Here is a 144,179-nt window from a genome sequence, read left to right as displayed (position 1 = left end):
TTGAAAAAATGTTTGGAAAGCCCTGCACTAGTTACAGCACTTTATTATTTGATAGTCTTTTTACGCAGGGCTGCCACAAGGTCAGGAAAAGTCAGGAATTAAGGAAAAGTCAGGAAAATCTGAAATACGAAAAAAGTCAGGAAAAGTAAAAAATTTAACAAAAAAAAAAGTTAGATATTGTCAGTTAAAATTTACAAAACTCCTTATTTTTCAAAGCCTTGAAATGGTAAAAATCAATTACAAATTCTTTTGTCAAGCCAAAATTGCAACTTTTTTTTTTACTTTACAAAATTACTTTATTTCTAATGCCTTCATCTAGTATAAATTAATAAAATGTCCTTTATAAAACTGCAAATTTTTCTAACAATATATTAAACATGAATAGGAACTTTTTGTATGCTTTTTAGTATTGATGATCTGTGGCAAAGACAATTTCATAGTGAAACTGTGATATATACACAAAAGTTTATCTTGCTGAAATTTAACATCAAAGCGTTTTTTGTTTAAGTAAACAATTAAGTTCTTTATAATTAAGCACTGAGTATAGTATTTTGTGTAACAAGTTTATGCGTATGCTATACCTCTTAATGTTTTTTAGGTTGTTTAAACTTGAATAATTACTTATAAGAGAAGTATATTCCATGATAAGTTAAATTATTTGTATTTTGTTATAGAATAACGTTTTTTTTCTAATTAATAAAAGAACATTTATTTGTTATAAACTTTACACTAAATGATAAGAGAATATATTTAATTTATCAAATATATAACTTACAGTTTTATGCATTTTTTTCACAGTTACTTATATATATTATTTTCTAATTGATTTTGAATTCAAGGTAGTGATCTACCGAGTCCAAAAATTTCGGATTTATCCGAATCCTAATCCAAGTCTTATTTTCAAATTAGGATTCAGCCGAGTCCGAATCCGAACCTAATTTTCAAATTAGAATTCGGCCGAGTCCGAATCTCATTTTTGAAATTTGGATTTGGCCGAATCCGAGTCCGAGTTCGAGTCCGAGTCCAAATACTTTTATAATTTTTTTCAAATTTTAATTGCTTTTGAATACTTAATGTGCCAGAGTTTCATAGACTTTTAATCATCAAGGCTAGTTTGCCTGAAAGCTTCAAGTTTTTTTTCTTATGAAGTTCGGGTGCAGTACAACTTCTATCTTTGTCTAAAGATTTACTTTGAGATTTTTTAACTGGCGCTGTGCTGAGTTTTCAAATGCTCGTGCTTGGAAGAGGTAGTGTAGAAATTAGACTTGCTACTTCCTCTTTTTATCTTAGATACGCAGATATTGCATACTGTGATGGAGTTATCTTCCTAACTTATAGGAAAATATTGCCAGACTATTGAAAATATTATTAATATTGTAAAAAAAAATTACTAAAAAATAATAATATTGTACTATTATAAAATTAAAATAAACTCAACCTTAATTCTAAGTAGTAATTTTATTTCTAAATTGTTTAAACTATACATTGATAAAGCTGTTAATATAGGTCGTAGAAGTCTTTTTCTTGAATTATGTTTTCATTTAAATAAAACATTTTATAGATACAAAAAACTGTATTTTAAACTACTATGCAAAACATGATACTATATAATACAAACTAACAAATTTTCAACTAATTATTAAGCTTATGCTATTAAAAAGTTCAAGCTTTATTTATACTGATCTAGTGAGTTAAACTTATTTTATGAAATTAACAACTGGATTCAACGTTAAATTTGATTACATTGTATTTTAGCATTTATATGTATTTATATTACAAATAGAAGAAAAATAGAAATAATTTAATATAAGCACAGTACTATAGAGCTAAAAATTTGCGAAAATATGCTTCAATATAACTTATTTTTTCTTATTTTAATAACTAAATTTATTTATTTTTCTTGGCATAAATGTTTGACATTAAGTAAAAAACTTTAAATATAAAACATTTCTAAAACCTACTAACAGAATCTCCAACATGTAAAAAATTAACAAAATAAGCTTTATAGAATTGTGAGAACATACAAAAAGCTTATTTATCATAACCAAACTACCAACAAAATTAACATCTTTTTGACATTAATAAAAATCAAGTTTTTAATAAAACTAGTTATTAAACAAAGTATTGTAAATAACTTAGCTAAATCTCATTCAATAGATATGAATACTAGCCAAAAATTTTGACAGTCTTAAAACTACCCTGATGTATTTATTAAAAATTAAAACTACCGTGAGTTTCCCAGAACCTCCAAGAGATTTTCTAAACTTTTAGAATACCCTATGTTTTCCTGTGTACCCTGAGTGTTTGGCAACCCTTAATTGTTATAATTAATAAAAGATAATAAACAAATTATTTAAAAATATATAGTTTTTGTAAACTATACTTCTCCACTAAAAACAGTACAAAATTAGCAAAATCATTTATTTGAAGCTGTTGTCTTTTAAGATATATAACAAATAAAGGTCTCCACTTGCTAAAGACAGGGTTGCTAAATATTTTTGGCAAATTTTTTCCAGGTTTTCAAAAATTCCTCCAGGTTCTCGAAAGTACACATTTTTGTGTCTACTTTTAGTTTAAAATTTATTTTAAGGTTAAAAACTGTGTTAAACTGTATGCAAACATTCAAAAGATACTGTAAAGCTCCTTTAAAACTTTTTGTTTTTATTAAAAAAAATTGTGATGATGCTAAAAAAATTATCTAAATGATAGAATTCATAGTGCTAAATCAAAATTTTATTACTTAATATCTAAATAATGTTAAAACTCCAAGTTTTTTAGTGTTTTTGTTCAAAATTCCAGGTTTTTTTTTTTTATTTTAAAAATTCAAGATTTTTCTAGGTTTTCGGTCTAGCTTGTCAAATTCTTCTAACTTCTAACCCTATCACTTCTAACCCGATCATTTCTAATCCGATCATTTCTAACCCGATCACTTCTAACCCGATCACTTCTAACCCGATCACTTCTAACCCGATCATTTCTAACCCGATCACTTCTAACCCGATCATTTCTAACCCGATCACTTCTAACCCGATCACTTTTAACCCGATCACTTCTAACCCGATCATTTCTAACCCGATCACTTCTAACCCGATCATTTCTAACCCGATCATTTCTAACAAGATCATTTCTAACCCAATCACTTCTAACCCAATTAAACCCGATCATTTCTAACCCGATCATTTCTAACCCGATCACTTCTAACCCGATCATTTCTAACCCGATCACTTCTAACCCGATCACTTCTAACCCGATCATTTCTAACCCGATCACTTCTAACCCGATCATTTCTAACCCGATCACTTCTAACCCGATCATTTCTAACCCGATCATTTCTAACAAGATCATTTCTAACCCAATCACTTCTAACCCAATTAAACCCGATCATTTCTAACCCGATCATTTCTAACCCGATCACTTCTAACCCGATCATTTCTAACCTGATCGTTTCTTACCCATTTTACTTATGTCACGTTTTAATTTTTTATCTGGATTTCATGCAAAAACAAACTAGTCTTAATGAAGTTATTAAAAAAATAAAAAACAATTAAATTTTTAATTACTTTGAAACATAATGATTTTAATGTGTTACGTAAATTTAGTATAAATTTTAACTTTAGTATTAACTTAACATAATCTTAATATATTTTTATTACCTCATTGTTTTTTTTTTACCTACACATAATTTTAGTTTTTTTCTATTATTTATTTTGTTTTTTCAATACACTTTAAGAGACCTTTTTTGTTAGTCATATACGATTTACTAAGTTGTTTACTTTAAGTATTTTGAACTCTTCTTTGTAGGATTTTTAAATAGGCAGTGATAATTATATTTTAATTGGATTTTATTGCAATTAAAGTGACTACAATAGTTTTAACATTTGCAAGTTTTAAAAAGTAAACTCTTACAATTGTAATAATATTCAGTTACATAAACTTTTATATTACGGTTTAAAAACTACATTGAAAGTCTGATGTATGTTTTATTATTGCTTACTAAAGTATTAACCTTTTATAGTTAGGTAATTTTAAGTTTCATCTTAATAACTTATACAAATTGTTATGCAACTTGCATAGGCCTATTAAGATAATGGAATTCAAACAAACATTAGGAAAAGTTAAAAACTTTTGTTATATAAAGTGGAAAAGCCTGGTTTTTAATAGAAACTAGATATTAAAACAGTTATGTCATATAATTAAACCGCAAAAGTTGCTATGTCGATTGACCGTCTAGATTTCACATCATTAATAAATTCCTACTTAGTTTTAGAACAAAAAAAAATTGTTTAACATTAATAGTTAAGAAGACAAGTATGTTTGTATAAAAAGTTCGAGGGTAATTAATTTCTCGCTTATGTTTTAATTGCGACTTAAATTAGTAGTTTAATTGACAAAAATTTCTTTAAAATTACTTTATTCAGGGTTCGTGCGCGAAATTTTTTTTCATTTAGCCTGACTGAGACTAATTTAGCCTGACAATTTTTCAAAATGAGGAAAATCCCCTTTATAAGTCATTTCAGGTATTGGGGGGTCTTGATTAGTACTATTGTAGTCTCCGACTTCAACCAGCTTTATCTCAAAAAAATTTTTAGCTTTAAAAACCTGCAAAAAGCAACTCATAGCTTAGTTACAACTCAATAAAATAAGACTAAATTGTGAAAAGGGTGATAACCCCCTATGCCCTTAACATAACAAATTCAGTGATAAGTTTTAAAATAAGTGTTATATCGAATAAATTTCTAGTTTAAAAATTTAAAATATATCACTAAACACAATTGTTCAATTTAATTACACTAAACAAAAACATTATAACCAGAAGATTTTTTTTTAAATACAAGCATTGTCGTGTTTTATTAAAACTCAAAATGAAACGCTTACACGAGTATTTAAATAAGTAAAAATTGTTTACTATCGTATTTTAATTTATACTTAAACTTGATACATAATTATAAATCCTAAACTCTAAATAAATACAGTGATTGTTGATGTTGTATCAGATTTAAAAAGCTGACACTTAAGTTTAAAAAAACCTTAAATATTTTGTTCTTGTAAAGAAAAATGAATTGTACCTGAAATTTGTACTCCCACAAAGTTTAGTACTTATATCTTAAAGCTAAGTTTAAGTGTTGTGAATATCTCTTATAACTTTAAACAAACAGTAAAATATATGAATAAACTGCTAAGAGTTTTAATCTAAAAAGTATTTGGTATAAAGCCTTTAAATTAGAAATTAAAACAGTTCAACCAAATAAGCTCTGAAAAACATAGCCGGTGTAAACAAATTCAAACAAACAGCCAAGTTGTTGAACTAAACTGTTTTTTTTTATGATTTGTCATAACTATGACGTACTTAATCTACTCAAAACATAATAGTGAAAATTCTCAAAATTTTTTTAGAGATTCAACAAAAGGTTTTAAGCATTTATTTTTACAAATACTGACTGATTTTGTCTTTAATAAGTTAATCTTTATTTAGAAATAAATTCACATCTCAATTTGATCTTAAAGAGATTTCTCAATTTTTTTTAATAAAAAATATTCAAGCATTGGAACTGAGAAAAACTGAGTTTCTCAAATTTTTAAATAAAAAAACTGATTTAGCCTGACGTTTTTCAACATTTTTCAAAAAAACTGATTTAGCCTGACTTAGCCTGATTTAGCCTGACGCGCACGAACCCTGTTTATTATAAGCAGTTGAAATAACGAAAGTAAAAACAAAATAAGTATTAAAATAAAACAATTTGAAATAGAATAATAAATTAATTATAGTTAAATTAAGTATAATTAGGAGCAGAATTATATAAAAACTCCATTAAGTTCTTTGTTTCTTTTAATCAAATTTTTTTCCAGACGATTATTACACAAAACATATTTATACTTTATTAATTACTTTAAAGCCAGCTTGCAGTCTATTGACTTTATTCTCGGTGGTTTTTTGCACCTCCAAATTTCTATAAATATGATAAGTTTTTTCTTTATTAAAAATTTAAACCTATATAATAGGTTTCACAATACAAAAAGCTTTTATTATTTTGTTATAAGTTTTTAAGTTATATAGTTTACTTTAATAATTTATACTAACATTTCATATCAATGATCGCTAAAATATCTAAAGTTTTTGTGTTTTTGAAAACCTGTAAAACAATAACTTTTAAGAGATATCGAGAAAATTATTTTAGAAATATTTACTATTAATCGTGAGAATAATCGTGTTTTTGCAATTTTAAATTTATAAAACTTTTAAATTTTTATGACAAATGTAAAATTATATGCTATACATAAATTTTATTTCAAAAGAAAAAGAAAAAATGCGTAATAATAAGTTTTCGAAACTAAACTTTCATAGTTAAGTTTTTTATAATTAATTATAACTTAATTACAGTTAATCTTTATATACAATTTACCAGTTGATTCAAGAATTAAAATTAAATCAAAGTTCGAGTAAATGACAATAAGTAAATTCTGAATATTTAAAAAACTTTCTACCTCTACTTTTGGCTTTGTATTAAACAGTATACACTTTCGTTTAAAGAACTTAGAATGATATTAATTTTAAATGAAACCACCATTATAATTACAATTACTAAATTTTATTAACTGTATTAATTAAAATTTCATAAACGCTGATAGAAATATTTTCAAAAAGTTTTATTTCATATAAATTCTCCTTGAATTTGGAGGCAAATTAGTAATCTGGTTTCTACACTTTAAAACATATATTAACCATATAGAATCATTTCAAAAGAAATTACAGAATAGACTTTAACCGCTGCGATACTCATTATGTTTCTTACATTGACGACTATCAAAACTTAATATTTAATCCTTAGAATACAAAAGACTTATACTTTCCTAATGCTTTTATAAAATAATTAACTGCACTTTATAAATAATCCAATTTTAAATCTTATTTTCAAAACAATAAATAAACCAATTAATATCAACAATTTAATTCTAAAAAAATCTATCTGAATATTAGGTTTTATTTTAAACAAAATAAACTAAACTTACAAAAAAACAAATTTGTTGAGATTAATTTGTTTTTAAAACAAATCAATATCTTAAAAAAAAAGTAATATATTAATACAGATCGGCTAAATAAACTTCGGGTTAGATATGATCGGGTTAGAAACGATCGGGTTAGATATGATCGGGTTAGAAATGATCGAGTTAGAAATGATCGGTATTAATTGGGTTAGAAGTGATTGGGTTAGAAATGATCTTGTTAGAAATGATCGGGTTAGAAGTGATCGGGTTAGAAATGATCGGGTTAGAAGTGATCGGGTTAGAATTGATCGGGTTAGAAATGATCGGGTTAGAAGTGATCGGGTTAGAAGTGATTAGGTTAGAAATGATCGGGTTAGAAATGATCGGGTTAGAAGTGATCGGGTTAGAAATGATCGGGTTAGAAGTGATCGGGTTAGAAGTGATCGAGTTAGAAGTGATCGGGTTAGAAGTGATCGGGTTAGAAATGATCGGGTTAGAAATGATCGGGTTAGAAATGATCGGGTTAGAAGTGATCAGGTTAGAAGTGATCGGGTTAGAAATGATCGGGTTAGAAATGATCGGGTTAGAAGTGATCGGGTTAGAAATAATCAGGTTAGAAATGATAGCGAGTTAGAAATGATAGTAAACCTAATAAGAATGAGGTTAGAAATGATAGTAAATTGGTGGACCAACATCCAAAGTCTCAGTTGGGTCTGGTTGAATGTCTGTGGGAAGATTGTCAACCTGACTTTTTTCCCATATTTTTCCTGTAAACGGGGAACTTTCTAACATATTTATGCTTAGGTCCCTCTGCGTGCAGTTTGGTATTTGTATTATTTAAATTAAATATAATAATAATAAAATGCTTTTATACTAACTTATTATAATGTATCATTGAATTTTATCTATTAATACTAAAGACTATTCTAGACTACTTTATATAAATTAGGCAATATAGTATGGGTGAAATATCTATTACGCGAAAAAAAATACACGCAAAAACTTTATAAAAATTCTTACTCAAAAAATATAAGCTGCTTTTAAAACTTTTATAAATCACTAGGCAAATATTTTTTAATGAAACGTTGCACCATAGATTTCAGCCTTATTTCTTATAACTGCATTAGCTTAAATATTCTCTTAATATTCAGAGTCAAAAATGAATAATGAAAGTAGTTGCAGCAGTTCATTGCGATTTAATTAAGATGTTGTTGTTAATACACTTTTTACTTTTAGAACATTGTTTTCAATATAAATATTAAAATGTTTGGAGTTATAACATATATATCATAAAGTAAAATTATAAGCTAAATAAGTAATAAAATATTAAGAAAAAAAATATAGATAAAAATGTTTAAGCATCTACTTAAATGTTACATATTTAAGTTGCATTTCTTTTTTTTTATTTAAATAATGCAGTAGTTTATAACAATGAGCAAACATAAAAATAACAAAACATATGATGAATAAGTAAAAGTAGTTATCAAAAAAGCTGAGATAAAACGCCTTAACTATTTATTTTAGACTCTAAAAAAATATATATCATAGTTTTTAAACTGTGTGCACAACTCCAAATCAAATTTAATAATGCTTTTATTAGTGAGAAAACCCATTTCTTTATTCACTCAAGCGTGAAATCATTAACTAGTTTTATATTTTACTTAACTTTCGACAAACAATTAAGTAAAATTATAAAAGTTTAAAGTTATCTACAGAGTCCAAAATTTCTGATTCAGCCGAGTCCGAATCTTGTTTTGAGATTAGGATTCGGCCGAATCCGAGTCTTATTTTGAAATTAGGACTCGGCCGAATTCGAATTAGAGTTCAAAAAGGCCGGATTCGTCCGAATCCTAGTCTGAATCTTGGATTCAGTAGACCACTAATTTAAGGATTATATATTAAATAGTTATGGTGCTATTTTAAACTAAGTAGACATTTTATATAAGTATTATATGTTTTAGATAAAAATATTTTATCGTAAGATATACATATATATTACCTTCTAAGTTATTTTACGACTTTTATGCTAATCTGACTATATTTTGCTGATAGAGCTGTTTATTGAAAATACATCAATCATACACAGATGGTTAAAGTGATGAAATGGAAGTTAGATGATTGAATTTAGCAAAAAAAAAAAATAATGTTATAACCTTTATAAAACTAAGATTGAAAGCTTTAGATAGTTTCAAGTGTTTGATTATGTATTTTAGAATAGTGATGTACCGGACTCACTATCCGGGTCCGGTTCCGGCCGGATTCTAATTAAAAAAAAAGTCCGGATCTGGGTCCGGCCGTATCCTAACAGAGATCCGGCCGATTCGGATCTAGTTTGTAAAAAAGAGCATACAGAAAAGTAATTTTTCAAAAACAAACCCTGTGTAAAGAGTCATTTTCGTCAGAAAATACTTTCGAAAATTAAACACTTACTGTGATTAGCTCATTTTGTACACGTGACTAATTAACATTTCTTTACATTAATTATGAAACAAACATTTCAGAAATGCAATTCTTTCCCTATGTTGTAAAATTAAAAACTTTACTACCAAATTGTCAACCTTATGGCAAGCCGGCCGGACCAGAAATTGTGGGTTTGGTACATCACTATTTTAGAATAAGTTTAAATTGAGAGAATGATTTATATAAGTCTGGAAAATTTTAAGAAAAACTCAAAGAAATTTTATCAGGTTGATCTGTGGCAACCCTGTTTACGAGATATTTTATGATTAAAGAAAAGTAACACTTGTATGTAAGAACAAAAATTATCCCTTTAAATTATTACAGGGTTGCTACAGAGCAAGCTGAGATTTAGATCAATTATTAGACTCTTAATTAAAACTCATTCTAAAACACATAATCAAAAACTTGAAACTATCTAAAGCTCTTAGTCTTACTTTTATACAGGTTAAAACAACAGTTTTTTTTTTTGCTGAATACAATCATCTAACTTCCATTTCATCACTTGGACCATCTGAGTATGGTTGATGTATTTTCAATAAACAGCTCTATCAGCAAAATATAGTCATACTACATAAATCATGTTATATAAAATCCTTGAACTAAAAACAGTTAAAAAATAATACACTTATGTAACTATAAAAGTTACATAAAAAAGTAAACTGTATATTTGTTATATAAAACATTTCGTCTTATTATCTAGTATAAAATTTAAAACAAATAAATTTACTCTTATTTATTTTTGCAAAAGTTATTCTACAAAAAATTACAAAAAAGTTAAACTACAATGAAATAAGCTTCTCTTATAACTTATTTTTCAAGTTTAAACAACTTGAAAAAACTATTAAGAGGTATATTATATTATACACATAAACTTGCTACATAAAATACTAAACTTGGTGCTTAACTATAAAGAACTTTATTGTTTACTGAAACGAAAACATTTTGATGTTAAATTTCTGCAAGAAAAACTATTCTGTATATATCACAGTTTCACTATGGAAGTGTCCTTGCCACAGACAGGGTCACCAAACATTTTTGTCAAATTTTCTCCAGGTTTCAAAATTTCTTCGAGGCTTTTAAAATTAGACATTTTAGGGTTTATTTTTAGTTCAAAGTTAAGTTCAAGGTAAAAAACTGTGTTAAGTAGTATAGCAATATGTAAAAGAAATCTTAAACATTCTTTAAATGTGTTTTTTAAAATTACTAGATGATGACAAAAACATTTATTAATATGATAGATTTTTGAGTCAAACCAAAGTTTTACTTCTTAACACGTGTTAAAATTGTTAAAAATTCCAGGTTTTTCCAGGTTTTAAAGTTTTTAGCAACCCTGCATAGATTAGCATTACTAAAAAGCATATAAAAACTGCTTATTCAAGTAGGTTAGTTGTTCAATATGTTAGTAGAAAAATTTTGCAGTTTTATAAAGTATATTTTATTAATTTATACCAGATGAATACATTGGAATTTAAGTAATTATTTAAATTTTAGGAAAATTTTACAATTTGAGTCTGACATAAGAGTTTTTAATTCACTTTTACCATTTGAAGGCTTTGACAAATAAGGAATTTTGTAAATTTAAACTGCCAATATGTAACTTTTTTCTTAAATTTCCTGACTTTCCCTGAATTTTTTTTTAAACTGCCCATTTTTCTGACTTATCCTGACTTTGGTAATTTATTTTAGTTTTTCCTGCTTTTTTTTGATTTCCTGACCATCTGGCAACTATTTTATTATGTCATTTTTTAATGCTCCATAGGTTTTTTTCGATAACACCTTTATATTTTGTTTTACAAAGTTAAGACTTTTATCAAAAATGTTTTTTAAACTGTACTTTAAGCACTGTTCCTGGTCAAATTAATTTATCTTTTCACTGTAAACTTTTTATTGTTTTAAAAATGACGGAAAATCTCATCAAGAGAAAACTTACTATAATATTAAGATAAAAACTTTTGGGGTAACAAACATAATACCTGAGCTATCTTCTCAACAAAATTTATTTATAAAATAACTTGTGTTAAAACTGTTAAAACCAGACAAGTACTTTCAAGAAATATTTCTTTAATTAAACATAAATACTACAAGATAAAATCAATTAAAATCTTAAACCAAAAAATTAACTTTATTTAATTTGGTTTGTCTATCACACTAAAACAAAACTTTACAGTATACAGTTAACAAAAAGTAAAAATAATCATAAGAGACATAATTCAATATACTATATAAAAAATTATAAAATAAACAATTTATTAAAGTTTAATTATTTATACCAAAACCATGGAGCATAAAACAATAATAATTTATTAGCTTAGTTACTGTTTCTTTTCACAGAAACTAGATCAGGAATAATGTTTTTATATTTATTTCATTATGTGTAAAATAAGCTGTTATTTTTTTTGTAGTTTTTTAATACATGGTAAAGTAGTTTTAGAATATGCTTATTTAAAAATAATATAAGTAAACTGAGCGACTTAAATAAGTTACGTAATCACCACTTCAAAATGTCCGAAGTTCATTATAGAAGAAATTATTATAATGTCTGGTTTCAGGTAAGATTTTAGATGGGTAACGTACGGTTTAGATCCAATCAAATTTCGGCCCGCTTAGTAATTTAAAAACTACTTGTGCGAAAGAAATAAAGTTTAGCTTTTTGATACTTAATACTTTTAAATACGCTTTAAGTTTGGTTCTCAGTTCACTACTAAATTTGTCCACAACTACCCTAAAGGTTTCATTAGTTTAATAACAATTTTATATTTAAACAAAATTGATTACAGAATACAAAAGGCTTTTTGATATTTAAGTATTCTAATAAACTTTACTAGGCTTATAAGAAAATAACTGTAAATTATTTTTACAAGTTCTGTAAATTATTTTGAACACAGCCCAAAAGTGCGCGCTTAAGAATATCCAGGCTAAATTACGTTTCGAATAAAACTTTTATGGCTCAAAATTGCGTACTCAAGAAGAAAAAAAAAACTTTGTAAAATCATTGGGGGCAATTTTTTTTATAGTTTCTGAAAAGGGGGCGACTTAGTAAATGAGTTTGGGAAACCTTGGTTTAATTTGTACTAGTAAATTATTATTTAGCCAACACTTGTGAGTCTAGTAGTACTCTAAATAATAGGCAATGTACTAGGCAGGATAAATGAACTTTTACTAGGAAATAAGTATGAGTTAACTACAAATTAAGAGGTCGCTACCAAGTAGATGTTAGTTACTTAAAGCAGGAGTTAGCTACTAAACGTGCGTTAGCTACTCTTTAGGAGTTTTGATACTTTTCAAAGATTAGTTTTTAAAAGTTCTGCCAGGATATACTTGAAAAAACAATACTAGCTTACTTAAAACTTCTTAAAATTTATTTAATAACGAATTAAAAAAATAGAAGCTTTATGTTTAAGTAAAATTTCTTAAAGTGGGCAAGAAACGGTAGGAAGGAAAAAAAGGTAACTTGGTATTAATACAGTACAGGGGCGATACTTATTAAAAAGGGCGGTTAACTATTTAACTTCTCGCAAGGGGGTCATTATAAGATTGTGTTTTTGAAACCTTTATCTTGTGTATACTAGTAAATATTTTTTGTACTAGTTTACTTTTTCGTAAGCATAGAAGTATTTTTAAATAAACTGTTTACAGTTTTGTAGTTAAGTAACCTAATTAATTTTTAAATCAGTGGTTAGTCATTAAAAACAAATTTTTATTTGTAGTTAACATTTTAAAGAAGTTCTAATACTAAAATGAAATTAAAAAACTATAGCAACTATGTGTGAAATTATATGTCTTTATCTTTTAATTTGAGAATTTTTTAACAAAATATTATAAAAGACAATATTATAATTTGAAATCAGACTTCTTTATTATATAAATATTTGTTTTATTTGTTTTTAAAAATATTTCGAGAACTTAAACAATAGTATCAGTATTTTTTTTAAACTTTAAGTAGCAAGGCCTTATATTTAAGCAAATGTAAATAAAATTTTGATTAAAAAAAATTTTGGATAGTAAGGGCAAATGCAAAGAAATCTGATTAAAATTTTGATTTATTCTCATATAATTGCTCATAGTTTGCATAAGACACTTTTATATTTTTTTTTAATATGCTATAATGGTAGTTATTTGTCTTATTCAAAACATAAGTTCTGCTAAATGATGTTTGAAAAAAAACTGTAAACTTGTTGGTGAAGTCAATACTAAAATCGATATAGACAAAAAACCTTACAATTCTTTTCAAATTATCTAACTAGTCTTTTTCTTAAAACGTGCGAGATTCAAACTTTATTCCATACAAAAAATTAAAACTGAGAAAAATTTTAAGCTTGTAAAAACTAGTGGTGTACCGGACTCACTATTCAGGTCCAGATCCGGCCGGATATTGCCATTTTTGTTTGATATCCGGATCCGGTTCCGGCCGGATCTTGATTTTAAAAAAAGGTTCGGATCCGGTTCCGGCCGGATCCTAAAAGAGATTCGGCCAATTCGGATCTGGTTAGTAAACAAGAACATACAAAAAAGTATTTTTTTCAAAAACAAACCCTGTGTAAAAAAAAAAAGTCATTTTCGTCAGTTAGAGTTAAAAACCTACCGTGATTGGCTCATTTTGTACACGTGACTAATTCACATTTATTTACATTTAACCTAGGAAATAAACATTTCAGAAAATGCAACTCTTTACCTATGTTGTAAAATTAAAAACTTTACTATCAAACTGTCAATCTTATGGCTAGCTGTTCTACTGATTAATAGATTAAAGTATTTTTTTCAGTTTTTAAAAACATCATTCTGACTCAGGCTAGTTTATACTCACTCTAGCTTTTTTTTTTTTTGACTTAAGTTTTGAAAAAGGTGGCAACCTTGCTAGTTTAATAATTTTTGGGAATTTTTGAAAATTTTAGGATGCCTCAGGCTAGTTTAGTTTTATATAAAAACTCAGGCTAGTTTTAAAATTTTTTGAAAAACTCATGCTAGTTTTCTTTTAGATTTCGAATGAGTTTGAGATGATTCAGTTTTCAATATTTTGTGACTTTCTAGTTAATTTTGTTCAAGAACTTGATTTCAGATTGTTAACTGTAAATATTACCTAAAATTGTCAACCTTGTGGCTTGCTGCTCTACTTATTTTTAGATTAAAGTATTTGTTTTCGGTTTTTAAAAATCTCATTCCGACTCAAGTTAGTTTGTACTCATTTACAGGGTTCCCTTATCCCTAGATTTCTCTAGATATCCCGAGATTTTTGCAATTTTTCCAAAAAAAAACCCTAAATTTCCCTAATTAAAATTAAAAAAGTCATGAATTTCCCTAAGATTCTCTAGATTTTACTTTTTTTTTAGTGCTGGACCAATTTTTATGATATATATATATATATAATATTTCATAATTTTTTTATAAAGTATATTTTTATTTTAGATCCCGTCCGGATCCGTCCAGATGTTGCCATTTTTGTCTGATATCCGGATCCGGCCGGATCTTGATATGATAAAAGATCCGGATTCGGTTCCGGTCGGATCCGTTTTAGATAAAAAAAGTCCGGATTCGGATCCGGTAAATCACTAGTAAAAACAACACTACAATTTAAATATCTAGCAACCAGTTTATTGCGCAATCGACTTATTAACAAAAAGAAAAGAGATTATTGCAACTTTCTCGAACCATTTCATCTTGGTCTGGATCGTGAGTAGCCCAAGGGGAATCATCTACAGTACTGCTGTTTCGGGAAGAACTACCTTGAACCTTGCTTCCAACAAGATATCTACGAGGTATCTGTGAAGGACCTAAAAATATAAGATATTGTTGTTATTTTTATATCATTCCAAAAGTAAAATTAATCTTTAATTTCAAAATTGTCCCTACCTGTAACATTATTGTTCTGCTGAAGATCAGTAGTTGATCTGCTTATAGGAACTCCAGTTATAAAGATTTTATTAAAGTTAATTTTTTTAAATAAACTTTTTTGGGAAGTTTTTATTACTTTATTTAGAGTTTATTATTTTTTTCTAAATCTGGCTGATTCCTAGTTATCTCTAAATAACTTATGTTGAACTATGTATTTTTAAACCTCCTTTAAAAGGTTATATAAAGCATTTTGTAATTTTCATTAATCCTTATATATAATGTACTTTAATTTTTAGTTGAAACTTCCCAAGTTACCTCCAAAGACTGGCTGATTCCTGGTCGGCTCGTAAGGCCTCCTCGTGTCGCGAAGCTCCATGAACATAAAGGATACACAAAGTTCCCAAAGTTCCTGCACTCTTTCATTGATCTCTCTTAACCTTGACCATACATCTGCTTCATTTCTTTCTCTCATCCATTCATTTCTTCTCTCAAGGCGCATTTGCTCGAAATCATGGTTGAGGAATTCTTCATTCCAGTTGGGATTATCTTCAGCAATCTCAACAGGATCGTCCCACTCGATAATGTTAGTGTTTTGGCTCATGACGAACTTTATTTACTTTATTTTGTCTTGTGAAAATAAATAAACTTAAAATTAGTGTTAAAACCTAAAAAAAAGGTATGTTATTAAAACTAAAAGTTAGGACAAAAATAAAAAAACATAACACTTTAGTTTAAAAAAGTTTAATGACTCAGAGTTACCAGAAGCTTTTGGTTTAGATATTTTTTTCTTATATTTTTAGGTCAAAGTATATGGACATCCTGTATATAGGGGAACGGGTCTAAATTGCACGAAGACGAAAATGCAAGAGGTTACTAAATTGCACGAGGAGACTAAACTGCACGAGGTTAAATTTCACGAGTGCACAAAACTGCACGAAGTAAAATTTGCACAAAGCAAAAGTTGTACGAGGTCACAAAATTGCACCAAGACGATTTTGCTCCAAGGGTCAATTTTGCACGAATTACATTTTTGCACGTGAGTAAAAAATAAAGAAAAAGTTAAAAATTAAATAAACAAAAATAAAAAACAATAAAATAAAACAATAAAAAAGAAAAAAAATATACTAACCAAGGGTAAGAGTTAGGGTAACAGTGATAGTAAAAAAATATTAATTAAAAAAAACCTAAAATAATTAATTAACCCATGCAAAATCCTTTGCTCGTGCAAAATAGTCTTCGCGCAAAAATAACCCTTCGTGCAAAAGTATCTTTGTGCAGTTTTATCTTTGTGCAATTTTATTCCCTCGTGCTATTTTGTAGCTCGAGCAATTTAGACAGCTACCCGTACTGTAGTGTTACATTAGCTAACTTACTTGAATCAAATTAACTTAATTTTTGTTAAAGCCATTTTAGTTGGTATACTTTCGTAGGTCCTTATTTAGGAAACCATTATTACCAATAGTCTTTTATATTTTAAAAGGTCAATTTTGAGCCATTTTGTTCACTTAAACATTCAACCATTAACTCACATTGTCTGCTCCATGGTAACTTGCCATCGAAACTTGTTTATAACTTCTTTAGTAATAAAAATGTTATTATGTAGCGCTAATTGTATAAAACATATTAAAAACAATTTTAAAATGTATGTAATATTATTGACTTATGGTTACTTATTGCTGGATCCAGATCTTAGCTAAACGTGGTTAAAAAAGCTGGATCAGGTAGATTACTACCAATGTATATAAAGAAAAACTATAATTTTTAAAATTCATTGTTAATAAGGATTTTCTTTTTATGGTATGCTACTGATACAACATTCTTTACATGAAGTTTATACAATTTTGAAGTAATGTACAAAATTGAGTTTTATTTAGTTTGTTAAAAACATTCATTACATATAGAACAAAAATTAGTTGTATTTTTAATTAAAAAACTTAAAAGCTTACAAAAATGTTTATTCTAAAAAAAAAAATCTTTTGATATTTAAAAGCTTTAAAAAAAGACTTAACTTTTTTTTAAATTAAGTTATTAGTGAACAGTTTAAAATGTTTGTTTTTAAATATCAGTTATTTGAAGTATAAATCCTTTTAAACTTCTAAACTCTAACTGTAATTTAACAGCTTATGAATTAACTTAAAGATTATTAAAAAAACATTGCATCTTTTAAAAACAGCTATTCTAATTAGAAATTGCATGAGTAGCTTTCCACATCCCCTTTAACATGCTTTAGTTTAAATTTGCAGATTGTGCAATTAAAAAAGTTATTACCGCCTACAAAAACACTTAAAAACCACATAGTTAAGTTTAGACGAGTCCTGGAAAAATACGTAAAAAGGTATCCAAGTGGTCTGCAACTTGATAACCAAAAAGTTCCTTCTTACATCAGGTCCTAGGATCAAATAATTTTAGCAATTTTTTTTTTGCCGTTCAATACAATAAGGACAATAAATGTTTTCCTAGTGGTATACAAACTCTAAAGAGTGACATACTGGAAACTTAAACACGAAAACAAACTTGATAAGAATATTTAGACTACTTTTTAGATAAATGATAGAAACTTAACAAGTAGTACACAATAATAAAATATTTAAAATATGAGCAGGGATAAACAAATATTCCTAAATCTGAACAAAACTCTACTACAGCTAAATAAAGCAAGTTTATGTTTTCTTAATGAGCTAACTAAGATATAAAAAAATAAAAACTAATTTTAGTAACTTGACATAGATTAGAGTTCCAAAATTTGTTTTTTATAAAGCCCCCCTTTGAAGAAAATATAAAAAATAATGACACCCTAATTTTTTTAGAAAACTGTTTTTTTGCTCTTCATAACTAATTCCAGAATTTTTGTTCGAAATTTTAAATGATGGTGTATGCCTTTTTTCTAGCTTATGACTCCCATAATTTTTAAAAATGCCAACTCTTGGAAGTCTAATAACAAATGAACAAAAAATTTAGGTAAAAAATAACATGTTAAAAAATTTAATTCGGTATCTATAAACATCAACGGTTGAATTTGTGATACTAACAGAGTTTACACAATAAAAAAAGAACTAACACTTATACTGAGTTTCTACCTAGTTAAACATAAAGTTCTTAGGCGTTAAAATGGTGGACAACAAAAGCAATATTATTTTTTTAACATGTTTATTTGATAAGACACTGTTTCACCGCTAAAAGCAGATCATTATCTACAAAAACTGATAACGGTCTGAGGTGTTTTAAAAACATAATATAATAGTTAATAGTTTTAAACAATTTTTAATATTAAATTTAAGCAAAATAGTCTGAAATATTTTTTGAAACATTAAGATTTCAAAAGTAATCATAAAAACAATTATATACTCTATTTCAAGTCTATTCACTAGCAAAGAAGTCTGGTGTAAGGTGTCACAGTAAACAAACCTGGTAATAAATGAAGTTTTTTGCTGATTTACCTTCATTTTCTTTTTGAATTCTTGTATTTTAAATATTAATATACAATTTGCAAAAAAAAAATTGGATTAAAATTGAAAAGATTAAATATACGTAAGCACTAAGTTTACAAATAACAGAAACAAAACATAATTAATTTCAAGTTTTAAGAACTTTGAAATAAAGTTTATATAGTATTAAGTTATATTATATTTAAAACATGACTCTTATAAGTTTATATTTAGCATAAGCATATAAATATTTCCAATAAAAAAAAACATATCTAATATTACTAACCTAATGTTTAAAAATATATCAATAAGCCTTCAAATAAACTTATAGAGTGAAAGTTGTTAAATTAAAATTAAAAATGTTTGTATGATTTTTTTTTCATCTTTACATTCTGTTTTACTAAAATGACTAGTTTTAGACAACTTAAGAACATAAGCCATTACAACAGCATACGAGTTCCAAGAAAAGCTTCTTATAGCAAGTTAGAGTTAAATTTGTCTAGTTAAATTCTCCCAAATCACTATCTTAGAGTTTTAGGACGACACCTAATGGTGTATACTTTTAGCCTTTTTAGAATTTTCTCAATACGATTAAACTATATAGATTAATTATAAACGCTTGCCTATGTCTGCTTAAAAACAAAAGACAATCGTAAAATAGAGCTACATACAAACGTTCTAAAGTATTACATTTAAAAAGTTTTGATACGCAGAATAAGATTATAATTGTTTTACTTATTAAACAATAATGAAAGTTGTTAAATTAAAGTTAAAAATGTTTGTTCAATTGTTTTTATCTTTACATTCTGTTTTACTAAAACGACTAGTTTTAGACAACATAAGAACATAAGCCATTAAAACAGCATACGAGTTCCAAGAAAAGCTTCTTATAGCAAGTTAGAGTTAAATTTTTCTACTTAAATTCTCCCAAATCACTATCTTAGAGTTTTAGGACGACACCTAATGGTGTGTACTTTTAGCCTTTTTAGAATTTTCTCAATACTAAAAAAACTATATAGATTAATTATAAACGCTTGTCTATGTATGCTCTAAAACAAAAGACAATCGTAAAATAGAGCCACATACAAACGTTATAAAGTATCACATTTAAAATGTTTTGAAACGCAGAATATGATTATTACTTTTTTCCTTATTAAACAATAATATCAACCTTTCCACTTGTACCAACTGTTATAATGCTCTTAAAGATTTCACAAGAAGACAGGAATGTATTGAATAAAAGCCTTAATTAAACAATTTTTATCAAAATTTTTTTTCTTCATTTTAACAGAACAATTTAGCTTTTAAGTTAAATTATAAACCACAAGTATTAATAATCAAAAGTAAAAACTAAAACAATGTTTGAGTTATGCACAAACAAGTTTTATTAATGAAGGTTTAATGCATGGCAGTAGGAGCCTAGAATAAAATAAAAGAATGATGATAACTTGTTCCTAATATTATAACAATTTTTAGCTTTTCTAATTACTTTGTTCATGCTTAAACGAACGTTTTTACTTTTATAATATTTAAACCAGGTTTGATTAATTTGTTCAAAAAACAGCTTGAAACAAAAGGATTGTTAAAGGTAGCTAAAATTTTATAAGTACTTTGTTTATATATTCTCTAGCTAGATATCTAGTAGCTTAAAACATAACATAACACTACTAATAGTAATAAACTAAAGTGTGTAAAATGTATACAATAAAAGTAACATAAAAGAGTCAACAAAAAGTAATGATCTAAGTAAGAACGCAAAGTCGCTCAAATAGAAATTAAAAAGATCTAGATTATAGAAAAAAATAAAAGTGGAAGAACTTCTAAAACTACTTAGCTTCATCTAGTTAACTCAGTTTGACTAAACTCTAGTTTTATACAAAAATCTCATATTAGCACCTTATTCAGACCATAGATTATATATACTGCAAAATCCTGCTGTACAGCAAACATACTATTAATTAATAATTTATATTTTTCAAGACTTAGATTCTAGAAAACTGTACTACATAATAGTATAAAAACACAGTTCATAAAACTTTTAAGTAACTCATAGAACAGAAAAAACTATTTGAGCTGTGAATAAATGAAAAATAAATGAACCACAACTTAAAACAAATAAGATTATAAAGAGGAGATTAAATGAAGCACTTTTTTCACTGAGTTTGTAGTTAATTATAAAATTACCAGCATCTGACCCTTGTAAAAGTACATTTGGAGTTAAATTGTAATCAAACTGCTTAATTTTTTGAACGTGTTTTGTTTACCTGATTTAGAAAATGAATCATATCAAATATTTTTCTTACTAAAATTTAATTTATATAAACTACTTTTAATTGAGTTTTTTCAAGTATCTGAAGAATTTAAAGCTTTTTTTTGATATAAAAACTTTTGAACGAGCTGAACGATTTAGGTTTGTTTTAACAATTAAAAAAGCTATATTTCAAAATATAATTTTTACAGTCTATTACTTGTTAAGTAACTTAAATTAAAATGATGTTCTTGTACAATAGGATCCTGATAGTACTTGATTGTGTTGCTAGAATACTAATGTGTTGCTCTGCTAACTTAAAATGAATGCTTTAAAAGTATTAGTTTATTTTTACTTAAAAAAAAGCCCGAGAGTATTTTGTAGGATTGACAAAAGGCTTACCTTATGCTCGGTACGAAAGACTAAAAGTCAAAAGTTAAGTCATATTTAAAAAGATAACTTAGAATATTTTGAATTTTTATACAGTAAAGTAAACGTGTTTAGACGCGACTTAAATCTTATAAAATATATTCCAATCAAATTACTGTTTAACAACTGATTGCTTTTAGCAATAATTAATGTTTACGTCATTTTGATATATATAGCCGCAATTGTACAATTTTATATTCCTTACTTTTTATAAAAACTGCTCGAGAAGTTGTTAGATTTTCTGCTTTATCACTAATTTTCAGTTTTATTGATAAATTATTACTGTTTAACTACTTTAAAGTTTTAGTTTTGTTCATCAAACTTGTTTAAGCTTTGTTATTCAGTTTTAGTTTTGGTGATCAAAAACTTACAGCTGCTAACTTTATAAGGTGAAAAATGTTTGCTTAAACTTCTATAAAACTTCAAATAATATTACCTGTTTAATTACTAACAGTTAAGCAAATATTTCAAAATAAGTAAACTAAAACAAACATTTAGAGTTAATTTTCAACTAACTCAATTTGAGTGTTTAGTTAAAAAAAAACAAATTTAATGTTTATACTACAGAAATGTCTTAGTTTTCAATATTTATTAAGCGATAGCAATTACTTTAGATGATAGTTTAAACTAATTTAAAAAAAAACCTTGTTTGTAAAAACAAACATTATCATTTGGTTAATTCATTTTATAAATAACATTCTTTTATACGAAACTTTTATAAGTTAGAAACAATTTTTTAAACATTGGTAAATATATTTTTTAATAAGAACTAAAGGCTTATTGTCTTTAAAGTCAAGAAATTCAATTGTTGTTTATTTACAAAGTAAGTTTTAGAATTTTCTAACACTAAATGACGTATACAAAAAAGTCTAAATTTCAAATAGCTTTATACCATTAATAATTTTAAATAATGTTTTATTTGATGAGCATAAAAAATAATATTTTACTGTATTAAAATGATGCACGACTCGATAACCGAAAGGTTCGTACACCCGGTACTTGGAAAAAATATTTTGAGCGTTGTCAACCAACAAACAATGCTATCAAAATATATACAACATAAGAGCATCTGTTATCCTATTTATACATACTATTACTAAATCAAATTACTTTTAAAACTATCGTAAAAATTTTAATTATATCAAAATAAATTATTTTGATTGTAATTTAAAAGCTAACCTACTACATTTACTGATTACAGGTAATAGATAGATAGTTTTTAAAGTTTTAATTAAAAAAACAAAAGTGATCCTTTCATAAGTTTAAATGTCTACGTACGTTTTATGATTTTTTCTCCTCATAAAAATATATAGTCTAAATAATTTTTAAATGGAAATTACTGTGGTGTATAAATTCTTACGAGTGTGAAGTTGGCTTGGTAACGTTTTTCAAGAATTTTTTTAAAATGTCCAAACTTTGGACCTAATTATTTTCCTTATCTTAATAGCTGATTTTTTTTTGTATATTGAAGAACAGTCATTTGCTTTTAATTAAACAAAATCATGATTTGACTTTTAGTCTGGGGCCCCTTATAAAAAAATGAGTTATGTTTTAAATTTTTACTTAGCTCGAATTGTAAAATAATATTTTTTTTAATTCATATTTATATGTGAATAAATACCAAACATATCTTTTTTCCAACTGTAATGCTTTGTACTATTTGGTCGTATTCTAGAATTCCTAACTCCGGAATAAGACCTAATAGTACGAAATATGAGTTTTGTAATAAGTTTTTACTTAGCTCCAATTACAAAAAAAAAATTTTTATTTTTATGTGAATAAATGCCATACAGAATTTTTCGATTTTTTCAACTGTTAATATTTTGTTTTATTTGGCATTATTCCGGAAAAATTATTTCTGGAATAAGGGAAAATAGTACAAAATATTAACAATTAAAAAAAAAATTGTATGGCATTTATTCACATATAAATTAAACATTGAAAAAAAATTAATTAAATTTCTTTATTAATTCAAGCTAAGTAGAAATTGATAACAAAACTCATTTTTTTCTGAGGGGTCCCACACTAAAAGTCCAACTAAATGGATTAATTTTTTCAAATTAAAAGCAAAGGACCGTTCTCTAGAATACAAAAAAATACTTAATTATCTATTAAAATAAGGAAAATAATTTTGTACAAAAATTGGAAATTTTTACAAAACTCTTGAAAAAAGTTACCAAACCAACTTCACTCTCGTTAAACTATTTTCATTAAATGATAAAATTTAATCATAGTTATTTTAATAAAAAAAATGTTTTTTGTGGAATAACAAGCAAAAGTAAATTGTATACTAGGTTTTACATCTTAGTGTTGTTGGTAGAGTTAAATATGCACGAAGGGATACTTTTGCACGAAGACTTTTTTACACGAAATACTTTTGCACGGGTTAAATTTTTTAATAATTCAAATATATATGTTTATTATTTTTTTACTCAGTTGATTTTTTTCTATCACTGTTACCCCCAGCCCTTACCCTCGGTTGGTAACTTACTGTTTCTTCTTTTTTTTTTTTTGATTATTTTTATTTACTAATCTATTTTCATTCTCGTGCAAAAATGACCTTTCGTGCAAAAGTGACCCTTCATGCATAATTGAACCTTTGTGCAAAGGTGTCTTCGTGAATAGTTGACCTGCTCTTTAATGTAGTTGTTAAATTAACTAATTATAGGAAATCAATAATCTAAAGCCTACTAACTACTTTTTAAATTTTTATACTGTAGTAAAGCAAAATTCTTAGAATCAATCAGCAAACAATCTGAAGCATCGCATTATGATTTTAAAACAAACAAAAGTATATTCGGTAATCGAACTGCTTAATTTTGAAATTCTGGCAATACTGCTAACAAGTCATACTACACTAGCTTTAAATTAAGTATTTAATAGTAGTCAATTTAACTAAGACTAAAGCGTAGAATCACAATTTAAAACATAACACAAATTTTTGCAAACTTTTAAAAATTTTAATAGGTTTTTAAATTTAATTTAGATATAAATTTCTAAGCAACAAGTAACTTAGGTATTTAATGATTTACCTAAAGCTAGTTATTTTCAGTTAAGATAATGAGTAACAAAAAAATATTTTCGTCATTTTGGTCTTAGAAATCTTACTATTCAAACTAAACTAAGAACAAAACAATAAATAAAACTTAAGTAATTTTTAGAAACTAAAATTAACGAGTTTAACAATTTAGTCTGTATTTGTATAAAATATTTTGAAAGTTATTATAAATATTGAGCCTAAAAGTAAAAGATTTTTGATGAATTAAGCAATAAAGTTTTATATATGGTGAAAACACATTACATATTTTCTATAATGAGTTTTAGTAGGTTTTGTTTGAGCTAAATTTATTTTGAATGTTATTAATAAACTTAAAAACAATTGATGGAGTAAATACTGCATTAAGATCAGCAATTTTATAGGTTAAACTAGTATTGTACATTGAATAACTAATGTTGTAGGATAATTAGACTATAGCTCATTTTAGTGTTTATGTTTATACTTGTTTTCGTTTCAGATTTTACATTGTTAATAAATTATTAAACTAAATTGACAAGGAGTTATTCTTCATGTAAAATCTTATCAACAATCTGAGAAAATTAAAAAGGTTGTAGTAAAGTGCCCAATCCGTGGATGCGAGTTCCAGACGCCAGATCTATCCGGTGATGTTGTGAGTAGCCTTCTCAACCTCCACAAAGTGGAGCATCAGCAAAATTCTGAGTTATCAAATAATGGAGTAATGCCAAATGCACCTCGATTGATTCAACCTAGGGTTGACCGGGGGAACAGCCAAGAGACATGGCTTGCTTTCATTCGGAGATGGGAGGCATTCAAGATTGGTTCGAATATAAGCAACCAAAATGCAAGCATACAGTTTTTTCAGTGTGCGCAGGACAAGCTTGGCGATCTTATGTTAGCAAGTGATCCTTGACTGATGGCCAAATCAGAAAGTTACGTTGCTAAACTGATGGAGTCGATTGCAGTCATAAAAGTTGCTATTGGTGTAAAGAGAGCAGAACTTATGAACCTACATCAGGACCATGATGAACCGTTTAGAACATTTACCACACGTGTACGAAGCAAAGCAGAAACCTGCAATTTCACTACAGTCAGTGAGTGTGACTGTGGGAAAAGCAATGTGACGAGCTACACAGAAGAAGCAATAAAAGACGTGATGCTCGCTGGCGTTAGGGATGATGACATAAGAAGAGAAGTTCTCAGTACTGAAGATATCTTATCCAGGTCATCATTTGATATAATTTCCTTTATTGAAAGTAAAGAAATGGGACACCATGCAACTGAGAATTCGCGGACCATATCTGCAGTCTCTTCCTTTCAACGTCAGAAGAAGGGACGTGTCCATATGAGAGATAAGTCCCAACATGTTCCGTACCAGAACTGTAAAAGGTTTTCTATCCTTTCAACGAAAAAGGTAACCAAAATAAAAAGCCTTTCAGATATTGTCTATCTTGTTGGCGTAGTCGATCAAAAAGGGTTAATGCTGTTCAAATCCAAGCTGATCGTTCTGATTTTATGCAACAAGATACCCAAATAATGTCACTACACGCAAGTGAAAGAATCATGTTGAATAACACCATATTCAGCAAGAAGTCCTTGCGTAAAGCCAAGGCAACGACTGATCATCCTCGTGCATAAGTCAAGATTGCTAGACATGGCACAAACAAGTTTGCATGGGTAAGTGCTTTAGCTGATACTGGAGCACAGTCGAACCTTTGGGGGTGGAAAAACTTTAAGGAGGCTGGTTTTTGTAAGAAGGATTTAATGCCTGTATCCATCACAATTCGGGCTGCCAATAAAATTCCTATTTACATTCTAGGGGCTTTTAAAGCGACTTTTAGCGGAATGTCTCCAAAGAAGGAGGTTATCAGATGTGATGGAATTGTTTATGTAAGCAATTCAGTGACCGGATTCTTTATCTCCAATTAAATCATGGTTGACCTTCTGATTATTAATAAGGATTTTCCCACCATTGGATCTCAACTGCCTTATCAGCATTCTGAAGTTGCTGTAAGTTCAAATGAAAATGATCCGAATAGACTGGACTAGCATAAAGATGTGAACTGTTATTGCCCACCAAGGAGTAGAGTGCCAGACCGACCGAACAAACTCCCGTTTGAGGCAACAAATACAAACGTGAGCAAAATGCGTGATTGGCTTTTAGAAAGGTACACAGCTTCAACGTTTAATGTATGTCCACATAAATTACTCCAGCAAATGAGTGGGCCTCCACTTGAGATACATTTGGAGAATGATGCTAAACCACATGCTTGTCAAAAACCAGCTCACGTGCCAATTCATTGGCCGAAGCAGGTTGAAGCAGATCTCATTCGAGATGTGAGGTTGGGTGTCTTGGAACGTGTCCCATTTGGTGAAACTGAAAGCTGGTGTCACCGCATGGTGGTCACAAGGAAACAGAATGGGTCACCTTGGAGAGCAGTAGATCTCTCACCACTTAACAAGTATTGCAAGAGGGAGACGTGCGCTACAGATACTTCTTTTAAACTAGCGCGCAGAATTCAAAAGGAAACGTTCAAGACTGTAACAGACGCATGGAACGGGTATCATGGAGTTCCACTGAGAGAAAGAGATAAACACCTCACTACATTTATCACTCCGTTTAACAGGTTCCGATATACTAGAGCACCTCAAGGCTTTGTATCATCTGGTGATGGTTACAATCGACGATTTGCAGCTATTTTATCTGATTTTGAAAGAAAGGAGAGGTGTGTTAATGACACCATGTTTTTTGATTTAGAATTAGAGTGTCACTGGTGGCGAACAATAGATTTTCTGTCAAAAGTTGGCAATGCAGGTATCATTCTAAATCCCAAAAAGTTCCAATTTTGTCAAAAGTCCGTTGACTTTGCTGGATTTAGAATTTCTGATGAACGTATAGTACCTTTGCCCAAATTTTTGGATTCCATTCGCAATTTCCCAACCCCAAAGTCTGCCACAGATATACGCAGCTGGTTTGGTCTGATAAATCAAGTCGCAAATTATGCCAAACTTCGTAAAGTTATGGCACCGTTTAGAGATTTTCTTAGTCCAAAATGTAATTTATGTGGACAGAAAAATTAAACCAATCATTTAATGAATCAAAAAAGATAATCATTGACGCAATAAAGAGCGGTGTTCAAATTTTTGATCTTGGGAAACTGACTTGTCTTAGACCAGACTGGTCAAAGCAAGGATTGGGCTACTTCCTTATGCAGAAATACTGCAAATGCAATAGCCGGTTACCAGATTGCTGTACCACCGGCTGGAAAGTGACGCTTGCAGGTTCAAGGTTTCTGAATGGGGCAGAAAAGAATTATGCTGCCATAGAAGGGGAGTCGCTTGCTATTGCTTGGTCATTAGAACAGACAAAGTATTTCACTAAGGGCTGCAAAGATCTTGTGGTTTTTACAGATCATAAACCACTGGTAAAGATTTTTGGTGATCGCACCTTAAACGAAATTCACAACACGCGCATTTTTAGGCTGAAACAACGTACTTTGCCATGGCTTTTTCAAGTGCATTACATGCCAGGTAAAACTAATCTAGCGGCAGATGCTGCATCGCGTTATCCAAGCTCGATTAATGAAGATAATTCACATGATAATGATTTGACTGACGAACCACTTCTAATTGCTTCATTGGGTAATGAAGTATGCCATTCAATGGCAATCACTTGGGAGGAAATTGTAGAAGAGACACTAAATGACAAAGTTCTTTCAAGAGTATCCAGGTGTATTGAGGAAGGTCGAAACTTGAAACATGATTAATCTTTTTCAGCGTATTTTAGATACGATGGTGCATTGTACTTAAGTGATGGGTCTATACTTTACAAGGACAGAGTAGTAATCCCCGTCAGTTTACGATATCGGGTCCTCAAGAAGTTACACTCGGCGCACCAAGGAGTCACATCAATGCTGAGTCGTGCCCAACAGATTGTCTTCTGGTCTGGTATTACACAAGACATTAAAGCAATTCGGGCCAATTGTCAAAGCTGCAACCGCAATTCACCTTCTCAACCATCATTGCCACAAGAAGCATCTGATCCTCCTACAAAACCTTTTGAAAAAATATTCGCGGATTTCTTCCAGTTTGCCGGAAACAATTTTTTGGTAGTCGGTGACAGGTTGTTGGGTTGGTCGGAAATACTTTCCTCAACCAGCGGAACCTCTCAGGCAGGTTCGCGTGGGTTGATTAAGTGCCTCCGAGATTTGTTTTTCAGGTTTGGAGTACCCGAGGAAATATCAAGTGATGGTGGACGTCCAGTGCAACAAAGGAATTCCTTAAAACCTGGGATGTTACGCATCAAATATCTTCAGCTTACTATCCAAGATCAAACGGTAAAGCGGAAGTAGCGGTCAAACAGGCAAAAAGGTTGCTAAGATCAAATGTTGACGCTTCAGGAAGTCTGGACAATGACAAGTTTTTAAGTGCGTTGCTCCATCTGAGAAATACTCCTGATAGCGATTGTCAAGCGTCTCCAGCCGAGATCATATATGGACGTCAGCTGCAAGATAGTTTCTCATTCTTGAACAAACTTGACAAATTCTCCAATCCTAATGTGCGACCCATGTGGAGAAAAGCATGGAAGCTTAAAGAAGAGGCGCTCCGTACAAGATTTGTTAAGAATTCTGAATTACTTAACCAAAGAGCCAGGGATTAGCGACCTCTCTATGTTGGCAATAGGTGTCTACTACAGAACCAGAGTGGCACTCATCCACGTAAATGGGACAGAAGCGGAGTGATAATGAAGGTGCTTCCACATGATCAGTATGTAGTCAGAGTTGATGGTTCACGGAGACTTACTCGGAGGAACAGAAAATTTTTAAGGATGTACAACCAAGCCTCAACAAGCATTGAAGCAAAAACTTCCCATGGTTGGAGCTGTAATCTACCAAGCTCACATGAGTGCAATGTTGGTCCTCAACGTCCTGATTCTTCTGTAAAGATTACAGAGGATTTCAATAGTGCCAATGGAATGGTTGAAACCTCATTGGAAAACCAATGAGGTTGAAGCGCATCATGAAGAAGTTGAGGAAGAGTACATTCCTACTCCTATAGTTCCCAAAGAAAATAAGGTGCCGCTTGCTTTGCGTAGGTTGAAAGACTTCAATGCGCCAGGGAGGCTTGAGAGTGGAGTACTCCAAAGTAGAAATCACCGTAAGTGAAGTCTGTTTGTTCCTGTTTATACAAAAGTTTGTGCTGAGTGTTCAATTGATGCTGATAGTGACGATTGCTAAGCCAGGAAGGATTCAGCGTGGAATTGCATGAATTTAATTTGTTTTGGATTTATTTAGTGCGTTTTATTGCAGTTTTGTTTTTCTTTAAATAAATCCCTTGTTTAAAGATTTTTTTTAAAGTCAATTGAGCTTTTTTTAATGCATAAAATTTAGTTTCATCTTAGTAAAAAATTTTTGTTACTTGTTTAAATCCCCTCTTGACGAGCAATGTCATTGCCTTAAACTTGTTATTATCTTTAATGAGCTGGAGGGGATGTAGGATAATTAGACTATAGCTCATTATAGTGTTTATGTTTATACTTGTTTTCGTTTCAGGTTTTACATTGTTAATAAATCAATAAACTAAATTGACAAGGAGTTATTCTTCAAATGTTACTTTTATTTAAGGTTTGAACTTATACATTTATAAATGCTTTGTAGTTAATTCATAATATAAACAAGGTTGCTACACACTTAGGCTTCTCATGATATTCTGAATTTTAGTGATCTCAGTTCAATTTAAACATGTTTAAAATTTTTAAAGTAAGGTAAATTACTAATGCTCACTCAGACAACTTATTCAAATTTCCTTAGAATTTTCAGTATTTTTTTTATAATTTAAAACTTCTGTTTTATGCATAACAATAAGTGATTAGCCAATTAGCAATGTGCTGATTATGATTGGCTGTAAGGCTTCATTTTGATATTCAAAACTTAATATCAGGGAATCATTACCAATGCATTACACCATCACAGTTGTGAAAAGTTTACAAGTATCACATCACAGTAGTGACGAGTTTACAACTACAACATTACAGTTGTGAGAAGTTTACAACTATCACATCACAGTAGTTAGGAGCTACAACTATCACATCACAGTAGTGAGAAGTTTACAGCTATCACATCACAGTAGCTGGTGTGGAGAAAGACCTTTCGGTCATCGAGCCTCACACCTCACATTTTATAAGTCTATTTGAGCAGTTTTAATTAAAACAATAAAAAAAACTTAAATCAATAAAAAATCAATATGAGTATTTATTAGTTTTATTTTAAAGTAATATTAATTCAATTAACTTAAACTGGATTAATTTTAATAGAAAAAATTGTTGTGCACTTTTTTCATACCCATTTCTGCCAATGGAAACCATAGTCTACTATGAGCACCACACAATCTCCTCCCCTTAGATTTCAATTTTTACGATCATATACGTTCACATTTTTCTCGTTGCTCTTTTTACAACAACAACCACGAAAAATGCAATATAAAGTTTCATAATAACATAAAAAGGGAAAAGTCGTAGAAATGCAGTGACAAAAAAATATACATCTCATCTTTGAATATAAGAATAAGTTAAGACATGAGTATAAAACAAAAACTGTACATTATACTATACTTTAATAATATATGTAAATTTTCTTAGTATGTGCTTTAATTTAAAATAAAATATATTTTGAAAAAAAAAATTATATAATAAACTTTTTATATATGTTATTGCTTAATTATGATTGCTAATTTTCACAAATATAATTGTAGTAAAAACTCAAGTATTTGTAAATACATACCTAAAAAGAATTCATACTTTTAATGTACAAATATATTCTTAAGAAAACAGATATCTAACAAACTGAAAAAAAAAGAAACCAAACCTATAACAAAACAACTAACAGGTCGGAATTTAGTTAAGTAAAAAAGAAACTAAGCAAACCTATTTATAGCCACCTAGTCAATGGAGACAAAGCAGTACAACTAAATCCCAAATTTAAAAAACAAAACTAAGCCATCTCTGCCCACACCCAGATACTTACGAATAACATTCAAAAGTTTGCTATGATATTTTTTAAGGTTAGGTCCGGCTAATATCATTTTAATTGTGATATTATTTATTTAATTTGAACTTTTTGTTTTTTGTTTTCGTTTTGCAAGTTATCTTTAAACCAGGGCTTCCCAAAATGGGCGATATCGTCCCCCTAGGGGTGATTTTAGCAAGTCGGGAGGCGAATTTTAGTAAAGGGGTGAATAGAGGGGGGAGGACAATAACTAGTAAGGGGGAAAATAGGGGGCTATTTTATTATTTTGAGCAGTCATAAAATTTTACTTTCTATCTTTTTATTTTACTAATTTTAGCTTACCATTAAATACTTGACCCTGAGGTGAAACTATAAGAAAAAAAGTCCATTTTGTTTACGTAAAGTATAGATTTCATTCCAAACAGGTAGATAAGAATAAAGAGTTTTTTAGAAAACGTTGAGACGGGAAAACTAAACAGTGTAAAATCACAAACATTTTCAAGAAATCAACACAAAGTATTGAATATGGACAATTAGCTTTTAATTATCTGTTTCTCATAATTTATTTTTAGTTTAAAGGCTAGTATTATTAATAAACATTATTTTTTAACTATAAAATGTAGCAACGTAAAAAAAATGACGTACTTATGTGAAATCATTTTTTTTGTCAATTTTTAAATAATCAGTATGTTATTTTAAAACAATCGATAAAAACATTCTGATTTTTATTTTTCTTTAATGTTCAAAAAAGTATTATTTTAGTATGCATTTATTTATTTTTGGTTTTTGTATTAATACTAATAATATTTAAGTGTTGTGAGAGTTATAACTGTTATAGATATTTAATAAGTTTCTTAATGTACTCGACTATGTTTATAAAAAACCTTTAAATTGTTATTATATGTAATATTTTCTTTTATAAAGTTTCTTAAAGATGCGTTTTCGAAGCACATACCATCTTTGCATATTCAGCATTAGCTAATACCAAAAGCAATTAATGTTTTTCGTTACTTTTTGGTAGCAATAAAAAAACAAAAAAAACTTGATAAAAGAAATAAATTGTTATTTAACTTTTACAAAATTTTCTCAAACTTTTTTCAGAACTTTTTTTTTTAATAACATAACATTGAAACTTACTGTTCGTTTTATCAAAAACAACTTTTCATGATAGTTTGTTTGTCAGTTAAAATAGGTTTAACGTTATATATTTTAAAAAAATCTTAAAAAGTAAAAATTGCTTGAAAAGTTTTAATATGAAACAAAATGTGTTTTAATTTGTATAATTGTAAGATATTTTTCTTATAAATCGTGCTTAACTTTTTAACGTTGAAAGTGTTAAGTTATATTACCTGATTTAAACTAAAAATTTTACGAACACCAATGACAAAGTAAATGTGTATGTTTAAATATTTTCAATTGTTAATTGAAAACTGTGCATAAAATCAATAAACATTTTTGTTATAACATTCTGTTGATAAAGTGAAAAAAACTTGTAATTATTTTTTAAGCATACTTACTATCGTTACGTATTATTAAAAAATAATTTTGAAGTTATTTTTTGTTACTCCTTTTCTTTACTTAAAATCTTTCACATAAATATTTCTTTTAAAGTTTTTAATCTATTTTTAAGACTAATGTTATAGTGTGCAATTCAAAAACTTATTTTTTATTATGAAAATATTTTAGAATAAAGCTAAAAGTATCCTAATTATAATTTTTTAATTGAATATTTTTCGCTTAAGCAAACTTGTTAGTTTAAAGGTTTTTCTTAACAAACATTAGCCTATAATATAATAAAACTAATGGAATTTTGCTTAATAACATTTTTGTAAAGCGTATTGAACAAACGTACGAAACTTTATTCATGTTATAATCGAATATAAATACACATTGTTTATAAAGTATTAACTATTAAATCAAATTTTTATCTACACACAATATATATATATATACTTATGCATGACAATTAAAGTTTAAAACCAGTAATTTAAATACAGTGCTGTATGTACTGAAAACATTAAATCAATTACAACGTATAAAGTAAGTTATATAAGTATCTTTTTATTGTTCTGGTTATTGATTTATTTTCTACTAAAAAAAGTAACAAATCGACTTTTATAAGTATTACAACTTTTTTAACTACTAAATAGTTCGAGTTATTTTTTATAATACTGATTAGTTTGATAAACAAAAGAACAACGATGTACTATCTTGTTTTACATTTTTTCGTGATATCTCTTTTAACCCATGAAATAGATAATAAGATGAAGAGATACAAAAAAAAAATTAAGTTAAAGTAACGAAAAAAATGAGAAGCATAAGCATATTTTTAACTCAGTTTATTAAATCCTTATATCAATATTTATAATTAATTAATTTAGAATTAATACATTTTGTTTTCAATACTTTATCGAAATCAATTATAAGTAGATGTTCAAAAAAAAATTAATGTTTTAAAACTAGTTTAATTTTTTTTATATGTACCATTTACAAGAAACTTTGTAGAGGTTGCTGATTTTATTTTTTATTTTTTGTTTTTTATTTTATCCAAAAATGTTTTCAAAACTATAGTTTTGAGTTTACTATAGTAACGAGTTTTTTTCATGTGATAAGTGTTCAATGAGTTTGAAAATACTCATTTAGAAAAACAGTTTAAAAATCGCTATAAATTATGAACTATGAATGAATTTAAATTTATAAAGACTTTAAAGCTTAGCAAGCAAAATATATGCAAAGATGCACTAATTAATAAATTACACCTTTTTAGTTGCACATGCTGTCAAAACCTTGACAAAGAACAAAACTATAAAGTTTCGAAACGATGTAAATAAAGCGAACTCTACAGCCTGGAATCAACATTGATTGAGGAAAATCGACCTAAGTTACATACGCAATTAACATTAAGTGGAAAAGCAAATTGTTAAGTATAAAAACTATAAGCAATTTATTAATCAACATATCTTTACTTAAGCTTTACTTGCTAAACTCTAAAACTAGTATTTACTTATATTAATTCATACGTCATGATTTTAACTTATTTTTTAACGTTTTTAATAACTAAATATCCAAACATTTAGAAATTCATTAAACACTTATCACTTGAAAATGATACTGAGTGTAGTTTCAAACGTCTACAATTCAAAAACTAATATATTTTAAAAATAAAGTGTTCTAATTAATGAAACTTTTACGGTAATAAATAAAAACATATGTCAGAAGCAACTAATTTCAAGCTTACTAAAAAATACTATATTCTAAAAATTTTTTAGCTATATCAAAAAATTTGAAATTTTGCAAAAAAAAAAAAGTTTTTGAGAATAGTAGTTTAATTTAAAAACACTTCTATAGTTTTTTCAAAGTATAAATTACCTTTAGAGTTGTGGACCCTAAAATTTTTCTAAAAAATTGGTATTGTTTGAATTAGTTCGAATTTGAATTGTCGTGAACTCGTTATACTTGTGTTTTAAAATCATTATTGACTAAAAAAAGTTGTTCTAAAGCGAATTAAGATTGTTCTATCTAAAGCTAAGTAAACATTTATTTAATGAAGTGGCTTGTAGTTTTTAAGGCTTCTTAGTTTTAATTGTTATAACTCATTTAAAGGTGTTTATAAGATGTTTGAAAGATTAAAAATTAATTTTATTACAAACACCATCGTCATGTTTCTAAGATATTTAAAAAATAAATCTTTTAAACTTAAATTTGTAGTCATAGTTGCAATTAATTTTAATTTGATACAAGTATAAACCTCGTTTTCAAATATTTAGTTTGTTGAACAAAAAATGATTAAAAACTATGTTAAAAGCTATAAAAGCGATTGAATTAGTCGAAAAGATTAAGATTAAAAGAAAAGATAAACTCAAAACTAGCCTATATCACAGGCTTTAGTTGTAAAAAATTTAAACTTATACCTTAATAATTATGTACTATATTATTATCTTTTTTTTTATAATTTAAGGCTACAGATTAAGAAAAGATTAATTATAATTAGTTAAAATTAATTAATTTTTATAACAATCTGATAAAACAAATTTAATTATAATTAAGACTTAATTGGATAAATTGCATCACTTTTTCTAACAGCTGCTGAGATAACATGTAGTTTTTAGACTATGTTTTTATAGTAAATACTATTTATACTTAAAAGAATAAAATTGCAATAAAACAGCTGAGTCAGCAATTAATCTAATATCATTCACCACTAAAGTCACAAAAGAGCTGTTAGAAAATTTTAATAAAATATTATAGTTTGTGATAGAAAGATTTTTAATTGAAAAGATTCCAATTGATACTGATTAAAATTAATTTTATTGTATTTTAGTGCAAGACAAGCATTTTTTATCATGGATTTTGTTTAGTACAGCATTTTTTTATGAATGTTTTTGTTTATCTATATGTAGTTTTTGTTATAAAAGTCTCATCTAAAGTAACTAATACTAGGATAGTAAAAACATTTGTTATTTAAAAAACATATATAATACTACGATCATGTGTTTTTGATATTGTTATATTTTCCAATAAATTGGAAGTTAGACAAACCTATAAAAAAAAATTTCATACATTTAGTGTTTTGCAACATAATTGTTTAGTTCATGTTTGGTACATGTTCAATGAATTTAAGTTCTAATTAATATTTGGTACGGATTTAATTATTTTAAATTGACTTAATTTTAAATTTTGCCTACACAGCAAAATCTATATTTCAAATGATTTTGTATCAATAATGAAGTTTAATATAGCCTATAAATACACATGATTTAAAAGTCAATAACAGTTTATGTAAAAATTAGTTGATTAAAGCATTGATATAACGCAAATATAAATTCGATGTACTTAAACTGTTTTGAACTATCGACTACTTAGTAGTTATTATATTTTTTAATAGATTACAGTGGTTGTAAACATAACTTCATATTGTTTTTATGTCAATTGTTCTTTTTATTAACTTAAGCATCTCAAAAGTAGTAATTAAAATATAATGTAGAGTTATTTCCTTTAACTAGTATGCTACTTATGATGTTTATATACCCCTTGATACCTCAAAACATGTTTTATATTTTATTTTATATTTCTGATTTCAAATGTTGACAAATCACAAAAATTTAAAGTAACAAAACAAGTATTGATCAAATGCAAAACCCCAAAAGTAATGAAAAGTTTCAAACTTTGATATGCCATTTTAAATTCAAAATAAGTAACCTTAATATATTTATTACAATGAAATCAAAGCAGTAGTTCATGGTACTTTAATTTTTTTTGCTTTTAGTTCTTATATTCAATAAAAAAGAAGTGAATTAAAAGCTTATGTTATAACAAAAAGTAGCTGATTTAAACCGTTAGAATAAACCGTTGTTATTAGCAACTTCCTTGTTTACTTAATCCAAAAAATTAATTAATTTTCACAGCTTTCTTTTTTCTGAAATTCGACTCTCACACCTTGAAATAAATTTTTTAGCTATTTTGAAATTTTGAGATTAATCTAACTGAAATTAATTTTAAGACTAAAAATTTCCTAAGAGTCGCAAATCCGAATTGCTACGTTTAGCTGTAATAAAGATTATAAGCTAAAATGTAAATACACGATTATTTTTTAAGGATAATAAAAGAAAGAAAAGACGTTATTTTTTCGTGACGTCAGTTTTTAAAGTGATTCATCTCTAAGCAACCTTCGTTAGATTTATCACAAAAATTTTAGACTTTAAAAAACGACTGACTTAACGATTTAAATATTTTTTTACCATTTATTGACAAATATAAATCGGTTAACAATTTTATCTCAAAAACAAGTGTTAGCATAAGTATAGTTTGGTTGTTCAGTAGAAAAAAATGTATCGTTAAATTTTTAGAGACAATTTCTTATAACTAAGCTCAAACTGATAAAATCTTTATAACAAATGTCCTGTATAAATAAACTTATAATTTAATTAATTTATAGCTCCTCATTCTAATAAGTGTGTACGGATTTAAGTTACGATTTACCTTTTTTGTTTCCGATCTTATGAACTTTTATAAAATTGTAATTTTTGTTGTATTTCATTACTTTTTGATATTTTTTAGATAATTATCGACGATTAAAATCAGAAAAAATTATTCTTACTAAAAATAATAATTTGAAGCATATTTAAGTTTATTTATTTCCTATTTCATTACAGGAAGTTTAAGTTAGTAACAAGTTCAAAATAACCAGTTATCTGATTTTAAGAAGATCCTTTTTATCTAGTTGAAAGAAGTAAAATTGTAAAAAAAAATTGCGTAACAGTTTATTTTAACTTTTAAAACGGAAATTAAAAATCCAATTAATTAATAAAACTACTACCGATGTATAGTTATCAATTAATTAAAAAAAATAAATTTAACAATCATTTCCAGAAAAAAGCTTTAACCATTATTAATTTTTCTTTGTTATTTTTTTGCTTTACTTAGGTTTTATTAAGTCACTTACTTAGATTTTACTAGGTCACGTAAGTTTAATTACTATCAATCATATAAATTAATACAAAAGACTAGTTTTTGAGCAGTTTGTGCCTTTTGTACCATTACAAGTGCATAAATAATAAACATGAAGTAGTATAACAAGAAGAAATAAAACATTCTTCAAGTTACTTTTTAACAAACTATAGATAATATGTCTTTCATTAACATGAAATATATAGCAGATATGATTTTTTTCGGTAATTATTGAAAAACATATTCCATAGTTTTACAAACATAATTATTGAAAATATGAAAAATATATGAGTTTTATTAATACTTAAAGAAGCAATTTACTTTGGAACAGAAAGTTATAGTAATTAGATTTAAATTATTTCGAACAACTAAGTTATCATTAAACCGACTTAATTTGAGTTGGTTTAGATAAAAATTTATGCAATATTTTTTACAAGTTTTTATTATTATTGAAAATTGTTTTTGGTTATTTTGCTATCACCAAATATTTATAACAATACTGCATGCTTTGCATATATCTTATAACTTTTGTCAAGAAAATACTTATCGGCCATATGAGTTTGTTTTTGATATGAATACGTAATTATCATTTTAATCACTAGTTCATGTATTTTGAAAATTACAAGTTTTACTTGTAATCAAAATTTTTTAACTACAAAGTTTGAGTTTTATTTGGATTTTTTTAGTTTAAATTTTTAAGTATTTTGTTACGGTAGTTTTTAAGGTTGTAAAGGAGATTGTATTGTGTATGTTTAGTAACTGGTTATATCGGCTTTTTAATAGTCTCTCCGGAACATAGCTTTTAACATTTCATACAAGTTTTGCTTATTTTTTGTTCTACTTAGTTCTAATTAAGTAACGTTGCTTTTTTGTATGCAAATAAGAAAAATATTCACCTAAACTAAACTTTAAAAACGTTACACGTTCAAGAACACAATAAAAATACATGTCTCAAGTTTTAAAAATAAATAGATGGTTTTAAATCTATATAAAAAATTTACTTTTATTTACTTTGTCTAACTCTGAAATTAAATATGATTCTAGTTGGATCTTAAAATTTTGCTTTTCATCGCGCAAGTTCAAAAAAACTCTTTGTATGAAAAGTGATTTGTATTACTTATTCTACAGAAAAAAGTATTTGCAGAATAAGATAGAAAAAATCTTTTGAAAAATGCCTTAACCGTTTTTCATTGCACATTAGAAGATTGATTTCTCTACACTGACTGTATACAATGTGAAAGAATTTACCAAGAAGCCAATTGATGTTTTCTAAGAAAGCTTCGATTAGAGTTGAACTTTACATCGCTTTCAATACAATTTGTATTTGTAAAAAAAATTCTATGGAAAGTTTTCATCTATAGAAAAATGAACTTTTCAGACTTCATAGATCAAAATAAACGGTGTATATGATATCACAATTTGTAAAACTTAAAAACTCGTGCTTTTCAATAGAAGAACTTGCTGTTTCTTACAAGCAAATTACCAACCACAATTTCGATAAGAGATTTAAAGTCGCAAAAATTTACAAAAAACTGCTTTTTATGGAACACAGTATTTTTACTTATGTGCGTTGTATCACCTTCTGAAACAGCTTCTTTTCAAAAACGAGCAAAAAAATCCATAGAAGCAACTAAAAACCCAACAAATTTCAACAAATTTGCGCGGACTTTAGCGAGGCAAGGCAAAGTTTCAATACAGCCACTGTGTGTATGAGAGAGAGAGGCTTTCTATAGCAGCTACTGTTTGAGAGCTTTCTATAGCGTTGCTGCTGCACGTTCGCATTACATCACTTCCTGTATTGTCACCATCTCAATACAGCACTCTGCTCTCCGCAGTTGAGAAGCTTGTTTGTGTGGAAAACTTTGAAAAAAAAAATTGAAAAAAAAAATCAAGTTTTTTGTTTAGTCTTGCTGATGGGTTTTTTCCACGCGCAGACGTGTTTTTCAGTTGCAGAAGCGGAAAGCGCCATTTTGTTTCGCGTGCTTTTTTCAGGATGTCAGGAAACTGTGCGCGCCACTACGGCTTTCCTGACGAGTTTCCTGAAAAATATTCAAGTCAGGATGTAACTGCGTCTTACTATAAGTTTCCTGAATTGTCTTGAACTTGTAGTTTTTGTTTGTTTATGTTTTTTATTGTTTGCTTTTTACTTTTTCTTTGTAACTAAGTAAAGCTTTTGTTTAATAAGTAATTTTTATTAGTTCTTAAACATACATTAGTTGATAAATACAAAGTTATAAATATTTTAAGCTGGTTTTTTTGTCTGGTTAAATTTGAGAAATTTTTAAGAACGGCCTAAGTAATGTTAAGAATTTTTCAAAGCTTGAAATTTTAGCAGACAAATTTAGGAAATTTCAAGGTTGTGTTAATAAATTACAACAGTCATGAGGCTTGTTTTTCATAAAATATGCATGAATTTATTAAAACACACTAGTTTTCATTTAAGTTTAGTGTGTTTAAAAAGGTTCAAGTTTGTTCTACATGCAACACTTTGAAAAATTAACGGCTTTAAACTTGCTTGCATTTACACAGGATGCAGTAAGTCTGATTTATTGTTCAGGATGCAACTAGCTGCTACGATCTTCCTCGATTTATTACAAATTTCCTGAACTATTTCGGCACTTGAACTTGCCGGCTTCTATTTCCTATACTTGTTTTTGTTAATTTTAAATATTTTTTTTCGGACATTTTAAACAAAAATATGTTACAGCCAAGGTTTTTAACAAATTTATGCCATTACTATTTTAAACTTAAAGTTTTTGCTTAAAAATTAAATTGTCATTAACTAATTATACAATCAAGTATAGTATATACAATTGATTTTAATTATCTTTCCTTACTCTAAACTGTTGTCGAGAAAAGTAATTTTTGTAGTCTTGTTTTATAAATAATTTTGGTATATAATAGTAGTTTTGCAGCTTTCAAACAGGTTGTATTTGACAGTTACAGTTTTAAACCCATCATGTTTTATTGTGTTTTTTATAGTTATTCGTTTTTTGTTAAGTTTAACTTAGTCCGCATAACTCTGTGGTTTAAGCCATATCGATAGTCTTTGTAGTTAGTAATAAAAAATTCAAATTAGTTAACTTTCAATTATTTAACGTAAGCTTTTCAAATCGAAACATCTAAAGTACTTTCGTTTGAAGTATGAGACTATAATACTATCAGCTCACAGAAAAGCGCTGGGAATTTTCTAATGCTTTGGTAAGTGAGCAACCTTGACACGTACCAGCTTTAAAAAAAAATTGCTTGTTGTATTATTCGTTTTAGTTTTGTTGCTTTCTTACGTATTTGTTTTAAAAATATAAAACTATTAAAACTTTCATTGTTTATAACTTACGATACGTTTACATATAAATAATTGTCAAAAATAAGAAGTCAACAATGTTCAAAGACGGTAACAAAATAAAAATATATACATACTATATATATTTCTAATACATTTAGATTGAAACTTATTAGTAATATATTTTGAATTGGAAAGTAGTTTGTAACAAAAAAATAAAAAAATGAACTATGAAATCTGAACGATTAAATCAGTAGGCTGTAAGGGTGGCCACGTCATAACTTTGAAGAAGTTTGATTTTAAGTTTAAGAAAACTTATTGTTTAGTTTCAAACAGCTTTTTGCTGTTGTATGGCGCAATAGCTGTAAAAGTTTTTTTAAAGCTGAATTTTTAAACTTTTAGTCTTTTTTGATGTTAATTTATGATGACTATTAAAAACTGTTTATTGAATGTTTTATTTTTAAGTTGACTATGAAAAAGTTTTGTAATAAGTTTACTATATTTGTATAAACTTTAACTTTAATTTTTTTTTTTGAGTTTTAAAGAGTTCATGGTTTCAATCAAAAGAATAATTGTAATAATAAAGTAAAAAGTTATTAGTTTTAAAATTTAGGTTATAACAAAATTTTTTTATCAACAGATAAGTAAATAGTATATAATGAGCTTGATAGACCATCACTTGCAAAACGGAGGAAGCCCCTCTATTTCAGGGGATTTCCCAGAAGTTAAACAATCGCCGACCTTCCTGTCCAACCAGGACTCGGGCATAAACTTTCCGGACATTCTGCAGACCCACCAGGACCACCAAAAGTTGATACACGGAGGACCCGCGATCAAACAGCAAAAAATGTCGCCCACCGATCTCAGCGGTAAGTTGATTTTTTTGTGTAACGAAAAGCTAAAAACTGCACGTTAACTGTTCGGGATCTTGTTTGTACAAAAAAACAAGTCTTCGTCTTCGAATTTTTTGCACTTTTTTCCACTCAGAGCTTTTTTTTTGTTTAGCATTACTTATACGGAAAAACGCTGGTGAGTGTTTCAACAAAAAATCAATAAACAACATTCAATTTCAATCAAACTTCTGCAAAAAACGGACATTTTTTCTGATACGCATCTGTCACAAACATGATTGAAAAATCATCACATTTCGCACAGGTACGTCCACCGGCGGGCGCAAGAGCGCCGACTACGACCCGACGTCCCCCGCCCTCTTCTCCTCGGCCGAGTTCGTGGTGACGTCGTCGCACCTGATGCCCCAGGACTACAGCCAGGCCAGCCAGGTGTTCTTCAAGGAGAAGGGCGAGCGGCAGAGGAACAACAACAACAGGTTCGATTCTGTTGCGATTAGTTTTTTATTTTTTTATTTTTTTTTAGAGCTAAGCTAAATTTTTTCAATTATTAACAATGAGAATTAAAAAATGAGTTTAAACGAGTCTCATTGTTAATTTTAATAAGTGATGGTGGCAAGATAACCATGACGCAAGCTGGAGCGGTTAAAGCTATGTTTCATTTTTAAACTTTAATTTCCAATAAAGTAAAGTGTGTATGGTAAAAATGGAGTGTGAATAGAGTGAATTTCATTTTATGTTCTACAAGTATGATATTTGTACTCAGGTTTAGTTATTTAATTTAAAACTTTACAGTTTAAAGTATTAAATCAAAAAAAAATTGTTATTTTTAAATGTCTAATTTACAATCGGTACATTTACTTTGTCTAAATTAAAACAAATTTCCTTATATCTCTAACATACAACAAACGATAAAGTTAAAATCTAAAAACGACAGTTACTTAAAGCGTTAGGAAAACGAATTCTAACAAACAAATTGTGTCATTTTAACTAGTTTTAGTTTTTAAAAATGTACTGTTTTACACATTGAATACACCAACATATTAACAATATGCTTGTGAAAACTTGAATTTGTTACAATTTTTTTTACAGAAACGCATCATCAGACCTTGACGACCTAATCATGAACAGAGATCTTCAGGTATTATGCTTGTTTTGGTTTTTGTAAGAACAAGCAAAAAAGTTAGTTTTTATGTAGTAAAGAAAAAATGTTTTAATCTACAATAAAAAACTTAAGATTGTTGTTTTTTTTAAAGCAAAATAAAGATTGTTATAAAATAAATTATAAAATACTTTTTAAAAAACAGTATTATCTAGTTGACCGTAACTATAATTTAACTAAACGTATGGATTAAAAAAATATAATGTTATTATAGTCACCTCTCGCAAATCTACGCACATTGTGTTTACAGAAAAAATGAGTAACTATACGAAAGAACGTAGCTAAACGAGAGATAGCAAATAACTTACTTTATTTACTGCTTTCTTATAATGCAGTTGATTAAATACAGTTTAGAAGCTTTTTCACTTGTTTAGCTTAAAAAAATATTTTTCATTCAAATTGCAAGTATATGCAAAAAGTCTTTTGGTAAAAAATAATTGTGTGTATTCAAAAATAATTTTTCTATATTAACTTTGCCCACCTAAGATTAAACTTGTCTTGCATGGTGTTAGAGACATATTTTCATTTTTTGTTACGCAAGATAAGTTCAATATAAGGTAGGCAAGGAACAAACAAGCTGAAAATAAAAGACTTATTGAGTTGAAATGAAGCCTTATTTCATAAATACTTTGAGGAGTTGAACATCGTACCTTGTTCGATTTAAAGGTGTAAAAGAGAGCTATTAGACGTGAAATATAAAAAGCAAGGCTTTACAATACTTTGGTCACTTATGGAAAGCACAAACTAAAAATGCAAAAATGTTAAATCGTTAGAAATCTATCTCTTCCTTTATTATTTAAAATTTTTACTTTAACTTTTCTTGACAGTATAAAACAAAATTAAATGATTTTTTATTAAATACATACATCAAGCGTGCAATATTAAAGATTTTTAAAATTTTTGAGAATTTTAAAATGCGTAACTAAACGAAAGTGTGTAATCAAACGAGTGCGTACATTCGCAAGAGGTGACTGTACAGTATTTAGTAATAAGTATAATATGATGATAGAACGTAAAATAAAATTGTAGTTTTCCATTAAGTATTGAAATAAGTATCAACTTTTACAACATTTTATATAATTACAAGCAGTTTACAAAATATCTGCATAATTTGAGCTAAACCTATATATTGATCACAAACCAACTAAAAACGACAAAACTTCGACAAAAGTTCACACTCAGCACTCACAAACTATGAGTGGAAATTAGAACAGTTGAAATTTACGTCACAAAATTTCGCAGAGCTACCAGCAGTCGGCGGTCGACCTCCAGTGCGCCACCGCGTTCCGTCCCACGCAGCAAATGGAAGGCTCCGATTGGTCCGCCATGTTCAACGCGACCGCCGGCTACGGCCAATCGCAGCAGCAGAGGAGCAGCGCGTCGAGTGGTTCCCCCCAGCCGCAGCAAGATTACTACCAGCAGCAGCAAATCATGTTAGTTTGTTTAATGTTGTAATGTTGGTGTGCAGTTTTTTTTCTAACAACTTTTGACACAAAACTCAAACCAACAATTCATGCCAGTTCGTTGTAGATTTTTTGGAGTTTTCGTTTATGATAAAGAAATACAAATATATAGCTTTCTTTTATATAAACAACAGTTTTAAAAAATATGTTCTGTTTTATTAATAATATTTTTAAAACCTTTCTATATAGTTTTTTTTTGTAATTTTTACTGAACAACAAAAAAGCGCTCAAAACAATTCGTCTTAGGACCTATTTAATGTAAACTTAGTACAAAACTTTATTTAGAACAACATCGATGAAATACTCCTCATTTTTAGTAAAATTTAAATAAAAAAAAACTTGTGTTATGTAATAAAATGTCACAGCAAAACAAAATTGCTACACCAAGCAACAATGAATGTTTCAAAAAATTCAACTTTTAACAAAACACATACTCTTCCCAGGAAAGATTCAGCTCTGGACATCATGATGTACCAGCAGCAGCAGCAGCAGGAGGCGGCCGAGAGAGATCAGCAAGATCACCAGCAGGAGCGGGACGCTCAGCAGGATCAGGGTGAGGAGGGAACGGGAGAGAGCAAGAGGGTGATCGTGCCTGCAGGTTTGTGAATATATGTATATATATATATATATATATAATGTTATGTTATTTGTTTTGGTTTGTGTTTACACACAGTATCAGTGATCAACAATTGATGTGAGTATGTAGTAAACTAATGTAAAGTAGTGTGTGTGTGGTACTAAAAAAATGTGGTTTGTGTTTAAACATAGAATAATGATATAATAAACAATATTATAGTTTAATAGTTATACATAGCAATAGTGATTAACAGTTAGTGTAAGTATGTAAAGTATGTAGTAAATTAATGTAAAAAGTGTGTACATGATACTAAAAGATAATTTGTAGTGTCAAAAACAGTATGCCGTGCTCTAAATTGTCATTGCTGCTTCGTAAGCTTTTTAATTTCGGTTACAGTCAAAGTTAACTTGATTGTTATCATTTAATTAATGTTTGTACCCATTTTTTTTGTGCTGTTTCGTATAAAATCAAATAAAGGGAGCCGGAAGGGAAAACTCAAGTTTAGTTGTTATATCCAGTTTGTAAATTAAGTATGTATAAAAACTATTATACATAGACAAAATTATGATAATAAAACAAACTTTATGTAAGTCATTATTTTTAATTGATTTTTGACTGTCTTTAAGTATACGCTAAATTTAATGGTTATATTCAATTATACCTTTTGTCTTCCTTAGGTATATCATAAATTTTATAGGGTATTACCCCTTTTTTATTTAAATGTAAAGTACAACTAATGATTTCAAATCTTCGTTAAATAATTTAGTTAGACTAAAAAATAAAACCAGCGTCACAAAAGCTACTTCGTGTAAAGATTAAACTTGTTTTGGATTAGTTAACCTCGATAAGCAAAACTGTGCCTCACAGTTTTAATTGGTCAATTAAAAAACCGCAAAAAAACTTGTATTTCTAAACAACTTTAAGTTTTTGAAAACTCTGTTTTCTCTTCTCAAAACTAGTTTTTGTATACAACTAAATAAGTCATATAAGCAAGATGAAAACATTAACTGCTTTAAAAATTACTCAAAAAACTTTAAATATTTTTACATACATATTTTTTGAATCAAAGTACATTATATTTTTACATCTGTAAAATCTTTATCTAAGCAATAAGTTTATATGAAAAGTTTCATATAATATATTAAATCTAGATAAAAACACTCGTTTTAAATAGCTTTTAGCAAATGTATTTCTTTTTTTGTTTGTGTGATTTCAATTCGAACAAAAGTTATAACTAAGTATACTTGTACCACAAGTTGCACAGTACCCGCAACTCCATTACAACAGCTACGTAGAGCCTCAGCAGTTGTGTGAAACCTGTATGCAAGCAAATAGTTTCAGCCAACAAGCACAAGACCATATGAGTGCTCAGAAAATGCAAGTGAACAGTGGCAGCCAACAAACACAAGACCATATTAGTACTCAGCAGATGCAAGTGAACAGTTTCAGCAGACAAGCACAAGACCATATGTGTACTCAGCAGATACAAATGAACAGTTGCAGCCGACAAGAACATTTGATTTTTCAGCAGATGCAAGTAAACAGTTGCGAACAACGAGACTGCGTAAACACTCAGCTGACGCCGGTAAACAACGGCGGCCAGCAATATCAAGGTTGCATGGATGATAAACAGTTTGGTGAGTTGATGCAGCTCAGTGAACACGATCTTGCGCAACTGATAGACCCAAAAGGTGTGTTTGCAAACGGTTCAGATGCTTTGGACTCCTCAAAATTGGACGTCAGAGGATTGGTTGGACAGGCGGACACTGGAGATAACGAAGTGCCAAAAGTAAGCTCCGTGCAATCAGAAAACAAACCGAAGTTGTGTACTTCCGTAAGAAAATGCGAACAAAGTCCTAAACCGAATGAGCAGGTAAAACAGGTATTTACTGGCGTACCACAAGTAAAATCAGTACAACTAGAAAAACAAAGTCCCGTAAAAAAATTCGAACAAAGTCCTACGTCAGAGGATCCGGTGAAAAACCAAGAATCGAGAGAAAGTATAAGCATCGAAATGAGTGACAAATACCACTTCTTAGGTTGAAAAAGTTTTCTTAATAATTTGTTTTTTTAGTTTACTTGATTGTTTTCTTTAATTTAATGATATTTTTTTAACTTGCTTTTTTTTAAAGTAAAAGTTTTCAGATTAAACTTTTAAAATATCTGAAAAAAAAATTAAATTTTAGAAAAAAACACTCAGCTAATTCGTAAATTTTTTTATTTGCAAATATTTTTATAAGGTTATTGTACTTCAAAAAAGGAGTTGTGTTTAAAAGGTTTAACTTGTCGCTTCACTTTAAGTATAAGTTAGACTTGTTCTTAATATACAATCGATTAACCCAGCTGTTTTTTTGTAAAAACACCCAGGCCCGTACCACGAAATGGTAAGATATTACTTTATACAGCACCACGAGCACCTTAGCAAGATGTTCGAGTTACGAGATGGCACCGGTTAGTTTCGTTGAATAAATTGCTTCTCAGCGAGGATGTTTTAAAGTGAGGACACGGGTTTGCGTTCTTAGTCTGTTGTGCTTGATAATGTAGAAGTAATATAAATTGTTAAGTGACTCAGCATGTTTCTATAGAACATATTTACTCAAATGAATACTTAATTAAGTTTTAATATGAAGCAGAATATAGTATTGTAAAGTCTTAGCATGTTTGTAAGTAAGTTTGTTTTCCATAAGGTTAACTGTCAACAGAACCTATTAGTCTCATCAGTCTATAGTGGTTTTAGTATATCTGCAAGATATAGCTTACTTAAAATAATCATGTGTTTTTTTAAGTAAATTTTTCAGCAGTATATTTTAAATTCTCTTTATGTAATTTCTAATTTTTTTGTCTCTAAAATTTTTCGTTGCATGATTGTTATTTAAGTAAATGTTATAAGATAGTTATAAATACAAAACAGTACCTTACGAACAACCTAAATTTTTTTGGTATTTATAAACATAGAGGTACTCGTGTTGTTTATTTTTTTATTTCACGTATGCAAACGTATTTGATTGATTTTCCGTCAGAATGGTTGAAGTGATTAACTTCAAAATTTTGTAGTCAACAACTAAATAACTTAAAAAATCAACTTTTAAAACAGATTTTCAGTAAATCAAAAAAGAAAAAAATCATGATAAATTTAACATTAATTCCTAATACTGTTGAAAAGGATAATAAAGTAAGTACTCAGTTATACAGCACTAGCAAAAAGAAGTACGTGATATTATAACTATTATTGTTACGTGAAATATAATGAGTCCTTATGCTAGTAGACTTTTTCATAGCACAACCATGTAAGCATTCAGAAGTTATGTAACTTTTAATTACACCCACTAGTAGTTAGAGTTCAAACGAGTACTTTAGTAATAACTCAGTAATGAATGTATAGTTTTAAACTTTTGGATGCAGTATTAAACTAATTGCGAAAGCAGTTATGTAAAGCTCAATACTAAATTAAACATAGATGGATAGAATTTTGAATTTTACAGATTAAAATTGATGCCATTTTTATGTGTATTACTTTTTTGAATTAAATTTATTTGTGTTGCTTTTATTTTAACTTTATAGAGCTACAATAGAACTATTTTGGTTTATCAAAAAAAAAAAACTTTACAATCATAACTTTAATTCACTAGGAATGTTTTAAATAAACAGTTTAACTGCTTTTTTGTACTTTAAATGTTATTAATGTTTGAAATTAAAGTTTTAATTGCGTAAATAATTAAAATTTCAAGCATTTCAAAAACAATCTTTACTAAAATTAAAAACGCATTATTCAGAATAAAAGGTTATTCAGATGAGCTTTTCATGGAATTTTTTTAAGTTATGAGAAATATATACTGAAAATAACAATCTAGTTTATGCAGTCGTACCATTCTAAAATTCATAGAAAACAGGCAATGTTTCCTCTTTTAATAAGCTCGATAATAAGCGTATTAAGGGGATAAAAGCTATTGGTGTATCTTATATTTTCAATTTATACTCATTTCTCTCAGAAAACACTATTAATTAGATAGTTTTTGATTTGAAAACTTAGGTACTTTTTAAATTCATAAAAGTAAGTAAGTTATAAGTTTGAAATTTAAAAACAATTTTAATTTATTTTAAACTCAGATATACATTTAAACGTTTTACATAGGTACCATCATTTTCAGTCTAAATTTAAAATATCGTTTAAAAAGATGTTGAAACAACTTTGAAAGCATGATCTTAAAGTTTAGTCTGTTGGATTATCATTTATTTTCACTACAAATTATTATTCCCCTAAAGACATCAAAATATTATTACCTTTAAATACATCAACATATTATTATCTCTAAACTACATTAATGAAACTTGTGAGAGATGTTTTCATACATTAATTAAACCCTTTGTAAACTTTTAAAAAATAAATTAATTTACTAAGTTAGTAACTATATTTAATAGACCATTAAGTGTAGAGTAAAACTTTTATGTCTACATGCAAAAATCAAATGACAGTATTTCACAAGATAAGTAAAAACAAATTCCTTAGAGAGGAAGTAAATTATTCAGCATGTTAATTTCATAACAAATTTCCAAAACTGTTTTATTAAACCAAAAATAAAACTATTTATTTTCTCTTGCACATAAAACTCCTAACTAAATAATTATCTCTCTATTACAGTACTACAATTTCAGAGCTTACTTATATTGAAATATTTCTAAGCCTGCTAGCTTTAACGCACGTAAATTTTCAATAAAACTTTCAAACTCGCAAACAAAATAAAATCCCCGCAAACAGAACCGCAGCTGTGGAGCGAGCAGCACGTGAAGGAGTGGGCCGAGTGGGTGATCGTGGAGTATCGGCTGTCCGGCGTGACGTCACAGTCGTTCGACAACCTGGACGGGGAGAAGCTGTGCAAGTTCACCCGCGACAACTTCCGTGACGTCACGATGTGCGAGAAGGCGGCGGGAACTTTCATGGAGCACCTGGATTATTTGAAGAGGGTGGAGAAGACAAGTTAGTTGGGTGTTTTAGATTTTTTTTTACTATTTAGTAACTTTCATGGTACATCTAGATTCTAGACCATTTAGAGAGAGTGGAAAAAACTAGTTTGTTGGGTTTTATTAGTATTCATTATTTTATTTTATTTAAGTTTATTTTTGTATGTTACTACATTACTTAGTAATCTTCGTTGGGTATCCGGATTACAAGGATAGGTTGTAGAAAACCAGTTAATGATAAAACCAAAGAATGTTAACTATTTATCTATTTTAATCAAGTATATGTTTATTTTTTCCAAGTATATGATAAACTCATGAGTAAACAACTTTTATGGTTTATTTAAAAGTAATTTACAGGATTTTGTTTTAAAACGTAGAAGTGAGACTTGCTATAGAAAACGTACCATTTTTATTTCAATGCTCTACATCAACCTATTTTTTTTTTGTTGTATGCTTGTGAGTGAATAGGTCGTAAGTTATATCTTAACTAGTTGAAGACATTTAAAAAATTTTTGGTTAAAAATGTGTTATATCAGCAGCCTTTTATAAATAAGGGACAAAATAATGACTTTTTAACTTTATAAAAGCTAAACTTTATTGCAGTGGTCATCAAAGTGTGCGCCGGTGCACACTAGTGTGCATAGAAATTATTTTACTGTGCACAGAAAATGTAATATAGTGAAAAAATATATTCTAGATGACATATTTTTTGTTTTATCTATGGAAAAAAACAAATTGTAGCACAAAATAACAGCTCTTAAGCCGTTATTTATATACTAAGGTGCTCAAAGCATAAAAAAAAGTGTTTTATTTAATAATATTTACATATTTCCAATAGTCAAGTGTGTACAGAATTTATTTTTTAGTAACGTGGTGTGCACACTTAAAAAGGTTGAAGACTACTGCTTTATTGTATTAACCAATAGTTTAACATTATTTCTTACTACCAATTTAATTATGTTTGTGTTTATCAAACAAAAATTTAACAAAAATTATAAGGGTGTAGTTGTTTTGTACTTGCCTCTTTTAAAACTAAAAAATAAATTGTGAGAGTTTTTTGGCATTTTCTGTTTAAAATACGATTCTAAAAAGAATAGAAACGATGTCGATCGACGTAACTAGATTTTTATAATTCTTTAATTAGTTACACATTCATAAGTAAAATTAAAACTAAAATGTTAATGACCCTGTTTATTGAAATCTCAAGTCTGCCGTAATTTTATAATTTTCGCTTTGACCTTTTCATGCAGTTAGTTTGTACATTACATCAATCCTAATAGTTTACTTGAAGAATTAAGATTTGTTTATTGAATTACTTAGATACAAAAGTCGAAAAGAACGCACTTACATAAGATTTAAATCTTAAAGCGATGAATAACAAGTTTTTTGTGAATAAATGCTTTCAAAATAGCGGAAATGATTTAATGATTTTTTAATTTTGTTTATATTCTTTGTAATTTTCTGCGTTTAAATGTTTCTTAAATGGATTTGATAAAGTTGAGTGGATTTAAAATATTAGAATGTGCTGATGAAAAATTGTTAAAATTCAGTTTAATAAGTAAAGCTCATGTAAACATTTTCTAAAGTTTATTTTTACACAACTGATTATATGAGTGTATATATACTTATTTTAAAGCTGAACTTTACAAGATTTTGATAAATTTCAAATTGTATTATAATACAAATGGTTATTATACTTTATAAAGCACAAGTTTATTTTGTTACACAACTTCCTGCAATGCTATGCAACCATTTAACCTAGAAAACTATCTAGTTTCATTTTTCTAAAACACTATTTCTCTTAACAACAACAAGCTTAAATGGAAACATTGAATCACAAAAGTTAAAAATAGTTAATGCGCAGTTGGTTTACTTTAGGAGTAATTGCTTGCTTCCTAACCTGTACAGTATCTTAAAAGCGTCAATAAATAACTAATTTTAAGTTCTATAAAATAAAAATAAAATTATAAATCTTAGTTTAACTTGAAAAACTCACGGTGTTTTAAAAAATTAAGAAATGAGAAAAAACAGTAACAGTTTTAAAAACTGCTAAAAACTCAGTTTCAACAAGCACATGAATGATCTGACCAACAATCTACCAGCCGATAGGGCATGAAGCATTAGAGTTTTTTTTTTAATATCAAACATTAAGATGATTTCTGAAATTTTTGTGAGTCTTTAAAAAAAACTACAAAAGTATTACTTAATTAGTTACACCAGATCTGCAAAATTAAATGAAATAAAGTCCCCTGAACAGACAACCCGGCAGCCGAACCTGTCAAAATTACCACCTTTCAACGTGCACAACCTAATATTCACTCGTACAACATGTTTTAATCAAACAAACTTGCATACTTTGATTAATAAATCAAAACTTTCGAAACAGACCAGACGACGCAGCAGCAGAACCTTCCCAACCTGTCGCCGGCCGACGTGGAGAAGCAGTTCCAGGACCAGGTGGAGCGGAGCGCCTTCCAGCCCACGTCTTCCAGGGTGAACTCCCTGAACGGATACCAGGAGGTGGGAGGGAGGAGCAGGGCCTACAACAGGAGTTTCGGTTGGTTTTGTTAGGGTATATCAATATAAAAAAAACAAATAGAGCTTATGAATTGAAATAATTTTTTAAAACTTTCCACTAACATATAATTTTTTGTAACATTAGTGTTATAACTTAAGAGGTATTTGCAATAAAAGTTTCGATCGATTGATTTATGGTAAGTGATGTTAGAATGTAGACAATGGGGGTAGAAATTTTAAATTTAGATATAAAAGTTAGATATTTTTATAGATTTAATGTGATTTATCTTTTGAAACATGACTAGGGTCACATTTTCAATAGAAAATTCAGTTGGTTTAAATCACATGCGTTTTACTATTATATTGAAGTGAAAATATGGTGTGAACATTTTTGTTTTGAATTTATGAAATTTTAAACAATATTTTTGTTACTCTTAAAACTATTGAGTTTTTTTTTTTTTGAAACTTAAAGTAAGTGTATTACAATAAATTGATCACTTTATATAAGATTTAATAAATAAGTTGAAAATTAACATGCAACATCAATTTTCTTTGTAAAACTAATAAGCAAAAAACGGTAAGTAAGTGAAATTTAAATTAATCACAAACTATTCTTAGTTCTTATGCTAAAATTGTCTTTGTTTATCTAATCACGATTTATTTAAAATTTTAGAACGACCATATAATAACTCACATAAACAAAAACGAAAGTAAAAGTAAATAGTTTCTTACCAAAAACTTTTATTTTACAAAATTTTCTATATTCACACTTAAAGTCCTTTGTTTAACACTAGTTTATATTTGTTATCAATACTTATATATGCATTTAATAAGAAACTTTATCCCAGTTTAACTTTTAAAAAAATCGAAAAAAATTTTAAAAACTTTCATATCAGTTTATTTAGTAGCCATAAAATTGTTTTATTTTTCTAAACTTTAAAACGGATTCTTATAATTATTAATTATTAAGAGATATTCACCTGTAATTTTACTTCTAACTTTAGTAGCGTAAAATGCAACGTAAAACTTAGTTATTGAGAAAAATAAGGAAATGCCATTTATAGAATTACTATGAAAGTTATTTGCTGGGAGAAGTAAATATATTCGTATTTTGCGTAAAATGAGTCAACACTTTATCTGATAAAGGTATTTTAAAGCGAGAAACTAAACGAACATTATAAAAGAATATTTAATACTGTAAATATATTTAAATACATCACATGCTTGAACATTAAAAAGAAAAATTTATTTTTTTCATTTAATTTATAAAACTAACAGCTAATATATTTTTTAGTTATTTAATCATGAAATTTAGTTTTTTCTTTATATAAAACTTAAAACATTTACAAATATTTCAATATTAGAATAATTTAAATTATTGTTTATAGAAATAGATTTTTTTTCATTTAGTAATTTCTACAAAACTATTGATCTTAACAATCATGTGTTCCTAAGCAATACATTAGTTCAACAACTTTGTTTATTTCTTAACTGCGGTAACAATTTAGTTTTCACCAAATTTTAATTATACCTTGATTGCCCGTGTACACGATTTAATTGCCTTAACAAACAGGTCATATTTAAAAATAGAAGTTAAATCAGCTCTATACAAACATAGTTTTACAAAAAAAAATTATTTTTTTTTCTTAACTTTTATTTAATTTTGTAATACTTACAATAATATAGTGATACATGAAAAAGCTATACAAATTTCGTTCAAATATTTTTCTACTAAATTCAAAGAAAAAATTTATTATCAAACTTATAATAACTGAAATTTTTTTAACTTTTTGTAGAATTGACTTATGTAAATATAAAAAGTAAACAATTTTATCAGTAGGTCAGAGTTTACAGTAGAAGTTTACTTCATTACGTAACACAATAAAAAAATGGATAACTTGAAATTTTCACAGCAATTTTCACATAAGTACTAAAAGACTAAATTTAAAAAAAAATTCCAGTACACATAACTTACTTCTTTTTGGAACGTTTTTTCTAGAAGATATGTATGTTTTATTTATTTTAAAAATGGTTTTGTTCAGCACTCATATTTCAATTAATTCAAGAATGTTTTGGTCCAGCACACATTTTTAACTTAATTAAAGAATGTTTATCTTAGCACAAATATTTCTCTTACTTTAGGAACTTATCAAAACTTTTTGAACTCGAACAAATGCAGCAAACAACTGTTAATAATGAAACTGTTCAAAACACGAACAATATTATGACGTCACTCATGTTGGCGCCAAACTGGATTTCCTCGGCAGACCGGAAGCGAGTGTGTGACGTCGTCAATATCATGATTGTCGTGGGTTGACTGCGAAGAAATAAATTTGTCCGTAAAAGTAATACATAGAAAGCACTGAAAGTAATTTTTTAATTGCATCTAACCTGCATAACCGAAGTTAAAATGGGATAATACCAAAACTTTTAAAGTTTATAGTCCACCGTAAGATTTGAGGTAAAAGTGTATAATCTTTATAAATGCTGTCATTGTTTAAGACTGTGTAATACTTCTTTATATATATTTGTTTTAATGTAAGTTAATTAGTTAAAAAAGACTTAAACTTTGGCAGATGGTAGCAACCAGCAGTTGAGGGGCGCGTCAGGAAGCCTCCTTGGTAACCAGTTGCCAGGTAACCAACTATCCGGGAACCAGGGACCGGCAATGGACCCCTACGCAATATTCGGACCCACAAGTCTGTTGAAAAGTTAATTTTAATTATTTTATAATTTGTGCGGTGCAGAGTATTGAAAAAGTTTGAAATACTTATTAAATTACCCAATACGAACCGTGTTTCAATCTATTTCTTAGTAAAGTAACCAACAAAAAGTATAATTATTTAGAGCAGTTAAGTACTCTTATATTTTCAAAAGTTTATAATAAAATATTTACTTGCAATTCAGGTGATAAATTAAATTGTTTTAACTAAGTGTTTATGTAAATGTTCTAGGCAACAAAAATATACTTGGTTAAAAATTCACTATGTATAAAGTAAACTCAAAAACAAAGCTATACTTCCAATGCTACTTATAATTGAATTAATCTTTCAGTATAATTAAGTAGACGGGTGTAAAATGTTTACAAAACCTTACAAGCTTACATCTCACGCAGGTGCAAGGTTGAGTAACCCAGGCAGCGGTCAGATACAATTGTGGCAATTTTTACTGGAACTTTTGAGCGATGCATCCAATTCGTCTTCTATTACTTGGGAAGGTAACACTTTGTTTTATAACAATAACTCTTTACTCCAGGTTTTTTTATTATAGCTGTTATGTAGAATATTTAAAAAATATAACTATCTCTAGAAAACAATCAGGAAAAGGTATTAAGACTTGCTAATTTTTATTTTTGCCAATTTAATAAACTAAATTCATGTGTTTGTACTCTCTTTAGCTACAAACTACCTTATAAAAAATCACTTTCCTTGTCAATGAGTTTTATCAAGGAAGACAAAAGCACAGTCTTGCATAGTCAAGGCAAACACTTGGTAAACTAATCGTTCAATTGACAGGAGTCAACGGCGAGTTCAAGATGGTCGACCCGGACGACGTGGCACGAAGGTGGGGAATGAGGAAGAGCAAACCGAACATGAACTACGACAAGTTAAGTAGGGCCTTGAGGTGAGTTGAAGTTTAGTACTTATGTTATGCGTTATAAGTTTTTTTTCTTGGTTTTTACTTAGAGCAGATCTAATATGAACTGTAATATTACTCGACAGGGCTCTTTAGTGAAGGGTTGTAGTATTTTTCTGAACGAGTTGTTTTGCTTTAGAATTGGTTTTAATTAAGTTTATTAATCAACAAAATTATGAATAAAAAGCATGAATTAAAAAAAGTTTGCAATTCATTAACTTAGCAAGGTGCTTAGGGGTTTAAATTGTATGAACATTTTTCAAAATTAAATATATTGCTCATCGAACGATAAAAGAAAAGCGCTCACAAAGTTTAGTCTAAAGATCTAATGTACAAAAAAGATCTTTCGCTTATCAAGTCCGCATAAAATGACCATACTTTTAAGTCAGAACAATACATAAACGAAAATACAATAAGTATATACTTGTCTGTTTATGAAGTGTATGACATTATTATTTATAGTAGTATCTAATTTCTTACTAAACCTATTATTAGTCTGTGTCTTTTGTAATAAGTTTACACACCTTTTCTATGGGTAATTTATTCACTGGAAAATAAATAGTCTAAATGTACGTTTTGAAAGAGTTATTGTAATTGAAAGTAATAATGACTTTAAAAGTATTGCTTGTAATTTATATTTTTGACTAATCTAAGAAATACATGATTTAAATATGTTGAATGCATTTTTACTGTAAAGTAATAAATTTACAAACATGCAACGCTTTTTTGAACTAAAGAATAGTAGCCAACAGTGGCGTAGCGTGGTATTTTGGTCAGGGGGTGCGCAATTTTTTTTCTCAAAAAAGCCTCTAAATTAAAACTTTTGTAATTAGCTATAAAAAAACTTTCTATAATAATATAATTAAAACAAATTTATTAAGTAAAATAAGTTCGTTAACTGTTTTAAAAAATATTTATATATTACAAAATTAAACAATTTAAAAAAAGTATAAATTTCGTTAGAATTACTTATACTTGCAAAAATGTAAACTTACTAAATAAAAATTGTTTTTATTACTTAGAGTAAACTTAATATCTTTAAAAATTAATTTATTCAATAAAACGAAAGTATCTGTTTTATTTACGAAAAAAATATCAATCTCTTTAATATACAATACAACAGTGATAACAACACCTCATTGCTTATAACTTTAATAAAGTTACACAGAAGTTAAAATAGACCAACTTTATAACTGTTATTACAGTTTATTACAACTTTGTAAAATAATTAAAAGTATACTTTTTAAATTTAATTCATTTGATTGTATTTGTTTAAAATAAAAATCACAAACAAAGTTTATTTCTCATAGGCCGACACAGTTATCTTGTATGTTTAGAAAAATAAAGTTCAGAAAACTAGCAGTAGTCTTAACAATGTAGCATAAAAAAATTGTAAAATTGTTTAATTTTTCTTTAAGCGTGAATATTTTTGTAAACTTTTTGTAGAAAAATAATCTGCCATAAGGTTATACTACAGCGGTGCGCTATATTAATTGCGTGCTTTTTGAGTATAAATTCTTATGAAGTTAATGAACTTATAAATTTTTTCCTTATGGAGTTTTTCATCAACATCGGTGCGCATTTGCAATTACGCACCGAATCAGTATATTGAGTAATAACATGTACTTTTCTAACTGGTCACTAATTGGTATTCAAAATTACGTTTAACTTTTTGAATACTAGACAAACATAGTTGAAAAAAGGCAAATTAAGCAGAAAAAATAAACTATAAAGGATAAAGATATTACATTCTTTTTTTTACATTTTTATTTTTTTGGGTGGCACGCATGCGCCAGTGTCCCTCCCCACGCTACGCCCCTGGTAGCCAAGCAAATAAATTTTTAAATTTTTCTCGAACTAACATAAATTGCTTTTAAATTTAAATAAATGATCATATTTATTTTATCGGAACTTATAAATAGTTAAAAAATATTTTTTGTTTATTGTCAACATTTTCATAAAAACTTTTAGAAATTCAACTATCCTTCTAAAACCAACATATCAGTTAAAAATATGTTTTAGTAAAATCTTACGTAAATGTTTCATGTTACTAACACGTACTTAGTGTCTTCAAGTTACCTAACTCTATTTATAATTTTATCAGAAAGTTCGTGATCAAAGGACTTTGTTTGACAGCTGACTTTGGTCATGACTGAAGTCATATAATTGAAAACCAAGTAGTTTTTGAAGTTATTTAAACGATGCATCTAAAAATTGATTATGTTAGTAGCAAATTTATCACTAAGTTTTATAAAAAACGGCCCTTTAGAATAAATTTATTATTGCGCTTTTTATCAAAATTTTTCAAACAGATGTTTTCAAAGCACGAATGTTGTAGTAGGGACACAATATATTTTTTTACATAAAAAAAAGCCCCTTGAAGTTACCTTTATTCATCTTTTGTAATTCCAATAACATCTTAAGATTGTGTTAAAACAAACTGTTTGACAGCTGACTTTATTTGACCATGATCAAAGTCTGCGCTAAGATCATATAAAACTTTCTCGCACAAATATACTCTAAACGCACTATGCAACAACAGGTTTAATCAATGAAAATAATGTTTTATTTTGTGCTCTTTGTTGATTGTGATGTAGCAAGATGACTAGCTATACAAAGCATAGACAAGCCGGCATCAAACTATTGCCACAACGTAGACGATTTTATAGAAAGAAAAACCTTTGAATTCAAGAGAACACTTGGTAACATAAAAGTTTTGTAAGTATCGATTACAAAAATAGAGCCTAAATTGTATTCTTGATTATTTTGTTTTAAGCAACAGAGGAGTTGTACAATAGAAACATTGCTAAGGCTCCCACTTCGAACACATACGTACCTTGAACTCAAGCGAAAATACATATTTTTTAAAGAACAAGCGTACCCTTATGGTTTTAAAAATAATGTTTCCATTTTCACTACTATAAATGACAGAAGTCCACAAGGAAAACGGTACCGATCTGTAGAATTTTTTTAAATTTATTAAAGAATTTTTCTGTCTAGCACACATTTTTAAATTAATTAAAGTATGTTGTTGCCTTGTTTTTAAAAGTTTTATTATTTTAATCAGATACTACTTAAAAAGATGCTATTTTTTTAAACTGTTTTCATTATTTCAATAGGCTCCAACCGATACTCATGGTTACTAATCAAAAACAAAAAAAGTCTTGTATTGTTTTTTTATATTTTTTCACATGCTTCAACACTAAACTCATAATTTCAAAAAGTCGGTTTTCGTTCTCTACAGTTTATTATAAAACTTCAATATCATACAGATATTGTTACGACACTAGCTACTAACAATAATGGAAGCTAATTGTTATTCTTTAGTAAGTTGTTTAAGGTTTTATGTATCTACTCCACAGATATTACTACGAAAAAATTATGATTAATAGCAATCATTTTTTTTAACTTAATTATTCTATTAAATACATTATCCACAAAAACTACTACAAAAAGATCATAATTACTCTTCATCATTTTTTATTAAATTATTCCTATAAATTATATTATCCACAGATACTACTACGACAAGAACATAATGTCGAAGGTGCACGGAAAGCGGTACGCTTACAAGTTCGACTTCAACGGTCTCGCCGCCTCCTTGCAACCCGCTCCCAGCGACGGGGGTTACCCTTACCACTTCAGGGGAAACCCCTGCTACCCCCAGGACTTCCCCCCGCACCACCACGTTGCCAGGCAACAGGGCAATGGGGGCATCGAAGGTTATCACCCCAGGAACGTGTCCAGAGGTGGGAATTTTTTTTTTAAAGCTTAAAAAAATAGTTCCATTACTTTATTTTTAATATAAAATTATACCTTATATAATGCAGTAAAGTTTTTTAAGATACGTCAAAGTATATATCAAATAAAAAATCATAGGTTTATATTAAATTTATGGCAGTTAAAAAATTGTAGTGTCATTTGTTTTTGAAATTTTAAAAGGCAAGTACAAATACAAGATGCAGCTTCACTTCACTGTTGTTTTGACTGTAAATTTTTATAACAGTACAAAAGTATCTATAAGGTTCTTTTTTTTGGATTAAAAAAATTTATACGTGCACGCACAACATCAACGCAATAAATTTTGAACATGAAGTTTAACTTTTAAATGAGTTTTGTTCACCAAAATACTTCTTATACTTTTTCAAGAACGAAATCCTTTCGACTTAGTTTTCTGTATTATAACATTAGCCAACATATTTAGTTAGAAAGTAGTAATAAAACGGTACTAAAGTATTCAAATAAGTTAAAAGATATTAAAATAGTGTTTGATAGGATTGAATTACTCATGACTTTTCATTTCTATAGTGTGACTAATAGTGTATCATAGACATAAGTTTATTCTCTTTGTTCGGAAACTTAGCACAAAAAAAATTTAACGAGTGTGATTAAATTCGTATCCTATTTTTAAGTTTAAAATCTACAAGTAAATTAGTTTGTTACAGTTGTAAATAAAAAGATAAACATGTTTAACCGTCTAATTTTGGAAAAAATATTAAATAAACTATCAGCCAAGACTATTTTAAAACTTTTTGGAATAACTTGTCTAGGACACTGTTTTTTTTCTAAATTTAGTTGTAAAATATATAAAAAACTTTAATAAAATTGCAACTGTTATTACCACCACACAGGATACCAACCCAACGTGACGTCAATGCAGAGTTTTTCAGGGGGATACCCTTCCAACTTCACCGCGGTCGGTTCACATGGCAACCAGGGACAACAGGTCCAGTCGTTACCCGCAACTTCGTTCTACAACTGAAAAATTTGGAATCCTGAAATTTTTTTTAGGAATCTTGTTTAGCTTTTCTAGTAATATGTTTTAGATGAGCATTCCTTATTAGTCTAATTCGACTGTTTGTTGTTATACATAGTAGATTTAAAAGTTTTTTAAAACTTTAATGTTTACTGCTAGACTAAAAATATGTTTGTTTTTTATTGACTTGACCAAATGTTTATCATAATTAGATTTTAAAAATAGTTTATTTATCGAATCTGTTATAAGTTTTAATAAGACATTTAAAAAGCTTACTGATCTCTTTTCTTAAAGAAGTTTTCAAAAGCTGTCCGTGTAACTACGGTTTACAGTTTTTTGATGTTAAAGCTACATTTTTAGGTTGATTTTGTTTATTTGCACTTGAGTACCAATGAACTTTGTTGTTATAACTGCTTTTTTGTTTACAAAAATTGGAATGAAGTTAATTTTTAAAACACGTTATTTCTATAAGTAAGATATTAAATCTATATTTTTGTTGTTTTAGCAAATCTAAGTTTGTTTAGTAAAGCGGTTCACGTGGTTTCTGACTTCCTTTTATGCATACCATTTTATTTTACATTGTTTTCAACTTCTCGTTTTTTTGAACCATAATATATTCACGGGTGTTTTGACGTTTTAATTTTAAGTCGACTGTTCGCGACTTCATCGCTTGACAATGGCTAGGGTGCTACAAAAAACAACATTCTGGCGAAACAACAAAGAGTTTTTTGCATCTTTTTATTAGTAGAGTCAAGGTGCTTGGTAGTTAAACAATGCTAACATTTATTAAACATCTGTTAAAAGACTTTTAAAAGATTTGTTAACGAGTGTATTTTTCACATTTCTATAAATCTTAGTGTTTAAAATATGTTTTTGTTTCTAAAGAATCAACAAGAAAAATGGAATCTTGTAGTTTGAAAAACTGTTTTATGTACTAAGTAAAAATTTTGCTAATTAAATATTCTGCTATTTCCGGTTTGAACTACTTATGTTAACCTGTTTTTCTTTTTCGTATTTACAATAAAAGTATATAGACATTCTGTTGTAAAATAGTTAATCTAAATTTTAAGTTTATAAAAGTGAACAAAATACAGTCTAAAATATGTTATTAGTATTTTATAGCACAAATGTTAGTACACTGTGCACAAACTTTTTTTAAAGATAGTTTTAAAACATATATAAAAGCTTGAGAAAATTTCCATACTTTAAACTAATTTATTTTGTATGCCATTAGAAATACGCAAGTCTTAATTATTCAATTTTTAAGTTATTCAAAACTATTTACTTATTGCATTATTTTTACTTTCTCAAGTACCTGGTAAAAATCAAAGTACTTGTTAGACAACGCGTGATAAATCAATAGAGCGTATGGAGCAACATAAACTTATTTGACTACAATGATCATTTAACTCGAGATTAAAAAAAAAAAATTATCACAAAATTCACACCATAAAGAAAAAACCAGCAGTTTTTTAATTTTTCCATCCTCAACTTCATGACGTCATCAAGCATCGCCCCCGTTTTTTGAAAAAAAAAACTTTTTAATGTTGCAGAATGTTTTGCTAAGGAAGATGATATGTTACCAGTTCTTATAAATAACATGAGTAAAAGAAAAAAAATAAATATCTAGGATATTGTTTGTAATTATTTATACTTTTACAAAGGGTGATATAAGATATTAACCTAATATAAATTCTAACAACTACAGATGAAAAAAGCTCATTAAACTATTTAAAATACTGCTTTTTTCCAAGTACAAATGCCGAAAACTGGTTCCTTTTAAAATTAATACTTACTTTTATATAGGAAATTTGTACAAGCCACAATACCTGTGGCCTGACTACATGGCTTGTATACTAAAATGATTTCATACCAGACTCGTCTGTACAATTTTATAGCCTTTGTAACATTGTGAAAAATTTAACACGTTTTGTACATGTAAAACTTAACTAAACTGAACAGCTGGACTTTATAAGCAAGAGATAGTACAAAATATGATACTATTTCAAAGAAACTTACAATACATTGCTCCTGTCACTTTCAAGCGGTAAACCAACTTTGCTTAAAAACAGCATCATTTCTTTATGAACATGTTTACACCAGTGTTTCCCATACTAGTTTTCATAAATACCACCTGGGCAGAAACTTAAAAAAACTGAAAACAGACCTGATAAGAACCTAATACCATCGGGCTTGTACGATTTGTTCTCCTGATTTGATTCATTTTAAAACAGAAAAGATTGAGGAAATTCTAGTAGGAAATGGTTATCCATTAGAGCTGATAAACAAAAATCATAAAACCACACGATGACAACCGTAAGAAGCCTAAGTAGTTTGGATCGGAGAAATTTCCTGCGCAGCCTAAACTACCATATTTGGGTAACGTATCACGTTTATTTGGGAAGAAAGTGCAAGAACTAACACAGTCGACTTATAACCAAGTAAAGCCTAGAGTAGTTTATGTTTTAAAGCTAGTTCTCAGATTGGAACTCGCAGACCCAATATTCTACCTTGAAAAGAGTTGTATTATTCACAAAATCAACTGCTTCTGCGAAAGAAGTTACATCAAGGCTCCTAAAATGAGAGTGATATGACAACTACGTAAATGTATATTGAACTTTTTAACAAAAAAAAAAAAACAATTATAAAACGAAAGCTGTTATAAATGCGACAAAAAGATCTTCGATAGCAGAACATCTGATTACTAACGTCGAATGTGGAAAGAACTATGATTAATCGAGATTTAAGGAACTTACAATTGTACAAATTCAATTGATTTGGTATGTGGTATTTTGAACAAAAACGAAAAACTGCTCAAAACTTTTTGGTTCAAAGACCTGAATAGACAAAAAGAATTTTCGGTCATCGAGTTGCATACCAAACTTAATCAAATTTATAATGAGATAAAAAGAAAATAAGAACTTTACAGTCAAAATTTAAACGTTAAAACAAAAAACTTTATGAAAAATGAGACTAAAAAACTTCACAACATTTAATATTTTTCGAAAAAATTAAAATATCGAAAAAAAAAAATCTATAATAGTATCTAACATTATACACACATAAAATATACATGAACTCTACGTTAAATAGTAAAGTTTTAATCTAATTGTTTTTTAATTTTAAAGTTTATCAACAATTTTAGCAAATAACTTAAGCTTTTATAAGATTTTAAAAAATGAGAAAAAAATTAATATTTAAATTTTAAGTTTTTTTTACAAGTATAATAAAAGGAACTAAAGTTTTTCTATCATTTTATTTCAACTTATTTAAAAACAAGTAATAGATTAAAGATGTAAATAAAAAAAATATAATGATAAATGATAAATAAAATAAAGCTGAAAAATTCAAAAAAAAAGTAAAATAAAGCTGTATCCGATAAAAATAAATACTTAAACTAAATAAAAAGGATAAAATAAATTTATCCTTTTAGTCAAAACTTTCAGTTTTTACAAAATTGAATAAATGTCTAACTATAGGAGTATAACTTAATCAAAATAATAATGTAAACAACCAAGAAAAGTAAAAACACTTAAAATAATAAATAGTTTTTTATTGAAAAAATATAAATAAATAAAATTAAAAAAACAATAACAATCAAAAAACAAGTCAACCTATTATTAGTCCCAAATTTTATCAGTAGTTTCTAACATGATTTAAATGTTTAATTTTTTTTTTTTTTTTGCCAAAAATATATTAAGTGGTTAATAATTTTAATTAAACAGATAAAATGTAGACTATAAATGAGTTTTTTTACTAATAAACTAACAAACTACAAACAGGAAAAAAAGATTACAACTTTCTACAAACTAGACTGGACCAATGCTATTGAAACCCAATTAATATACTCAATAAAATAACTACTCAGATAAAAATGAATACTAATTTTATAAATAAAGTATAAAAAAGTTCCTCTTCATCTTATGTAAACTCTATTGAATTAGTTGATCATTTAATAAATTATACTTTAGTTCAACCTGGAACTTTTAAAGATAAATTTGGTCCTTAACTTAATAGGTAGGTCTGCCCAGAGCTTACTACTTCGATAAGCTAGTAATTTATGACCATTACTGGTAATAATTATTGGTGAGAAAAAAATGTTTTTAAGAACCTTGTTGAATAACAATGTATTTTAGTTATACTTTTAAAGTAACACTTAAAATTTACTGTTAAAAAGTTATGTACAAATTTGAACTTAAAAACTCCCTACTCATATTTGAATAAGTTTTCAACATTTAATATTTTTTTGTTATTTTCAAGTTTCTTACACTCTTGTTGTACTTTTTATAGCGAATGCACCTGAGTGCTTAATTTAAGAGTACATTAATTTGGTTAACTTTTCTTTTGTTAAGTATAAAGATTTTTCATCTGAAAAGTACTTGGTTTTATTAAGAACACCAATTGCCTTTAATAATTTAGTTTTTACCAGTTCAATATGTTCCGCCCAACTTTAAATTATTATATACTATTATTCCTAGATACTTGTAACTTTTTACCATTTTTATTATTTGTTTACCTATTTTGACTTCAAACTTTATATTTTTCCCAAAAAATGTTTTAACTAGATGAAATAAAATACTTTTAGTTTTATCTATATTTAATTCAAGTCTATTTTCTTCAAGCCAATTTGAGACTTTTTGAAGTTCAAAATTAAGGTTGTCACTGTTTTGTAAATATGTGTTTTTATTAAATGCTCTACACAGTAAAGTATTGTCTGCAAAATTTAATAGTTTTAAGATAGTATTATTTTGTAGGACATTAATTTGTAGAAGAAATAAAAGAGGTCCTAGGATTAATTCTTGTGGTTCTCCTACGTTAATTTTTTCACATTTTGATTCATACTCACAAAAATCATTATAATGTTCCCTTTCAGTCAAGAAAGATTTAATTAACAACTGCATTTTCACTCTTACACCACAATATAGTAACTTGTTTAGCAAAATCCATCTATAAACACTGTGAAATGCTTTACTTAAACAAGCAACACAGCACATACTGCTTCTCCCTTATCAAAGCTGTTCAGAACACCTACAAATTCAAACAAAGCCATGGTAGTATAAAGGTTCTCTCGAAAACCAAATTGTGAATCGTTTAAAATATTACTTATAGTAAAAAAACCATACAAACGATTGTACATTAGTTTTTAAATTATTTTAATTGATTTAGATACAATTGAGATTGGTCTATAGTTGCCTGGTAACTTTTAGAAGCAGTTTCAATATTCTTGAAACATTATGCAAACAGAAAAAGTTTAACAATAAGTTTTCTTAATTTATTTAAAAGTGTCTTTGGATATTTTAAACATTTTGTATTATTTTGTAATTTAAAATGTTTAGTTTCGCAATAATTACTGTTTTGAATTAATTTAAAAAACTTAAAAATTGGTTTTTGTTGATTGTTTTTCTCTTACAGCAATCTACTTAATCCCTTAAATAGTTTCTAAGTTTGTTGTTTTTTGATAAAAGAAACTATTGTTTTATTTCGAATGTCCGAAGTAAGTGTTAACATATTAAAACTTTTATGACAAACATTGGATTGTTAATTATATATATAGAAAAAACTATAGTAGGCTTATGTTCGTGATATTATTAAAATTATAGTTATAAAATTATTATCATTTATTATGTTTGATTTTACCGATTTTTATGTGGTTCAACTTATAAGCTTTTTTTTTTTGTCACTTGAGTCAAAGTTTTTTTTAATGATAGATTTAATAAATTAAAATTTGTATCAAAGTGTACAAATAACGACAAATAATGTTTAAAATTATACCTTTTGCACAAACATTGTTTTACTATACAAAGAAACTAATCAAATAAAGTAAACTGAATATATCTTTACTTAATAAAAACAAATTATACAGTACTTATTTAATTATATCGACGTATGTTTCTGTGTGTCAACGGATTACTAATTTTGTAAATATACTGGTTAATTTGAATGATCTAAACCAGTGGTGGCTTTTAAAGAAGCTGTAAAAATTGAAATATGTCTAAAAACTTTCCTTTAAATTTTTATTTTAATTTAGTTTACAACCTTTTATAATACTGCAATGACAGTAAACGATTAAAAATTAAAAGAAATAAAAGAAAGAAGCTTTTGTACAAAGTTTTATAAGCTTTTGAAAAAAAAAAAACATCTAAGTTGAATATATTTTTTTTTTGTATGCAAAATCATCAAGTTTTTATTTATCCGCACCAACTTTACACTTACCATCTTCTTTCTTTATATTAACTGTAGTTTTATTGAACAACATTAACAATAAATGATTTCCAAAATTATTTAACTTAAAAAAATACACATGTTCAAAGGTTAAATAAGCTTTCTGTAAATAAAATAAACTAAAGATTAAAACCATTTGAACTGCATTCTTGATTAAATTGCCTGACTTTTTTAGCTCAAAATTTTTATCCTATAATAACTAAGCTCGAAAAATTTCTAATTGTCTTGAATTGTAAATTTACTTTAATTACTAATATATAAAGAAGTATGCATCATCTATACTTAATCATTGCCTATCTTTAATAACACAAAGCTAAGAAAACAATTAATATTTCAAACGAAGTAAATTTGATATAGTAAGTTCACCAACTTTGTTTTTGTAACCATAATTGATTTTATATATAGCTTTAAGTCTGGCAACGTTTGTATTAATTTAAAAAAAACAAAAAAAAACAAATTAATTTTAGTGAATCTTGTTTATAGCTTTTACAGCTACTTTTAAAAATAATTGTTAAATTAAAAAAACAAAAAAAAAACTTTAAACGCATAAAATAAACTCCATATGTGTTCTTGTATTTTAAATGAAAATAATATGCTATAAAAGTCTGTAAACAAAGGTTGCACTTTATCATCCAGTATAAATACAAAAAAATTATAATTACAAGCCTGGTTTGCCGAATAGAAAGCCTAATACTTATTTTTACAAACGCTGTTTTTTTGTATCAATCGGTGTGACCAAAAAAAATATTCAGCGGTTTGGTTTTTATCCTGAAATTTAAAAAAAGCACAAAAAAAACCAGAAATACTCTACTTTTACCAGTTTACAAGGCAAAGAACTTATGGTTTTAAAAAAATGGATTAAGAGATAATCGGCAATACCTTTTTACGTGGTTAAAAATACATTTAAATATTCTAAAGCGAGGAAATTTATTTAAGAAGAGAGTTTGTCGTTCAAAGTCTCATAAAAATTTCAAAGCAGTATTTTACAGGGTTGCCACTCGTTTTTTCAAAAAATTTTTCTAAATTTCTTCCAGGTTTTTAAAAGTACACATGTTTGGGTCTATTTTAGTTTAAAGTTAAGTAATAAACTGTGTTAAAAAGTATAAAAACATTGAAAAGATACTGTAAAGCTACTTGAAATTTGTTTTTTAATAATAAAAAAAATTTATGATGATAAAAGATATTTATTTATATAATAGAATTTTTGGGTTAAATCGAGATTCTACTACTGAACATGTGAAAATTGTTAAAAATTCCAGGTTTTTTCAAAATTTCCCAAAATCCAGGTTTTTCGATTAAATTGTCAAATTCCAGGTAAAGTGGCAACCCTGATTTGACTAAAGACAATTTTAGGTGATTCTGCTGTTTCTTTTTTTCAATAACTTTTATTTATATATATTGATCTGTGTTCAACACTTTAAAGACCTTAGACGAATTTGTATATTTCTTCACAAATAGGATGAACTAGAAAAGTAAACTTCAATGGTTTTTGTTTAAAATTGATATTTTTTTCAAAAATGTACAAAATACCAGGAATTTTTTATTTTATAATTCCTAATTTTCACCCGCTATACTCAGTATATATACTTATATATTCTATTATTTTTATTTAAAACTTTGTTTAATACTTTTCAAAACGGTTTTTAGCCCCTATTTTTAAAACTTTCAGACAAACGAATTGAAAGTTAGGCATTTTTTGGCCAATACAACGTTTAGCCTGAATGATTTTAAACAATTCGTTTATAAATAGGTTAAGATAAACGTTTATGCGTGTTTAATACTTATTTATGTAAATTTGTCAAAATTTTGTATTAACTAAATGTTTAGCCAAGATCATGATTAATTCCTTTAAATTTTCTTAAAATACCTTGTAATAATATAGGATTGTCCTGATGTTAAAGACAAAAATAAATAAAAAAACATAATTTTTATGCGTGTTTATTAGACAAACATTTTCACGTAATGAACAACATAAAACACGAATGACGACGTCACAGGACATATAAAAACACTGACGTCACAAAACATTGAGAAACTGGCATTTCAAGTTGCCTTTTGAGTTTTTTTGGAAGTTTTAATAAATAAATACATGTATAAAAAACATTTCCGTATAAAAATAACCGTTGATCTGAAATAAAACAGTCAACTTTCACATTAAGTTCAAAAAATCAACATAAAGTTTTATAAAACTTAAAATAATAATTTAAAAAATTTTTGCAATTAAAAAAGGTATCTACTGTAATATTTATATTTATTTATAAGTAAAAATTATAAGGAAAACCCAAGCTTATCATAAAAAAAAAGAAAAAGTTAAAAAATGGGCGGAATTTACCATTTCTTTTTAAAACACATAGAAAATTTTAATCAATGAAAAAGACACCTCAATTAAAATGTATCAAAAACTTTTACTTTACTTATAAAAATGCTGGAGTTTTTTGTGTAAGAATTTTGCAAATAAAAACGACCATCAAGCATTCTGTATTGAATCCTGTAAAATAAATATTTGTTTAATATTTACAAAAGTTTAATTGAAGTAAAACGTTAGGCTAGTGCTTAATTTATTACTTAGTTAAAAAAAATATTGAAAAACATTGTCTAAAATTTATTATAATATTTCAAACTAACCATCAAGATAGAAAGATTCAAGCAATAATCTCATCTAGGTAACTGAAAATAAATTTAAATTAAATAAATTAGGAAGTGAGTATTTCAGAATTTTTAGAGGAAGTAAGTTATAAAAAAATTCTTTAGACAAAGATATCAATACGTTTTAACTTATTTTTATCAAATTAACAAGTTGCTCAATAAGTTATAAAATAAGAATTATACTTTTATGGATAAATAACCTTGCAAACAAAAACGTTAAGTTGCACCTTTAAGGCCTCAATATAGGGCGTGGGGAGTTAGCCAGGTTTTTTACAAGTTGATCTTATTTTAAAGAGTTTATTTTCAGCTTCAAGATGCTTTTTATCGTTTTAAAAAATTAGAATTATTTTTTGAGATATGACCAGTCAAAGTCGAGCCGCATAGTAGGTTTCCTATGGGAAGGGAAAACTAAAACAGCAAAAAAAGACTATTTATTTAAAACCTATCTCCTCCTACATTATTTAAGCAATCTTCTAAAAACTTTAACTGTCTAATCTTTATATAATTACTTAAAACGTTATTTTTGAATTTAAAAAAAAATAAGTAAAATTATTTTTTAACAAAAAAAACTATTTCATTTAAAACCTATCTCCTCCTACATTTTTTAAGCAATCTTCTAAAAACTTTCACTGTCTAATCTTTATACAATTACAAAAAACGTTACTTTTGAATTAAATAAAAATTAAGTAAATTTTTTTTTTTTTTGGAAAAAAAAATATTCATAAAATTTCTATATTTTTTAAATTCATAAGTAACGTTTTTTCTTTTAATATAAAGAACATTTCCTGAAAATTTGAAAAAGATTGCTTTAAAAATAAAGGAGGAGATAGATTTTTAGTGATTTTAAAATTTCTGAGAAAACTGACCTCGAAAATTTTGCAGTCCATACGTTTGTATCGGAAACTTTTTACAAAAAATGAAATATCTCAAAAATTGAATGATATTTTTGAATTCTATAAAAACTAGCTTGTAGTTTGTACTTGAAGCTTTCATATAAAAGCCAAAGTTTATTTTTGAAAAAAAAAAGTGTTTTTGATATTGATATCCCCCCCGCTTTGGCCTTATAAAAATTCCTATATAAAATATTTTAAAACAAACAAAAAAGTTACAAACAAGTTGATAAAAAAATAAAAACAAACGTGGTATCATGTGGTGATCTCTTCGATCTGATCGTCGTCGCCGCACTCTTCGTTGTTGAGGAAGTCCCACACGAGTATGGAGTCGTCGTGCGAGGAGGATATTATCTGGAACTCGTCGAACTGGAGGCGGAACACTCTGCCGGTGTGTTTCTGTTGATATTATTTATTATTTATTTATTATTATTATCATCGGAAATTTGTCGGACTGAAGTCTGAAGACTCTACTAGTGTGTTTCTATCTATTTATAACAATAATTATTATTTAATTATTATTTATATATTATAATTATTATCGGAAATTTGTCGCACTGAAGTCTGAAGACTCTACTAGTGTGTTTCTATCTATTTATAACAATAATTATTATTTAATTATTATTTATATATTATAATTATTATCGGAAATTTGTCGCACTGAAGTCTGAAGACTCTACTAGTGTGTTTCTATCTATTTATAACAATAATTATTATTTAATTATTATTTATATATTATAATTATTATCGGAAATTTGTCGCACTGAAGTCTGAAGACTCTACTAGTGTGTTTCTATCTATTTATAACAATAATTATTATTTAATTATTATTTATATATTATAATTATTATCGGAAATTTGTCGCACTGAAGTCTGAAGACTCTACTAGTGTGTTTCTATCTATTTATAACAATAATTATTATTTAATTATTATTTATATATTATAATTATTATCGGAAATTTGTCGCACTGAAGTCTGAAGACTCTACTAGTGTGTTTCTATCTATTTATAACAATAATTATTATTTAATTATTATTTATATATTATAATTATTATCGGAAATTTGTCGCACTGAAGTCTGAAGACTCTACTAGTGTGTTTCTATCTATTTATAACAATAATTATTATTTAATTATTATTTATATATTATAATTATTATCGGAAATTTGTCGCACTGAAGTCTGAAGACTCTACTAGTGTGTTTCTATCTATTTATAACAATAATTATTATTTAATTATTATTTATATATTATAATTATTATCGGAAATTTGTCGCACTGAAGTCTGAAGACTCTACTAGTGTGTTTCTATTTATTTATAACAATAATTATTATTTACTTATTTGTTTATTTAACTGGAATTCGTTGAATTGAAATTGTATTGCTGTATTAGGGGAAAATTATTATTTTTTCAGTGTTTTTTATTACCTTTTTGTTAAATATTAAAGAATCAATGTAATCTGCGTATTAGACCTGAATCCTGAAATTTATAAGACTAAATTATTTTGAATTACCGTTTTATACAAGTGATATTAGTGTATTAAAATAAGTTTTAATGTAGTTACTTATTTTCTATATTTAAAAAGGTACATCCAAACCTTGGTTGAAGTTTGTGCGGATATAAAAATGCATTTGCGTTATACCTAATTGCATTAAGCTGTTTATTTTTGTGAGCAAGTTGTAAAGACGTTGTGTTATGGATAGAAATTATTATCTATGGTTCAATGTTAAAGAGGAAAAAAGTTATAAATTATGACGAAACGCACGAAATAAAGAAGTATCACATGTATACTATTTATATTAAATTAGCTCGCATAAAAATAAAACGACCAGCATTTAGTGCTTGTAGGCAGGGAAATTCAATGACAAAAGAATATAATTTAATCAACTACAATGTGATAAACTAATATGTAAAATTTGTATATAGAGATTCTGATAGTGTGAAAACATAAATATAATAACAAGATAAACAAACTAACGTTTAATGTTTGTATGCAAAGATTTTGGTAGTTTGAAAATATAACTTATATAATTTAATAAACTAACGTTTAATGTTTGTATGCAAAGGTTTTGGTAGTCAGAAAACATAAGTAATATAACTTAATAAACTAACGTTTAATGTTTGTATGCAAAGGTTTTGGTAGTTTGAAAATATAACTAATATAATTTAATAAACTAACGTTTATTGTTTGTATGCAAAGATTTTGGTAGTTTGAAAATATAACTTATATAATTTAATAAACTAACGTTTAATGTTTGTATGCAAAGGTTTTGGTGGTGTGATGATGGGTCCAAAGCAGCTTTCAAATCCCATACTTTTATTTTGCTGTTTAGAAAATTAAATATTTTAGCTAAATACATAACAATTGATTAGTAATAACATTTAGTTGCTAATTTACAAATATATATAATAATAATAATGTTTACAAATGTTGATTTTTAACTCCATGTATTCACTTTCATTGACTTTTTCAGTTTTTTTTTTTTTCTTAAATATATACTAATAGCTTTGAAATTTATGTTTAATAATTATTCAAAGTGGATTAAGTATCATGTCGTAAAAGATTTGACTATGATTTGTCATAAAAGCAGTATTTAATAACCAGATAAATGACAAGCCATAAAAATAATTCAAACAACTATTTTAGCAAAATTTATACAAGATGTTATTTTTGTGTTTAAAATTCAAAATCAGGGTTGCCACTCTTTGAGCCAAAAAATCTTCCCTGAGTGACCAAAAATTTCCCTGAGTAACCTTAAATTTCCCTGAGTTTCCCTGAGTATTTTTCAAATCTTAAAAAAAAAATTTTTTCTTCTAACACAAATTATTAATACCTCATTCTCATTTTTCTTCTTTAATAATAAAAGGAAGGTTGTATGTGTATGCTTCTGCATTAAATTTATGAAAAAAACTGTTTTCAAAAACTCAATCTTAAAAGGTTTAAACCAATTAAAAATTAAAGACTAAATTTTTGCACAACTTTGTGTAAACTTGTTAGTTAACTTTCTACATAAAAGAATAAAGTTTAATTTGTTTGACATTTTAATTGACAAAATTTAATTATACTATAAAAATAATTTCACATGAAGAACTCACTTAGATGCATACATAATAACTTCATTATGACTTGTATGTCTTTCCTAGCAACTGTTCTGAATGCAGTAAATAAAACTTAAAAGCTTAACATTATTGTAAAAAAACCTGCAAAAAGAAAGTTTAAAAAAATAGCTAAAGAAATATCTCATATCAAAGTACAACTTAATACCTAACAACTGATACAAAATAATCTAAAATTAAATTTTTTTTTATGTCTTTTAGATGTTCATACACAATCTATTTTAAATAACTGAAAACATAATTTTGATTTTAAAACAATTTCACATTACCTAATAAAAAAATCTTAATACTGTTTTTTTAAGTATGCAATTTCTAAATCAATAGTTTTAATTTTATTTTCAAGTTTATTTGCGTTGTCCTTAGCAGCTATTCCTCTTGCTAATAATTCTTTCATTGCTTCTAAATCAGACTGTTTGTTGGCATCTGCAGTATATTTGTCATAGTCTTCATTCAAACATTTGATTTGCTTTTTACTTTATTGTTCTCCTAACTTGCTCAAAGCATCACCTTTATTTGGAACATTTTTAGCAAAGCGCTTTTGCTCAAGATATGCCAAATATTGGGCCCTAGAAGTTTGACAAATTTTAACAATTCAGAACTTAGTTCAACTGTGCTTGGTTCTAGACTGTTTGCATATAGAAGATCTTTGATCATTCTTCGGGACCTTATTGTCATCTCTTCCATATTAGTTGATATTACTTCCTTATTTAAGCTAAAGCCCTGTTCAACACTTGCCTGGCCATTGTGAAGCACAAAAACAGCCTCAAGGACTCTTGTTAAATCTTTATACTTGCTTGGGATATCGAGTGTGTCAAAATAAAAGGTGTCTAAACTGTGACTTTTTTCAAGAAAATTTTCAAAAAGTATTTGAGTGTTAGAAGAACTTAACAAATCAATGTATTGATTAATGCTGTCATCACCCTCTTTTGCTTTTAGTATCTTCATGCTGACAAGTTGTTGGACCGACCTTGTAAAGTTTCTGACACAACGGTCTTTACCCATTCCCATTAGACATGCCGGATTTAAAACAGCAGCCCTTCTTAAAAAGTTCAAACCAACAGTCATTCTTTTTAATTTTTTTTTTATTAGCAAATATAAAAAGTTTACATTCATTGTAAAATGACTTGAACGAAATGTTAGAAACTTTACCTTGATTTAGCAAATCTTGAATTAAAGTAGAAGCAGCACATCCTAACTCTACATCTTTTTTGTGAAAACTTTTATTTTGAAAATGCTCATTATTTAGTTCAAGTAGCTTTTTTCCATTTGAATGGGCTTCCATGAAAGAAGTAGTAAAAACAATATTCATTAACTTGTATACTAACTTCTCAATTTAATCATACTAAGAATATTGAAGAACTAGCCGCAAGGCTAAAAATTTCTAAATAACCACTTAAATAATAAAAATTACTACTTTTGAACAAAATATTGAAACTGGATTAACTAAACCTCATTCTAGATCTAGAAAAAAAATTCCCTGAGATTTTCAAAAACTTCCCTGAAATTTAGAGAAAAAATCAAAACTTCCCTGAGTTTCCCTGAGTTAAAAGAAAAATGCCAAAATTCCCTGAGTTTCCCTGAGATTTTCTACAGTTTGAAAATTCCCTGAGATTCCCTGAGTTCCCTGAGTTCCCTGAGTGTGTGGCAACCCTGCAAAATGTAAAAAAAAATATTTGCTAAAATTTTTTTTACGCCAGCTTAAAGCTTAACCTAAGCTATACTATCAAAATAAATCTTTACATATACAGTTTTTATTAGTCATTCATAACCTATTAATAAATATCAACCTATCAAACAAGTTCCTTTTACAATTATCTTATCATTGAATCTGAAAAACTAATTAGAAAATGATAACAAATACTTACCCATCATAAGCTCCAGATACAATTCTCTTATTATCGAATCTGATACATCTGACTAATTCTTCGTGACCTTCCAGTATTCTGACACATGCACCATTTTCAATATTCCATAATCTGGTTAAAAATATTTATTTATTTATACATTTTATAATATATATTTATTTCAAAATAAAAGGTATACAGGGAGAATGGATAATTGAATCATAATCTGTAGGTAAAAACATATTTTAAAAACACTTGTTAAAATTAAAGTAATACTAGCTGATACATTTTATTAAGGCTGCTGTAAAAAAAAATGTTATAGTTTTTTTTTTGTTAAATTTAACTAGTTTTTACAGATTTGTAATACACTTACTTAGTATTTCAATTTTATAGATTGTAGTTACTATTTGTTATACGCCCAAGTATTTTGATGTTAAAATTTGTTTTTTTTAATTGAAAATTTAAATGATGAATATACTTCCTAAACTTTAATTACATCGAAAATCCAAGAGTTGTCTTGAAATTTGCTTACATATCAAACAAAACTACTGAAACGTGGAAAACATCTAAATACAATCAACCAAGTGTACCTGATAGTGTTGTCTGAACTACCACTGACGACCAGATTGTCTCTGTACTGAAGACAGGCGATTCCTCGCTTGTGACCGTTGAGTGTTCGCACGAACTCACATGTTGAAGTCACCCACACCTATAAAATATATTGTTTATTATTAAACTTATTCAATTAATGTTGAGTGTTCGCACGAATTCACATGTTGAAGTCACCCATACCTATAAAATATATTGTTTATTATTTAACTTATTCAATTAATGTTGAGTGTTCTCACGAATTCACATGTTGAAGTCACCCACACCTATAAAATATATTGTTTATTATTTAACTTATTTGTTTACATTATTTAATTAATGTTGAGTGTTCGTACAAAATCACATGTACTTGTCACGTATATGATGTTATTTGTTCTGTTTATTCTTAGTACTTATTTAGTAAATCAATGTTTTCTACGTTGATTAATGTCGAGTGTAAGTACAGATTAACATGTTGATGTTACCCAAACCTACGGAATATACTATTTGTTATCATAATTATTTGATTTATTGAATTAATACTAATGTACGTACAAATTCACATGTTGATACAACTCCTACTATGTATTATCGAAACAAATTATTTCAAAAGTGTATTTTGTTTTTTTAAGCAGTTTATCCAGTAAGCTTTTTACTTTATTATTTAATTCTGTCTTTTAATATAGTATTTTTCTCTTAAACTATCCAAGTGAAATGTGTATTTTTTTAGTATGAAACGCATCAAATTAAAGTTTAGACGTTTAAACTCAATCTAAAAAACAGTGTACTTATGATATGTATCAGCAAAAGTGTTCATTAAAAAACATATATATAAATACATATCAGTATAACTGTTATGAGGTAAAATTTGAACATAATTTTTTGTAAAAAACTGTGAAAAATTTGATAACAACTAATTTACATTTTACTAATATTTAAACCCAGAAGACTTGTTTAACATTGTGGTTATGTCTAAAGTGCTCACAAAGTGCAGGGTACCACAAAATATAATGTTTTATTTCATCATAAATGAAAACAATTGGATGTGAACATGTGTGAGACCACATACTTAAATTTTAACACCGGAATTTACAGACTGAATATTATGTATTAGGGTGTTTTAAATAAAAACAATATTCTAGTATAATTTACTTTCTTTGTTCTAATAAAACTAAGTGAGGTATACATATCATCAAATTCCTATATTTTATTTTATTTTCTTAGGTAAAACTATATTTTAAATTATAACATTTAGAATTTAAGTATTACTTTTTTAATTCCATTCAAACTGTGTAATGCATAGAACAAGGTAAAAAAGAAATTGAATTTAAAAAAACTATTTTTTATTGCATCATAGTTTGTATTCATAAAACATGTAACATTAAATTTAAATTACTACATCTACGTAATACAGTTGAAAATTACCATATGCATGGCTCAAAGTCATGACAGTTTTGGCAACTGATTTGACATTTTCATATTAACTATGGTACAACTGTATTTCAATTTGTTGGTATAGGTACCATAGGAACTTACAAAAGGCCACATAAATGAGTTTATATATAAACGCTTTATTTCGCTCAAAACAGTTTATAGAAATAAATACATGTATTATTTTTTTTTTTAATTATTAAAGTCTTCATTCAGACCGCATAGTGCACAGTAGTATCAAAACAAGCATAAGTATATAAACAATAGTTTCTACCGCATGACAAACGTATACACATGACATTTTAAAAACACTTCAAACAACAGTGTATTGCATTTACGTTAATACATTCAAAAATTACCATAAGTTTATTGAGTGGTTTCAACGAAATTTTAGTAACTAATTTGACACCCTTAAACTTTTGACAATACTAGTATTTAAACACTCCAGTATTCAAAAATTGACCACAATATACACACTGTAACATTAATAATAACATCATTCTTTAGTTGACTTAATGATAAAAAGTACTCAAAAAGTTTAAAATCAGTTGGAAACTACTATGGTAATCTACTTTATAGTAAATGTGGATTAAATGTAAGTATTTCAATTGACAAAATTACCACAAAATATGAACTTTAACATAACAAAAACAAATTGTTACATTAAGTTGTGTATTGCACTCAAAATAGTTTATAAATAAAACATAACTACTCTAAGTGGTTTAAAAGTACACCATAGTAATAAAAACTAATAAAAATTACTCCTTATAGTACTGTTAAAAATGTTTCATACAGACCGCATAGTGCACAGCAGTATTAAAACATGAGTATCAAAACAACAGTTTCTACCGCATGACAAACGTATAAACATGACATTTTAAGAACACTTAAAACAACAGTGTATTGCATTTACGTTAATACATTCAAAAATTACCATAAGTTTATTTAGTGGCTTCAACGAAATTTTAGTAACTAGTTCGACACTCATAAACATTTGAGTGTACTAGGTATCAAAATAATCAAGAATGCAATTTAAAAAATTAACTGCAACATATAGTATACGCTGTAGCATTATTGTTATAATAGCTCTTTAATTGACTTAATAATAAAAAGTACTCAAAAAGTTTAAAATTAGTTGAAAATTGGCTATCTACTATACAACAAGTGTGGATTTAATGCAGTATTTCAATTGACAAAATTACCACAAAATATGAAGTTTAATAAACGAGAATATATTATGCATTGCACTCAAAAATTTTTACATAAATGAATACAATTACTCTAATCGGTTTAAAACTATACTATAGTACTAAAAGTTGTTAAACACTGCAACATAACTATCTACACCGTAGTACAATGTGGTTTCAATTCATGACAATAATCCGACATCTTTATATACACGATGACAGCATATATTATATATATTAGTTATAGACATAATGAGCTTTAAACTATTCAAAAATAAGTTGTTTTTGACAACTTAATAGGCAAACATGTATGCTAAGTTGAAAAACAAAATATATTAAAATATCAATTACTTTAATACAATTAATATTATAACAGGGTTGTCACTCGTTTTTTAAAGATTTTTTTTAGGTTTTCCAAATTTCTTCCAGGTTTTTAAAAGTGGACATTTTTGGGTCTATTTTTAGTTTCAAGTCAAGTTTAAGGTAAGAAACTGTGTTAAATAGTATAAAAACATTGAAAAGATACTGTAAAGCTACTTTAAATATGTTTTTTAATAAAAAATATTATTGATGATGACAAATTTTTTTTATTTATACAGGGTTGCCACTCTTTGAGTCAAAAAATATTCCCTGAGTAACCTTAAACTTTCCTGAATTTCCAAGTTTTTTTTCAAATGCTTAAATGTTTATTATTTATTAAAAATTACAATGTTAATTCTTAGAATATTGAACAACTAGCCACAAGGCTAAAAAAAATTCTAAACAAGCACTTAAAAATAAATTAAATTAACTTTTTGAACAAAATATTGAAACTGGATTAACTAAATCTCATTCTAGATCTAGAAAAAATTTCCCTTAGATCTTTTAAAAAATCTTGAAATTTCCCTGAAAATTATAAAAAAACCAAAACTACCCTGAGTTAAAAAAAAAGAATCAAAGTTTCTTGAGTTTCCCTGAGATTTTCTATAACTTTAAAATTCCCTGAATTCGCTGAGTGTGTGGTAACCCTGTTGATATGATAAATGTTTTGAGTCAAATCGAAATTTTACTACTGAACATGTAAAAATTGTAAAATTTGCAGGTTTTTCCAGATTTTTTAGTGATTTTTGTTCAAAATTCCAGGTAAAGTGGCAACCCTGAATATATGCTCGTGTACGTTAAAACTGATTGTTTGTTCTATCATTAATCATATCATAATGTTGTATCATGTTCTATGTTTTTAACATTAGCACCTTTAATCAAAATACATACCTTTTAAATTCTACTAACGTTACCAAAACCTTATATGAACAACAATAAATTTACCTTAAAAATAATATCCCCGGATGCGGAAACTATATAAGAATGATAGAAAAATATTTACATTTACTTGATTTTAAAAAATATTGTACAAACCTTGATAGTTCTGTCACCGGAGGCGGAAACGATGTACTTTTCATCGAAATCAACCACGTTAACGGCAGCCCTGTGACCGACCAGCACTCTTCTCATGTTGATTTCGCGCGCAGACACCATGTCCCATACCGCTATGCTGCGGTCCTGGTGTTACATAATATGAAATGAAAAATAACTGTAAGATATTTAAAGAAACGATTTGTTTAAAAAGTAATCTGCTATACAAAGACTTTTAGAAATTTAAAGTACGAAGCAAGGATTTAAATGTTATCTACTGCGGCGCCTACATTGAGAAACACACTTTTATGAAGTATGAAACCTGTGCGACCCCACACTTGACGTTTCAAGTTTCGAAAATTTTACAAAATCAATAAGTTTATACAAACTATAAGTTGAAAATGAATTAAAAAAGTATGAATACTAACTTTGGAACAAGTGACCATCAGTCCATTATCGAACCTGAGATGTAACACCGCTTCACAATGGTGGTGTAACGTGTTGATCAGTTCTCCAGTGCGAACACACCATACTCTGTATATCAATAAAAAATATTTTAAATATATTCGAAATAAGTTTTGATTTATTATACATGTTTTAACGTTTAACTCTTAACTCTGTATTCGGAATTTAAATAAACTTATTGTAACAAATAATTAAGTCTAGCACTTTTCTATGATTCCATATACTTTACGAACTAAATTAAAAACCAAACATTTTTTTACAAACTAAAATTATAGCTAAGCTTTGAATACTTAACTGAAAATTTTTGATGATTAAAATGTTTTTATATTATCTAAATACAACTTCAAGTGTTTAATTTCTAAGAATATGTTTAATTTAACATTTCTTTTCTCTTACGGACACCATTGATGTACATAATATATATTTCAATTATTTCAGTTTAGCACAGCTTTTAAATATAATTTTATTTCACTGTAAACAATTTTTTATACGACCTTGACTAAAAAACAGACTTTATTCAATCTGATTATATGTAAGTTTACTTATTTAAATAGTGTCACACATTTCTTAAATTATACATTGCGTACAAACACTGTACATTACTTCTATTGCAGGAAATTAAATTCACAAGTAAAAAGATACTCAGAAATTTAAAACTGTTTGTATGTAAATCTAATTATTTTTTACTATTTTTACCATGCCACGCATCTTTTAATTTGTGCATAAATGTTTTGCAAATTTTGTTTATTTACAGCTAATAAGTTTGCAATTAAAACTACTTCCATTAAACATAGTTTTTACTAACATTATTAATCCACGGACAAACAGCATATGCTAAATGTAATAAATAACAAGTATCTTATTATTTCAACATTATTAGATAACATTATTACTTTAACTTCCGATTTATAATAAAATTAAAAATTAACACCATATGTGCCTTGAAAACATAATATGTTGACCAACACTTTACTTAAAACTTTTTTTTTTAATTAAACTTTACTAGACAATTAAGAACAAAAATTTAACTCATTGTTAGAAATAGAAAATTTTTATTTTCTTAAATTACTTTTAATAGTCACAAAAGGTAATAAAAAACTAGTAAAATTTTTATTTAAGTACAATTTAAGGTAAACCTAAAGACAAACTAAGTTGTAATATTATGTTTTTATATACTTTATTGAACGAAAAAGTATTATACTTATAGAGGCTTTAATTTTTTTACGTCGTAACGTTTCTATACTTGTTAAAACATTGTATTTAGAAAAATTAAATAGAGAAAAAAGTTTCATATTATTAATAGAATAATTTAAATCAGGTAAACGTAGGATAAACTATATTCAAGTATTGAGTAACTTTACAGGTTTTTCTTAAATATGTAAATTAACTTTTTAAATTTGGTTTAAAAATATTTTTACTGCAGAAATTAGTTACATTTTTCCAAATACTTAATTCTAGTAATATTAAAAAACGTGTTGAAATAAAGTTTTTAGTGGAAAAAAAGTAAAACATAATATTTGCATATAAAATTAAAGTAGTTAAACTTTACTACCACTACTTACACAAGTGTATTTTACATAAGGTTTTTGGAAAAATAGAAAAAATATTTTTTAAATTTATTAACTTTTATTATAAAGAATTTTAAAATGCTACTAAATAAAAACAGTTATAAATTAAAAGGATGTTACTAGTTTGAATATTTCAAATAGTTTGTAAACTAAATTATCGATAACTATCTTGAAACAATATTTTTAAACTTACTACATAGCATTATTCTTAAAGATTTTCAGTACAAAAAAATCGCAAGAACAGGAAAATACTGAAAATAATAGTAAATATTTGCTTCCACAATTTGCACTGAAAGTTAAGAGAGACAAAACATAAACAAAATATTTTCGCAACTACGTGATGTGTGGCTTGTGTAAACACCATCTCACATGTTTCGAAATGTTTATTTTTGTCACACTTTCTTAAGGGAATAATTTTTAACTCAACAGCTTAAGATTTAACAATAGTAAGTAGGTCTTGAATTAAATTTTTTAATCTTACACATTTAAGCTGAATATTTGTACTTATAATAACATATTCATGTACAATTAAAAAATCTATTAATAATAAAGACAATTAAAACTTACACCTCGCATCAGAATCTAAATTAAACTTTTTATTTGTCATGCGGCATTGAGACATGCTACTTAAAATACAAAACAATTAAAAATCAGATTATTAAGTGTTAAATTATAAAAAAAAACTACATCAGATTAACAACAGACCTGACAGTGGAATCGGAACTGCCGGTGATGATCACGTTTTCGTCGTATTGAAGACACAGCACCGATCCCGTGTGACCTTGCAGTACCTGTGTTGAAATATTTAAATTAACATACGATTAAAATTAATTAGTACACATGTCCATTTAAACAATATCAACCATTATTACCGATGATTAAAACATAATAATCAAAAAAAAAACAAAAAAAGCACAATGCAAAAGTTCTACTTGGTAAAAAAGACACCACTTTGACATTTTAAGATACATAAAAAAAGGCAAACACTAGTGCTGACCAAGTGGTACCTGCAGTTGAAAATATTAAATCTAAAAACTAAGTGTTACTAACAACAAAATGCTTAGTTTGTTTAAAAAATGATTAGTTTCAGTTATAAAAGCTGTAAATGCAACAAACTATCAGAATCTAACATAAAAAATATATTTAAGTATTTGCACACAGAGAATACATGGAGTCAAAACTAATGTTTTTACATTGACAACGTTGAAAACTTTTCACAAAGTTCAAAAGCAGTGTGTGACATTTATATTTTTTACCTCAAAATAGAAAAAAAAAAAAAACTGCAGCTTTTAGGTATTAAAAATTCTACAACTATAACATGACTTTAAACAGAGTGGATCTTATACAAAAATTTAATTAAACTAAGAAGATATACTTGACTTATGTTAAAAACTAGTAACAACATTGCAAGTTTTTGGTGAAACTGTTTGGATTTGTTTAAGAGTGTTTGTTTAAAAACTTACGGCTATATATAAACAAAAAGGTTTTGATTTTTTAATTAGTTTCGCAACTATATAAAATTTCAAAATTTGAGTTGTGAAAAATAACAACTTATTGCAATCTCATAAAATTTTCAATTTGGCAATTCTTTAAGCAAGAGAAAACTATAGTTTCAAGTTTATTTAAACTAAATAAGCTAAATACATTTTACAGTTTTAAAACCATTTAGTAAAAATAAAACAAAACCTAAATAAAGTAAGGTATATAAAAGCTGAAGTGGGTATGTAAGACAATTTCAAAAACACAATACACTTCAGCAAAGTCAAAAAATATATATATAATATATACTATTTAAAATCATCTGACAAAAGTTAATTGAATAAAAACAATATCAGCTTATATCAGCATTACCAATAATTTTGAAACACTTAGATGTAAAAATTCGAAATAATTATTTTGTAGATAATTACAAAAACTCTGATATCAATAAATATTGTGTAAATAATTACGAGCTTTAAGTTACCAGTTCAAAGTACACATTCAGTTATACAATACTGATAAAATAGATAAGACAAAAACAAAATTTTATTATTGTTTTCGTTAAAAACTAACAAAAACTGTGGCTTAAGTTACGAGATCTAAATTTAAACACAGTACAAACATACAGAAGTATTTCTTTTTTTTTAATGTTTTTTTTTGTATATTTTTACAACTAGCTTCTGATAATCTCTAGGTTTGACGTAACTTAATTCTTTATATTTTTAATAGAGAAACACCAAAAATAATATATCCTTTTATTTTATGATAATATTTTAAAAACTACTTGGTGTTATTATACATGATTAGACAACTAAAGTATTCAATCACAATACAACTTCATACACATTTCTAAGTCTAACAAATGCAGTTTTTCTTAGAGCACATGAACCCTCGAAGTGCAAATATAAACTTAATGCAAAATAATTCATTGCAAGCAGACAAAACGTTGGTGGTGAGCCACAAAATTAAATTTTACTTCTAATGAAAAATTAACATCAAGTATTGACATTGTTCTGGCATTGTGTTATGAGTTTAAACGAGGCGATATAAATTATTTTTTTCTCGCCACTTATTTTGCGTAAAAAGTTAAAAAAATCAAGCAGCGAATAATGTATTTATGTGTAGAATAACTCTAGGATGGTAAATTTAAATTAAAAAAATAATTATAACTCAAATTTAGCTTAAAACATACTTGATATTTTTGTTGGAAATGACATAACTAAAAAACATTAAACTTTTGATATGCAATTTAATATTGTTTCACTTATTTTAAATAAAATTACTTAAAGCTGGTTGCTAGACTTAATTAAACTTCATACTTCAATTACACCAAGTTAAATTTTCGAGTATAATGCTAACTGCGAAATGTTTTTTAACAGTTTTTACGTTTAAACCTTTAAAAAACCGTCAAAAATATTATACGAAAATTGAATTAATTAGTTTACTTTATGACAATTAAATAGTTAAAAAACAAAGTTTTTAAATCGCATCTTTTATAAATTTAAATAAGCATTTTAGTTTTCAATAAAACAAATAATTAGTTAATAAAACAAAATACAGATAGACAGTTAAGTTAGTATTGAAATGTGAGTTTAAAAAACCAAAAAAAAATCAAAGCTCCAATTATTGGCTAAGCACCAGACAATAATCAGAACTTAAGTTTTTTATTCATAAACCGGAGCTTTTTAACCACGGATTATTTTTTGCATTGTTTGTTTCAGTCAAGTTGAAAGCAAAAAAGACTTGAGTTTTTGAATACAACAGCTAGTATGTTACATTGAAAATTCCATAACAAACAGTAACTTATAAATGAAATGGTTATTTGTAAAACATTTTTTAACTTAAATGATTTTATTGAAATCTAAATAGTTGCTTACAAATTTAAAACTAGTCAATTAGACAGAGTGATCAAATAAATATCAGAACGTTGAACTTTAAAAGCAGTAAACAGCAGAAAAAACTCATAATGTTTAACTAACAAGAGCAAACAAGACTTACTTGATCTTTGCAAATAAAATTTAAACAAACGATAAAGTTCACCATCAAAGTAAACTTCAATCGTGTGAGGTTGAGTGTTTGAATTTTTTATTGAAACTAATAAAACTTTAGACAATATACAAAGCAGTAAAAGAAAAGTAATGATAATACTATTTAGAGTATTTTATACATTAAACATATATTTACTTATAAAAATTTTATTTAAAACACAACTATTAGAAAATAATCTATTAAACTCAATAAGACTTTTAAGGTTACAAAAAAATTACTTAACATTTATTCTAAGTTAAAACTTTGTATACCAATAATAAAAAACAAAATAAACTGAAAACTAAGTTTTCACATATAAATTGAATGAAACCCGTATAAATTTTAAAGCTTTTTAACGAGACAAAGATTGAAAACTTGTATAAAAATATAAAATAAGATGGAAATTGTGAGAATACATAAGTATTATTTCATTAAGAAATTACAAACGCATTGTTATCAGTTTCCAATAACAGTGTGTTATCTACAGATGTTATCTTTGCTTTGATTAAAAAACCAGATATATGCGTAAGCTTGTTATAATTTTTTTTTTTATTTATTGTGTAAACAATTTGTTATATATTTTTTTAAATATATCAGCAGTTTCAAAAAGCTAAAATAAACTTTAATACGATTACAAGTAAATCAATTATCACAGATAATGTTCACTTACTTTTTAAGTTAATCATTCTATAAAATTTACCTATGAAAAATATCATAAATTTTAAATTTGCTAACTTGAGTTTAATTTAAAAAAAAAACATAAACAACGAAAAATTCTTAAACTTAATATATTATTTATTTCAAGTTCAAACGAAAAAGTTAAACTTTTAAATGTTTGAGAAAGTTTTACAACATATTGTTTTAGTGTAGTATATGTGTTTTCAAGTCCCTGGAAACCATAAAAAACTTCAGTAGTTTCAAGTTCAAAAGTAGCAATAAAAGTTTAATTGTGAACTTTAGCGTTTGAAAATTCTCGTAAATACATCAACTTCTTTATTTACTTTGCAAATAATTACTGAACTTTGTTTAGTTTTATCACTAAGAAGGGTAAAACCGTTTTGGTTTTGATGCAAAATTATAATTTTGAAAATGATTAAACTTGACTGTGTATATAGATAAATTAATTATTTAAACTAAATTTTTAAGCTTGCTTTTCATGCACAAAAAAAACAACAACTTTAAATGTACTTATTTTTTAAATACAATATTTTAAAACAATTTCTTTTAGAAGTAGTTAAACGACATGATCATAACTATTACTATCAATGATATGCAACAAAACAAGTTGCAAATACAAGTTTTAAAACACAACCAATAACAATTAGTTCAGTACTTAAAGTTTAAAACTTATAAAAACAACTTAAGGTATTTATCATCAAACTTTTATTTTTCAGTCAAACTACAACTTTTCACATAGACACAACAATGAAACTTTTATACAAATTTTCTGTGCCAAATTTTATCTGTTTATTTGGTTATTATAAGATTAAAATACCTGTGTTTTGGCTACCAAGCGAGCTTTTATTTCCGAAAATAGCTTGAACAATTGACAAAAGCACGCAATCAGATAAATTTAAATACATTTGCCAAAAAAATCTATTTTTTAAGTGTCAATCAGCATTGTCTATACGTGGATTGTATTGATTATTCAAATATAGTAATAGTGGAAATATAAATATTTAAATTAAATTGAAAAGCTTTAAACACAAAGTTTTAAAGAAAATAATTCAAAATGTTTCCAAAAATTATTTTTGCTCAATGCTTAATACAATTATTTTGTTGATAAATTAACCAAAAAAAATATCATGATTTTATACACAAAAATAATAAACATAATTTTTTTAAGTAAAATTAAATGTTTTAATTAATAATTTTAGTTCCATAATTCACTTAAAAATAGCGTGAACCGCAAATAAAAGATTTAAAAAAACTTACTTTTTTAAATTATACTAGTTTATAATCTTAATAGTCGAAATATCAAAAAATAAGGTAAATACATTAAAAACTAAAACTAGTCTAAGTTTATAATTCAACATTAAACATTTGACTAATGTTAAGAGAAAAATTATATTTGTATTGGAAGAATTCAAAGAAAAACGTCTAATAAGACTTAAACATGATCTTTACATCGAACTAATATCTTAGTACACTTGACTAATTTAACAAAAAACAATTACAGCTAAACATGTACATACAAAACAAAACATTTACAAAAACATGTTACAAGACACCAATACGGCAAAAAAAATCAAACTAGACACAACAACGTTCAAAAAAGCTTGTTATCGATTGTTTTCGTGTAAATAGTTTTTTACTTATAAGTTTTATCGCGTCTTTAAAAGCTATTAAACTTGTTTGAAGTCTCGAGGAAGAACCTTGAACCAAGGTTGCCTGACAATTTAAATAAAAACTCAAGTAAGATAAGTCGTTAAGCTTGAAAGAACATGATTTTAAGGCAGCAGACTTCAAGCTTAAGATTGTTTTAGTCTCACTTCACAGCTTTATTCATTCCACTTTATTTGACTATTAGAACGTTATAATTCCATTTTCCTAACAATTCCATGACCAAGGTTTTGTTGAAACTACAAACAAAACTGGGTGAATATGGCAATAATTTTGCGGGCTGGCGACAATCAGCCAGCAACCAGCAATGTGGTGTTAAGCGTAGATTAATTATTTATGAGCTGCGTGTTTAGCTGCGTGCGAGGGGAAACAACAAATTTTCACTGCTAGGAAAACAGCTTTCAAAAGCGAGAGTTTTGCGGTATAGAAATTTTTGGTGAAAAGTTGGTTTTGAAATGGTTTAATCCGTTTTTGGTTCGGTAAAAGGAGTTTTTGAATGCTTTATTTCCTAAAATACGCTTTTAATTGTTTAACAGTTTTTGTTTATAAAATTTTGACTTCACAAATTTTGGTAGCTTGAATTTAATTTCATACATAAAGAAAAAAAAAGTGAGAATTTTGTAGTTTTCAGATTTTTCCTAAAAAAGTCGTTTTGAAATGGTTTTAATCCATTTTTGGTAAAAGGAGTTTTTGAATGCTTAATTTCCTAAAATATGTTTTAACTTTTTAACAGTTTCTTTTTTAATGTTCACTTTACAAATTCTTTACAAACTTACTTTTTTAAATTATACTAGTTTATAATCTTAATAGTCGAAATATCAAAAAATAAGGTAAATACATTAAAAACTAAAACTAGTCTAAGTTTATAATTCAACATTAAACATTTGACTAATGTTAAGAGAAAAATTATATTTGTATTGGAAGAATTCAAAGAAAAACGTCTAATAAGACTTAAACATGATCTTTACATCGAACTAATATCTTAGTACACTTGACTAATTTAACAAAAAACAATTACAGCTAAACATGTACATACAAAACAAAACATTTACAAAAACATGTTACAAGACACCAATACGGCAAAAAAAATCAAACTAGACACAACAACGTTCAAAAAAGCTTGTTATCGATTGTTTTCGTGTAAATAGTTTTTTACTTATAAGTTTTATCGCGTCTTTAAAAGCTATTAAACTTGTTTGAAGTCTCGAGGAAGAACCTTGAACCAAGGTTGCCTGACAATTTAAATAAAAACTCAAGTAAGATAAGTCGTTAAGCTTGAAAGAACATGATTTTAAGGCAGCAGACTTCAAGCTTAAGATTGTTTTAGTCTCACTTCACAGCTTTATTCATTCCACTTTATTTGACTATTAGAACGTTATAATTCCATTTTCCTAACAATTCCATGACCAAGGTTTTGTTGAAACTACAAACAAAACTGGGTGAATATGGCAATAATTTTGCGGGCTGGCGACAATCAGCCAGCAACCAGCAATGTGGTGTTAAGCGTAGATTAATTATTTATGAGCTGCGTGTTTAGCTGCGTGCGAGGGGAAACAACAAATTTTCACTGCTAGGAAAACAGCTTTCAAAAGCGAGAGTTTTGCGGTATAGAAATTTTTGGTGAAAAGTTGGTTTTGAAATGGTTTAATCCGTTTTTGGTTCGGTAAAAGGAGTTTTTGAATGCTTTATTTCCTAAAATACGCTTTTAATTGTTTAATAGTTTTTGTTTATAAAATTTTGACTTCACAAATTTTGGTAGCTTGAATTTAATTTCATACATAAAGAAAAAAAAAGTGAGAATTTTGTAGTTTTCAGATTTTTCCTAAAAAAGTCGTTTTGAAATGGTTTTAATCCATTTTTGGTAAAAGGAGTTTTTGAATGCTTAATTTCCTAAAATATGTTTTAACTTTTTAACAGTTTCTTTTTTAATGTTCACTTTACAAATTCTGGTAGCTCTAATTCAATTCTTATACATAAAGGAAAATAAAGTGAGAATTTTCTAGTTTTCAGATTTTCTTTAAAAAAGTCACTTTTAAAATGGTTTAAACTATTTTTGGCTAAAAGGATTTTTTGAATGCTTAAATTATCAAAATGTGTTTTTTATTGTATTTCAAAAAGCTGCTTCTTATAACTGTAAACATTTTGGTGACTAAAACTCAACTGTTATACACGTTTAAAAAATATTACATTATTGCAGAATGGAAGTTAAACAGCTTAAACTAACAGGGTTGCCAAATATATTTGAAAAACTTTCTCCAGTTTTTAAAAGTACATTGGGTCTTTTCCTAGTTTAAAGTAAATTTTAAGGTATGAAACTAATATAAAAACATTAAAAAGGTACTCTAAAGCTAATTTAAATTTGTTTTTTAATAAAAAAATTTTGATGATGACAAAATAAATTATCTTTATGATAGATATTTTGAGCCAAATCGAAATTTTACTACTTGAAATGTTAAAAATTCCAAGGTTTTTTAGTAATTTTCGTTGAAAATTCCAGGTTTCCAGGTTTCAAAGTTTTTTGGCAACCCTTTTAATAAATTATTATTAATTAGTAAATACGATTTTTACACATACTTGAAAGTAAGAGATAACTTAAACTACTTATTTTTTTGCTGTTTAGTAGCTCAAAGTTCATAGCTACTGAAGAATTTACATAAAGTTTAAACAGGAACAATAATGATTTATTACAAATATTTTTTCTCTTTGGTTTCTGAGCTAGAAAAAATACAACCTTGTTAGCGCTTTCAGTATGAATTATTAGATAACAATGTATTTTCAGCTTCTATGTTTTTATATTTACAGTAAATTATAACTTTTTAACTTGGTTTTTGGTCCAATAATTTCATTAATACTATTAATAATTTCAAAAAAAAAAGTTCCTAGTTAAGTTGAATACTTGTTGTATTGTAATAACATGTACTAAAAGTACTATTAATATTTAATGAAAATATTTGTTGAAGTGAAAAAAAACACTTAAAATATTTTTTTTTACCATGTGCACAAAAAACCTAGAACAAGACTTTTAAATTGGAAAGTTTGCAATTTAAATTTTTGTAACAAAATACTTTTAAACTTAAAAATTATCTAAAACCATTTGGTAAGTTTTTAACTTTATTACCATTTTTTCAATTTCCGTAAAGTTTTAGAAAAAAAATAATTCTAAAAACTGTTACTGTGGATTGAAATAAATAAAAACCGATGTTTTCAACAACTTAACAAACATGAATATCAAAACATATCAACAAACATGAACATTTTAATTTAAAAGTATACTAAACTTAATAAAATATTAAAACATTTAGGTCAAACTAGTTGATCAAATATACTTAGGAAGTAATTGTAAAAACTGAAACACTTAAAAACAATGTGATTTGAGTGCTTTATGCAACTAAACACATATTAAATAACATTCACTTAACTTGATGTAGTGGAAAATAACAAAAAAAAACATTAAAAATTACATTAAGGATCAATTTTTAGCAGCTAATTGTTTTAAGTAATCAAAACAAAAAAAAACTAAAATATCGGTAAATAAACAACATTTTAAAAACAAAATTATAAATCTTTAATTTAATTATGGTACATAAACTTTTTATGCAAAAAACATTTATAATTTTTTCTGTTTTAGTAAATGTAAGGAAAAGTTTTTTGCAAAATTTATCATAAAAATGCAAATGAAACCACCTAAAACAAACTAATTATATGAGAAAATTTTAATCAAACAAAGTATTTTGTAAAGTAAGAAACAATGATTCATTTAATTAAATAAAACTTTTTGTTCAAAAAATAATAATCACGATTATGTACAAAATCACATTTATATAATTTAAACAATTTTTTTTTGAACTTACACTTGTTTGGTCACTATATTAAGCATAGTTTCATAATGTAATATTTTTGAATTTTATTTAAACAAATACTATATTACTATGCGTAACTAAGTTGAATAGACACAAATCTTATTTTTTAAAACTAAAATATTAAAAAAAACGGAATACTTAAAAGAAAAGTAGTTAGTTAAGAGTGTTCTAACTTAGTGGCCAAACATCATTTATTAAGTAGTAATTTTATATTGAGTTATATAATTAGTGTAACATTTTATTATTCATACATGTTGGTTAAACAAGTTCATTACTAAAAATTGGGTGAAATTTTAGTTATCAATAAAAGTGTACAAGTTAATCAAGGTATCAGATAACTACACTGGTTTAAATCATACAAAAATTGTTATTTTAGATATACTATTATCCCTGTTATAGATACACAACTATACTTATTTTTGAACTTTTTTGAAGTGAATAAATTTTAATGTGTTTTTTTCTTTAATAGTAGAAATTTGTCTGTAATAAAATAAAACACAACAGTTACAAGTATATTTAATTTTATCACAACTAAATTGTTTACCTTCAAAGTCAAGTATATAAAACTGTAAAATTTAATTTGGTATTTTTATGTGAAACATGTATTACCTCGTAAGTGTCAAAATGTTGCACAACTTTAAAAGCACGCGTTAAAATGTTTCATCAAAACATTTAAACTTCACGTTTTTTGAGCACTAAAAACTTTAACAAGGAAAAATTAACTTTAATGAGAAACTTTCATTGTTTTAAAATGTTTTCACTGTTTTAATTAAACAATAGTGACCACTTCGAGTAATAAATAGAACGAATTTTATTGAAACTATACCAAAATTCCATTTCAATCACATGTTTGCGAAAACAATATAAATCAAAATAAAATCGTATGGAGAGAGATATCATAAAAAGCTAACATTAAACACACTCCTTCGAATTAAAACTTTCAAAACGACTTGTCTGAAAACATTATTATTCTAACCTACAATTTAAACCATTTTCTCATTAAAGCGCTCACCGTAAAAACAATTTCGTTTGGATTTACGACTTTCAGTGAAATAATTGAGTCACAGAGACGTAATATAAACAATTTAGACCGAAGTAAATTTTATATGGGTTAATTTATAATGATGGATTATATATAATAGTTTAACTTATATCAAGGTTAGTGATGTAAAAATAAAAAGGTTTAAAACGTCATAATGACGATGCAAACGTTTTAATGCTTTTTTTATATATATTATAGACGTAATATAAACAATTCAGACCGAAATAAATTCTATATGGATTAAATTAAAATTATTTAATTTATATCAAGGTAAGTGGTGTAAAAATTCAAAGCCTTAATGAGTCATGATAACGATGCAAGCGTTTGAATATTTTTTTTTTTGATAGAACTTATATTTATTCAAAAGCTTAATAACATTTCTATTTTAATCAGGTGAACATTATACTACTTTAAAAGGCTAGTCGTTTTAGATCGCAGCTAAAGATTTTTTCACTCACACAAATTTTATTAATAAAAAGGTTATCTTAAACTTTTATTTTAGAAGGTTAAAAAGAATAATGTATGGCTTTGTACGCAGTACAACAAATGAATTAAATATGTCTATCATAACTTTATATATCTATTTTAGATTACCTTAAAATACATTTTTATTAAAAATCTATAAAATATATTATTCATAAGAAAACTTAATTAAGATGACCTTGTAAATTACAGAACAAAACATAAAAATTTAATTTGGTCATAAATCAATATTTCACGAAAAAATTAGACCACCTTACTGAAAAAATAATAATAAATTTATTTAAACTAAAAATATATATCAAAATTAGGTCAAAACAACAAACGCTAATAAAAATTAGGTGAAAAGTCAGCGTGGACCGCAAATAAATTAATTAATCCACAAAAAACTAGATTAACACAATAGATTTGCAGTTGATTGCAGCAGAGAAAGTCTGCAACTATTTGTGGTGATTGGGAAGATAAAAAAACTAAACACCAAAAAGTTAAAGTATTTGCATGCGTGTGCTTTGAAAATTAGTTGAAACAACTATTGACTATTGGTTTAATCTTTTAAATAATATGTAAAAATATTAGTATTTGTGTAATTAAATAAAGATAAAAAAAAATATTATAACTATTTAAAATATAGTTGCAAATGGTAGAACAACCCATTTAAATATCCATCCAATTAGTTGGTTACAATATACTGGACTCACGATATACTAAATTAATACATTTTCAAATAGAACAAAAAACTATATCATATTAAATACAAATATCAAATAACAAAATAATATAAATAGAGATACCAAAATGTTTACCAAAATCACGAGTTAGAGTGCTCAATATCAAGTAGGTGCTTAAAAATTGTGAAAATAAAACAGATACTAAATATAATTTCATCTTTATTTACCGAACCATTCTAAAATTATATTTATTTATAACAAAAAAAGTTCTATTATATCAATTATATTTTTAGAGATTTAAAAATTTTATAAAAAGCATTTTTCAATTTTTAAACTTTTCAGCTACAAATGTTTAACTTATACTGTTGTTATCTCAGGGCACTTTAATATTTAATTTAACTTTTGAGTAACTTTTCATATGCACTTTAAAACGATTGTTCAGTAGGACAGTTAAAACAAATTTTTTAAAACGCAAATATATTTAAAACTGCAAGGATGCAGCACAACAAGTTTATATATTTTCTTGAGCGTTTAAAAACAGCGTTTTTGTTTATGCGAACCACATCAAGGAGTAGTTTACGGAAGACACGTGTTAATCAGATTATAAAAACCCGAACATGAATTTGCCTGTTTGTATGTTGCTACTTTTCAAGTGTTTTTCATTTTAAAAGTTTTATAGTTTATATGCACGTTAAAAGCTGTTTATTTGCATTGATTTTAATAAACTAGTTTGGTTGGATTTATGAAAACTTACAGAATATTATTTTACCATGAAAAAAGTAAAATACAAATCTAAATTCAAATTTCAGGTTCTAAAAAAAAATAAATGACTTATTTTTTAACAACGATTTAACTTCAAATAACTTCTGTAAACGCTTTCTGAAAGCAGGAACTTTTATTTTGTTGTTTAAAAATATACTTGCTTAAAATATTTTGAAACCCTACTCATAACAAAAACTGAAACTGTTTCAAAAATTGTTTTGCTTTTAAACTTAGTAAATCAATAAAAATCAATAAAACTTAAAAAACATGCTTAAGTTGTATTAAAGAAAATGCTTAGGAGAAAGTATAAGTTAATCCGAAAATAATGGGTATATTTACCTAATAATCTTTTGTAATCATTTTTGAATGGACAATTGTTTTTTTAAAAATATGCTTTTTGAACCGCGCATGTACAGATAAAAGTTTTAAAGAATTAAGTCATTCAGTCTTATTAAAAAAATCTAAGTTTAAGCAATTATGGTACCTTTTAAGTACAAAAAAGGAAGTATGTATTTAGAAGATAACCAAGCTCTCTATATCATAATTGCATCATTAGCTGATAAAAATAGAAGGCTTTTAGGAACAAACATTGTTTCTTTACATCAAAATAGCTTAAGAAAACATATAAAGATATTTATAAACGTAATAAATAAACTTGTATTATTTTGTTCATAACATGTTAGAAATATATCAAGAAGGAATGATCACAAACTGTACTTTATTTAAAACTTAACAACATTTGTGCTGAAATTCTAACAATGGGGACGGGTCAAATATGCACAAAGACATTTTTGCACAGAGGGTTATTTTTGCATGAGAGTAAAAAAATATATATAAAATAAAAATAAAACAAAAACAGTAAAAAAATAAATTAAAAAAAAAACGATATGGAAGAAAAAAAGTTATGGATAGAGGTTAAGGGTTAAGGGTAACAGTGATAATAAAAAAAAGAAAAAAATCAAAAAGAAAAGATTTTGAATAAAAAAAATGTATATATAAATAAATAAAAATTCAAAACAAAAGAAAAAAAGTTACCGACCGAGGGTAAGGAGTAACACTGATTATAAAAAAACTAAACAGAATAACTCATAAAAAATAAATATCATAAAAAATATTCAACCCGTGCAAAAAGTCTTCGTGCCTAAGGTTAGAAATAAATACAATAGTTAATAAAAATTCTCTAGATATTCAAATTTTAAAATATAAGAACAAAAGCAAATTAATTTATTTCTTTAAAACCAATAATCCGTAAAACCAGCTAATTAATTGCAAATACTGAATAAAACCAATAAATTTCAACACTCAAAATTTTGGTTAACCATTACAATACTTAAAGTACAATCCTTTACAACATAAAGCTATATGTATGTGTTCACCACAATGACAAATGTTCAAACTAAAACTCCTAACAACGTTAAATAACCAAGTACGAACAAAAGAAACGACACAAAGAATTTAAACATATTGCAAAATGAAAATTTAACTGACTCAAACTACAACATCTTACATTCACTGAATTACAAAAAAAAATATTATAACATTAAGCAAACAATTTAATATTGGTGCTTAAAACGTCACACCAATTTAAGTTCAAGCAAACTCAAATGTGCATATACAATCATGAATCACTTTTAAATACCAATATGCAAATGTATTAAAATGGGGTTGACCTCAGCGCTCTCAATCAATGTTGAAAACAACCTTAAAAATATCCCACTTTGTTTCCAAAAATTTTTCACTCTAAAATTAATTTAATCTATGTTTTCGACACAAAAAATAGTTTACAAGAAAAATTTAACTGACTCAAACCACAACACCTTACATTCACTGTATTTCAAAAAATTTGAAAAAAATAATTATGTAACAGAAGCAAACAATTTAATACTGGTGGTTAATTCGTCACACCAATGTAAGTTCAAGCAAACTCAAATGTGCAGACATAATCATGAATCACTTAGCTTAACTTTTAAATACCAATATACAAATGTATTAAAATGGGGCGCTCCCCATCAATGTTAAGCGCAATCCTCAAAAGTATCTCACTTTGATTTCAAAAGAGTTTTCAAATTATACTAATTCGAGATAAGTTATTGTATACAAATTTGTTCAAGCATCGAGTCAATTTTCAACATATTTATTTCAATTTCAACAACATTAAACCCATTTGATTTTATTCATCAACACAAACATCAATTTTTCTTCATCAAAAAAGATTTTAAACCAATACAAAGCCGCGTTCATGCACAAACCAAGATAATTTCAATTATTTCACAACTCTCACCTTGGTGCACTCGAGCGTTTTCTTGTCCCACAACTTGATGGTGTTGTCCCTCAATCCGCTCACTATCTTCTCGTCGTCGTACTGCAGGCAGTACACCCCCTTGCTGTTCTGGCTCCTGCACTGGATGCGCGACAGCTTGAACCTGCCACCCCGCCAGTCCGACTCTATCACCTGTGGTTGTTAAATCATGTAAATGTATTGTTTTGATTGTCTATCTTAGTTTGTTTTTTTTTTATCATGTGTGGCAATTTAAATCCTGCCAGTCTGTTTTTTTATTTATTGTTTATATAGATTGTTGTGTTAATATACATAATTAAATGATGTCAGTGTATTGTTTTGATTTTCTATCTTAGTTTAATAGTTTTATTAAAGGTGGCAATTTTAACTTCCAATTCTGCCAGTCTGTTTCTATCACCGGATTATTACTTTACCAAATGCTAAACGACGATCTTGAGTTTGGCTTAGACTTAAAGGCTGTTTTTTCGCACAAAACATAATGAATTTTCTAATTTTATTCCAGAGGGGTTTTGATAGTATGTCTAGTCACATACAACATAGCTGAGAAAGTTGAAGGTCTATCTATTTTTTAGTACTTAAATTGGTTAATTTTTACCTTTTATATCATTTTATTGAAAAATCTATTTTGTTATTTTTATGAGTATTAACAGTGTTCTCAGATTTAGGTAAATGCTTTCAAAAATATTTTTAGCCAGAAAAGCACTCCAATTATGTTAGAAAAAATTTCTATAAAATTTACAAAACAACCCGTGTAACCGTAAAAAGTTCAGATGTGTACAACGTGTGGATTATATTTCTAAATATGTTGCAATTAAAATGGAAAAAAACTAAACCTAATTAAAATATTAAAAACTTTTTTACCAATTATACCACATATCTTACCTAATTCTAATTTTTCATAGGAACCCAAGCATAAGATACTATTATATATAATTCAAGCATTTCACTTATGTACACATGTGTAAAATGAACATATATGTGTTTATCATTAATTTTTACCTTGGAAGTTTGCATGTATCAGAAAAACATCAAGACTTTTCTAATTTATAACTCCATATGATTTATATTTATATATCTGGTGTATCAGTTGACTAACAGTTACTAGTAGTGATTAAAAAACCTTGTAAAACTTACAAATATATAATTAAGTATAATTGTAATTCAAACATATTTTTTACAAAGTTTCTCTGATACTAAGAATAAAAACTGTATCTATAACTTTTGTATTTCAGATTAACAAAAAACATAAGTACAACGCATTTGATTATTCAACTATAAAACACAGTTAAACTTGAACTTGAGCATCAACTTGTGTATTTATTTAATTTAAATGTTTAAATCTTCGACTAATATTATGTTAAGTGTTCTATAAAAACTCAATAATGCTTTTAAAGTATTAGACACTCAGGGGGTGTTTAGCTTATACTTACTCATTTTAAATTTATTAAGTAAACACAGTTTTAAAGATTATAACTTTAAATTTACTAAAGCAAACGTTAAACTGTAAACTCTATTTTACAAATATTGTATAAAATAAACATTTTAGTAAACTGTATTTTTAGTAAACGCGTTCTTACTGTTTTTAAAGTGTATTTGCACAATTTAAAAAAAAAGTAAATTTAAACAACTTTAAAGGCTAAAACAATTTCAAATGTTTATAAATGGGTTTAGTTAAAGTTTTTAAGTAAGAATAAATAAGTTGGTAAGATTTTACAAACTATATTAGGTAACAGCACACGTCAAAGATATATGTAAAATGTGTATTAAAAAAAAAATAAACACCAGTATACATACTAAAGTAAAAATAATTATAGATATCATAAAGTTAGCAGTACAATATATTTATGAACTTTACTTTTATAGTGTGAAAAGTACATAAAAATTTAAGTTTATTGCATAAAATGTATGAATTTAGTGGCTTCTAAAAACATAAATAATAGATTGAGTTTCCTTTAGGTAATAAATTTATTTTCTTAATGCAATTATTTATGAGTGTTTATTTTATCAAAAACAAACCTGAATATCTAAAATGAACTTAAAACCAAATAAACAACATTAATTGTAAGTATTATTGTTATTTATGTTTAATTCAATCATCTATATTTGAAGTTTCAACAGGCCGCTTGTAAAAAATTCATAACAACCGTATATTAAATTTGTTAAAAAAAACTATTATCAATTCAACGGAAATCCCAACAAAAAACTTGAAACACGGAAGCAAAAATGTTGTAAATTCAAAAACAATTTTTAAAGAAAGAGAAGAAGTAGAAGATTTTTTGCAAAGAGAAGTATTTTATTTACAAACAAAAGACGAGACTATTTTTGTACGAAAGTTTGAAAGCACTGAAGTTTTTGGGATGGGAGAATTTCGAGCATTGATATTTTTGTTCATCAAAACTTTAAGTGTTCCAATCACGTTTGATGAAGTATTTAATTGAGAAAGTGTATTCATAAGTACACGAAATACGTTTTGATGGTTTGAATGTAAACAAAAATAACTTTTTGTACTTGAAACTTGATTTAATTTAAACAATATAATATGTTAAGCATAAAATGTTTCAACAAAGCTAGTGAATAAAAGATAAACACTGATGTATTAATTCTTAAACAAAAACTGTTTTTATAAATAAAAAGTTCGTTTACTCAAAACATAATGTTAAAGAATGAAGTTATGAACAAGGCAAAATATTTTTAATTATTGGATAGTATATTTTAAACATAAACTTATTCTAATATTTAATTAAAAGTGAGAAGATTTTTTTATGAAATAAGTAGAAAAACTTCTTAAATAAACAATAAAAAAGCTTTGAAGTTACTTTAGATTTAAAGAAAATTCATACTTATAATATATGAACTTTCGTCATACTTTTTTAAATTTTCATTAAAGAATATCGTTTATATAATATTATTACTTTTTTTTCCAAAGTTTATATTTAGAAAAAATAAAACCGCTAAGATGGCACTATCTAATCTTTTCGTGATTTGAAAATACTTCAGGTCATTTTATTTCATTAAATTTCACTACTTATAATATACTTTTTAAGTCAACAGTACAATTTTTTCATTATGTAAAAATAACTTAAAACGAAAATCTTAAGTTTATATATCTAGTTGCGTAATCAGCAAAAATATAACATGTGAAATGTTTTGGACATTAAAAATCAATAACTATACATTTATGTTTAAATACATAAAAAAAAAACCGTACTATATATAAACTGTTTAATATAAAACATGATAAGCTTGCAATAAATCAATATTTAGGATAATTAAAAACAAATTGACACCTACCCTTGACTAATATGAAGGTTGTGTAAGGGTGTGCAAAAATTTAATAATTCACCATAGAGAAAATTGATTGGTGTAGCAACAAACATTAACAAACTAATTAATTTTGCACACTAGTCTAAAAATAAAGTAGTAAAACTAAATTCAATAAACCCATTTAGTTTAAAAACATATGTGTCTTTTAAAAGTAAAATCAAAATTACGCTGAATTAAATAAAATTTAAAGTTGAACAATTTTGTTAACAGTCTACCTCTATTTACACTAAACAATACTAAAATAAGTACAATTTGAAACAAGTTTTCAAACAAAAATATTTCTCAACTCTAATATTAGAAATTATAATCCAAAAAAAAACCATTTACTTCAAGAATAAATAAAGCAAACTGATCATTTAAAAATATACTATGTAAAATATAGAAAGTTTGAAAATTTTAATAAAATCTACTTTTAAAAGTTTTACTAGTAAGTTAATATAACATTAATAAGCTACAAATAATTAAGAACCAATAATGTACTATTCAACTCGGACAGAAAAATAAACGTTTCTAATAGATTAACTTCACAAAATTACATAACAGTCCACTTTAAAAAGAAAAGATATGTAATCTTGAACTTAATCTTTTTAGGGTCAGTCTGAACTCAGAGATAAGCTACGAAGAGATAATTAAAAAACACGTTAAAAGTGACACATTTGGATAGTTTCCAAGTGACAACTTATGTAATTTTCCTAATTGACCTTACAACTTTTCATCTTTAAACTTTTTTTTGTTGGTTTCAGTGTATACGCGAGTATAACATTGTCTTTAAAGTTTATGGCGTTAACGTGAAAATTCAATAAAAATATGTTTTCAATTAACTCTTTCAAAACATTGTAAGGATGATAACTTTAAATGAAAACTCTAAAGTTTTAACACTGTTAACTTATACTACAAAATTGTTTTATATAACTGCTAAATGCCTTATTTACTTTTTCTTTTTTCTGATGATCGTTTCTTTCGGTAATAGTATGAGTAAGGTTTAATAAGTAATAGTAAGGGTAGTTGAATGTTTACAAGTTTTTAACACACAAAAATAATGAATAAATTAAGTGTTGTAATGTTAAGTATTTAACCTGTTTGAAACATAAGTTCCTTTAAAACGCATGATAATTAGATGAGATTACTTGTTTTTTTATAATATTAATGACATTTTTTTTTAATAAATAAATAAATAGTTATAAGAGTTTGTAGTTTATAGAAAAAGTATAATTATTATATAAAACTTAAAATATAAAATATTATTAAGCTTTTTATGAATACAAATAATGCTCAATTTTTTAATTACTTTTAATAATTTTACTCACAAATACAACTGAATTAAAAAATTGATTAATCGAGTTGGAAACTTTCAAACTAGTTCTTTTTTGTTTACACAGAAAAATAAAATGGTATAGTTTTGGAAACGAGAAACCTTGAATAAAACGTTAATACTGAACTAAATAATTATTATCAATAGTCAGCAACAAACCTCAATTTCTTTGATAATTTGCGGATACAATTCCCTGTAAAAATCGTCATTTTTCTCTGGAATGCCTCTTTTTGTTAGGTAGTAGCCCCTGTTTGTAATATTAACAGAGTTAGTTTTACGAACAAAATAACATTTTGCCTCTTAATGATAACACTAAACAGGACCTTTAATAAAATTATAGTTTTCATGCTGTAAGAATACAAGGTTAAAAACTGTTGTCAACTCTTTTATTTAACTAATTTTAGATCACACATATAAATAATTCATTGCATACATATTTTAAACTATTTTGAATAATATTTAATGTGTATAAAAAAAATTTAATTTTTTCAAAGAAGTGAAACCATCAAGTTAATTAAAAACAAATTAAATAGGCAAAGTATGATGTAGCCACTCAGTTGTATTTTGTCTGGTAAAGAATACTAAATATTTTCATCCTTTACGTGTTATCTTAAAAACATAAGATAATAAAAATTGCTTTAAAGAAATAATTTACAACCCACCACCCTATCAAAATAAAAAAAACATTAGTTATTTAAGATTATTTAACAATATAATTTTTCTAATATTATCATTATCAACAGGTTAACTACTAGCTATTCTTAAATTTAACAAACAAATTATCAGAAAAAACAATTTGGACAATTTAATAATATAATACAAAATTGAACATATTATAATTTTCCAACTACATTATTAGTTTTATTATAATAAAAAAAATGAAACATAAGATTTACCCTCACCTAACACAACTAAATACAATTAAAACAGTTTACGACTCACCATCCCCTCCTTGTGGCCAGTCCCTTCCACAGCGAATCGGTTCTGACGTTCCTCTCGATCAGCCGCCGCCACAGGTGACCGTCCCTGACGACGCGGTACCACTCCTTGCTGACAAGCTCGCAGTTGCACAACGACTTCGAGTTGACGTATGACAATATCTTCTCACTTATGTGCTGGAGGCCCATCGCTGTTTGGAGAAGATTGAAATAGAAAATTTTTAAAAGCATTACAAAGTGTTGCTGTATAAATGTGGGATGAGAGAGATTAATTAACTTTGTTGATGTTTTTTAACAATATTAGTTTTTTAGTGGTAGTGCTATGTACTGATGTTTGCTGTTAAGTAAACTAAAAAATCTTAAAGTTAAAAGCTTACTAGCAATTTAAACTCATGCTTTATTTCTACCTTAACTTTACCTCTGATTTGTTTAACTAAAAAAACTTAAATCCTTTTGCAAAAACCACACAATTAACTTTCATATATTGACTTAATTTTGTATCTTAAATGAAAAGATTAACTGATACTGCTATAATTTTCTACTAATACATCTTATATAACAAACCAGGTAAGGCGGTAATGAAGTCTCTCTGCAGCATTGGTTTGAGGTAATTGTTTATTTTTCCGTGCTGAAAATGACACATCTGGTCCAACAACTTTTGTACAAAATCGACCTGAACAATAATAGATTTTAATTAATTTTTGGTAAGTAATAAATTATGCTTAAAAGTGATTTTAAAAAAAAATAACAAGTAAATCACTTAACCTGAACACTTCAGTACAGATTTATAACGAAAACAGTATAAAATCAAAACTAAAAGTAAATATATTTATATATTCTATCATTTAAATACTTACTTTTATGTAATATTTAAACATATAAAGAAATACATTACACTTGGATTTGTATTACTTAAGTGGCACATCTAACCAATTTATATATTGTACATAACCAGATCAACCTAAAATAAAACTCTGATTATTGAATTTTTTTTAGTTAAAGTATTGAACATCATTAAAATACTTACATACTTTTCGGTTATAATAAGAAAACTAATGTTAAAACTAGAGTTTCCTAAAGTGAGCCTCAAAGGGTCCATAAGCAGCAAAGAGGCTAAAGGGGGCATGATTAGTAAAGGGGCCATGACGTCATAATTTGAAACTTACATTAGATACTCTAAACTTGATGGTGAGAGCAAAAAAAGGTCTTAGGTGTTTATAATGGTAATTAAGGAACTTCTAATAGATATTATTGGAAAATTTCAGAAGTTTAGGGGCCATAAGGCCATAATATGAAACTAACACTTGATATTCTGGAGTTGAAGGTAAGGTGGAGAACGAAAAAAAATGTTTATTTATGTACATATTTAAGTATATTTCAAAAATTTTGATAAATCTTGTCGGAGGGATCATAGTTTTTTTATTTCTTAAAGGGGGGGCTTATGAAAAAAAATTGGGAAATCATTGTTTAAAAACTCGGGAGTTTCTACCAAAATTTTACGATTTTGTTTTGTTCTGTACATTTTCGTTTTACCTTTCACATAACTTTTTACAGCTTTAAGCTGTCGAAAAATTGACACATAAGACAAACTATTTTTAGAAAATTGTAATCATTAAAACTTATACTCCAAAAATTATACGTTTTTAAACTATTCAAGAATGATTTTTTAAATGACAGCTCTTAAGCTAAAACAATTTAGCAAATGATAGATTTATAATAAATTGTCAGCTATAAATAAAAATATTTTGAGTTTAAATCTCCATAAATTAATTAATAATGGTAATAATTTAATTTGAATAGTATTTCGTTATCTATTTATGTAGTAAATTACATAAAACACAAAGCAATAGTTCAGATTCATCACGAGTACAAGAAAAAACTATGGGTCCCTAACCTTTTGGACGTTACTAAACTCTCAGTGTACTGATAAATAGATTTTAGTTTTTTATTTGTTGAAAAACATAATTATTAACTGTCCCTGAGTTAAGGAACTTCATAATTTTTAATTTCACTTTATATTAACACTTAAGTTTACAGATTAAATCGAGAAGAACAAAGTATTTACTCTAAAACATTAAAAAGGGTAGATGGCAATTTGTTTGACAAACACTCACAAGGTTAAAATCTGAACATTAAAAACCACAAGATGCGGGAAAATTTCTAAATCAGGCATATCTTAAAACTTTACTTACTGAAACTTTAAATTTTACTAAGAAAGAAAGATCAAGAACTATTTACAACTGAAGCGATTGATTTAGATAAGAATGAGAGGGCAATGTGAGATATTTTCAAGTGTTTTACACGATTCATTTATGACTACGAGAATCAAGTTTATTGTCGACAAAAGTTGTTGTCACTCAAGACATTCAAATCATTGAAATCGCCGCCGACTTTCGTGGGGCAAGAAGGTTTACCTCTATATTAACAGTACTACATGTTTTATTTTATGAAAAAAAAAATGATGCTGAAGATCTGCTTCTTGTATTGTTCATCTAAAATCTAATGATCAACACAACTGATAAATTTGATGTCACACTAATGGTGACATTTTGTGAGCTAATACACGCTCACGAAACGCTTCGATCTGTAATTCAATCTCAAGATATACGTATAACCAAAAAAAAAAAAACATCACATAGAAATTAATTAGTTAAAATTACTTATTGGCAGCTTTACTTATAAACTGTAGTGATTTTCAATCTTTATTTTTGTTATTTATGTTAAAAAACTTTTTATATTTTACTCCAAGGACTTTCTGAAAACATTGCTTAAATTATGCGTTTTTTATAAGTGCTAGTGTCTATTTTCAAAATGATTTCAACTTTGGAATTAAACATCTAAATAATAATAACATAAACAATTTTAAATTGAAGATTTTGAAAAACTAATAAGTTTTTTGAAAATAGGTATTTATATTTATTTAATAATTAATACCTAGAATTTTAATGTAGAGTATTAATTCAAACTCAATATTTTTGTGAGGCTTTTATTAACTGAAAGTTTTAATATTTCAAATAACTTAAAACAAGTAGACCTATAAAAAGTAAAATTGAATTAAACAAACAAACTGTTCTTCAAAAACGAATGCCTAAATTGTTTTAGCTTGATGACTGCAAAAAACAAAATTTTCATTCAAACTTACAAGTTGAATACTAGAATTATAAGTTTTATTTTAACAAAATTAGTAGCTTAGTTTATACCATCATTAAAATAGATGATTGATTCAGAAGTTTTCATGTGTCTGAAGTACTTGAAATCAGAATATCTGATTACTAATTAATGTCAGGAGCATATTGCAATTTTTAAGGAATGTGCTTTTTAAATATACAAAAAGCTTTTTGCTGTTCATAATGGATGCATGACAATTCAAATTCATGTTATTTAAAGACCTGTAATGTTATTTAAAGACCATACCGCAATAAATTATTTATTTTTGAAAAAATTTTAAAATATGTTCGTAGGTGTTATTAATATCTACTGGCCATTTTTTCTTTTTTGCAATATTTCAAGATTTTTGACTATTTATTGTTTGAATCATTCATAGTTGTAACTAATATAATCTAGTAATAATCCGCTTAAGTTTTTAGTTCACATGGTTCTTATTTATCTTTAAAATATTTTTCGTGTATCTGCTTATATTATTAATGGTTTTAATCGTTATGTTTATTTAGTTGATTAATTGGACATACAACGTTTAGGTTAGATTTTAGACTGACTATTAAATTTTATTATTTTGAAATAAAAAGTACTTTTGTAAATCAGTTGAAAAATTTAAGTTAAATATTGACAGTAAATTGTACACGACCAAAAAAAAATTTTAATAGTTGTCCTTTTAACAATTTCGAACAAAAATGGTACATGTTTGGTTAGTTTTTATCCAGTTTTCAGATATTAGTAGTATAAGTTACATTTTTTCAGACATTTGTCAAATGTTATCACCAAAACAAAAGTAAATAAATAATCAACAACAAAGTTTCTGGTTAGTAATAATTCTAGTTTTATTAAAAGCAATTAAAATACTAATAACAACAACATAAACTATAAAAAAATACATGAAAAAATAAACAAGCCATATTAACTTAAAAAACATCAAAAACAAATAAATAAATAAATATTAAAAAACAAATTAGTTAAGTTTAAAAATTATACTAAAAAAGTTTTTAACAAAAATTATTATGCAAATTATACAAGTTTAAAGATGTTTCCAAAGCTATTGTTTCTTTAAGTCTTTCTGTAGGAATTAAATTAGAAACATGTACAAATAACATAGATAAAAAAGCAACTTACAGTAATGATTCAGTCGTCATTTAATTATTAGAAGAGGATGAGTTTTTTATTTTTGATGTAGAAATTTGGCACATTGAAAGTGAATCGTCGTCATGGATTGTCATGGAATAAACAAGAAGTACAAAAGTTTTAGTGGTTAGTTTATACGTCAATTTTAAGTCTTACTTTAAAACGTAAGTCAACAACAATTGCTGAAGTTAATACTACTTACAAATATTTACTGTTATAAACAGAAGAGCATGCAAAGCAAAAATATTTTTTAAATAAACTTAAAGTATAAAATCTAAGAACAATATTTTTTTCAAAACTTGAAGAAAAACTAGATTGTATTTGTACATTTGGCTTGAAGTAGATTTTGTAACATTTTTTTTGTATAATAATATGAAAATTTGCTTAAGCATTGTATTCATCATAAATCAAAATGTAAGCATAAAATTTTAACTTTATTTCAATCACACACAAACATAAACAATTATTAATAAAATTAATTACAAAAATTTTCAGCAACCTTAAAAAACAACTAGATATCATTAAGACAAAAATGTTTTCCGAATATTAAATTTTTACTGCATAAGCAAAATTAAATTATTATTATATTATTATTATATTATTATTATTATTATATAATAATTATCTAATATATTTTCTATTTACATAACAGGATCTATCTGAAAATTTAAGATTGTTTTAAGAATTTGTCAGTAAAAAACAAATGAAATCATCATTTTACAAGTGTAAATAAAATCAAAAAGACAAAATTAAACTTCTTTGAAACAATGAAGAATTAAGTTTTGTATTTTTATTAAGAAATGTTGTTGATGACAATATTTGAGTTAAGTGAATTAAGCTATCCTTAACCAAACTTAAATGAAATTATCAATCATATAATGTAGCAACTAAAAACTAATTTTATTGATTTATATATTATTTTAAGAATATAATTGTGTTATAAATAAGTATATTATAAGTTTATAAATAAAATGTTAAACAAAAAGGTATAAAAGAGTTAAAACCAAAAAAGTCTACTCGCATGTTTTTTTACTGAAGAACATTACTAAATATATACAATTTGAAATACATTCAAAATAGCCAAGTAAACAAAACTAAAATGAAATCATCAAAAATATAAAAGGTGGCAAATAAGACCTAACAAAGCAAATGAATGAACTGGAAGAAAGTAAATCACTTAATCCTGATGCAAAGTTTCTCTCTTGTTATATCAAGTTGCTAAGAAGCTTGGCTCATAAATTTAAACTGTTATGCTTCAACAGCTTGGTATTATTTATAGTAAACTAAAATGATACTTTACATTTAAACTGATCATGCTTTTATGTTCAAAGTATAATAAATGTAATTTTGTGTATTTCGATACATTGTGCTAGTTGAGAGTTTAGTTGGAAACTTGTAAGAAGTTTTATATGTATTTTACTTGTATCTATTTTAACGTAAAAGCTGTACTTTTATTGTTATTTAGTATTGTTATCAAATTGTACCAAGTTACTAAGCTTCTAAATTAAAACTGACATGATTCACAAAAACATTTTACAAATTACAATTTTTTACATTTAAAAAACGTACAACAAAATAAACTATTTCTATTGTCTAATGAAAAACTTTTAATTAAGTTAAGGGATTTTTATATAAACCAACTGCAAATTAAATAACATTTTAATTATTGAGCTTATGCAATAAGTTAATTAAATTACATGTTCCGTCTGGATGTTTATTTCATAAGAACTGCTGTGAATGCAATTATACGATTTTTTAGGTTAGTTATCAAAGAGTATAAAAAAAATTGTAAGCATGTTGCATATTTGTGTTTACATTTATACTTGTCATCGTCAAAGAATTTTTATTGTTAATAAAGTTTACATATACACAAGAAGTCTTTATTTATATATTACTAAGAGAAAAAGCTTTTTTTGACAAACACATTGAATATTAATTAAAACTATACAACAATTACAACTAAGAAAGCTTTAATGTATAAAATTTTATCTAAAGAAAAAAGTTTAAGAAACTGTATAATACAGACTACAAAAAACTGGCTGTGATATTAAGATTTTCAATAAATATGTTATTTTTGTACTAATCTCGACTATATATACTTAATTTTAAACACACTAACCATTTAAAACTTGAACTTTTAATGCACATTAAAACATACCAGTATAAAATAAAATTCATATTTTTTTTTATTTTTAGTTTTTAAGCAGATTGCTAAATGAATTAAAAGTTATCAAACTGCATAAATTTACCCAAAGTATAAAATTTCACTAAAAAAGCGATTAGATTGTAAACAAAAGTAAAAAGTTTTTTTTATATCGCAACTAAAATGTTGTTATACTGTATATAATTAATAACAGAATGTCGTGTAAGACTTTGGCAAACTTTATAAGAAAATATATCTGTATCAAGTAACAGTATTTTAAGTATTTGGATGTTTTAATTTATTTCCTAAAAAACATTTTAAAAGCATAAAATACTTTAATAAAAAAAATAAATTATAATTTCAAAAAAGTCTTTTAAAATTAATTATTTAAAAATAATTTCTGAGCTAAATAAAATGGTTATTTAACGATAACCATTGTTAGTTAAAGCATTGTTTAATTAAATGTTAAATTTGAGATTAGCAGAAACTGCTGAAAAGCTTAAATACCTTAACAAAATATTTTTTAAATTAAAATTATAAAGATTTAAAATTCTCACACAATTTTCTGAATGACACCTATTCTTATTGAAACAAATTACTAGTTTTAAACATGTAATTTAAAAACATTGTAAGAAAATGTATAAAATAACATAGAATTTAAGATAGTATTGTACTAAAAATAGACATTATTTTGTCTAAATTAAATTTACTGCCCAAGTATTGCTATAATTTACTTAGAAAGCCTTTATAAAAACATGCGTAAATAGCAAAAAATATTTTGGAAAAATACTTTGAAACATATCGTCGTTTAAACATGCAAAATTTTTGCATAAATTATAAATTAGCCCGCAAAAAATGCTATAGTAAACAAAACATCAAAAGTAATTAGCGTGAAAAACAACAGAAAACACTTTGAGATAGAAAACACACAGTAAACAAATCATGGGAGTCACAAGCTTGTAATGTAAACAAAAACATGTGAGCAAGTGTAAAAAACAACAACATACTGAACTTGCAAAAACATGTTTTGTATGTAAGAAAAATAATATGTGTTTAGCACTAAGACTGCAGTTTAAAAAAAAAACTGCAGTCTTTATATTTATTTATTTTTATTTATTTAAGATAGATACCTACTAGATATTCTACTTTTACATTACTGCATTCACCTTTTGGTTCTAAGGTTGGCTTAATTTTAGAAATAATACATGCCAAGTAAATATTAAAATACTTCAAAAAATTCAACTTAGTATAATGTTTTTATTTCGCACCCACTCTAAAACCAGTTCTTTCATGGAACAGTTATTATTACAAGGTAACTTAAATGTACTGTAAAAACAAAAACGTATTACATTATATATATAAAAACATATTACATAATTAATATCATAAATCATTGTAGAGTATAGAGACAGACCAGAACTAATTTAAAAAATATTTCAAACGTATTTAAACATTTACACTTTATCTTCACGGACCAGTTGTTACAACTAAGATAACTTTCAAAAAAAGCAAACAAAATTAAGGTACACGAGAATAATAAAATAAGATACATGCCAAGTTCACCTTTTAGAATTTTTTTTCAACAACACAAACAATTTTATATCAATGTTTTATCTAACCTGCTCGTTCATGGACCAGCTGCCGAACTTGTCGTGGTACTCGTTGGCGTGCTGCACGTAATCTTGCGAGTACTGCTTCGCCATTGGCTGGTCCACCTGCATGCTCGCCTCCGATTGGCTGTCGTCGTTCTGGTTTAACTTGGCCGGCGCGTTGGTGGCTGTGGATGTTTTGGTAAATTTTTTTTGTGGACTAGTATGAATAATATAATATAGTATAACCTAAACTAGCGAAGTAACAAAGTTTTTTTGTGGACTAGCGTAATTTAATTTCGGGAGCTGATTATTTTAAATTTAAACATATTTCTTTTTTGCAAAATAATAATATTAGTATTATTATAGTAATATCTTTATGTGTTGATTGGTGTGAGTAAGCTTATCAATTTAATTAGCTTTCAGCTGAAAAACGTTATTAAATACTTCTTTAACTTGATAATAACAATTAGCAAATATATAAATCTTATCTTACATTATATTTAACTAATTATATAGTTTCTAATACCTATTTTATTTTAACTAAATCAATAAATTTTAAACTAAACAATCATCAAAAACCATAAATCAAAATATTATTCACCGTTATATAAGCTTAACAATTTTATTTTAGCAAAAGATATATTTTCTTATTTTTTTAGCAAAAAAAAAATTGGTGAGCAATAAAATCTAGCGTTTTTTAGTAGCATAAGCTAAACCATCAAAAAAATAACTATTATTTTTGTTATTTTAATCTTAATAATATTAATTTTCAAACTTTTAAAAGTATCTGTACATAACAAACATAAAACTTTACTTTGTTTCCGCTGAAATGATGCAAAAGATGTTTTCAATATAAATAATTTATTTTGACAGCTTAAATTTGATGAAATGGCTTAAAAATCATTAGTTTTTTTTGTGGTAAAATGAGTATAAAACATGTACATAATGCAGGTAATAGTTGTTTATAAATATATCCATTTAACACATAACATTTTAGTGATTGATAGCTTTGATTATCGTCGAAAACTTCGATGGTTCATTGAAAAATAAACATTAAAAACACTTTATTATGATTTTATTTTTAAATTTGATTTAGTGACTAAACAATTTTCGTTATATTAATAATTTATTTTACCATAAAGAGGTACATAGATTTTAATAATACTTTAAGTCTGACATTTAACAATAAAAACAGATAAGACTTGAAATATGCATAATATTAAAGGAAACTAGAGTATTTAAAGTAATCAGTGTCTATAATGCATTTTAAGCTAACAATGAATATCAAACTAAAGGTTTGCTAGTTCGTTGTATAAAAAGAATTATGCTAATATATTTAGAAAACATCTATATTCAAACAAACTTAAATATCTGGTGTATTTGTTTAACCAGTTGACTTTTGTCAAAAACGACTAAGTCTCATTTGCAATCTCAGTGATTCCATTTTTTCAAAATGTTCAACTGACGAAAACTTTTACTAATTCAGCTTATATGAAAGAAAGATATGTTAGATTATTCTATCTACATGAACAAATCTGATGTTATTCAGAATGTATAACTGATTAACTGAACCATCTACTCGAACAAATCAACAAGTTTAGCCTTTTGTCATTTTTATATAAAAAGCTGTGCATACGCTAACGACTCAATGCAGACGAAAATATCTAACTTAAGCCTGTAAAAAATACAAACACAAAAGAATAAAACTGACTGGCCAAACAACTGATTTAAGTTTAGAAGATGCTAACTTTTTTTGTTAATTTCATATAAAGAGCTGTGCAAATTAAACATACTTTCGAACAAATCCTTTTGGTAACATATACCAAAATTTTAAACGTTCAAAAAGTCTAACATAATTCTGAATAAACTTGATACAAAAAGCTGTATGTACTAACTGTTATTAGGAGGCAGTGGTGGAAAATCTTCGTTGTTTAAGATAAATTCTTTGCTGTTATTACCTGGCCGTGTATTGTTACCTGTTTGATGGTGAAATCTTTAAAAATACCAATAATTTGTATAAATTGTTGAGCTTTAAAACATTTATAAATCACAAACTTTAACACCAACTTATAACTATTAATATATTCAGATACTTGCAAAAGTAGTGTCTTCTGTTTGTTTTAACTTTTTCCTTCCCATATGGAACAAACAGGAAAAACTCAAACAATCTTGACACTTTACAACTTATATACTATTTAAATTTGTCTTAACAACAGTAAAAAACACTTATCAAACTCATATCACTTTTTGCTGTGAAATTTGCTCTAAGTTCAAGCAGATTCACATTTCTCGAGTGTCCAAGCGACTTCAATAAAGCCTCACCTTTAGCTTCGAGCGAGGGTATCGGCGCGTAAATGCTTCTGCCGTTCCGATCCCTGCCAGTGAAAATCTTATGAGGGTCTTCATTCACCGAGTACATCCACACTATTAACTCCTGGAACTTTTCAATCGAGTGGCAATCCACGCCGTACAAGCTGATGATTGGAGTGTGCTTGTGCTTGCACATCTGTCCTGATGGCAACACTCCGAGTTCGCCGTAAACGCACGAGCCTTTGAGGTAGTCCTCGCAGACGTGGTTGATCCTCCGGTACATGTGGCCCCTTATGAGGTCTATTTGGAACGGGAGGTACAAAAAAAATTAGTTGCGACTGCTGCGGTGAATCAAGGGTTTTGTGAAAAGGGGTTTTAAGTTGTGAAAAAGTTGTTGATTTAAAGTATTTGTGATAAGATTTTTTGATAAAAAATTAAAGTTGCTAAGAATATCTTTTTGATTTTAACCTGCCTCTTATATAAAACATGTGTAAACTGACTAAAAATAGCACTTTATTATCTAAAGTCCAATTCTACTATTTTTAAACTAAAAATTAATTTTTTAAGCAGTACACATTTGTTAAAACATAAAAAATCATTAAAAATACCGTCAGCAGTCCTGTCTTTAGGGTGAGAAGGCCTCAAGGGAGCATTGAGGCATTGAACCCTCAATTTTCCAAGGTGGCTCCTGAAGTCATCGGCGGAGGAGAAGTTGTGGCCAGCGAACGTCACCACCGGTGGGTTCGTCTCATTGCAGTTTACCGCCAAATTTCCTGCCCTATTGTTTCCCACTAACTTTCCTGGATTATTGTTTCCCGTCAAATTTCCTGCCATATCGTTTCCAACTAACTTTCCTGGATTATTGTTTCCCGCCAATTTTCCTGGGAAATTGTTTCCAGCTAAAATTCCTGGGAAATTGTTTCCAGCTAAAATTCCTGGGAAATTGTTTCCAGATAAAATTCCTGGAAAACTGTTTCCAACCAAATTTCCTTGGAAGATGCTTCCCGCCAAACTTCCTAAGAAGTTGTTTCCCACCAAATTACCTTGGAAATTGTTTCCTGCCAATTGATTCATTCTTTCAGCGGGAAGCCTGTAAGGGTTCCGACTGTCTTGTGGTGATCTTAAAGTTGAAACATCTTGTGCGCTTTCTTTGTTTGCCATTAAATCATCTTGTTCAAAAGGAATTGAACTCGCGCTTGCTTGTAAGGTGCTTCCTACCAAATTTCCATCAGAATTGTATCTAAAATTGTATCTTTCTAAAAAATCTTCTTCCTCCAATAACCTGGGGGGAGGCTCGTAAAGTATCAATCTGCCATTTTTATATTTTATAGGTGAAACGTCTCGTGCGCTTTTCTTGTTTGCCGTTAAATTATCTTGGTGGTTTAATTCAAAAGGATTTGAGCTCGCGCTTTCTTGACAACGTTTTAAATTTTCAGCACTGAACATGTCTTTCAAACCAGCCTTTTCCATCATTTCTGCCGAATTCCCCACGATCGGAATTCCGCATAACTCCATCAATTCAACTATGTCAAGTTCTTGAATGGGCTTCCCATCAAGATTTTGATGAGCCGGATCGTCGGACGCAGCTTTCTTCAGGTCTTCTTTGAGCAATTGCGTCGAACCTGGACTCATGCCATCGGCTTTTCGCAAGTCGCCCGGAAACACGCTTGTTTCCTGCTTGCTCCTGGCTGTTGTTCGGGAGGTACAAAAAAATACATGTTACTGGTAAATATACTAGTTGATTTGTATAAGCAAAATAAATATATTGAATGTAGTTATGTGGTTTTCAAGATAAAAAGTTAAAAAGCTACAAGCTTGGGTGAGATTTGTCATTGTTTTGTTTTTTTTTCTAATAGCTTTAGGGCCACAACATTACCACAGTTGAAGGTCGCTAAAAACAGCACCAGCGAAAACTTGACAACTTATCAGCTTAATTTCTACATAGACCATGAAAATTTACCTAAACAACAGTAAAAAATCTAACACCTCCAAATCAATGCTAGGCTTGGATTGAAAAAAGTTCAATCCAAGCCAGTCCGCACCCATCAGCTTCATGGGCTTTTCATCAAGATTTCGGCAATATTTTACTGCTTAGAAGGCAGGGAAAAAAAAAATATTTTTGGTAGTTACTGGCTTGATAATTTTAAAACGATGTGTGCCAAATAAATAGTATGTGCTTGTATTTTGCACAAGGTTGACTAAAATTTTACATAAAAATGAGGCTTAAAAAGAGTTTTGTTGTTGTGTTTCTCGCTAAAAATTTGGCTCGTAATACAACCTTTGTAAAAAAAGAGGGACGACTAAACTTGTCTTTAAATTTTTAAGAAAAACTTTTACACTTAGCCATCTTATTTTTAAATATGCTTTTTTAATTAGGTACTGCCTTTATGTTCAATTAGCAGAAACTATAATTTTTTGTTAGGTTTGAAAATGGAATGAACAAAATTAATTAAAAGTATTGTTATAATTTTTGAACATTTTTTTTTAATAATCAATTCATTTATCTTGAGTCAGATTTTATTAGTTACTTTAAACAACTAAAAAAACAAGTAATTTAATTTTGCATACAAAAAATTAAATCTTATTTTTGAAACCTCTTAACAACTTGTTAAAACTTATTAGTTAAAATATAAACACAAACTATCTAAAACAATAAATTTCTACTTAAACACCAAATTTACTTATTTATTATTGAAAATGTTATTTTTTTTTTGATAGCATCAACTATAAATTAAGGCTATACAAAAAAAATTCAAGTACTAAACAAAAGAAGACAAGCTTGTTGGTAACTTTATTTTTGAAGAAACAAAATGCTTTGTATATCTTTCAAAAAATATAATACTTAATATTTTAAATAATTCAGTTGTTATATAGAAATTGTTTTGTTATCAAGCTATCATATGGATTAGTTAATTTAATTTCTTAAAGTTAAATAATGAAATAAAAGTACACTGTTACAATAACTGAAGTGTTGTTAAAGCAACAGTTAACACAGCTAAAATAAAAAGACTACAGAGCTATAGATATAATTTCAAAATCGGGTTGTTTACAAATAAAAATATCTAATATTCTTTTTAGACAAAAATTAACAATTGATTCAGTACCTGTTTTTGAGGTAAAAATACACTTTTAACTTGATCTAAAATTTCAGTCCAGTAAAAACATTTTTAGATTAAGCGATTTATTATTTATCTAAACAATAAATTACCTTAAAACATTAAATATTTTTCCCAGACTGCTTACAACAAGCGAATTAATTTATTGTTAGTAGAAAAGAAATGTAAATGTCATTATTAACGATAAATTTATTAAAGTATTAAGTATTAAACATTTAATAGTAGTTTAAAGGTCAAAATTACTTAACATAAAAAATACTTTAAAACAATAATGACATTTACATTTCTTTTCTACTGTTTTAAAGTATTTTTTATGTAAACAATTAAATGTTTAAATACCTAAACTACTATATAAGTTGAAAAATTATACAATTGATAAGATACACAATAATTGGTTTTGGTACATAATTAATGTACCATGATTTACCAGGACCTAGTACAGGATATAACGTGTAAAAACTACTACATAATGCTTAGATAAATTATCAAACTAAGTTGAAAACTAATTAAAACTATTTACAACGGTTTACCTTGACTAATAAGTACACAATACCTATGTAAAAACATGTTAATAACAAGTACTTATAAAAACTAACCACTGTTAGGAAGGTGTTGTGGGGGAGGGAACATTGATGTGCTGCACGAAGCCCCGGATGGCATCAGCAGTCTGCTGTTGGGTGATTCCCCGTTCATGATACCACCCTGCTGCATGCTGTGAGGGTTGTCGTGCGCTATCGACACCGGGATGCCCTGTGGGTGAGAAAAAAAATAACTTTATGTTGAGTATATTTTTTGCACTGTTTATTGTGAGTATTTAACACAAATTTGTCATATTGATACCTGAAACTAAGATTTTTCAATTATTTCATGAAAAGTATCTTTAAATATTTATTTTAAGATTTCAAGAAAGTATTAAAAAGATTTTTTTGTAACAAAAAAAATCAATATCCTTATATATCAATTACACAAACTAACTGATACTCTGACAGTTTCAAGCAGAACCTAGTGCTCATAGATAAAACAAACTTAAAAACTATGACATTAACAAACACTAAATAGATTCTAACAAGATTCACTAAATGTTTAAACAAAACTAAAAAAAAAATCAGTAATATGTATTATTGATTATAACAAACAAAAATAGTAGAATTTTTGACAGTGTGGACAAGTTTATACTATAAAAAAAGAATATAAACTTTCAAAAACAACATATACTTTTACAGGGTGGACACTCATTACTGAAACAAAACAAAAAAAAACTTATAACAAAACAAACAACTTACGGAAATTCTGACGGTGTTGACGAGGTTCTCGTCGTTCATGGCCTCGTCGTTCGAACTCTCACCTTCCAGCTGGTTCCTGATCATGTTCTGCTGCCTCATCATCTGCTGCTGCTGCTGTTCCTGCTGCTGGTTCCTCACTCGCCTGTGGTGCGACATCTGTGCGGAGTTTTAATTTTAATGTGATGGAGAATCAAGTTGTTTTGTTGTCAAATAATCACAAATACACACTTGAATGGCGTATCTGATAAGTGGTGTGACATTTGTGTCTGGAGAGGAATGACAATAAAATGCTTAAATATATTGTAAAGAGTACATGAGGTTTTAAAAGACTTATATTACTTTACTGAGAAGTTTAGTTTAGACTAATTATATTTGTTGAATAATTTTATCTTGTTTTCGCACACACTGTGTGGTGCAACATCTTTGGAAGTAAGTCATTGTATTAATTACTATTATTTACTGTGAATTTCTATAAGGTTTGGCCTTCTATGATGTGAATTGTGTTTTTACAGTGGGGAGGAATATTTTTTTGATACTGTGATTGTTTATGTTAAAGTAGAATTTTTCATATTTAAAATTTTAAAAATAGTACAGGAAAATTATTAAAAAATGTTTACTAATTATATCATTTTTGTGTAAATGATACTTTTTTCATTAAATACTTAAAACAGTTTTCACATTTATGTAAGTGTTACTAGTACTAGTATTCTAACTTTGGTAATATAAACTTTTTTACAGGTGTGATTAAACATAAAGTAATTATTTAATATAATTTTATAACAGATATCAAGTTTTTGAATAAAAATTAATACATTTAAATATTCACTAGGATAATTTTTCTTCTAGAGGTTTAATAAAACTCAAGTATTTTAAAACTTAACTAATTAAAAAGAATGATAAACTATGTAAATTTATAGTGTGATAAATGTAGTAAAATTATTATTTAATTAAAAATTATAAAGAATTCAGACGAATTGAACTAGCAAAATTTAATTTGTTAAAAGGCGGACTTTTTTATTCCATCTTCTGAATGTTTTTTTAACACAGTGAAATAAAACATGCATGAAAATGATGCAGCATGAAACATAACTTTATAACTATTGAGGATATAAAACCTTAAAAAAACAATAACTTTTATCAACATGTTAAATTTTATATTAGCATTAAAGTGTTTACTGATTTGCTATGTAAGGTTTAGTATAAGGTTTCTCTAAGTGAGCAATATCAACCTTAGGGGAATTTTATCAGGGGACATATTTAGAATCCAGTAATGGGGTAGACATTTTTTATAAAGGGGGAGACTTTTTTACATGGGCATTAACAAAAATGAGCTAGGAGAACACCGATTAAATAAAATAAATCTACTGGGGATTAACAAAAAAATATGAGGGCTAATAGTAGTTTTTTGGTATGTTATAACATTTAAGAGTTAAATTTACAATGTTCTTAAAATATATAAATAATAACTAGTAGTTTAGTACCAATAAGAAGGGTTAGTAGAATTTTAAAACCAAAGTACAACCATGTAACATTAAATTGAGACATGGTGCTAAGAAATTCATTAATTTCACGTATGTGGGGATGGATAACTCAGTTATTATAGAAGGAAACTAATTATCTGTTTATCACTCAAGTTTTATGACAAAATGTTATTTAGTCAGTAACAATAGTCAAAGACTTATGCACTTTGGCTCAAGCTTAATTAAAATAGTTACCTTTTAAGATTATTTATAAGCTTGAGATATATGTAAAAATGGTACAAACTGTATAAATATTGAAAATTACAAGCTATTGTTTTGTTTATACAGATCCTAGCAAAGCAAGCTTACATAAATAATATATAGTAAAAATAGCTTTACAATACTTATAATAATAATCTAAGTTTTCCTTTTTAATAGGACTTTAGTTAAAGTTTAGCAAAAATTTGACTCAAAACTAATTATTAAAAAAATGTTCTAAATAACTAACATATTCATAAAATATTTGAACAAAAACTGCTCTTTTATAACTATAAAGGCTTTAAATTATATTATTTAAATTGTTTTATATAGTTCAAAATTAAAATAAAAATAAGTATTACAATAAAAACATTATAAGAAAGCATTTTAATATTACAGATAAGTCAATCACCTTAAGCTTGATATTCATTTGTTTATCCTAAAAAGCAAATGTCATTCAGAATTAAATTTACTCAGGCTTTTCTAAACTTTATTTAAACATTTAAACTAATAACAAAAATAAAATTTCAAGATTTTACCATGTTATTAACATCTAAGTAAGTATATTAGCTTATAATACATTTATTACAATTAATAACAAAACAAACCATTCTTTCGTCTCCTTGGTCGTCGGTTTCAAATATGCAGTCATCTGTATCACTTTCCATCATTTTTATTGTTTACAAAAAATACACTAAAACTATAAATATAATTTTATTTTCATATAAAAATTATCATGCTTCATCTTATAACCTTTTAAATTTGTATACAAAAATCCAATTTAATAAGATAATTTTTTTAAATCACTTATATTTATATTTGTAATTTTAAATATTTGATATTTTAATAAAAACAAACATTAAGCTTCTCATTAAACTATAACATTTATATACAAAGTACTGCACAAAAATTTCATTTAGTTTTTATAAAAAGTGAAAGTAAAATCTGTGTAATTTTTTGTATTTAATAAATGGAATTTCAGGAATTTTATAAAGAATATTCATTTTTGACAAAACTTCAATTTCTTGTTTATTTTTATTATAAACTAATCTTTTCAAAACTTATTATGAACTAAAAATAGTGACCAAAATACTTTTCATTTACTTTTAAACTACTTTGAGATTTAAACCTAGATTTATGGACTAATAAACTAAAACTATAAAAATAGAATCACAGGAAACTTTACTGTTGATAAAGTACAAAATTTAAAATAGTGCTACTAGCAGGGTGACCACTGGTTTTTGGCAAATTTTCTCCAGGTTTTCAAAAGTACACTGTTTTGGATCTATTTTTTGTTCAATTTAATTAATTGTTCAAAACTCCAGGTTTTTTCAAGTTTTTTTTTTTTTTATATCTCAAATACCTGGGTTTTTGACATTTATTTAGCCTTAATTGTTAAATTCCAGGTTTTTCCAGGATTCAAGATTTAGTGAACAACCTGTACTGTAGTGACCCATAAGTATGACTAACAAGTATTTAATTAGAAAGATTTATGAGAGTTCCAAAATTGAAAACTAGAATGGTGTTTTCCAAAATATATTGAGAAGATAGGCAAAAAACTTCAACTGATCTATTATCAGCATTTTTTTAATGGTAAACTTGCCTAAGTTAGCCAAAGTAAGCTGAGTGTGTGGCAACCCTGTTATTATAAGTATCAGTAATTAATAGAAAACTATTTATCTGTTTTTGTAATTATGCTAAAATTCACAATTTTTTTTATTTTTTAATAAAACATTAAAAACCAGGGCTGCCGCTGTAAATTTTCTCCAGGTTTTCAAAATTTCCTCCAGGTTTGAGTTTAAAGTTAAGTTAAGGCTAAAAAACTGTGTTATTTAGTATAACAACATTAAAAAGATACTGTTGCACTACTTTTAATTAATTTGCTAATAAACAAAATTTTGATGCTGATAAAAAAATTTATACATATGATTGAATTTTTTGTCAAGTTAAAATTTAATTACTTAATATGTAAAAATTGTTTAAAATTCCAAGTTTTAAAGTTATTTTTGTTCTAAATTAAAAGTTTTTTTTTTCAAAATTTCTCAAACTCAAGGTTTTTCCAGGATTACAGGTTTTGTGACTGAAAAAACCTGAAAAACTGAAAAAAAAGTAAGTTTTTTAACTGGTGTTTCATTAATTAAAACTATTAATTTTAATTTATGTGTCAACTACAGTAAATACAACAAGAGTACTTAATGAATATGTATGGTCAGAGTTGGCAATAGCTTATCAACAAATTCAAACTAGCTTGAAGCCTGAGTGTGTAGGTAAGTACAATTGCAAAAAGTCCTGTAATAAATCAAAGATTTTCACATGAGATTACATTTGATTATTGACTTTTTGGAAATTTAAACATAACAAAGTATTTAATATTCAATACTAAAATAACTTTTAAGTAACTAATTACAAATAATATCATGAATATTATGATACTTTTGACAACAAAATTAGCTGTATTAGCCATTAAAAGACAAACTTAATGGAAAACTTAAAGGTTTGTTTATATCAAAGATCTTCAACTCAAAATTTTTTAATAAAAATTTTGATTTAAAATAACAAATTATTTAAAAAAGCTGAGAGAAATAAGGGAAAAATTTAAGCCATCAGCAATGGTAATTTTCACTTAAATAACAAAACTAGGGTTGCCAAATGTTTTTGGCGAATTTTCTCCATGTTTTAAAAATTTCTTCCAGGCTTTTAAAACTATATGCTTAAGGGTCTATTTTAAGTTTATAATTAAGTTTAAGGTAAAAAAACTGGGTTATGGCTAACTTTAGGTGAGCACCAATACAAAATTGAAAATATAGTACATTCAATGTCTAATTGAACCATAATTTTTGAATAAAAAATGAAACTTTGTTTCAAACAATTTATATAAATACATAGAAAGAAAACTAAAGTTAAATATTATAGACTTATATATTTAATCAATTTTATTTTACAATATCATAATCAATATAAATTATGTATAGATATAATCATTTTATATATATTGTAAAAAAAAGCAATTAAATATTTAAGTTTTTTAGTTTATGATATATAAGTTTAATTTTATTCATGTATTTATAAAAGATTAATTTTTAGCCTAAAATTGTGACTAAATAAGACATCAAATGTATTATAACTTCAGCTTGATATTGGTGCTCACCTAAAGTTAACCATAACCAAAAACTGTATTAAATAGTATAACTACATTAAAAAGATACTGTTAAGTGACTGAAATGTGTTTTCTAACAAAAAAAGTTTTTGATGATGACCAAAAAGTTTTATCTACTGTCAAAACCAAATTTAATTGTAACTTACTGCTTAACATGTAAAAATTGTTTGAAATTCCAGGTTTTATATGATTTTTGTTCAATATTACAGGTTTTTCAAAAAGTTCTCAATTTAAAGGGGTTTATAGGTATTTTTAGCCTAAATTGTCAATTCTGATTAATTCAGGTTTAAAAAAGATTCCAGATTTTTAAAGCAACTTTGCAAAACAATGTTAAATGAGTCTTTCTTAGCTTTTAGTGTCAATATAGTGTTTTTTATTTATTTAGTCAAAGGAACATTTTTAAATACTTTATTTGAAACTTTTATATTTTTATTCCTCATCCACTTCAACTTCAGTAGGTTTAAAAAATGTTAAACTTTAAGTTAGGTAGGTCAAAGATCAATGAATAATTTAAATACTAAATACTATTTATTTAATTTACTCTTATAATATTGTTTTTAGAACCACTTAGAATTTGACTTGGGTAAAACTATTGGTGTCTCTTTGGGCTACCTTTTTCTAGACTACCTTTTTGTGATTGGCTTATATATAAAGGTTATTATAGTTCAATAAAAAAAAGTTAGCCTAGAAGCAGGCTACTTATATTGAATGTTTTGTATTTTAATACTACTAATTAAAGAGCAAAACCATGAAGTTTTTTTTTCTTAAATTTTGTTTGTAAATAAACTCAAATATTTTAATAGTTTATATTGTATATTAAATATGATTCAACAATTATAGCTAAACTTAGGTATCTTTAAAGATATCTTTAAACTTTAGTTCGCTCTAAAACTAACAGTTATTTACAAAAACATCTCAAACTTTGCATTAATGTTCTAAAGTTTAATAAAAAATTATGCTTTGAATTTCAAACCCGTAACTCAAGTATTTTTAAAATTAAAGCTGTTCAAAATAGTCCTCAAAGAAGAAACCAAAAAATATTTTTTTAAACTTTAGTTCGCTCTAAAACTTACAATTATTTACAGAAATAACTCAAACTATTGCAGTAATGTTCTACAGTGTATTAAAAAATTATGCTTTAAATTTTAAAGCTCTAACTAAAGTATTTTTAAAGTTATAGCCGTTTAAAGTTATATTTGAGAAAAAGCAAAAATTACTTTCTTTAAACTTTAGTTCGCTCTAAAACTTACAATTGTTTACATGAAAAACTTTTTTTAAACTTTAGTTCGCTCTAAAACTAATAGTTATTTACAAAAACAACTCAAACTTTGCAGTAATGTTCTAAAGTTTAATAAAAAGTTATGCTTTGAATTTTAAACCCGTAACTCAAGTATTTTTAAAATTAAAGCTGTTCAAAAGAATCCTCAAAGAAGAAACCAAAAAATATTTTTTTAAACTTTAGTTCGCTCTAAAACTTACAATTATTTACAGAAATAACTCAAACTTTGCAGTAATGTTCTACAGTGTATTAAAAAATTTTGCTTTAAATTTTAAAGCTCTAACTAAAGTATTTTTAAAGTTATAGCCGTTTAAAGTTATATTTGAGAAAAAGCAAAAAATTACTTTCTTCAAACTTTAGTTCGCTCTAAAACTTACAATTGTTTACATGAAAAACTTTTTTTAAACTTTAGTTCGCTCTAAAACTAATAGTTATTTACAAAAACAACTCAAACTTTGCAGTAATGTTCTAAAGTTTAATAAAAAATTATGCTTTGAATTTTAAACCCGTAACTCAAGTATTTTTAAAATTAAAGCTGTTCAAAAGAATCCTCAAAGAAGAAACCAAAAAATATTTTTTTAAACTTTAGTTCGCTCTAAAACTTACAATTATTTACAGAAATAACTCAAACTTTGCAGTAATGTTTTACAGTGTATTAAAAAATTATGCTTTAAATTTTAAAGCTCTAACTAAAGTATTTTTAAAGTTATAGCCGTTTAAAGTTATATTTGAGAAAAAGCAAAAAATTACTTTCTTCAAACTTTAGTTCGCTCTAAAACTTACAATTGTTTACATAAAAACTTTTTTTAAACTTTAGTTCGCTCTAAAACTAATAGTTATTTACAAAAACAACTCAAACTTTTCAGTAATGTTCTAAAGTTTAATAAAAAGTTATGCTTTGAATTTTAAACCCGTAACTCAAGTATTTTTAAAATTAAAGCTGTTCAAAAGAATCCTCAAAGAAAAAACCAAAAAATATTTTTTTAAACTTTAGTTCGCTCTAAAACTTACAATTATTTACAGAAATAACTCAAACTTTGCAGTAATGTTTTACAGTGTATTAAAAAATTATGCTTTAAATTTTAAAGCTCTAACTAAAGTATTTTTAAAGTTATAGCCGTTTAAAGTTATATTCGAGAAAAAGCAAAAAATTACTTTCTTCAAACTTTAGTTCGCTCTAAAACTTACAATTCTTTACATGAAAAACTTTTTTTAAACTTTAGTTCGCTCTAAACTTATAGTTACTAATAGTTATTTACAAAAACATCTCAAACTTTGCAGTAATGTTCTAAAGTTTAATAAAAAGTTATGCTTTGAATTTTAAACCCGTAACTCAAGTATTTTTAAAATTAAAGCTGTTCAAAAGAATCCTCAAAGAAAAAACCAAAAAATATTTTTTTAAACTTTAGTTCGCTCTAAAACTTACAATTATTTACAGAAATAACTCAAACTTTGCAGTAATGTTTTACAGTGTATTAAAAAATTATGCTTTAAATTTTAAAGCTCTAACTAAAGTATTTTTAAAGTTATAGCCGTTTAAAGTTATATTTGAGAAAAAGCAAAAAATTACTTTCTTCAAACTTTAGTTCGCTCTAAAACTTACAATTGTTTACATGAAAAACTTTTTTTAAACTTTAGTTCGCTCTAAAACTAATAGTTATTTACAAAAACAACTCAAACTTTGCAGTAATGTTCTAAAGTTTAATAAAAAATTATGCTTTGAATTTTAAACCCGTAACTCAAGTATTTTTAAAATTAAAGCTGTTCAAAATAGTCCTCAAAGAAGAAACCAAAAAATATTTTTTTAAACTTTAGTTCGCTCTAAAACTTACAATTATTTACAGAAATAACTCAAACTTTGCAGTAATGTTCTACAGTGTATTAAAAAATTATGCTTTAAATTTTAAAGCTCTAACTAAAGTATTTTTAAAGTTATAGCCGTTTAAAGTTATATTTGACAAAAAGCAAAAAATTACTTTCTTCAAACTTTAGTTCGCTCTAAAACTTACAATTGTTTACATGAAAAACTTTTTTTAAACTTTAGTTCGCTCTAAAACTAATAGTTATTTACAAAAACAACTCAAACTTTGCAGTAATGTTCTAAAGTTTAATAAAAAATTATGCTTTGAATTTTAAACCCGTAACTCAAGTATTTTTAAAATTAAAGCTGTTCAAAAGAATCCTCAAAGAAAAAACCAAAAAATATTTTTTTAAACTTTAGTTCGCTCTAAAACTTACAATTATTTACAGAAATAACTCAAACTTTGCAGTAATGTTCTACAGTGTATTAAAAAATTATGCTTTAAATTTTAAAGCTCTAACTAAAGTATTTTTAAAGTTATAGCCGTTTAAAGTTATATTTGAGAAAAAGCAAAAAATTACTTTCTTCAAACTTTAGTTCGCTCTAAAACTTACAATTGTTTACATGAAAAACTTTTTTTAAACTTTAGTTCGCTCTAAAACTAATAGTTATTTACAAAAACAACTCAAACTTTTCAGTAATGTTCTAAAGTTTAATAAAAAGTTATGCTTTGAATTTTAAACCCGTAACTCAAGTATTTTTAAAATTAAAGCTGTTCAAAAGAATCCTCAAAGAAAAAACCAAAAAATATTTTTTTAAACTTTAGTTCGCTCTAAAACTTACAATTATTTACAGAAATAACTCAAACTTTGCAGTAATGTTTTACAGTGTATTAAAAAATTATGCTTTAAATTTTAAAGCTCTAACTAAAGTATTTTTAAAGTTATAGCCGTTTAAAGTTATATTCGAGAAAAAGCAAAAAATTACTTTCTTCAAACTTTAGTTCGCTCTAAAACTTACAATTGTTTACATGAAAAACTTTTTTTAAACTTTAGTTCGCTCTAAAACTAATAGTTATTTACAAAAACAACTCAAACTTTGCAGTAATGTTCTAAAGTTTAATAAAAAATTATGCTTTGAATTTTAAACCCGTAACTCAAGTATTTTTAAAATTAAAGCTGTTCAAAAGAATCCTCAAAGAAGAAACCAAAAAATATTTTTTTAAACTTTAGAACATTACTGCAAAGTTCGAGTTGTTTTTGTAAATAACTATTAGTTTTAGAGCGAACTAAAGTTTAAAAAAAGTTTTTCATGTAAACAATTGTAAGTTTTAGAGCGAACTAAAGTTTGAAGAAAGTAATTTTTTGCTTTTTCTCAAATATAACTTTAAACGGCTATAACTTTAAAAATACTTTAGTTAGAGCTTTAAAATTTAAAGCATAATTTTTTAATACACTGTGGAACATTACTGCAAAGTTTGAGTTATTTCTGTAAATAATTGTAAGTTTTAGAGCGAACTAAAGTTTAAAAAAATATTTTTTGGTTTTTTCTTTGAGGATTCTTTTGAACAGCTTTAATTTTAAAAATACTTGAGTTACGGGTTTAAAATTCAAAGCATAATTTTTTATTAAACTTTAGAACATTACTGAAAAGTTTGAGTTGTTTTTGTAAATAACTATTAGTTTTAGAGCGAACTAAAGTTTAAAAAAAGTTTTTCATGTAAACAATTGTAAGTTTTAGAGCGAACTAAAGTTTGAAGAAAGTAATTTTTTGCTTTTTCTCAAATATAACTTTAAACGGCTATAACTTTAAAAATACTTTAGTTAGAGCTTTAAAATTTAAAGCATAATTTTTTAATACACTGTAGAACATTACTGCAAAGTTTGAGTTATTTCTGTAAATAATTGTAAGTTTTAGAGCGAACTAAAGTTTAAAAAAATATTTTTTGGTTTTTTCTTTGAGGATTCTTTTGAACAGCTTTAATTTTAAAAATACTTGAGTTACGGGTTTAAAATTCAAAGCATAATTTTTTATTAAACTTTAGAACATTACTGCAAAGTTTGAGTTGTTTTTGTAAATAACTATTAGTTTTAGAGCGAACTAAAGTTTAAAAAAAGTTTTTCATGTAAACAATTGTAAGTTTTAGAGCGAACTAAAGTTTGAAGAAAGTAATTTTTTGCTTTTTCTCAAATATAACTTTAAACGGCTATAACTTTAAAAATACTTTAGTTAGAGCTTTAAAATTTAAAGCATAATTTTTTAATACACTGTGGAACATTACTGCAAAGTTTGAGTTATTTCTGTAAATAATTGTAAGTTTTAGAGCGAACTAAAGTTTAAAAAAATATTTTTTGGTTTCTTCTTTGAGGATTCTTTTGAACAGCTTTAATTTTAAAAATACTTGAGTTACGGGTTTAAAATTCAAAGCATAATTTTTTATTAAACTTTAGAACATTACTGCAAAGTTCGAGTTGTTTTTGTAAATAACTATTAGTTTTAGAGCGAACTAAAGTTTAAAAAAAGTTTTTCATGTAAACAATTGTAAGTTTTAGAGCGAACTAAAGTTTGAAGAAAGTAATTTTTTGCTTTTTCTCAAATATAACTTTAAACGGCTATAACTTTAAAAATACTTTAGTTAGAGCTTTAAAATTTAAAGCATAATTTTTTAATACACTGTAGAACATTACTGCAAAGTTTGAGTTATTTCTGTAAATAATTGTAAGTTTTAGAGCGAACTAAAGTTTAAAAAAATATTTTTTGGTTTTTTCTTTGAGGATTCTTTTGAACAGCTTTAATTTTAAAAATACTTGAGTTACGGGTTTAAAATTCAAAGCATAATTTTTTATTAAACTTTAGAACATTACTGCAAAGTTCGAGTTGTTTTTGTAAATAACTATTAGTTTTAGAGCGAACTAAAGTTTAAAAAAAGTTTTTCATGTAAACAATTGTAAGTTTTAGAGCGAACTAAAGTTTGAAGAAAGTAATTTTTTGCTTTTTCTCAAATATAACTTTAAACGGCTATAACTTTAAAAATACTTTAGTTAGAGCTTTAAAATTTAAAGCATAATTTTTTAATACACTGTAGAACATTACTGCAAAGTTTGAGTTATTTCTGTAAATAATTGTAAGTTTTAGAGCGAACTAAAGTTTAAAAAAATATTTTTTGGTTTTTTCTTTGAGGATTCTTTTGAACAGCTTTAATTTTAAAAATACTTGAGTTACGGGTTTAAAATTCAAAGCATAATTTTTTATTAAACTTTAGAACATTACTGCAAAGTTTGAGTTGTTTTTGTAAATAACTATTAGTTTTAGAGCGAACTAAAGTTTAAAAAAAGTTTTTCATGTAAACAATTGTAAGTTTTAGAGCGAACTAAAGTTTGAAGAAAGTAATTTTTTGCTTTTTCTCAAATATAACTTTAAACGGCTATAATTTTAAAAATACTTTAGTTAGAGCTTTAAAATTTAAAGCATAATTTTTTAATACACTGTAGAACATTACTGCAAAGTTTGAGTTATTTCTGTAAATAATTGTAAGTTTTAGAGCGAACTAAAGTTTAAAAAAATATTTTTTGGTTTTTTCTTTGAGGATTCTTTTGAACAGCTTTAATTTTAAAAATACTTGAGTTACGGGTTTAAAATTCAAAGCATAATTTTTTATTAAACTTTAGAACATTACTGCAAAGTTTGAGTTGTTTTTGTAAATAACTATTAGTTTTAGAGCGAACTAAAGTTTAAAAAAAGTTTTTCATGTAAACAATTGTAAGTTTTAGAGCGAACTAAAGTTTGAAGAAAGTAATTTTTTGCTTTTTGTCAAATATAACTTTAAACGGCTATAACTTTAAAAATACTTTAGTTAGAGCTTTAAAATTTAAAGCATAATTTTTTAATACACTGTAGAACATTACTGCAAAGTTTGAGTTATTTCTGTAAATAATTGTAAGTTTTAGAGCGAACTAAAGTTTAAAAAAATATTTTTTGGTTTTTTCTTTGAGGATTCTTTTGAACAGCTTTAATTTTAAAAATACTTGAGTTACGGGTTTAAAATTCAAAGCATAATTTTTTATTAAACTTTAGAACATTACTGCAAAGTTTGAGTTGTTTTTGTAAATAACTATTAGTTTTAGAGCGAACTAAAGTTTAAAAAAAGTTTTTCATGTAAACAATTGTAAGTTTTAGAGCGAACTAAAGTTTGAAGAAAGTAATTTTTTGCTTTTTGTCAAATATAACTTTAAACGGCTATAACTTTAAAAATACTTTAGTTAGAGCTTTAAAATTTAAAGCATAATTTTTTAATACACTGTAGAACATTACTGCAAAGTTTGAGTTATTTCTGTAAATAATTGTAAGTTTTAGAGCGAACTAAAGTTTAAAAAAATATTTTTTGGTTTTTTCTTTGAGGATTCTTTTGAACAGCTTTAATTTTAAAAATACTTGAGTTACGGGTTTAAAATTCAAAGCATAATTTTTTATTAAACTTTAGAACATTACTGCAAAGTTTGAGTTGTTTTTGTAAATAACTATTAGTTTTAGAGCGAACTAAAGTTTAAAAAAAGTTTTTCATGTAAACAATTGTAAGTTTTAGAGCGAACTAAAGTTTGAAGAAAGTAATTTTTTGCTTTTTCTCAAATATAACTTTAAACGGCTATAACTTTAAAAATACTTTAGTTAGAGCTTTAAAATTTAAAGCATAATTTTTTAATACACTGTAGAACATTACTGCAAAGTTTGAGTTATTTCTGTAAATAATTGTAAGTTTTAGAGCGAACTAAAGTTTAAAAAAATATTTTTTGGTTTCTTCTTTGAGGACTATTTTGAACAGCTTTAATTTTAAAAATACTTGAGTTACGGGTTTGAAATTCAAAGCATAATTTTTTATTAAACTTTAGAGAATTAATGCAAAGTTTGAGATGTTTTTGTAAATAACTGTTAGTTTTAGAGCGAACTAAAGTTTAAAGATATTTTTAAAGATACCTAAGTTTAGCTATAAATGTTGAATCATATTTAATATACAATATAAACTATTAAAATATTTGAGTTTATTTATAAACAAAATTTAAGACAAAAAAACTTCATGGTTTTGCTCTTTAATTAGTAGTATTAAAATACAAAACATTCAATATAAGTAGCCTGCTTCTAGGCTAACTTTTTTTTTATTGAACTATAATAACCTTTATATATAAGCCAATCACAAAAAGGTAGTCTAGAAAAAGGTAGCCCAAAGAGACACCAATGGGTAAAACTTAAAACTAGACAGGACTGACACACTTTGATGCAAAAAAATAAGTAGAGGGTTGCTAAATATTTCTGGCAAATTTTCTCTAGGTTTTTATAATTTCTTTCAGGTATTTAAAAGTACACATTTTTGGGTCTAATTTTAGTTTACAACTAAGTTTAAGGTTAAAAACTCTGCTAAGTAGTTAAACAACATAGAAAAGATACTGTTAAGCTACTTTTAATGAGTTTTTTGATAATGACAAAAAATATTATCAATATGATATTTTTCATTGTTAATCTGTACTTCTGTTTAGAAAAGCTGTAAATTGTTAGAACAATAACAAGCTGAGTTTATTTACATCTATCAGTTAAGCTAACCACAAGCTTGAGGTTCCAAGCTAAAAATAGTCCATTTTAGTAGTTTTTTCAAGTTCAATATATAAGTTTTAGTGAGCAGTAAAACTATTCACAAACATCGATAAAAAATTAAACTATTTTTAGTTTGATTTGAAGTTGAAAAAAAATCATAACTAAAAAAGGATTTTATTTATTTGTATTTATTTTACCAACGATTTAAATTGCATAAAAGCTAAAACACATAAGTATAGTAAAACTATATTTCGTTGAAAAATTATTTAGTGTAATCTAAATAATTTATGTTTATTAAACAAATTATAAATGAATAAAAGCTCAAAAAATTTTTGGTCAAAAGACCTGGCAATACAAAAAGCCCTTTCAGTCATCTGGTCGAATGGTAGCTGTCAAATTTGCACGAGTGTACAAAATTGCACGAAGACACTTTTGAACGAGCAGAAAATTTGGAACTGAGACATTTTTGCACAGGTTAATTTTTCTTGATTTTATTTTATTTTTTTTTTAATTTGTTTTTATTATCACTGTTACCCTAAACCCTTATCCTCGGTTGGTAGCTTTTTTTTAATTACTATTTTCTTTTTCTATTAGGTTTTTTTCTGTTTTTTTTTTTCTGATTTTTCTTTTACTTTCGTGCAAAACTGTAATCGTGCAAAATTATGTTTGTGCATTTTTGTGCCCCTGTACTAATTTATCTTCGTGCAAATGTATCTCCGTGCAATTTTGTGCACTAGTGCGATTTTGTTCTCGTGCAATTTAAACCCCTCGTACAATTTAGTAACCTCGTGCAGATTTGACCCGTTCCCATATATATTAGAGCACATTAAGCACACATAGTATATATGGAACTCTACGTTTAAGAGTAAAGTTTAACTCTGAAATGTTTTTAAATTAAAAATTTTTTAATAATTTTAGCAAATTATTTAACCTTTTTTAAAATTTTTATGCTTATAAAAAAAGTTTTAAAAAGTATGTTTTAGAATAAAAATTATTCTATCTACTTAATTTAAATTATAAAAATATAAAAAGTAATGAATTAAAGCTATATAATTTTATAAACAGAAAAAAAAGTTCTAACATTTAAAAAATAACAATAAAATAAAGTTATAAATTACAAAAAAATTACTACGCTTTCACTAAAAAAAATACATATACCCTTTTTTTAAAGCTATCAGTTTTTACAAATTTTAATAAATATTTAAGTCTAAGAGTTTAATTTAACAAAAATACAAATGTAAACTAGCACAAAAAACAGTTAAAAAAGTTAATTATTTTTTATATGTAAAATTAAACAATAATAATCTTTAATAAATTAATTTATTACTAATTTTAAATTTTATTAGTAATTAGCTCATGATTTAAATATTTAATTTTTGTTGTCAAAATGTAAAAAGAGATTAGTAAGTTTATTTAAACAGATAAAATGTAGACTATTTAATAAAACTAATAAACTAATAAAAAAAAATCATTAAAATTTTCTACGAACTAGACTGGACCAATACTATTGAAACCCATTTGGTATACACAAAAAATATAAAAAATAACTCAGATCTTTGTTTATTAGAACTCGAGAGCAGAAAACTTCCAAACGAAGATGTTTTTACAATTAAAAATTTTATATATAGCGTGTTTTAGTATTTTTATTGTCGTTTATTGTCGTACTTTTGCAATGTACTTTTTATTTAATTTTGTTCCATGTAAAGTTTTTACTATCTTAGATGTTTTTGTTTTAACAGTTTTGTTTTACAAACAATTTCAAAACAGCTAAATATAATTCATATCTAATTTAAAAACTTTAAAAAGACTTTCATGCTTTATGATGTAACAAATTTTTGCTAGGTATTTTAAATTACTGTTAAAACTAAATGTACACTATATTATTATCAGTTTTTAGCAAGTTTATTCTGATGAAGAGCTAAACGAAATTAATTAACAAACCTTTTTAAAATGAGTGACTTATGTTAAAATTTTTTAGATAACTCAAATGAAAAATAATACTTTTCTACTTTTTATAAATTAAAAACAATAGTATGCCTGTTCATTTGTGTAAAATCTATTAAATAAGTTGGTCGTTAAAAGAATTATCCTTCAGTTTAACCTTAAAACTTCAAAAATATATTTGGTCGATTAAAAAAAATCATAGGTCTTTTTAAAAATTACTACCTTAACAAGCTAGTTATCCATGACCATTAATATTTGAAATCTTCGTAAGAAAAAAATAGTTTTTGAGCACCTTTTTCACTGGCTATAAAAGTTTTATGAAGGCTATGAAGGTTTATTTGTACTTTGGTTATACTTTTTAAGTAATGAAGAATAACTCCTTGTCAATTTAGTTTAATAATTTTCTAACAATGTAAAATTTGAAACGAAAACAAGTATAAATATAAACGCTATAAATGAGCTATAATCTAATTATTCTACACCCCCTCCAGCTCATTTTAGATAATAACAAGGGATTTAAACAAGTAACAAAAATAGTTTAATAAGTTGAAACTAAATTTTATGCATTAACAAAGCTCAATTGACTTAAACAAGGGATTTATTTGAAGAAAAACAAAACTGCAAGAAAACGCACTAAATTAATCCAAAACAATTCAAATTCATGCAATTCCACGCTGAATCCTTTATGGCTCAGCAATCATCACTAACAGCAGCAATTGAACACTCAGCACCAAATTTTGTATAAACAGGAACAAACAGACTTCACTTACGGTGGTTTCTACTTTGGAGTACTCCACTCTCAAGCTTCCCTGGCGCATTGGAGTCTTTCAACCTACGCAAAGCAAGTTGCACCTTTTTTTTTTGGGAACTATAGGAGCAGGAATGTACTCTTCCTCAACCTCTTCTTGATCCGCTTCAACCTTACTGGTTTTACCAGTATTGGCACCGTTGGAACCTTCTGTAATCTTTACAGAAGGATCAGGAAGTTGATGACCAACATTGCACTCATGTGAGCTTAGTAGATTACCGCTCCAACCATGGGTAGTTTTTGCTTCAATGCTGGTTGAGGCTGGGTTGTACATCCTTAAAAACTTTCTGTTCCTCCGAGTAAGTCTCCATGAACCATCAACTCTGACTACATACTGATCATGTGGAAGCACCTCCATTACCCCTTTTATCCCATTTACGTGTATGAGTGAAACTCTGGTTCTGTAGTAGACACCTACTGCCTACATAGAGAGGTCTCAAATCCTTGGCTCTCTGGTTAAGTACTTCGGAATTCTTAACAAATCTTGTACGGAGCGCCTCTTCTTTAAGCTCTTTTCTCCACATGGGTTGCACATTAGGATCGGAGAGTTTGTCAAACTTGTTCAGAAATGAGAAACTATCTCGCAGCTGACGTCCATATATGATCTCGGCTGGAGACACTTGACAATCGCTATCAGGATTATTTCTCAGATGGAGCATCGCACTTAAAAACTTGTCATTGTCCAGACTTCCTGAAGCGTCAACATTTGATTTTAGCAACCTTTTTGCCTGTTTGACGACTATTTCCGCTCTGCCGTTAAAAATTGGATAGTAAGCTGAAGATATTTGATGCGTAACATCCCAGGTTTTAAGGAATTCCTTTGTTGCACTAGACATAAATTCCGGTCCACCATCAATTGATATTTCCTCGGGTACTCCAAACCTGGAAAACAAATCTCGGAGGCACTTAATCAACCCACGCGAACCTGCCTGAGAGGTTCCGCTGGGTGTGGAAAATATTTCTGACCAACCCGACAACCTGTCACCAACTACCAAAAAATTGTTTTCGGCAAACTGGAAGAAATCCGCAAATATTTTTTCAAAAGGGTTCGTAGGAGGATCAGATGCTTCTTGTGGCAATGATGGTTGAGAAGGTAAATTGCGGTTGCAGCTTTGACAATTGGCCCGAGTTGCTTCAATGTCTTGTGTAATACCATGCCAGAAGACAATCTGTTGGGCACGATTATGCATTGATGTGACTCCTTGGTGCGCCGAATGTAACTTGTTGAGGACCCGATATCGTAAACTGACGGGGATTACTACTCTGTCCTTGTAAAATATAACTCTGTATTTTAAGTACAATGCATCATCGTATCTAAAAGACGCTGACAAAGATTCATCATGTTTTAAGCTTCGACCTTCTTTAATACAACTGGATACTCTTGAAAGTATTTTGTCATTTAGTGTCTCTTCTACAATTTCCTCCCAAGTGATTGCCATCTAATGGCATACTTCATTACTCAATGAAGCAATTAAAAGTGATTAGTCAGTTAAATCACTATCATGTGAATTCACTTCATTAATCAAGCTTAGATAACGTGATGCAGCATCTGCCGCTAGATTAGTTTTACCTGGCATGTAATGCACTTGAAAAGCCATGGCAATGTACGTTGTTTGAGCCTAAAAGTGCGCGTGTTGTGAATTTCGTTTAAGATGCGATCACCAAAAATATTTACCAGTGGTTTATGATACGTAACAACCACAAGATCTTTCAGCCCTTAGTGAATTACTTTGTTTATTCTAATGATCAAGCAATTCCAAGCGACTCCCCTTCTATGGCAGCATAATTCTTTTCTGCCCCATTCAGAAACCTTGAACCTGCAAGCGTCACTTTCCAGCCGGTGGTGCAGCAATATGGTAACCGGCTATTGCATTTGCAGTGTTTCTGCATAAGGAAGTAGTCCGATCCTTGCTTTGACCGGTCTGGTCTAGGACAAGTCAATTTCCCAATATAAAAAGTTAAAACACCGCTCTTTATTGCGTCAATGATTATCTCTTTTGTTTCATTAAATGATTGGTTTGATTTTTCTGTCCACATAAACTTAAATTTTGGACTTGGAAAATCTCTAAACGGTGCCATGACTTTACGAAGTTTGACATAATTTGCGACTTGATTTATCAGACCAAACTAGCTACGTATACTTGTGGCAGACTTTGGGGTTGGGAAATTGCGAATGGAATCCAGATATTTGGGCAAAAGTTTTATACGTTCATTAGAAATTCTAAAACCAGCAAAATCAACGGACTTTTGACAAAATTGTAACTTCTTGGGATTTAGAATGATACCTGCATTGCCAACTTTTGACAGAAAATCTACTGTTCGCCACCAGTGACACTCTAATTCTAAATCAAAAAACATGGTGTCATAAACACATCTTTCCTTTCTTTCAAAATCAGATAAAATAGCTGCAAATCGTCGATTGTAACCATCACTAGATGATACAAAGCCTTGAGGTGCTCTAGTATATCGGAACCTGTTAAACGGAGTGATAAATGTAGTGAGGTGTTTATCACTTTCTCTCAGTGGAACTCCATGATACCCGTTCCATGCATCTGTTACAGTCTTGAACGTTCCCTTTGGAATTCTGCGCGCTAGTTTAAACGGAGTATCTGTAGCGCATGTCTCCCTCTTGCAATACTTGTTAAGTGGTGAGAGATCTACTGTCTTCCTAGGTGATCCATCCTGTTTTAACCCATCCATGCGGTGACACCAGCTTACAGGTTCACCAAATGGGACACGTTATAAGACACCCAACCTCACATCTCGAATGAGATCTGCTTCAACCTGTTTCTGCCAATGAATTGGCACGTGAGCTGGTGTATGACAAGCACATGGTTTAGCATCATTCTCCAAATGTATCTCAAGTGGAGGCCCACTCATTTGCTGGAGTAATTTATGTGGACATACATTAAACGTTGAAGCTGCGTACCTTTGTCAGAGCCAATCACGCATTTTGCTCACGTTTGTATTGGTTGCCTCAAACGGAAGTTTGTTTGGTCGGTCTGGCACTTTTTTCCTTTGCGGGCAATCACTGGTCACATCTTTATACGAGTCCAGTTTATTCGGATCATTTTCATTTGAACTTACAGCAACTTCAGAATGCTGATAAGGCAGTTGAGATCCAATGGTAGGAAAATCCTTATTAATAATCAGGAGGTCAACCATGGTTTCATACGAGAGAAAGAATTCAGTCACTGAATCGCTTACATAAACAATTCCATCACATCTGATAACCTCTTTCTTTGAAGACATTCCGCTAAAAGTTGCTTTGAAAGCCCCTAGAATGTTAATAGGAATTTTATTGGCAGCCCAAATTATGACGGATACAGGCATTAAATCCTTCTTACAAAAACCATCCTCCTGAAAGTTTTATAAAAAATACCAACTTCCTTTAAAAGTTTACTCTTTACCATTACAATGTTAACATCCCAACTTAAATTAATATCCGTTATTAATCCTAAGTACTTGTTGCTTTTTACCATTTTTTAACTGTTTTACTTATTTTGACTTAAAAGTTTTTAATTTTCAAAAAAATTGTTTTAACTGGATGAAATAGTATACTTCTAGTTTTATCTCTATTTAATTCAATCTTATTTTCTTTCAGTAAATCTAAGACTTTTTGAAGTTAAAAATACGGTTGTCACTGGCTTGTGAATATGTGTTTTTTATAAGTGTTGTATATAGTAAGGTATTGTCTGCAAAATTTAAGACTTTTAAGCTAGTATTGTTATGTAGGTAATTAGTGTGTATAAGAAATAAAAAGGGTCCTAGGACTGAACCTTGTTGTACTCCTACATCAATTTTTTTCAAATATTGATACATACCCATAAAAACTAACAAACTGTTCCTTTTCAGCTAAGTAAATTTTAATTAATAATTGCATTTTTCCTTTTACGCCTTAACATTCAAATTTGTATATAAAAATCCTTCTATCAGCAGTACCAAATAATTTACTTAAGTAATACGCACATACTGCTTTTCTCTTATCAAACCTCTTCAGAACATCTTCCACAAACTCAGACGCAGTCATGGTGGTAGAGTGGCTCTCTCAAAAACCAAATTGTGAGTTGTTTAAAATGTTATTTTTATTAACAAAACTACACTATCAGTTGTTTATTAGTTTTGTAATTGTTTTATTAAAAAAAAAAGATTGGTCTACAGTTAGCAGGTAATTTAAAAAAAAATCCTGATTTAAATATTGGAATTACTTTTGTTAATTTTAAACTATTCGGATATTTGCGTTCATTATATGCTTGATTGGTCAATTCACTTGTAACTTTAGAGACAGGACTTTTAATTCTTTAAGAATTTTAACTTAGATATTATCAAAACCATTGGCCTTGTTTTAATCTAAGTTTTTTATAGTGCAAAATATTTCTAATTCTGCTACATGTAACTTTTAATCATCTAACTTAACTAAAAACTGTTAACGACCTTTAACTTTTTTTCCATAACAGCAGTTTTTATGGTGCGAAAGTGCCGTAAATAGTTAAATATGATATTATAAAAAAATATTACAGATTAATAACTCATAAACAAGATTGGTATATAGAAACGTTTATGTTCCTAATTGGATTAGAACTAACAAAATGCTAAACTTTTCTAAAAACAAATAATTTTAAAATTAGTTTTATCAAAGTATAAATTTAAACTTTATCCGACTTTAGATCAGTAATTAAAGAATAATATAGTAATATACCCGTACTTCTCATTAACTTTTAAACTCACTATTACACTAAAAACTTGTTCTAAATTATCAGAAAGTAAAACGATAAGGTGTTGTGTGCAAAGTTTATTAGAAAATTTAAAAAACAAAAATACCACGAGAATAAATGAGAAAATTATAAAACTTAATCATAACTAAAAAAAATTGTTAAAAATAGAATAAAAACACTTTTTATCGCTCAATGCTCATAAGACAGCTTTAGATCTTAAGTATATATTTATAACTTTATTAGCAAACACCATTAGGTATTTGGCACAAAACTCTATGAACACGACCACTATTATAACAAGAAGTATCATCTAAACCATACCTGTTTTTGGCAAAACAAACACAATCTTCATTACCCAAGTTATTTGGTTCACCTCTTGCCCAAGAAAAAATTAAACTATTAGCAGGTTGATCGTTTGTGAATAACCAGCTACCTTCCGAATGTGCGTCGCTTATGCCGACCCAAAACTCGTGGTTTTGACTGTCCGCAACTCTCCTTATTTCGCTGTAAAATTATCTTTAGTCAACTCGTTTTGATTAGACTAATAATAATATAAATTTTAAAACCTTATAATAATAAATATGTTTAACTAACTTTTTTTATGTTTACAAATGCTAAAACACATCAGTTCTTAACACACAAGAAGTAAATAGTTTAAACGATTTTTATATATAACTATTTGGAAGTTTTTAGTTTAAACAAAATATTGTTTGCTTAAAAACAAACGACAAAATTCTAAACGAACCTGTGATAATTAACACCGTCACTTCCCAATAATCTTGACACAATTTCACCTCCACGACTTACACATTGATTTTTAGCGTTGTAGTAGTTGCCAGATGTTGAGACGATTTCAAAACGAAAACAAGTGTCTGTAAAAAAAACGATAAAAAATCTGAAATATCTTTTAAAGTTATGAGTTGATTTAAAGAAAATTTGTTGATCTGGTATCATGTTTTTTTATGAAATATCTTCAGTTTGATTGGTTATTAGTATAGAATAACTTAATGAATTTAAATACGAGCCACTTTGTTTGTCTTTATAAATTTCAAAACTAATTATTATTTATATTTTGTTTTTATAAAGTCTTAACTATTTAATAAAGTTTGTAAAATAAAGTTACATATTTTAAATATAAATTAAAAAAATTATAAAAAGTTAATACCACATATGTTTTTATGTTAAAACTTTATTCCGACTGACGGTGTTTCACTGCTCCCAAATAAATTTAAGAACAGATCTACGGAGTCTATAAAATATTAATACACATTAAAACATGTTATTACGTTACATTTCTGCACAACTTAATTTATGTTTTATTTTAAAAAACTTGCCTATTCTTAGAGCTTTTTTTAAGTTAGTATATGCTTTTATTATATTTGTAGTTTTTGTAGACAGCTTTAAATTTTTATATTTTTATTCCAAACTTTGTTTTTAAACCATAAAGTTCGTTTATAGTTACTACTCACATAAATATTATACTTAATTATACATGTTTTTTTTCTAATAAGTGTTAATGTTTTATAGACTCCGTAGATCTGTTCTCAAATTTATTTGAGACCAGTGAAACGCCGTTAGTAGGAATAAAGTTCTGACACAAAAACATTTGTGGTATATATTCCGATAAGCTTAGCTTATCAGGGTCTCTAGGTTTTAACGCCTTTTAACATTACATCTTGAAAATTAATATACATTTTTATATAAACTATTCAAATTTTTCATACTTGTACTTTAAAAAATCAGCACTAGCTAAATCAGATTAAAAAATAATTTTGTTGAACTATTCTATTCCTAAGATAATTGAGAAATACGATTCAAATCTATTACAAAGGAAAACAGAAAAAGAATTTCAAACACCAACCTAATTCACAACTTACTCCACCATATCCATACTCACACTGACATGAGTAATCCTTGTCAGTTGTTGTACAAATTCCATTGTTTAAACATGGGTTTGCATCTTTGCAGTATTCTGATAAATGATAAATTCAGTAAAATTATTTGTTATGCTTTAAAAATTCATAGTTAAACCTTAAAAATACTGATCTTATTTATGATGTATGTGGTTGGAAAAACTAATTAACAATTTATAAAATTTTTAACCGTATTGACATTGATCTCCATAATATTTTGGTAAACAAGAACATTCATAAGTGTTACCATCTTCTGAAGAAATACATTCTCCTTTATTTGAGCAAGGATTTGAGTCTCTACAGCAGGGTTTCCCAAACTCATTTACTAAATCGCCCCCTTTTCAGAAATTTGAAAAAAAATCGCCCCCCAGGATTTTAAAAAGTAGTTTTTCTCTTGAGTAAAAATTTTTGAGCCAAAAAAATTGTGTTCGAAATGTAATTTAGTCTGGTATTTCTTATACACGCACTTTTGGGCTGTGTTCAAAGTAGTTTACAGGGCTTGAGAAAATAAGTTACTGTTGTATTCCTTTAAGCCCAGTAAAGTGTATCAAAATACTTAAATATTAAAAAGCCTTGGGTAATCAGTAATCATTCCTGTTTAAATATGAATTGTTTTGAAAGTAATGAAGTTTTTAGGGTAGTGGTGGACAACTTTTGTAGTCAGCAATTCATATTTATTAAAAAATCTTTTCTTGTTTCAACTCGTTAAAAAAATGTAATTGCGGGCTGCATAATTTAAAAAAATAACATATAGAAAACTAAAAAACTCGAGCATAATTGTAATAAAATTATTTACTATTTTTGTGATCTAGGAAATACTAAAGTAACTGAAAACCAAATTGAAAGTGTATTTCAAAATCATAAGCATCAAAAAACTAAATTTTGTTTATTTTGCACAAGTAGTTTCAAGTTACTTGGCGGGTCGAAATTTGATTGGATCTGGACCGTAAGTTACCCATCTGAAATCTTAACTGAAACCTGACATTATAACTATCTCTCATTTAACGAATTTCGGACATTCAGAGTGAATACTAGGTAACTTATTTAAGCCGCACAAAATACTTAAATTACTTTATAAATAGGCATATTCTAAAATTAAATACTAGAGATCAAAAAACTTTAAAAAAATGAACAGATTATTTAAACATTTGGAAATAAATATTAAAACATTATTGCTGATCCAGTTTTAGGAAGTTTGACCGACTGGTTGATTATCTCACATGAAAAGTGGGTTTATCAATAGCTTCTGTTTATGCAGTAAAATTATTAATTTCAATGCTGAGATATGTTATAATCAAGTTAGTTGTAAAATTAAAAACTTAATTCTAAACTTTTTAAACTATATGTTTTGTAGTAGAATACCATTAAATAGCATTTGACTTAAAATAACCTTTAGGAAACTAAACCTTAATTTTAACATTTTTTTTCTTCATTTAAATTCAAAAAAAAAATCAAATGTTTTACAGTTAATTCTTTGAACAGAAAGTAATCAAATAAAAAATTCTTTTAACTGTGTTAAAGCTTTCTTTTGTAACTGTAGCAGTCTTTTTGATTGCTTATTTAATACTGTTAAATTTTATTTTTTCTCTAGTTATTAGCCTATAATAATTTACCAGAAGAAAATAGTGAAAAACTAAAAGCTAGTGTTGAAAAACTATTAAAATAAACAACATATTCTAATTGCTAATATATTAAAAAATTAGATAAAACAAAAAACAGTTGTATTAATAGTTTAAAATTATTTAATATTATAGATTTTCAAACAGTAATAAATCAAGTTAGAAAATAAATTTGAGTTTAATAATCTTTTAAATGAAAAATTTGAAATCATTTCAAATAGAGACATCAAATATATACTCTTTTAAAACCAAAAATAATTTTTGAAATAAAAACTTTAATGGTTATCAAGGTTTTTTTTATTTATACAGATTAAACAAGTAATAAAAAAATATGTCAAATAAATTTCTTTCAAACAAATACTTTAACCACTATGCTATAAAAACTTTTAGTGTAATGTAAATCGACAAATATAAACTACAAAATAGGTCAAAACAAAGCTATTAACATATTTAAAACATAAACAATTTTATAAATACAGTAGACTTTCTCTTCAATTCGCACTTTGAACAAAATAAAAAAGTTCAAACTCAAAAATTATTACCATTTTTTTACAAAATGATAAATTTAAATATGTTATATGCAATACCGTTATGAATAAACATGAAATCAACTAAAACATAAAACAAACATTCATAAAAAAAAGATCTATATAAGTTATTAAATATTGTGTATTTTTTGTTTTATTAATACTTAGTTAGTAATAGACTTTATTTAAGTTAAATTCAAGAAAGTATAACTTCGCACTTTCCTGGGTAAAAAGTGCGAACTCAAGAGGAAGTCTACCGTAATTAATATTTATTAGGCATTATGCAAACCTGTTATAGAATGAATAACTTAAAAGAATTTTTAATATAAAAAGACTACTTAAATACAATACAAACCAGGTTAAACAAGAAGTATTTTAAAAGATCAAATAAATAAATAAAAACTTTCATAAAATAATGTCTGCTACTGAATTCTAATATAATGCGAAGGATGCGGTTCATGAATGCTTGCAAATTTTTCTAATCTGACTCTAAATCAGTCAATAAAGCCTCAAGTCACCTCCTTTACAAATATCTAGATTAGATAAGGAAAAATTAAACACAACAATCTAAATTCCTCTCAAATTACTGGATACTTTTGCTTTAGTTTTTGTTGAGTCTAAAAGCTTTCATTTTGTTCTTTGGAAAAAATTACTTTTTGTTCAAGGTCAGTTTGTAAGTCGGAGAAGGTTTCCTGTGAGTCGTTTACTTTAAAAGGATTTGCCACGAAGGGATCCATATTTTTATCTATATGATAGCTTTTTTGTGTCAAATCGAAATTTTACTACTTAATATGTTGAAATTGTTAAAATTCCAGATTAAAAAAAAGTTTTCCTAAATTGTCAAATCCAGGTTTTTCTAGGTAAATTGGCAACCCTGTATAGTTTTATTTCTTAGTCTAACTTAATGACTTTTAAAAAAACAATCAGAAATATCATGAGGTGATAGTTGATTTAGAAAACATAGATTTTTACAAACCATTTATGATCCTAAATAACATATATGTAAGGTTAAAAAATAGTGTAAAGAATTCCGATCGTCTATGATTTATGTAAGTGTTAAATAAGAAAATATATAATTGAAAATATGTAATTAACTTGAAAGTAGGAGTCATAAATACTTGATTTTTTCTCTATATTTTACATAAACACAATAAACGTTTTTGTTTAAGTTTTACCACAGGGTCAAATATTTAATAGCAAGCTAAAATTATTAAAATAGCAAAATAAAAAGTAAAAATTTTATGACAACCCAAAATTTTAAAATCACCCCCTTTTCGCCCCCTTACTAGTTATCGCCCACCCTTTCGCCCCCTTACTAATTATCGCCCCCCGAAATACTAAAATCGCCCCCAGGGGGGCGATATCGCCCACTTTGGGAAACTCTGCTCTACAGTATTCTGGCATTTAATAAAATCATAAAGTAAGAAATATGTGTTCAACAACTAA

The 144,179-nt window shown here is 26.9% G+C and overlaps 2 protein-coding genes across 3 annotated transcripts; one reads left to right on the top strand and one right to left on the bottom strand.

The window, feature by feature from the left end:
• The first annotated feature begins 41,782 nt into the window (after positions 1 to 41,782).
• LOC145849936 (uncharacterized) lies at positions 41,783 to 61,808 on the top strand. Its single transcript, XM_082955062.1, has 12 exons — positions 41,783 to 41,994; positions 42,281 to 42,452; positions 43,066 to 43,114; positions 44,378 to 44,568; positions 45,042 to 45,196; positions 49,932 to 50,150; positions 52,521 to 52,691; positions 55,228 to 55,350; positions 55,767 to 55,868; positions 56,167 to 56,275; positions 59,804 to 60,036; positions 60,919 to 61,808. Exons 1-12 carry the CDS (start codon positions 41,784 to 41,786, stop codon positions 61,047 to 61,049), a joined length of 1,866 nt encoding a protein of 621 aa, XP_082811188.1. The 5' UTR covers position 41,783; the 3' UTR covers positions 61,050 to 61,808.
• A 7,379-nt stretch (positions 61,809 to 69,187) lies between these two features.
• Positions 69,188 to 120,089, bottom strand: LOC145828958 (beta-TrCP-like). Of its 2 annotated transcripts, XM_082936705.1 has the most exons (18): positions 119,996 to 120,089; positions 117,670 to 117,825; positions 116,983 to 117,136; positions 112,856 to 112,936; positions 110,988 to 111,145; positions 103,494 to 103,602; positions 102,934 to 103,120; positions 102,151 to 102,238; positions 97,338 to 97,508; positions 83,100 to 83,185; positions 80,790 to 80,895; positions 80,365 to 80,508; positions 76,354 to 76,472; positions 75,785 to 75,895; positions 73,049 to 73,127; positions 71,051 to 71,200; positions 69,891 to 69,932; positions 69,188 to 69,753 (listed from the first exon to the last, which is right to left on the bottom strand). In XM_082936705.1, the coding sequence occupies exons 1-16, from the start codon at positions 120,056 to 120,058 to the stop codon at positions 71,057 to 71,059; spliced, it is 1,956 nt and encodes a 651-aa protein (XP_082792831.1). In that variant the 5' UTR covers positions 120,059 to 120,089; the 3' UTR covers positions 69,188 to 69,753; positions 69,891 to 69,932; positions 71,051 to 71,056. The 2 variants fall into 2 exon arrangements, with proteins under 2 accessions (XP_082792831.1, XP_082792837.1); XM_082936711.1 differs by lacking the exon at positions 112,856 to 112,936.
• Between the last annotated feature and the right edge of the window lie 24,090 nt (positions 120,090 to 144,179).

Source organism: Thalia democratica, chromosome 1 (genome assembly GCF_965202585.1).
Source record: "Thalia democratica chromosome 1, ktThaDemo2.hap1.1, whole genome shotgun sequence".
Lineage (NCBI taxonomy): Eukaryota > Metazoa > Chordata > Thaliacea > Salpida > Salpidae > Thalia > Thalia democratica.
Note: the sequence above shows the minus strand (reverse complement) of the source record. Positions and strands in the feature narration are given on the sequence as shown.

Excerpts from the sequence above, each read along its gene's own strand:
- LOC145849936 (XM_082955062.1), top strand. The coding sequence starts at position 41,784 with ATGAGCTTGATAGACCATCACTTGCAAAACGGAGGAAGCCCCTCTATT. Across the intron at positions 41,995-42,280 it reads GTCGCCCACCGATCTCAGCG|GTACGTCCACCGGCGGGCGC; the intron begins GTAAGTTGATTT and ends CATTTCGCACAG. Across the intron at positions 43,115-44,377 it reads TCATGAACAGAGATCTTCAG|AGCTACCAGCAGTCGGCGGT; the intron begins GTATTATGCTTG and ends AAAATTTCGCAG.
- LOC145828958 (XM_082936705.1), bottom strand. The coding sequence starts at position 120,058 with ATGATGGAAAGTGATACAGATGACTGCATATTTGAAACCGACGACCAA. Across the intron at positions 102,239-102,933 it reads CTGGCCACAAGGAGGGGATG|GGGCTACTACCTAACAAAAA; the intron begins GTGAGTCGTAAA and ends TATTACAAACAG. Across the intron at positions 97,509-102,150 it reads AAATTATCAAAGAAATTGAG|GTGATAGAGTCGGACTGGCG; the intron begins GTTTGTTGCTGA and ends TAACAACCACAG.